We start from the raw sequence: 144179 nt of genomic DNA on the forward strand, positions 1-144179 counted from the left end.
TTTTAAAATGTGGAGTCCTGTTTCTCTACCCCTAGAGGTTTTCATACATTAGGTGTTTGGTGATCTTTAGGATTTTTGTGTTTTTTGTAGTGTGGTCTGTATTTGAAGCTAAGTAGTTTTATCAACTTGTTTCCTGTCTATAGAATTAGGAGGGTCTGGCAGTTTTCTTTAATTTTGTGTTCTTTTCTTTTTAATTTCAAGATGCAAGTGTTTGTATTGATGAAAAAGTTCTCAATAACTTTATATGTTTTCTGGGCATATTAGAGGGATCACTCCAGAAGGAAGAGGTTTGTCTACAAATTTTCCTTAGATAATCTCATTTCTCTTTGGGGGGGTTCTGTTAGATGGCTGAAACGATCTATGAATCACTCACTGAATTTCTTTGCAGAGTTGTTTGTATGACTGAATACTCTCAATTTGTAGTAATCTTTCTGAGGTATTAGGAGAAGTTTCATCAGACACACTCAGCTTTTTCTTTACGATATACTTTCTCAATAGTGAATCTCTTAACTGAGAACTTTAAATCATTGAGTTGTGGACCCTTTTTGTTTAACAACCATTTCCCTAATTTCTCTTGTTCTTTTCACATTTTACTATAAGCAGCAAGAAGCTGGGAGGCATCTTCAACACTTTGCTTGGAAATCTCCTCACCTACACACTCAATTGTATTATTTACAAGTTCTGCTTCCCACATAACTGGAGGGTGTGATTTTGCTAAGCTTCCTACCACTATATAACAAGCATCACCCTTCCTCAAGTTTCCAGTAACATGATCCTCTTTGTCTTCTGAATCCTTATCACTAACCACTTTGATGTCCACATTTCTACCAATAAGTTGTTTAAGATGATTTAGATATTTGCTAAGGTAATGTGTTTTCTCTGCCAAAATCTGTACCAGAAAAGCTGAACTGATAGGAGCTATATAGTGACAAATTTATAATAAGGAATTGATTTATTTGATTGTAGGAAATGGCAAACCAAGCCCATAATCATAAAGTGGACTACTAGGAAAGGCAAGCTGGAATCCTCAGCCATAGGCTAAAGCTTTTATTCATAGGTAGACATCTTCCCTTTCTGCTTTTCCCTCTCCAGTTACCCCTTCCCTCCTTGTAACACTCCTCCTCCCCCTTGTAACACTCAGCTCTGTTTTCTAGGCCTTTCATCTGACTGGAAGGCCTGACTGAATTAGGCCCACTCCAATTATCTAGGATGATCTCTCTTAGTCATAATCAATTGATTATGGGCTTTAATCACACATAAAAATGCCTTCATAGTAACACACATATTGATGTCTGCTTGCATAACTGTGAGCTGTAGCCTAGTCATGTTGACACATTAAAAAGACCATCACAGTGTCCTGTATCATATTTCTCCACTAACCAAAATTGTCTCCTCACATACAACCCATTTATTTTCATGGGAAATTCAGGCTTTACAGGGCTTTATTCTCAGAAATTTGTTAAGACTCAAGAAAGAAATATTTGTATATAATGGACTCATTAAACAAAATAGTTCTTCAGTTAGCAGTTACAGCTTTATAAGTTGAAAATGATTTCCTGACAAGGACTTAAGAAAGTGTCATGTACATTAAACATAGATTTCTTTTTGCTGAAAATGGCATTAGCGTTGTTTAAATAGTCTGTTGCCTTGCCAAAGACTAGCAACATTGGCCTTACCCTGGAGCTTTTTAGAAACGCAGACTCCAGTGCTCACTGAAGCTTTCCTAAATCAAAATTTGTGCCACAAAGCTTCCTAGGTGGATTCATTTGCATTTTGAACTTTGAGAAGCACTAGTCCTAACAGATATTTATTTATTTATTTCTCTCTCTTTCCTTCCTTTTTGGGGAGAGTGATATGGGGGAGTGAACTCAGGGGCGCTCAACCACTGAGCCACATCCCCAGCCCTATTTTGTATTTTATTTAGAGACAAGGTCTCACTGAGAGGAGGAAAGATTTTCTCCTTGAGCTGTGGGAAGGAGTGCAGACTTGCTGACATCATGATTTTGGACTTCTGGCCTCCCAGAATGTTGAGTGCTTAGTGCCTCACTTTTGCTGAGGCTGGCTTTGAACTCTCAATTCTCCTGTCTCAGCCTCCTGAGCTGCTGGGATTACAGGTGTGTGCCATGGCGCCTAGGCCTAACAGATATTTCTGCCAAATAAAGCCCTCCATTTTTCTTTCTCTGTCATATTCCACATGCTTTGAATATTCTTTCCTCTAAAAATCTGAAAACATCATTCCAGAGCCCAGGTGTTTTCAATACGGAAGGTGAAAGATACATAAGGTAAATAGATACTGATTATTTTATTGGCGTCTATGAAGGGAAGAATTAATGGTCAAAGAATATCTACATAAAATGTTTTCTAGGATGTTATGAAGACTAAATGAGAAAATAATAGGCAAACCATAGATTACTAGGTAACTATTATTTTTTAGGCACAGTTATTATTGCATTACTTACATGATAGTTCAGAGAGGTGATTATTGTGATTATTATTTTTTCCAAAAAAAAAAGAAGGAAATAACCAGTAAGGAACGTATTCAAGGGCTCACAGTAACTGTGCATAAAAACTCAGGCAATTAGACTCCAGAGCCCATGTGCTTGCCTATATTGCCTCCAGTGCAAATTGTTAAGATTTGTGTGGTGACTATACACATAATCAAGTGTTCTTATTTTATTTTGAAAATAATTCCAGAAAATTTTTAGGGCACCAATGCACTGTTTTAATTAAAACTACAGTCAGTTCAACAATACCTCTCTGAATTTCTATCGTAGTGGATATATATGCCTTCTGGGGCCTACATGCCCCTCAGGAATAGCACACTAATTTTATTTTGGGATACCACTCACCCTCATTTATTTGATTAGGGTGAAATGATATCTTTTCCGTCTCCTGTTTTCCAGGAGTACACAGGTGACTCACGCCTGTTCTATCATCATATTCCAACTCACTGACCATACGACTGGTTCACAGATGGGCCTGTGACCAAGTAAGTCCGTGAATTCGATTCAGCCTGGTAGTTAATAACATGCTGGTTGATTATTCCAAATCAAAAGAGTGAAAGAGTAAGAAGGGAAGTCATAGAGCAAAGAGGGGAACCTAGAGAGAGTAGAATCATTGAAAGCACTCTAAAGGGTTTCAGGAAGTGATGCATCAATATTATCAACTTGATAATTGGGCAATGTTTATGTTTTTGAAGTTAACAACCAAAATACTTGGATAAAATATTCACTTTAAGCAACTGTAAGTTCAGTCATGATTGATTGTCCCCAGCAGGATTTGTATCTGTGTAAATAGGCATTTCATTGATTTTTTTTCAAAAGAGCAGATAGGTGAGCTCATTAATTTCTTTTTTAAATCAAAGATTTCCTTTTAGGGATTTTTTCCTTTACTCAAGAAAATACTGAATGAGTCAGGGTGCTAATCTGTTTTGCTCTCATAATTCTATTTTCGTATTATAGAAATGTTTTTCACTGTGCTAATAATTGCCTAGTGGGTTGGTAGTGACTTATTTTTACTCATTTACAACTTTTTATCAGGCCTGAGATAAGCATCAAGCATTGTGCCAGAGGGAATGAGATTCAAAAGTGTCCCATCGCCTAGAATGTAAATGATCTCTAGAGCCCCTGACTCAGAATGTGAGGGACAGTGGGCACTTGGTATTGCATTACCTACAGAAATATTTGTATAGGATGTTAGGATCTTGAAATGAGATCATCCTGGGTTATCAGGATGGTCCCTAAATCCAAAGACAAGTGTGTCCCTACAACACATCATGTTTGGATGGAGGCAGAGAATTAAGTCACCTGAGACTGGAAGAGGGGAGGAGAGATTTTCTCCTTGAGCTGTGGGAAGGAGTGCAGACATCATGATTTTGCTGACATCATGATTTTGGATTCTGGCCTCCCAGAATGTTGAGAGATAAAATCTGTTGTTTTAAGCATTAAGTTTGTGGTAATTTATTGCAGCAGCCAAGGAAACTAATATGCTAGTTCATACAGATTACTTAATTAAGGATTCTTTTGATGTTGTTTTGCTTCATAATGATTTGGAGAAACCAATATCTATACCCCAATTCTTGCTTCCATACAATGGAGACTTTTGTCTGTGTTTTGATGTTTGGTGAAAAGCCAAAGGTTAGAATTTCTTGGTTATTTTTTTACCTACCATAGATGTCCAAGGAAGTACAACTGGTGCACAAATATGACATTTCTAAATAAAGTGGTTTCAATAGTGGTCTGGAGAGCCACACACTTTCTAAAAAAGTGGTACTGGTCCTGAAAGGATATTTCTACCGGGGCAAACTCCCATTTACAGAGTTCCACATGTGGGCAGTTTTCTAGACCAGGGAGCCAGGAGACCTTACTTCCAGCCCTACCATCTCTGTGGCACTTCATGCAACTCACTTTCTCTTATTGCCTGATGTGCCTTTCTGAGAGTGTTGGTTAAATTAATTTTTAGATGCCTTTAAACTAATCATTCACCCAAAGGAGAGTATGTCCACTCCCCTTTACTCTTTCTACTTCGCCCTGTTGGTTTTCCTCATATTACTCAGCACTACTGGGAATTTTATGAATACTTGCTTATCTGCCTTCCTACCTCTCACTCTCTTAGTTGAAAGAACACAATAAAAGTGCATTTAGCACACTGTCTTGCACATAACATACCCTCAATAGAAATGCAGTAAATAAGTAAACAAATAAATAAGTGAATATTTTGAGCAGAAACCAAGAAAAAGGTCTATTTTCTTTGGTGTTGGAATCAGACTGGACCAGAAAATATTTTCCCCCCACGTCAAATATTATTGAATTTCGGGATCGAAGAATAAGTGGGCATTAGTTCACCTCTCCTCTCAGATGCTTGAGTGCCCTCTTCCTCCTTCCTGACCAGGTGACCAAGATGTTGGCTGAAGCATCTTTGATGACAGGAGACTCACTCCCTCACAACTTCTGGTCTTTTCTATTTCACTTTCTTTCCCCACTCCTCCCAATTATTGAAAGCTTTATGGTTGGCATTTCCTACACCTGCTGCAGCAGAGGTCTTGGAAGCCTAGGGGTGGGGGAGAAAAGGGGAACCCCAGTGCCACGCTCAAGTCTGAGAGCCACTGATTCAAGGGGGGAGGCTGTGGCTGACTCCCGAGGAACTAGCGACGCCTTGATCCCGCTGCGTTGCCTCTGTTCTCCGCCTTCCTGCTGGCAGGGGGTCTTCCTTCCCGAGGTCAACTCCCTGCCGCCACCCTGGTCACCTGCGCGGCCGCCCGCCCTGCTCCGGGGGTCCGCTCCTCCCTCCCTGGAGCCACCACCCAGCTCCGCCCTCCCCGCTCCCCAGCCCAGCCCGCTCCTCCTCAGCCACTCCTCCCCACACGCCCTCCTCTCCGGAGAGTTTCCCCGCACCTTCCGCGAGGAGTTCGGACACGGCAGCCCAGCGGAGCTCACGGTCAGCAGAGCGCTAGCGACGCAGGTGCCCGAGCCCCGGAGCCGCCGCCATCTCTGCCTCGGTAGGCATTGGCTTTCTGGATCAAGGTAGGACCCAATTCCCTGCTTCCCTCTCCTCCACCCTTGCTGTCACCCTTCCTGCTACGGGAAGCTCTGGAGCGGCGCGTTGGGGCGCGTGTGACGGGCGCAGAGCCCTCGGGGGACTTGGGGACTGGGTGTTCGAGGCCAGCCTTTCAGGGTCTCCGAGGGGCAGCAAGCGGCGGGAGCGCGGGTGCATGGGACGCTGCGCGACTTGCTCCCAGGGGCGAGCAGGATGGGGCGCCCGCTGGTTGCTGCCGGTGGAGCCTGGGCGCGCACCTGCGGGGCAGCGGAGAGGACCTGCCATCGGGGGAACTTCTTTTCCAGGCCTCCTGTCTACTTTGGAAACGGAAGGGACTGCGACTTGAACCTGTAAGCCCTGGGTCCCCGAGGGAGGTTTTGTTGGTTTAAATGACAAAAGAAAAAAAAAAAAATGTGTTTGTTGGGACTTTGTAGATCTCGGCTTCAGTTTCCTACCCTCTCCACCTTCCCGGGAGCAAATTAAAAACAACCCCCACCCCCAGACAAAATCAACCAAATCAACCCAAACCCCAAGCCCCAGTCCAAACAAAGCACTAATTTAAAGGGATTTGTACTGAAAAGAGATCCACCTGAGGAATCATTTTGGAAACCCCGTTGCCGGGTAAGAAATTGGTTATTGCCGGTGCTATTTCTAGAAATTGTGTTTGCTAACAGAAGATGAGAGTGACTCTTGTAAACCTCAGGGAGTTCTTTAAACAGAAGGAGCTGCCTGGAGTGTCCACAATTATTTAAGTATATTGACAAATGCTCTTTCAGAGCTCTGGACTTGGAAGTCAGAAAATCTGAATTTTGGTATTATCTGTGATGCTGTGGTTAGCTTAACCTCTGTGGGCCTCAGTTTCCTCATCTTTCAAATGAGAGAGCTGGATTAGGATCATTTCTGAGGGCTTTTTAGTAATATCTAAGGTGTATCCCAGGTTTTAAAAAATGTGTAATTCTTTAAATCTCTTAATCTGTTACAAATATTGCTAGTTTCATGAAACGTGTGTGTGTGTGTGTGTGTGTGTGTATATAATCAAACACACACACACACATATAATGTGTGTGTGTATCTTGGCATTTGTTTTATATGCATTTATTATTTATATTTTCAGGATTTCCAGCCCAAAGTTGTAGAGAATACAAAACATTTGTAAATAACTCAGAAACATATAGCTTTTATATGAATATTTAGTACACCCCCGAAACTAACTTTAAGAATCAGGTTTACCTTTATGTCAATAGTTGCAACACTATTGAAAAAATATGTGGCTTTAGCATAGCACTTATTCTCTTCCAGTATTATACATTTGGAGGAAATAAAAATTGTTTTGGAGATAAACAAAAATTGTATCTTTGCTATCAATTACTGCTTTTGTAGAATGCTTGTTACTTTTTAGCATAAAGTTGTGTGCAGAATGTTAAAAAAATGGTTTCAGACCACTTCAGAGCCTCTTTGAAATTAAGCTCAATAGCAGAGATGCCAATTTTAGTAATATATTTAGTTGACTTGGAATGAATCCCAGAAAGTAGCAGAGGTTAACTAAACAGATAAACCAGAAATTAAGTATTGACACACACACACACACACACACACACACAAAATTTGTACTATAAAGTATCAGTGTCCCTTATGCTTCCTTTTTGATTTAAAAAAACTAAAAACAATCCCTGATGTTTAAGCAGACAGGGAATGATTAAATAGCTTTTGTTACTCCTTGTAACAAATATTTACCATGGTGTTTTCAGAATGATTTGAGATTTGGTCATGGCTAGTTAGGATAGGCTTAGAAATGTTTCTAGCTCTTTTTGTTGGCTTGGCCTAAAATAATAAAATCACCTTTAGCCACCCACATGTGCACGTGTGCAGTTTGGGAGAGTAGAATGGATTTGAAGTACTCATTTATAAACGTGTTTTAACTTATTTTTTATTGTCTTGCCTTTGGGATGGAAATATCAATCATTCAAGCATTTATCTTTCCTCATATTCTCTGGTCAAGTAGATGGGTATCTCCTGAAACAGATGCTCATAGAGTTAAGTAAATTGCTTGTTGATAGAACAGGGAGTAATAGTAGAACTCACATACCCTGGCTGCTAGTTGCTTAAAAAAACAACTGAATCAGTGGATGGATTTGATTGCTCATGGTCCACAGCCAACTCATTCATGGACTGGGAGTGTCTTTGTGGTTGGCATAGGCTGTAGTCCTCTTTTGCAGTGTTGACTTTACTCTTTCACAAATTTATCAAGGAAAAAAAGTGACCATCTTTTCACACTTAGATCACTATTGTAGGACCAAACTTTTTATGTTTGTGAAGTATCTTTAGAAAATCTTAGAATTAAGACCTAAATGTGTCGAGGAGGAAAAAAATGAATTCCCTTGGCTGATACTGTACTGCATTTTTTATTCTGGGAGCCAAACACATGTACTAAAAATATGTCCTGTGGAGTTAAAAATGAAGAAAAAGGCTTAGGATCTGTTCTAATTCTTAAGATTTTATGTGATTTACAAATTCCGATTTTAATTAAATTAGAAAGGCTCAAACGTTCACCTACTGGCCAGATTTAGTACATATAGCCTTTTGGATTTTCTATTCAAATTTCATCTGCTTATAATTTGGAATATTATTTCTCAAATACTTTTTATGATTCAATAAAAAAATATATCTTTTGTCTTTTCACACACATGATCTTAGTAATCTTAAAAAATTTAATACTTTGAACCATAACGTAAATAGCAAGTATATAAGACAGATTTATTAGTTGATATACAACATAATAGATGATTTTAACAGATAATTATAAGGCCTCACTACTTACTTGCCAATATCCAGAAACTTCTTGTTTGATCTCTCCTTATTGCAAGGAGAATCTGAAATTTTAGTCTGAAATTTTCTTAAAAGAAAATTAACATGACTATAGTAGCATTCTTCTGTAGATTATTTTGCTTAACATTTCGTTATTTCCAATTTTTTTTCTGTACTTTTTCTTAACCCCATTCTTATCCAACTTCAGTTTTCAATACTCTGCCAGAACTACTTCAAGGTCTGCTGCTGTTAAGGTCAACAGTGATACCACCTTTGTTCATCTTATTTTCCCTGTTTCTTGATTTCCAGGACACCATGCACTCTTTGATTTTCCTCCTTCCCTGGCTGCTTTTTTCTCTCTGCTTTGCTGGACTCTCCTCTCAGAGGTTTTTTTGTTTTGTTTTGTTTTGGTACCAGGGATTGAATTCAGGGGCACTGGAACACTGAACCACATCCCCAGTTCTATTTTGCATTTTATTTAGAGACAGGGTCTCACTGAGTTGCTTAGCACCTCACTGTTGCTGAGGCTGGCTTTGAACTTGAGATTCTCCTGCCGCTGGGGTTACAGGCATGCGCCATGCATCTGGCTCTCTCAGAGATTTTAACTTTGCAGCACCTTAAGGTATAGTGAATTTTTCTCTATACTCTTTGATGATTTATGCAATCTCTATATTTTATACTGAGAACTCAAAAAGCAATAGCTTAAGGCTTGATATTGCCCTCTGAACTTCAGACCTTATGATCCAGCTGCCTAACAACATTTTCATTTGGATGTCTAATAGACATTTTCAGTTTAAACAGGCTCCAAATGGAATCTTCATCTTGCCCGAACCTACATATTCTACAGTCTTTTCTATCTTCATCTTTGATCTCTCTCAGTCTCTCATATGTTATATATTACATGTTAGGAAATGTTTGCCTTGTCTTCAAAATAAATATAATCACCTTTTTCACCTCCATGGCTGCCACCCTGATATAAACTGCCCTCATCCTGAGTTACTGCAAGGACCTTCTAACCATTATCCCTGTTTTTATCTTTTGCTCTCCTCAGTCCGTTTTTAGAATGACAGTTAGAGTCAGATTTTGACACTTTTCTGCTCCAGTCTCTAATGGTTTTGTAGTTCATACAGAGTAAATTTCAGAGTCCTAAGGATAACCTTTCTGGTCTTTCTGCCCTTCCCTTTACCTAGCTAATCTCTTTTCCTACAGTTCTTCCTCTGATTTAGTTGAAGCCATACTGGGCTCCTTGCTATTCCTTGAATAAATTGGGAGCCATCTTTGGTTTCCTCTGTTGGGAATGCTCTTCTCCCAGAGATCTGCATGATTTATTCTGTCACAATCATTTCCTTTTTGTTCAAAGGTTTCCTTTTCAATTAGGCCACTCTGTCATATTTAAAATTGTTGATTGTCTTTTACCTTGTAATATATCTTTTTGTTTTTCCTTTGCTTTTCATCATAGCATTTCCCTGCCTTTTAAAATACTTTATTATTATTTTTTCCCTGTTTGGTTCATCCTGTTTTATCCCTAGTGTGTAAAATATGGCCTAGCATTTAAGAGGAAAGCCATATTTTTTTTCCTGTTGATTGAATACTGTTGCTTGTTCATTTTCATTGCTGGATTTATTTCATTGTAGGAATATGACACATTTTAAATCTTGATTCTGAGGATGGCTATTTAGGTTCTTTCCTTTTTCTTCCCTTGTTCTCTCCTTCCTTTTTGTTTTGTTACTGAATTAGTTCAGAGTACCACAGCCTGGGTAATTTTTAAGTAACAGAAGTTTATTTGGTTCATGATTCTGGAGGCTGAAAAGTCTAAGAGCAAGGAGCCGCATATGATAAGGGTCTTCTTGCTGTCTCAGCATCACAGAGGGGCAAGCAAGCACAAATGAGAGAGGGCAAGAGGGGGCTGAACTTAGAACAAACCCATTCCAGCAATAGTGTCAATTACTTCATTCATGAGGGCAGAGTCCTAATAACCTTATATCAACTCTTATTAGGCCCCCCTCCCTACACTGTTGTATTGAACACATGAACTTGGGGGAAGCTACGCAGACCATACCAGTTATTATAAATAAAGCTGCTGTGACCCATCCTTTACAACTATCCTAGTACATAGGTACAGGAGATTTTTTAAGAGTATACAAGTAGTAGGCAAATTACTGGGTTACAGGACTTGCAGATTTCCGCTTTATTAGATAATGCCACACTTCTTAAGTGTGGACTTACCAATTTATATTCCTACTCTTGTTGTTGTATATCTTTGACAAAACTTGGTATTGACTGAACATTTAAGTTTTGCTCATCTGATAGGTGTGTATTATATCCTTAATATTCATTTCTTTGATTAGTAGTGAGATTGAAGATACTGATATAACTTCTCTACCTTTCTTTTGTTAGTATGTGCTTGGTAAATCATCCTTTTGTTTTCAATTTCTTCATATTATTTTTGGATGTATCTCCATATGGTATATATCTTATTTCCATCCTTCTTCATTCAAACTGAATTTTTAGATGTGTTTCTTATAAACAACACATATTCCTTAAGATGTTTTACATTCAATGTCTTTTCACTGAAGAATTTAGTCAATTTCTATTCAACTTGATTACTGATGTATTTAGGTTTGTATTTACTCATCTGTAATTTTTATTTGTGCTGTATTTTGGTTTATTGTCCCCTTTTTTATTTTTATGTTTTAGGTTGATTCCTTTTTTTATTCTAAGTTTTCTATAACTACTTAAAAAATTTCTATAATTCAGTGATTATTGTAGAAGAATCATGAGTCCTTTAGTTATCAAATTTGAAAATGAATGAAGTTTGAACAGTAATGAATCGAGGAACATACAAGGGCATTAGCTTACATTAACCCCATTTAAACTCTCTTGACATATATTACCAATATTTTGAATTTCATTTATTCAACAAACATTTATTGAGCACTTAGTCTGGGTTAAGCATTATTTTAGATGTTGAATATAACAAATGACCATCCCTGTGCTTGTTAAACACAACAGGGGACAGATAGAAAATGAACAATTTAAATGAGCAAACTGTGCCATATATGGGAAGGTGATAAGTGCTACAGAAAAGAGAAAAAAAAAATAGAGAAGGTGAAAAGGATGAGGAACGCTGAGCAAGGGAAAGAGAGTGAGTGCCCAAGTGCAATGGAAGTGGCTGAGCACATCCCACCCTTGACTCAGTCAGTTCATCATGTAAGTGTTTTATATGTTATAATAGATGATAGCTAAAGGTTTAAGCCAAATAGAGATTCTCAGGAGTCTCCATAATGATATTACAATAGGATTTAAAAATGTGAAGTCATATTTAAGAATGGCTGTCACCAAATATCTGTTTTGTGAAGGTCTAGGACAACATAGTTTTTCTCAGAATTATATTTTCTCATTTTACTTTAGCAGCTGTTCCTGGATGTCTAAATGTATGAACATCGAGAGACTATCAATAGGAGATAATTGAACAATTAGATTTCTGTGGGTAACTACAGAATTTCTGAACCAAACCGGTCAATGTTTAGGAGAGGAAAGAAAATAAAGTTTACACAAAGACACACACAAACGTGCATACGTAGACAGAACCTACTGGCACACACATAAACACTCATTAATTGCAGTTGCTTGTATGTTAGCAAGATGCTATTGCTTAAAATCTGACATACTTAATATATTAGACCTATCCAGGAGATAGCTGGGTATTTCTCTGATGTCCTGGGTGTCTTACAATAATGTTGCTTATGGGGAAAAAGCTTTCTCATAGAACCAACAGAATGTAAAAATATGGTGTATAAAAAGCAGTCATCTGGTCATGTGGCTTTTGGGTCTTTTGACTCCATGATTTTAAACTTGCAGATCAGTTCTTGCACAGGAGGTCCTGCTGTTTTTTACCTCTATGCTGTGGCTGATCATTGTTCCTACTGACCACAGGTTCTTTGAGAGTTAGGTTACATTACTAACACTGTGCTTCATATTTGTCCCCATTCTTGCAGGGGCAGTTAAGTATGCACTCAATGGAGTCTTTTATGATTTCTCAAACTAGAAGTAATGCCACTGATCTATTCTTTCTAAAGTGTGTCATTCTTAAAAATCTAAGACACTGTGGAATTTTAAGATTTACCACTTTTTTTTAATCATTAAGAAAGATACCTATTTAAATATTTTGTAATACATTCCTGTCATTTAGAATTTTAGTTCTATACTTATTGAAATAATTCATTTAGAATTAGATAAAAATTTCTATTTAAATCATATTCTTATATAGAATGTATGAATCAAATACTGTTTTTTTAAATCATTATTTTTTATTTTTTACTTGTTGTTGGACCTTTATTTATTTACTTATTTGTATGTGGTGCTGAGAATCGAACTCAGTGCCTCATGCATGCTAGGCAAGCACACTACCACTGAGCCACAACCCCAGCCCTGAATCAAATACTTTAGGTAAGGATTTCTTATTCATATTCCTAGTCTGTTTTTTGTTTTGTTTTGAGTTGCTTTTGAATGTGGAGCTGTTGATATCAATATCTCTCCAAACATATCATACTGTGGGCTGTCCAGAATATTGATACAGCAATTAAAAAGAGAATGTTTCATTCATGTTTCCAAGAATGTTACAAGAATCAAGGTTAACTGGATTCTTCCTTCTTTTAAATGGATTCTTTAAGTCCTGTATTTGCTTAGAATAATGTCATATTTTATTTTGGGTTCATATTTATATCATGACTTTCTGAAAAGCTTTTCTCAATTAACTTTATTTTTTATTATTGGGAAAAAGTAAATGGACTGTCTTCATTTCATCTTTAATAATTTTCAGATTCTACTTATTCTCTTTATTGTTCAGAATCCATTGCAGTATTTTTTAAGTCCACTGACTCATTTTCTAAATTGGTTTAGTAGCTTGAATTTCAAATTATGACTTCCTTTTGCCCATTGCGTTATTCTGAGTTTTTTTTTTTTTTGCCTTATTTTCAAGATTTTCCAGTTTCATAATCACATTATGTATCAAGTTGTCTTCCATCTCCACATTCCTGGTTGTCATCCCTTCTCAGCCATCTGTGCTGTAGCTCCTATCCTGACTGCTCCCTCCCTGGTCTGCAGAGACATCTAACAGGCTTGTGGTCATGTTCTTGCATGTTTCCCTCTTCCTTTGGTTTACTCTTTACTTTGTGGAACACTTTGTAGTTATTTTTGAGAGAAAGGGTCATACTGTATCAATTTTCTAAGTCATTGCACTCCTGCAAAATCTATTTGTTTCCTTCTAGTAGTTCTTCACTAGATACAGAACTCTAAAATGAAAGCCATTTTCTATTAGGCAACTACTAGGTTGTCTTCTCTAACATTCAGTGTTTGAAGTGAAACACATTCCTGTTCTGTTTCTTATTTTTATTCCAGAGGGAAAATCTTTGCTCTTCTGAAGTTTCTTAAATATGTTGTTTAGAAATGGATCTTTTCCCATTTTTCTTTTCAGTTTGAACACTTGGGCTTTTTTTTTTTTTTTAAGTCTGCACTGGGGAATTTTCTTGTATTATTTCTTTGATAATTTCCTCTTATTTTCCTTTTCTGAAAATACTGTCAGTTTGATTTCAATCTCTTAACTTTATCCAAGGTAACATACCTATTTTCATTTTAAAGGAAAAAAATCTCCTTTCTATCTTCTTCATGCCTTGGGAATATTAATTATGCAAATTTGTTTTTAAGTCTTTCCAGTGGGAAAACTTTACACTATGCATCTGTGCATTAAATTTTCAGAAGTTCATTATTTCCCTTTAAACATTCTTTTTTTTTTTTCCTTTGCGATTCTCTGAATGCAAAATCTTCGGAAATGTCCCCAAGGATAACTCATTATACATTTGCTAAATTTATTTTTTTCTTTTTTGATTTGTTTCTGTGTCTCCAGGTGGTCTGTTTTCTTTTTTCTTTCTTTTAATAAAACTTTTGACATTATGCTAAAGGCTTTCTTTAACTCTTCATTCATGATTTCATTGAGCATAGCTATTAAGTGAAAACAGAAGAATGTTAATTCTCAGCATAGGGGTAGTGTCTATCGATTGATTGCTTCATTTTATGCATTTAGTTAAGGAGCTGACATTGATGATGAAGGTCTAGCACCCTAAATGTCAACATGTGTAAAGGCCTTGTCATATTTGTGCCAGCTTTATATATACACTCTTATTTATAGATTCCATATTCATGGACTTGCACTTGTGATTGCCTAAGGAATGTGTATTTCATTTACTTATATATATGAACAACTCAATCTGGGAGCTTTGGATGAATTTCAGAGGGTTTGTTGACCACCTAAAACATTTGGGTACATGTGCTTCCTCCTGGCAGTTTTTACACTGTTCCCACCAAATTCTCAATGAGGTTCTTATTCCAAAAATGCTTAAGCATTCAGAATCACTGTTCTGAAGCACTTCTTGGTATTAAACTACATTCTCAAAAACCTCTATATGAATGATATTAGGATGCCTCTTTTAAAGATGGCTTCCATTCAGTTTTGTCTTGGTGTGGTGCCACCAGTCTGTATAGGAGGATATTTTAAGAAAGATGTGTATTTTGCTATTCTTCTTTCTTTTATTCATTTGTCCAGCTACTTACTACATATATACCACCTGCTACATGAAGGTCAGGCTTATGTTTGTGAAAGATATAATGAGAAAATAAATCAGAAAAAAAATCCCCTGGTTTGTAGGGTTTTTATTCTAGTACGGAGACAGACAGTAAAACAAGAAAAAAAAATAAGATATTCAAGTTAGTGTTCAGTGATAAGGTGAAAATTTTAAGCAGAAGAGTGGATATGAGATTTTGGGGTAGGGAAACTGTGTGACTTTAGATGGGATGGCCAGGCAGGGCTCCTCTGAGAAGGGGCCTAAAGCAAAGGTTTGTGACATCAAGAGGCAATTGGGATCCAGGTCCTCAGAGTCTTGTGCAGGACTTAGACTTTTATTCTGAGTGAAAAGGGAGTATTCTAGTGTTTTGAGAAAGAGAGACATGACTATTGCTGTGTTGAGAACAGACTTAATTGGGAAGAAATGGCAGAATTGGAAATTTTGGAAATTTTGAAAATTCTTTATTGGAAATAAATATGTCATTACCTCTGCTATAACCATTTAACTTTGTATGATCACAGTAAAGATAAAGGTTTTAGAAAATAAGGGAAGTTTGAACACTGAACAGGGAGACTGTAAAGCTCCTCTTCTTGTAGTCTAAGGAAGAGATAATGGTGACTCTGAACAGGATATTGGTGGTTGCAGGGGAGATAAGTTATTGAAATTTGAAATTCCCATAAAATTCTGGTACTATACCCGGTATGTTATGCAGTTAATCAGGAAAATATCTTATTATTCTTAGTGTTAGGATCAATTTACTTTTTCCCCTAAGCTGTTAGTTTCATTTTACATACTAGGTGAATTTATTAGACTGTTACAAATTATAGTCACGCTTAGGAAGCACATTCAAATTGATAGTTGTTTGGCATATTTGATGCAGTTGACTTATTTTGATTACCCTATACTTGATTTTTTTCTCATAGTTTAAATTTTTTGTTATATTTTTCTGTATTGTTTGTTTTGTAAACCTCCTTGTATTCCTTTTGTTATAGTTTAGGGTACATATAAATATTTTTCTCTTTGAGTCTATATGAGATGCCACCTTTCACCATCTCTTCAAGGCTCTTTCTAGCCCTTTTACATTGTGATTGTTTCTCTTACATTAGAATGAAATCCAATGGAAAGAATTCAAACCATCAGAATAATTAGTGTTTTGCATGGAACTTTAAATAAAGGAATAGTTGTCTCATGTAAGGATGACAGCTGACCTATTTGGTCACTTAGCAGATCATTTCAGTTAAATGTGAGTCAAATCAATTTTTGGACTAAATTATTAGTCACTAGTTTAATCAAAGCAGCCCAGAGGTGTATTGTATCTATGACACATCCTGATTATTATCCTTGATCTTGAGCTTATTTTATGGGGATGTTTTATATAAGAAACAGATAACAAAAATTATATTAAGCATTATATTAAATATTAAAATCATATTAATGTTTGCATATATTAATATGATTAGATCATGTGGATACTAAGTACTTCACCCATTCCTAGAGATCCTAAAGAAATGTTGTGATGTCACAGAATCCCAATGAATATTGTCAAACCAAAATTCTAATGAAAAACTGATACTCTGAAAAACAAATAGACCAGAACACAAATTGTTTATATGCATCCATTTTCTTCCTAAGAGTTTGTAAGTTGTAAAATAAACAAACCCCCTTTTCTGTTTACTCATCATATGGGGTCATTCCTCAGGTGAGTTATAAGGCATGTTTCTTATTTAATAATTTCTAATATTCTTTGTAGTAAAGCTGTGATTTCTGTTTTAAAGTAAAAATTTCTCAGAATCATAGGCAGCTCTGAAAGAAATTGTAGAGGTCATCTAGCGGTCTTATTTGTAGATGAGGAACCAGAGGTCGATACAGTTGAAATCCCAAGTCCTGCAAGCTTAACAGTAGAAAAGTAGTAGAGGCCAGCATCCAAGACTCCTGATAAACACAATTCAGGGTTTTTTTTTTTTTTTTTTTGGTTGTTGTTGTTAATATCTCAGATGACATATGTGTGGTGGACTGAGTCCCAAATTTGAGATCATAAAAAAAGATTTAAACATCCAAGTCTTATAGGGTTTCATCATAAGTTCAAACTTAATGAATTAAAATTTTACTGCCATTCTAATTCATGATGTAGTAGTATAAATAATCTTATTGATGATGTATTTCAAATTGAGTAGAATTCATGGGAAAGCTTATGTATGAAGTCATTCCTAGCAATTGGATAAATTAAGTCATGAGGCCCTCCCTGAATTATTCTGGTAACTCTTTAGTGTGAATATTATCTGCAAATGAATAATAGGTCTTCAAAAACATTTTGGAAAATTTTTTTATTCTTTATTGGAAATAAATATGTCATAACCTGTGCTATAACCATTTGACTTTGTATGATCACCGTAAAGATAAAGGTTTTAGAAAATAAGGGAAGTTTGAACCCTGGACATAAAAAAAAACAAAAACGGTCAAGATGGTGATATTAATGGTGTTCGATTACCTGTCATATATTTAATTGATACTGAGATCATTTTTGTTTAGTTGAAAATTCACTTTTGTCCTGTGACACTTGTGCTGGTTTCCATGGCATAGAGGAACATTGACTGTTTCTGTCTTAAAATATAAGCTGCATAACTATGTAGGATAATATGTGCATAGCAATAAATCTATAACTTTCAATTCAGAGTGGAAGACTTCTCTGATAGTGATCCAGATTATTACAGAGGGTTAATTTTAAATACTTATTTATAATTCTTTTCCTTTTATATTTTCTACAGACACCTAGTATATGTGTTGTTTTTGTTTCAGATTTGCTGTTTTTCAGGTACATGTCTCTGAAGTAAGATGACTAGTCAAAAACTCTTTGTGATTTTATTACATTGGGGTAAGTTATTTGCTGTTTTAATGTATTTATATAAAGTGGAGATTGTGCTTTCTGAGATGTTATTTGTTTCATTGACTAACAGAATTTCCTTTTTCCAATCAGGAATTCTTATTTATGCTCATAATTAACTATAAACCAAAAACCCTTTTCAATCTCCTGAAAACAACTTGATACTTTACTTGTCCAGAATTCTAGCGCATGTGCGCGCGCGCACACACAAACACACACACACACACACACACACACCCCTACCTTATAGTGGCAAAACTAGAATTGGTCTTTATATTTTGATCTGCATGTTTCTTTTTCCACTTAACAAGTTTTCAATTTATCAGGACAATTTTTCTCATCGGGTTTTACCACTGTACTTATTAATTTAATGGTTACATGACAGTGCATTGCATGAATGTATCTTAAATTATTTATTTAAGCAATTCTGGATTGATAGACATTTTTCTTTAACAAATAATGCTGTATTGCAAATCTTTATACATACATCTTTGAATGTTTGGAAGAATATTTCTGTGACTTAATTCCTAGACAGAATCATCCATGTTGAACACTGTGTACGTTTTTAAATTTGATACTGTGAAATCTCCACATAGGTTCATATCTTTTGCTGTCCCAACATAAGGCTGCTATCCCATTGAATTTCTGCCACAGATGCACATTATGTATCATTTTCTACTTTTTGCCCTGACAGACAAGCAAAATATGTCATCTCATTTCAGTTTTATTTGCGTATTTGTGAGGTTGAGTTTATTGACCATTTGTATATCTGATGTGTTCCTCTAGTTCATGTCCTTTGACCATTTTGTTATTAGGTTGTATTGTTCCTAATTGAATTTAGAAATTTCTAAAATGTAGTAGACAGTTAGCTCTCTATTAGGACTCTCCAAGAGAAACAAAACCAGTGAATTGGATTTGTGTACATGCATACCCATGTGTGTGTGAATATTTATATAAAGACATTTAGTATAAAGAATTGGGTCATGTATTATAAGACCAAAATGTGCCAAGATCTATAGTTGCCAGGTTGGAGACCCAGGTAAGGCAAGGGTGTTATTCCAGTCCAAGTCCAAAGGCCCGAAAACCAGAAGAGCCAACAGTGTGAGTTCCAGTCCAAATGCCAGCAGACTTGAGACCCAGGAGGAGCCAACGTTTCAGTTCTGGTCCACAGGCAGGAAAAGATTGCGTCTCAGCTCAGAGCAGCCAGGCAGAAGGAGCTGTCTCTTAGTCAGCCTTTTTGTTTTATCCAGGACTTTGGATGAGGACCATCCACTCAGCCTGCCAATTTAAATGTTAATCTTACCCAGAAACATTCTCACAGACATACCCAGAATGATGTTTGATAAAATATCTGAGCATCCCTGGGCCTAGTCAAGCTAAAACACAACATGAACCATCATAAGCTTTAACAGTTTGTCATGTTTGCAAATATTTCCTTACTGCCCAATATTTGCTTTGTAATTATTTTCTTTTACAGTACAGAAAATTTATGATATGCTAACACATACTTTAAATAAGCTAAAGTGACACTTAACTTTTAATTTTACTTAGCAAATATAGCAATTTTAAATTATAAAATATACTAGATAATAGTCAAAAATTAAATTTTCTATGTCAAGGAATAGTTTAATTGGTAATAATAGTCACATGTTATGTGACTGTGACACAAAATTATGGGTTTGTTTTCAAACAGAAGGGTGATCATGTTGTAAATGCTATTCTGTATTATAACTGGAAAGTAATGACAAGTGTGAACGTAAAGGGTTACCAAGGAATGGTAACAAATACCACCAGAAGAATGCTTTAAGAAATTAAATGCTTTTCTTCCTATGCATTGCAGGATTGTCCTCCAGAGAAAGCTTCACATGATCTTTTATTGTCTTAGCTTTCAACCTTTTGTTTGAAATAAGTCACATGTTGCTGATAACTTTTAATTTTAGACAGGAAAACTAAGCTAATTTTTTTTCTCATTTAATTTTTTCTTTTTTCAAATTTATTTATATTTCTAAATTGGCATATGAAATTATATGCATTTATCATGTACAAGATGACTTTTGAAGTCTTTATGCTTTTTGCAGTGGTTTAATCTAGCTAATTATAGCAAAGCCATTACTTCACATATTTATTGTTTTTGTGGTAAGAACATTTAACATCTACTGTCCCAATATTTTTCAAGAAATATATTATCATTTTTTTCTTTTTTCTAAAATTTGTTATTTTTAGTTACACATGACAATAGAATGTATTTTGACTTATCATACATACATGGAATATAACTTCCCATTTTTGTGGTTGTACATCATATGGAGTTACATTGATCACATATTCATATATGAACATAGGAAAGTTATATCTGATTCAATCTACTGTCTTTTCCATTCCCACCCACCTTCCCCTCACTCCACTCTCTTCAATCTGATTACCAACCCCCACACACTCTGCTCCACTACCACCTATTGTGAATCAGCATCTACATATCAGAATATTTGGCCTTTGATTTTTTTTTGGATTGGCTTATTTCACTTAGCATGATAGTCTCCAGTTCCATCCATTTATCAGCAAATGCCATAATTTCATTCTTATTTATGGCAGCCTTTAAATTTTTATCCTTATTCTGTATGTTAGACATTTTCATAATAATATGCCTTGGTGAGAGGAAAGTGACCTGCTCCATTCCGCCATCTTGAAACCTCCCCCAATATATCATCATTAACTGTAGCCATTGTGCTACATGTTAGCTCTTTGAACTTACTCTTCCCAACTATAAATATGTATTATTCTTTGACATTTCATTTTGTCACTCCTGCCTCTTATAACTACCATTCTTCTCTCTACTTCTATGAGATCAGCTATTTTAAATTCCATATATAAGTGAGGTCATGTAGTTAGTATTTTTCTTTCTGTGCTTGGCTTATTTCACTTAACATAATGTCCTCTAGATTTATCTATGTTGTTGCAAATTTCAGTGGTTCCTTATTTTTTTATGTTCTGTTGCTCTGGGGTAGATGTGGTTTGAGTGTCCACCAGAGGTCTATTGTAATTGGATCCTTAGTTCCCAGGGAGGTGATATGAAGGAGTGCTGTAGAACCTTTAAGAGGAGGGCCTACTGAAAAGTTCTTACATCACTGAGGCATGTGAGACCTCAAGTTCTTTTGAAAAGGTTATTGTAAAAGAAGCAAGAGTGACCATGTCCAGCTTCCCCTTGCTTCTGATTGGAGATATAATCACTTGATTGCCCTCCCTATTGGACTTCTCCCATTTATGTCCATACCCTGAAGGCAGCCATTGCTAAGCCTACACTATGTCATTTGGATAGACAGCCTCCAAAATGAGCTAAATGAACTTGTTTGCTTATAAAGTTAGCCTGTGTCAGGTTAATATTTTTAGAATGTATATATACCATACTTTCTTTGTAATAAATATGGGAATACAGATATCTCTTTAATGCTTATTTCATTTCATTTTTTCCCATATTTTTAATTGGTGCATTATATTTGTACACATTTATGGGAATTGTTGTTATATATACTCATTTTATTTCTTTTAGATATATGCCCAGTACTGAACCAAATGGTAGTTCTATTTTTCATTTTTGTTTTTAAGGAATCTCTGTACTGTTTTCCATAATGGCCATACTAATTAACATTCCAACCACCACTGTACAAGGGTTCTCTTTTCTTCACAATTTTGCCAGCATTTGTTACCCTTTGTCTTTTGGATAATAATCATCCTTGCAGGAATAGGTGATGTCTCATCATGATTTTGATTTGCATTTCCTTGATTTGTGATATTGAGCATTTTTTTCATATACCTGTTGACCATTTGTACATCTTCTTTTGAAAAATGTTATTTATGTCATTTTCCCATCTTTAAATCAGGTTATTTGTGGAGCTTTTTTTCCTCAGAGGTTTTTGAGTTCTCTGTATATTTTGGATGTAAACCCCCTTATTTGATATATAGTATACAGATATTTCATCCCATTTTGCAGGTAGTATCATCACTTTGTTGATTGTTTCCTTTGCTGTACAGATGCTTCTTAGTTTGAAATAATCCTGGTTTTCTATTTTTGCTTTTGTTGTCTGTAATTTGGGGTTTTATCTAAAACATTGGTGTCTGTACAAATGTCTTGAAGTGTTGGCCCTAGTTTTTTTTTCCTAGTAGTTTCATATCTGATGTTTGGTCTTCGATCCATTTGGGGTTGATTTTTTTTGTTATGGTTAGAAACAGAGGTCCATTTTTCTATTATTTTTCCATAAGAATGTCTAGTTTTCCCAGCATCATTTATTGAAGAGACTGTCATTTCTCCAATGAATGTTTTTGACTTATAAATTCTCCCTTTGTTGAGGATCACTTGGCTGTAGAAATATGGACTTATTTTTGGGTTTTCTATTCTGTTCTGTTGGTCTGTGTATCTGTTTTTATTCTAGCACTATGATGTTTTTTTAAAAAATTTGTAGTTGTTGATGGACCTTTATTTTATTCATTTATTTATATGTGGTGCTGAGAATTGAATCCAATGCCTCACACATGTAAAGCAAGTGCTCTATCACTGATCCACAACCCCAGCCCCTGTTTTGGTTACTATAACTTGGTAGTATGTTTTGAGGTGAGGTATTGTGATACTTCCAATTTTGTTCCTTTTGATCTAGATTTCTTTGGCTATTTGGGGTTTTTTGGGGTTACATATGAATTGTATTTTCTATTTCTGTTAAGAAAGCCATTTGTATTTTGGTACGCATTGAATTGAATTTGTAGACTACTTTGGGTAGGATGGAAATTTTAACATCATTAATTCCTTTAATCCATGAACACGGGATATTTTTCCATTTATTTGTGTCTTCAATTTCTTTAATCAATATTTTATGGTTTTCAGTATAGGAATATTTCATATATTGTAGTTATTATAAATCAGATTGTTTTTTAAAGATTTCTTTTTCATATAGTTTGCTACTATTGTATAGAAATTCTACTGGGTTTTGCTTTTTTTTCTGCAACTTTAATGAATTTGTTTATTCTAACAGATTTTTTTTTTTTTTGCAGAGACTGTAAGATTTTCAATGTATAAGATCATTTGTTTGCAAAAGGGTCAATATAACTTCTTCATTTCAATTTAATTTCTTTCTCTTTACTAATTACTTTGGCTAGTACTTTCAATAACATATGTTGAAGAAAAGTGGCAGGATTGGTTATCCTTGTCTTATTCTAGATCTCAGAAGAAAAGATTTCAACTTTTCCTTATTTAGTATGATATTACCTGTGGGTTTATCGTATATGGACTTTATTTTGTTGAGGTAAATTTCTTCTATTTCTAATTTGTTGAGAGGTTTATCATGAAGGGATGTTGAATTTTGTCAAATGATTTCTCTGAATATCTTGAAACGATCATATTGTTTTTGTTCTCTGTTCTATTTATGTGGTATGTCATTTGCATGTGTTGAACCATCCTTGCATCCCTGGGTTGATTCCCACTTGATCATGGTGAATGATCTCTTTAATGTACTATTGAATTGAGTTTGCTGTTTTGTTGAGGATTTTTGCCACTATGTTAATCAGGGATTTGGCCTATATTTTTGTTTATTTTCCTTTTGTTGTGTACTTGACTGGTTTTGGAGTCAATTATGTAGAATGAGTTTGAAAGTGTTACATCATCTTCAACTTTTTGGAAGAGTTTGAGAATTGATTTTAGTTCTGCTTTAAATGGTTATTAGAATTCAACAGTGAAGTGATCAAGCCCTGAGATTTTCATTCATGAGAGAATTTTTATTACTGATTCAATCTTCTTTCTTGTTATTAGTATATTCAGATTTATTGTCTCTTTATAATTCAATCTTAGAAGGTTGTATGAATTCCAGAATTTATTAATTCCTTCTATGATACCCAATTTGTTTGAGTATGATGATTTACATTTCTTTCAATCTTTTGTATTTCTGTGATCAATTTTTTTGTTATTTATTTTATAACTTTTTTTGAAGTAGGCATTTATTACCAAAAACATGTATTAGAACTTCTTTTGCTATATTCAATAAGTTTTGATATGTTGTGTTTTCATTTTCATTTCTTTCTTTCAAGAATTTTTAAAATTCCCTTTTAAATTTCTTCATTGACCCATTGGTTGTTCATTGACCCATTAGTTTTTTTTTTTTTAGTTTTCGATGGACACAACATCTTTATTTTATTTTTATATGGTGCTGAGGATCGAACCCAGTGCCCTGCGCATGCCAGGCGAGTGCGCTACTGCTTGAGCCACATCCCCAGCCCCTGTCCTATTGGTTTTTAAATTTCCATGTATTTGTAAATTTTCTGAAGTTCCTCTTTTTATTTCATATGAGGGATTGAGCCCAGGGGCATGTAACCATTGAGCCATATCCTCAGCTCTTTTTTATTTTGAGTCAGGGTCTTGCTAAGTTGCTTAGGGCCTCCCTGAGTTGCTTTGAATTTAAGATCCTCCTGCTTCAGCCTCCCGAGCCATTGGGATTACAGGCGTGTGCCACTACATCTGAGGTTATTCTTGTTATTCATTTCTAGTTTTATACCACTGTGGCCAGAAGAGATAATCGATTTCAGTCTTCTTGAATTTGGGAAGACTTATTTTGTTGCTTAACATGTGATCTATCCTGGAGAATGCTGCCTGTGCAGTTGAGAAGACTGTACATTCTGCAACTGTGGATGGAATATTCTGTACATATATCTATAAGGTTCATTTGGTCTAAAGCGTAGTTTAAGTCCTTGATTTTCTGTCTGGATGATCTGTCCATTGCTAAAAATGGGGTGTTGAAGTTTCCTAATATTAGTGTATGGTAGTCTACCTCTCCTTTCAGACCTATTAATAATTGTTTGATATATTTTGTTTTTTACTTGCTCTTGAACTCCAGTAACTTGAAATTTTGTTCTTTTGATGCTGTCCCATAAATTCCACAAGCTTCCTTTATTCCTTTTCATTCCCTTTTCTTTTTTCTCCTCTAATTGTATATCTTCAAATAACCCCTAGTTCATAGATTGTTCTACTTTGTTAATTCTGTTATTGGTGCTCTCCATGCCCTTTTTTATTTTATCCATTCTGTTTTTCATTCCCAGTATTTCTGTTTGGCTTTTAAAATTATTATTATTTTAATGTCTCTGTTTTTCATATTCTGGTCCCTTATTTTCCTCATTTCTTTGAATCGTTTCTCTGTAGTTTTTGAAATTTGTTGAGTGTCTTTCAAAAAGTTATCTTGATTTTTTGTCAAGCAGTACGTGCATCTTCATCTACTTATGATGGATCACTGTTACTTTATTTTTTCTATTTGGTGCTAGCATGTTTCCCTGCTGATTTCTTTATCCTTGTGGTTATTTATGTATTGGTATTTGAAGTATATACTTATTCAACTCTTTTCAGATTGGATTTGTTCAGGAACATTGTTTAGCAGGAAACCTGTGCTGAAATTCTGGTCATCTGGTAGGTCATCTGGTATGGTCCCTAAGCCTATGATTGCTGCAGCTGTGGAAGCACTATAGGATGTCTTAAGCCCATGACTTGTGCAGCACACAGTGCCAATTGAGAATTTCTTGACTACCCAGGTTGGCACATCACTGCGATACACCCAAAGCCCTCTGGTTGCCATGGCTATCACAGTACTTTGTACACCTGAAGTCTTGTCCATTGAGGCTTCCTTGCTTCTGAGGTTTGTCTCAAACCTAAGTCTTCTGTAATATAGGTCAGCAAACTTCTGATTCAGAGATCAGATCGATCAACCTTCTGACTCCAAAATCAGAGATCATTGCAAGGGCTGTGGGGTCCAATCTTGCATTTGGGTGGGGCAGGTCAGGAGACTCACTTTTTAGGTACCAGTAGTGTTTAGGAGCCATGGGTGTCTGGGTATTTTCATGCATGGATAGTTGTTTTAATTGATGTTTCTTTAGGGGATGATCAGTGGAGAGTTCTCATCTGTCTTCTTGCTCCACCTTCTCCAATTACTGGTAACTTTTCAACAAATGGTATTTACTTGCTTCTCATCATATTCTGATTTTTAAAAATCTGAATAATCTAATTTTGTTTAGGTTGCAAAGTTTTGAAATTAAAGTCAGGCTATCTTTAACTGAACTTATTTTATCTGGCAAGTGTTACCTTTGTGTCAACTAGTTCTGAGCATAACTTTTGCTGCTCCAATGTAAAGGTGCTCTTGTAAGCTTCCTTACAAGTCCACCTTGTATATCCTGTTGTTTCTCATTGCAGCCATCTGTATCCTTCCAGAAAATACTCAGAATAGCTCCACTATTACAGATTTCCAAAAACCTATGTTACTGGGACTGTCAAAGAGAAATAATTATCATTTATATTCTTCATCTAATTGTATTATATATTTAAAAGAACTATTAATTATTCTTTATATTTTTTCTAATTTTTATTAGACTCATGTTTTATGCTGGCTTTTGAAAGATTTGTTTTAGCCTCACGAATCAGAAGATATCCTAGGTTATTATTACTGGACAGCATTTTGGAGAAAAATGCTGGATATCTTGCTTTTCAGGATTCATTCTGAGGGAAAGAAATATTTGCAAAGAAAGATTGTAAACAAAATAGTCTCATCTTTTAATTAAAGCAATTCAATTGCTGCTATGTTTATGAATTTAATTTGTTTGTTTATTTCAATATTTGAGTCTTTGAGATTAATTTCAGTTCAGTTCACTGAATTTTCCATGTGCAATTATAAAACAAAATGCTTTAATTAGTAGTATAACATATTCATGTTTTTAAAAATACATAACAAAGAAACCCCACAAAACAAATATTTTTTTAAAATAAAAATATTCTGATTTCATAGAGATCTTCTGTTTTTCAGAAACAGAAGGTTGTTAGAAAAGTTGAAGTTCAGAGAAATCCAGTTATACTGAACATTTTCTTTTGGTGATGTTAATGATACCTAATTGTCATCAGTGTGGGGATGGTAACATTACTCAAGTTAATCATTTTTGACTTGATTTTTGCATCAATACATATTTATATTATTTTATATTTAGAGAAAGGTTTAGAAATCAAACTTGTAAGTCAATACCTATATATTATATTTGAGTATTTTACACATTTTGCTTTTGTATTTAAAAAAATTTGTGAACTAAATTTAAAGATTTCTTTGGTCTTACATTTTTAATAGGTTTTATTTTTAAAGTCAGTTTTAGGCTCATAGCAAAATTGTGAGGAAGACAGAGAGATTTTCTGTCTACTTGCTGCCTCCACACATTTGTAACCATCCCCATTATCAACATCCCTCCCCTGAATGGTAACATTTGCTAACTGATAAACTTTGGTGCTTCATCACCACCCAAAGTCTGCAGTTTGCATTAGGGTTCATTCTTGTACGTTCCGTGACTTTTGCCAAGTCTAATGACATTTGCCCACTGTTACAGGGTCATGCAGAGTAGTTTGACCCCTGTTCGTCCTCTGTGTTATTTATTCATCCCTCTTTCTCCCAACTCCTGGAAACCACTGATCTTTTTAATATCTTCATAGTTCTGCCTTTTCCAGAATGGCACATAGTTAAGAATCAAACGACATGTCTCCTTTTTCAGATGAGCTTCTTTTTCTTAGTATTATGCATTTAATTTTCCTCCATGTCTTTTCATTGCTTGATAGCTCATTTCTTTTTAGAACTGATTAATATTTCTTTGTCTGAATGTACTGCAATTTATTTATCCATTCACCTACTGCAGAACACCTTTGTTGCTTCTATTTTCTTATATTTTTGCATTTACCATAATTCTTCAAATTCCACTGAAAGCCATACAAAATTCTCAGAATTTTTCATTCTGCATTAGTGTATATATATATGGCAACAAACTTATTGGAATATTTGGATAATTTGTAAAACAAATGAACAAAACCCTCCCCCAGAATTGTAGATTTAATAATTATTTTATTTTCAAACAATTACTTATTTAAAGATTAATTTTTGAATATTTCTTGGTACAAGGTTATATAAATGTTCTTAATCTTTATATTTAGAAAGTGATAATTAAATTAGCAGTTGAAATTTTCTGGAAGAAATCTGTTGCTGTGTATCACTTCTTGGAGAGTACTAATTAGGGCATGCATGTCTTATATGATATCTTATATCTGAGGATCCTGGTCATAGTTTGTCCAACTGTCCTCATGTCAGGGCAAACTGTTTTCAAAAGCGCTCAGTAAAAGCAGCGTTAATGTTTTGATTTTACTCTTCAATAAATGCTAAAAGAACGCTTTCATTTTTGTTTATATAATTTCACAACCATATATTTCTTATTCCTGCCAGATGTTAGAATGATTTTATTATAGAAAAGAAAAATAATAAATTGAGTGTTAATGTCCAAATTATTGGACATTATTGAATTATAAATATGTTAGATTAACAAGGAAAAATGATGTGTGAACTTTCAAAAAAGAGCTGACAGAGTGTGGGAGTTATTTGAATAAATAAGTGAACAATCTCGAGTTTAACACATTGTAATATGGAAGCTTAGAGCTGGTCATTAAATATGACTGAGCACTTTGAAAGTTGAATAATTATTACTGGGTGCTACATGGTTTCAGATACTTTCAGCTTATATTTTAGTCAGAATGATGACTTACATTCTGTGTATCTTGTTAATGTCCTACAGAATTTCTTTGTGTGATAACTGCATTTAACTCGGCATATCCAATTACTCCCTGGAGATTTAAATTGTCTTGTATGCCAGCAAATGCAACTGGTGATGACTTCCTTTTGCCTGCCGGAACCTCAAAGAATGCTTCACGTTTGGGTGGACATTATGAGGCAGTTGTTGAAGCTAAATTTAATTCAAGTGTTGCCTACATTTCTAACTTATCCCAAACAAAGTTCCACTGTTGTTTTTGGAGTGAACAAGAAAAGAACTGCTCTGTATCTGAGGACGGCACGGATGGGAGGACATTTGTTTCAGCAGTAAATTCCTTAGTTTTTCAACATCTAGGTAAGTATTTTAATTTTCCAGACATTAACTGTTAGGTTTTAACTGTATCAAACAGAGTATTTTAATTCTCTAAAACCTGTAGGAAATAGATGTCTTACGATATTGTTCTTAACATATAATATTGCTTTTGTTATTAATAAAATTAGGATTCACCATATGACCGAGCTAATATATATGCCCCAAATTATTTTATATCCCATGAAAATGCAATAAGTGAACTCTTTTTTACCTTTAAGAACATTCCTTGTAGTCTTCTAAATTTGCTTTTAAACAGAAAAATTATTGTATTTTTGTTAATTAGATAAGATATCAATTTATTAACGACAATGTTGAATGAGTTAAGTTTTAAATAGTTTAAAAATTCCAATGATTTGTTCAGGCAAGGCATCTTTCTAAAACCATATACATTTTAAATTAAGGGGTTTGTTGTTTTAAGTATAATGCATAATAAATATAGGTAGTCTAGTTAATAATTCTGCCTCTGAAAATATAAACAATAAAACTATTTACAGGTCTTCTGGAAAAACTAAATAGACTAGAGTTAATTGATTTAACCTTATGAAGAGACTTTATAAAAATATAAGTGTAAAGCATAACACTTCCTTGTGGGCCTCTCAGGATATTCCAATTGATATTCTTGCCATTTTGGTGCATGCATGGGCATGGATGTCTTTTATAAGGTCTTATACTTTGGAGGATCTTGGGTACATTTTGTCCAGCTGTTCTAAAGTCAGGGTAAACACCTTGCCAAAAAAAAAAAGTCTTCAGTAAAAAGCCATCTTTACATTTTGGTTTTATTCTTTGTTTTGGGGGGCTAACCTGTACATTGTGGGATGCTAAGCAATAGCTCTGGACTTTATCCATTAGATGCCAGTAGCATTCCCTCCCCAACTGGAATGAAAAAAAGTCTCTAGGAATTGCCAGATATGCCCTGAAATACAAAATTAACCCTTGTTCATCATCATTGATAGACATGATGATGTGGAGAAACACTCTGGTATATTGAAATCAGTTTAGGAATAATGATGGAACATAAATATGAAATAAAATCAGATTTAAAAAATAAAGTAATAGCAATAACTCACTGTGTCCCCAATTCCATTCATAGCTATTAACTTCATTTTAAGTGAGGTACTTTTTAAAATGTGTAAGGAAACTTAGCCAATTTAGTAATTATTAAATATGCCAAGAATTAAGTGAAGAAGTCAGGTCCCAGTGATGAGTCTTGAAATGATAAATTATTTATGATTATTATTTTAATTTTATATTACATATGAAGGCTGATAACTAGCTACTTTTAAGTGAGTTTAAATTTTTATAACTAAAATTGCTAAGTTAAGTAGTGATTCTTGAGGATTTCAGTTTATTCTTCTAAGTAGGCTGCTGCTTTCATAGGGGCAACAGTGTTTCAAGGTCCCTAGTAGCTAGAAATCCTGGTTTGGGAATATGTGTTAGTGTTGTCTTAAGTTAGTTATGATTTCCAACATTTGCTATTCCTGCCTTATAAATTATGCATAGTTTATCTTCATCACATCAGGTGTGTGTGTGTTTCAATGTGTAGTGGAAATGTACTTTTATTAGTTGTATTTGGGGCCTATGATATTGTAATAAACAAAAATTTAAGACATGGATCATAGCTCAGATATGAGTCACTGTGCCTTTATTTGCTAAAACAGCCATGTAAATATCCCTCTAGATTTGCTTATTCACTGATATCTGTTGTTCTTTTTTCTCCTGAAAAGTGAGAAAGAACTGAATTAAATGAATTTTGAGGTCTTTTGTCTGACTTAAGTGGTTTGTTATTAAAAACAAGTTTGAGAAGAAATCATTGAATTTAATTCTCTTACATAACAAAGAAGGAAACTGAGGGTCACAGGTACTACATCACTTGGGCAAGCCTACCAGTAGTTAGAGCTTAGTCTTTTTCTCTCAGAACAGGCAATGGAAGTTGCTTCAGAACATAAGTAAATTCAATTTAGCTCTTCTCTTTCACTGAGTTGTTCAGAATGTTTTTCAGACTTAATGCAGTTTATTTTTAATTCAGGTGCAAACTGGAACATACAGTGCTGGATGAAAGGGGACTTGAATCTATTCATCTGTTACATGGAGCCATTATTAAAGAATTCTTTCAAGAATTATGACCTTAAGGTCCATCTTTTTTATTTTCTGTAAGTAACAAATAATTAATTTGACCATTTCTGCAGAGTTTTTTTTTCCTGAAATGCAAGAGTTTCTGTCTACAAAAGTATATTATGAAACCTCTCCCATCCCTACATTTCCTTTAATAGCAAACCATTTATAGAGGGTTCTTTGCATATATGTTTCTTTTTATGTACAACACTCTTCTCCATTAGATTTCCTTTTTGCTCCTCCTGTTGATTAAGGTAGCAAGATATTGCAGATATGAATAGGCATATAGTCTGAAAGAAAAGTGAACTCAGTTCAGGGATCCTAGATATTTAAGTGGAAAAGGGAAAAACTTATTTTGTATTTCTTCCTCAGGTAAATTTTTTCTATATGTGATATTTTTGGTTAAAAATACAAATACTTGATATTTATTTGTGTTAGGCAGAGAACCAAAAAAGTGGTTTGAAATAGCCATATATTTATAATTCTATCAGGTAATATATTCAAGTTTTCTTATATGCTCCAATAATAATATGAACTCTTAATTTTAACTCTAATTTTTTTCTCATTCATTCTTTCATTTGGTACTTAAAGAGAAACTTGACTCCTTTAGTACTATAGTTACTGAGACATAACATGGGGTGATATGCTAAAACCTATCCATATGAAGACAAATGGAAACACAAAGTAGAGTTCTGGTTATCAGGTGCCTGGAGGAGGGGATGTAGGGAGTCATTGCTTGATGGATTCTGAGTTTTGGTTTGAGAAGATGAAAAAAGTCCTGGAGTCATATGGTGGTGAAAGTTGCAAGACAGCATGAACGTACTTGATGTTGCTGAATTTGACACTAAAAGTAGTTACAGTGGCAAATTTTGTGTTATATATATTTTACCACAATAAAATGTTTTTGAAAAGAAAATTAAAAATATAAAGATGAATAGTTATGACTCTGCCCTTGAGGTGGTTGTAGGCTAGTGCTTGGGACAGACATGTATAAAGTTTCAGTTTCAGTGGTTACTTAGACGTACTTGGTGGGTACATGCTGCTTTGGAAGCCCTTGACTCTTGAGAGGCATTTAGTCCAACTGGTAAGAAAAGAGAGGAGGGAGGGAAGGTTGCTTAAGGAAGGATATGGCTGAGTTGAATTTTTAACTGTAAATAAGAACTAACAGGAACATGTGTGGGTAGTGTAGCATTTTGCAGAAATCAGCATCATGTGAATACTTTATGAAAATTTAAGTTAGGTAGCTCTACCCCAGAACTGGTAAATCCACATTCTGGAGGGGGGCCTCACTAATCCTTATTTTACCAAGCTCTTTAGATGATTCTTTAGAACTCAACTTTGAGAGTCCCTGGTATAGAAGTTGATATGACATATTACTTGGTCATACCACTTAGTAATGTACACACATAGCACTTACTATGCTGAGCAGTAGTTCTACCTGTAGAAATTAACTCAATGGAAATATTTACATAAATGCTTAAAATTATTTGTTGAATGAATAAAAAACTTCTATTTTTCTTTCTAATTTACCCTACAGAAATGTTTTAATTAGCCAAAAATTATTAATAAAGTAATAATTTCAAGAGAAGTTGAATGACCAATGCTCAAATATAGCAGAAAGATATAATAAAGTCAGACTTATATCAATGGACTTGACAGTGTAGAAGTAATGGGTACTGTAATAGAGGTTTTGTTTTGTTGTGTTTAGGTACCAGGGATTGAACTCAGGGGCACTCAGTTACTGAGCCACATCCCCAGCCCTATTTTGTATTTTATTTAGAGACAGAGTCTCACTCACTGAGTTGCTTAGTGCCTTGCTTTTTGACTGAGGCTGGCTTTAAACTCACTATCCTCCTGCCTCAGCTTTCCAAGCTGCTGGGATTACAGGTATGCACCACTGTGCCCAGTTTGGTTTAGAGGTTTAATGATTGGGCTAGGAGAGCCTTAATCTAATCAATTCCTCAGGCTCTTGATGAGAGGGGCTTTGAGAGCTGGAACTTATATACTCAAGGAGGTGATGTGGGATGTCTGTGGAGGAGGTGTCTCTGAGGGGGCATACTATGGCATGTTCTGAGAATGTGGAAAAACACTGGTTACAGGGACCACTTGCTGCTGCCTAGGTGGGAAACCTTTGCTGGGCGATACTTTTCAATAATGGGAAGCAAAACAGGAAGGACCAGGTTCTTTGTTCCTCCACTAGCCTCTACTCTTCCACTAGCACCCCTATAGGTAGGTTTTTTTAAAAAAAAAATTAATAAAAACCTAGGTGGTAGAATATTGTGGTTTGCAGAGTTCTAGCCCCAGCCTGGCAAAACAAGGTGGCTTTGAAGCTGAGAGGCAGCACCCCATTGCCAGTACAGTCCACCCCTTTGGCTTCTTAGCCTGCACTCTCCAGTCTGTATATTTTTGAGTTTTTCTACAACTTTCCTATACTTCATGCTTTCACTTAGTAAGATGCATCTACACTTTAAACAAAAGGAGGTATTCTTATCCTCTCTCTCAAGTGAGATAATGGTGTGCCCCAGTCGTCATTGTATACATTTTCCTTTTCCTTCCTTCCTTCTTTTTTTTTTTTTTTTTTTGGGTGGTACTGGGAATTGAACCAGGGGTACTCTGCCCTTGAGCTATATCTCCTCCTGCCTCAGCCTCCCGAGTTATTAGAATTATAGGCACGCCATTTCTGGGCAATATTAATTGCTTCTCATACTCAGTCACAATCCTACCTGAATGAATATTCTAGAAGCTAAATTTTAAAGTTAACACTATCAAGAATTCTTATATAAAATTACAAGGAGGAGATTGAGAAAAAAATTAGTGAATATAATATATACACATGCATACCGAAGCATAGCTGCTACAGCAGAATACCACAGAATGTGTGATTAGTAAAGGAAACTTCTTTCTCTTAGTTGGGAAGGTGGGAAATCCAAAATCAAGGGGCTGCAAGTAGTAGAAGCAGATCACATAATGAGAGGGTAAGAGGCAAGAGAGTGTGCAGGCTCAATTCTATAACAAAGCCATTCCTGTGATAATGGCCTTAATTCATTCTTGACCTAATTACCTCTTAAAAGACCCAGGTCTCAATAGCATCACAGTGGCAATGAATTTCAATATGAGTTTTGGAGGGACTTTGAAATCAATAGCAATAGTTAAAGGATAGAAAAGCATGAGCTTGTTTCTAGCCTGTAGAAAATGACCCATGGGGAAAGAAAATTGAAAGATATGGTAGAAGGAGACCCACTGAAGACATTTATAGAGAGTGAATAATTGAAAGGCAACAACCAGAGAAAGACCACAAATGTGATTGGTCTTAAAATGAAGGAGGCTGTTTTGGTTAGCTGTCCATCTCTGTGAAAGAATACCTGAGATAATAAATTGGTAAGGAGGAAACATTTATTTTGGTTGACAGTTTCTGAATTTTACTTCCTGGTTGCTTGGCTTTGTTGCCTTTGGCCTGTGGTGAGGCAGAGCATCATGATGGGGGTTCATGGGGGAGCAAAGCTGTTCATCTCATGGCAGCTGGGAAAAGAAAGATGGAGAAGGAGGGAGGGGAAGGGGTCAGCATCTCAATATCCCCTTTGAAGCCATGCCCCCAGTGATCTAACTTCCTTCCATAAGGCCCCTTTTTCTAAAGGGGCCACCACCTCCCAACAGTGCCACAGGCTGGTAACCAAGCCTTAGACACATGGCCTTTGAGAAACATTTAAGATCTAAACTGTAACAGGTTCATTTCAGCTAGTTAAGTATTGAGAGAAGAAAGCAAGCACTGTGGTAGATGAAGACACATTTTAGATTTGGGGCAGAAATTTTCCTGCTTTATTGAGCAAATAAGTTTGAGTTCAGAGAAAAGCATTCCTTTGCAAAATGGTACATTCCTACAATGAGTCTAATGCTTTGGATGGTGACCAAATACTGGTGCCTAAGCTAGAGAATTTCAAATCTTACCAGCAGGCTTAGAGCAGTGTGCTCAGTTTTAAAGTTACATGAACATGTGTGAGGATTTATATATAAATATATATATTGCAGAGCATTAAAAGTCTGAGTAGTAACTTAGCTATACCTGATAATTTTAACTTTAATCAAGTCAACTAAACATTTGTTTATGTAAATGACAGAACCCAGAAAAATGAGAAAATTGTGATAACTTAATGAGTTTTTAAAACTCACTTATTTGACAAATCCAAGATTTTCTTTTTGCCTGTTTTTATTTGAGAATCAATTTTCTAAAATTATTATAATCATTTATATTTCTGGTAATTGGAGAAAGAGTTTCTCAATTGTTTTGTGCCAAATTATAGCTCTCTGTGATTTGGTTAGTATGTATGTCCATTGTGTCAATGATCACCTGCTACTTCTGCCTTGACTTCTGTTTCTATGTGCTTCTTTAGGCACTATAGCTCCAAATAATTTAAGTAAACCTCCTCAGATGAAAATGAAGAATTGGTCAATATAACAAATGAGATCTCTATAGAAGGGAAAATCCATCATGGTGGTTTCTACTGAAGTTTTTAATCTCTCCTTTTGTGGACATCAGGGAATTCATGAGAGAAATCTTTTTAAGGCTTCTATGCGTAAAAAAAATATATATTGTTTTAAGAAACTATAAACCTAATGTTTATAAGGGATTTTAAACCCCATATATTCGTGTGCTAAGGGAAAGCATTGTTTGAGCTCAGATATTAATGTTTGTCAGAGAATCTGGAGAGGCGCCCTAGAAATGGGATATTTTGAAAACTGCTTCAGACGTTTTATCTGAGACCTAGGAAGGAAATCGTCTTTTTCCTTCATAAGGTCTTTGCTGTGTCTACCAGACACTGAGCTGAGTGTGGGGAACACTGTTCAACACTATAGGATCCACCCTGGCTCTCATGGAGTTAATAGGGTTCTAAAAATAAGACATAAGAGCCAAGTTTAAAAATACTGTGATGTAATAATTTTAGGGACTTGTAGAAACATACCCAGGAACATCCAGCCCACTTCAGGGTGGGCAGAGGAGAATGAGCCAGAGAGAGGAGAGCATTCTCAAAGTCCCAGAGTCACATATGGTATGTTTGAGGACTGGAAATGTTGAATGTGCTTGGGCTGGTAATGAAGAGAGGTCAAGGCAAAGGAATACGTCAGGGCAGATCATGAGGATCCCTGTGGGTCATGTTCATGAGTTTGGACTTTTGTAATTACTAATATCTAGTTTGCTTTGTCTCATCACAGTTACTGTCAGCATTCTTAGTGATTTCAGCAGCCAGGTGGATGATCTCCCAGTTCCTTGAATGCTTTTGGTATTATATTTTTGCCTCACCTAGTTCACTCATTCTCTGGACTTTGTCATTACTGGTGATCTTGCTTTTTCTGTAATCTCAGTTTTGAGAGCCCCACTCTTAGACTGCTCTCCCCTAACCCCTCATGTTAGTCATTCCCTCTGTTACTTAACTCCAGGGATAATTCCCCATGGTTCTTGGCTTGACCCTCTGGGTACTTATTTCTGGCCTGAGCCACCCATTTGGAAGGTAGCACATATCTGTCCCTGACAGTTTTCTCAGCCTACCCGTTTTCAGTGCAATTTTAGGGGAACCCTGTGGCTTTTTTCCATTTTGTATAGTCTCTGTCTATAAGTCTTTATGTTAAGGGCATTTCTACTAATTTAATTCTCTCATAGAATCACATGGACCTCCTGTGAAATTTACTCCACTTGGTTTTGGGGATTATCCCCTGAAGATAAGCCCTTTTCTTTTTAATCTTTGCTCAGAAGCAATTTCTTACTGTTAGGCCACGTGCCATTGGGAAAGACTGTGCACTTAAAATTATCATGTCCTTTTGTTTAACAGCCTTTTCTTCAGTGCTTATATCTCCTCTTTCAGCAAGAAGAGACTCTGAAGTCTGCTTGCTTGGAAACTCCTGTAAAGCCCCATCAGGAGTTGTATTCTGTGCTTTCCACATAAACATGATGAAGGTGGTATCACTAAGTTCTGCCACTATTCAAGAAAGATCTCCTTTCTTCCAGTTTCTATAACATGTTTCTCATATCCTTTTTGCCCTCACTGGCAGTATCCTTAAAGTCTAGATCCATTTTTAAAAAAAATTTTGCCATTTCTTTTCTTCCACCATTTAATTAGTGCATTATAGTTGTACATAATGGTGGGACACATTGCTATATATTTGAATATGCACACAATATAACAATATAATTTGGCCAATATCATTCCCCAGAAGTTCCACTTGAAGTCTAGATTCCTACTAATAGCCTGTTCAAGGCACCTTACACTTTTCTTGCTATGTTTCCTCAAATCCTTCTTGTCTCTGTGTGTTGTCTGGTTCCAAAGCCACTCCTATATTTTAAGTATTTAGTATCCCATCCCCTTGTTCCAATATATGCACGAATTATCTGTTAGAACTGCCTTTTCCAGTTCTATGAAGAATGCCATTGGTATTTTGATGGGGATTGCATTGAATCTGTGTAACATGGTAGCATGTCCATTTTGATAGTATTAATTCTACCTGTTCATGAACATGGGAGGTATCTTTCTGGTTTTTTTTTTTTCAGTATTCTATAGTTTTCATTGAAGAGCTCCTTCACATCCTTTGTTACATTAATTCCCAAGTATTTTATTTTTTATTTTGTTTTCTTTTAAAAGTTGGAATCCTTCATGAATTTTGCATGTCATCCTTGTGCAGGGGCCATGCTAATCTTCTCTGTATCATTCCAATTTTAGTACATGTGCTACCAAAGTGAGCACTTATTTTTTTGTTTTGTTTTGTTTTTTTTGAGGTTATTGTGAATGGAATAGTTTTCCTAATTTCTTTTCAGCAGATTCATTATTGGAGTATAGGAAAGTGATTGATTTATAAATGTTGATCTTATATCCTGCTACTTTACCAAATTTGTTTGTCAGCTGTAGAAGTCTTCTGTTGGAATTTTTGGGTCCTCTAAATATAGAATCATGTCATCAGTAAACAGATAAATTGCCCTCTTCTTTCCCTTTTCATATCCCTTTAATTTTCTTTTCTTGTCTGACTGTTCTGGCTAGAGTTTCGAGGACTCTATTGAATAGAAGAGGTAAGAATGGGCATCCTTGTCTTGTTCTTGTTTTAAGAGGAAATGCTTTCCATTTTTCTCTCTTCAGTATAATATTGGCCTTATACACAATGGAGTATTACTCAGTAATAAATGAGAGTGAAATTATGGCATTTGCCGGTAAATGATGGAACTGGAGATGATCATGCTAAATGAATTTAGTCACCAGACTCATTAAGTCAAAGGTTGAATGTTTTCTCTGATATGTGGAGGCTAGTTCAAAATAATGGGGTAAGGGGAAGGGAAGGAAGGATGGGTTCCATCAAAATAGAAGAAAGGTCAGTAGACTAGATGAAGGGGATTGAGGGAAAAGGAAAAGGGATGGGATAAGGGAAGTACAGTGAAATGAGTCTGACCTAACTGTTCTCTGTACATATATGAATATACCACAGTGAATCACACCATCATGTGTATCCATAAGACACTAACTAAAAACAAATAGACAAAAACCTAAAATAAACAAACAAAACCTAAAAATAAATAGTATGGATTTTTATTTTATGGACGATAATCTTTTACTGTCATTATTTAGTTACTCAGATTGACTTGTATTTGGCCTGTGGGAGCCTATTTAAGCTGATTTTTGTGTTCTTTCATTTTGTGTCCCTTTATTTATTTATTTTTTTGAGAACTTTCTAATTTTCTATCATTATAGGACGTTCCAGGTTGATCTTATATTTTTCCTGATATAGCAGAAGAATCAGACATTTCTCCAGGGAACCTATAGTCTTATTGGAAAAGGTATCTTCAAACTAGTATCTGGAGGCTGGTGCTCATTGTTAGTGAGTTGACATTGTTTCTAGTCCTTTCATAAAGGACATAAAGCTACTCATATGTATGTGCGTGTACAATATACAACACAAGTTAGAACCACAGGGCCCATTTCTGTTTTTTCCCTCTCTCTCTATCTCTTAACTCCTTCTCTGGCAGTGAGAAACCTGGCTTCCCTTTTCCACACTACACAGTTGTGTATTACTTATTTGCTTAGCCCTAGAGTACACATAAGGTAGTTTCGGAATGTCTAACCCATACCACTGTGAAAAAAAAAAACATACCAAACAGAGTACGATATTGTTTACACTCATTTTATCTTTGCTAAGGCTAAAGGTTACACAATCAAAATATTTTGTTCCAAAGTTAATCAGGATGGGTCTTTCCCCTCCCTTCTGTGTGGTTATGTTATTAACTTGACAGATTGATGGGTTCATTTGTTTCTGTTTGCATTCCTCTTTTTTTTTTTTTTTTTTAATTCTCCTCGTCTCATCCTTGTTGATTTTCTATTTGCTCAGTTGTATCTTAGTTGGAGGAGTATCTTGTGTTTTACAAAATGCTTCATAAGCTTATGTCCTTGAAAAAGGACATATCTGGTCAGTTCTCACCTTTGCCCAATTCAGTAGGTCTGAGGTGGAGCTTGATTGTTTGCATTTATGAAAAACAAAATCCTTAGTCCCAAACTTACTGAATTCCTCAAGAAAGGTCTAGGAATTTAGTTTAACAAGAGCTTCGAGTGATTTTAATGATGAGATTAGATTGAGACATTAACCTGGTCTGTAAATTCCTTGGGATAAGCAAGGTAAACTGGGTAACATTTTGATAGATTTCCCAGCGTGAGATTGAAAATAAGTGACTTGATTAAATCATTTATGAAGCTAATACTAAGTATTCTAATCCCTCTTCACTGGTTTTTGTCTATTATGTTTTGCTATCAGTTTATATAACAATCAATAACTTGGGTGGCACACCTTTGCTGTTATTTCTGTCATAACCTAGTGTAGATAACTGTTTGAGGAAGTTTTAACATATTCAGAGAGAAATTTGGGGGAAAGAAAAAATTGGATCAAGGGTCAGAGGACAGAGGGTACTTTCTATAACTGTGTATGGCTACCTAAATTCTTATGTCTGTAACTTCTGAGTAGAAAAATTTCTCAAAAAAAAATTTGCAGAGAAGCCATTTTTTAAAATATTTATTTTTTAGGTATAGATGGACACAACACAATGCCTTTATTTTTATGTGGTGCTGAGGATTGAACCTGGGTCCCACCCGCGCTAGGCGAGCGCTCTACTGCGAGCCACAATCCCAGCCCCGAGAAGCCAAATTTAACATTCATTTGACAAATGTTTTTATACCATTTTCACTTTCAATTAAAGTTTATTCATATATGTCAAGGGGTGAAATAAACAGTGGCACTTACGTGTGTGTGTGTGTGTGTTGGCAAGGCATAAAAGACTTTGTTGCATACAAAAGTTTCAAAAATTCTTAAGATTTAGTTCTTTTAATTCAGGTATATCTCTCCTTATTTTATAAAATGGATGATTCTTTTATTCTTATATGTTTTTAAATCACCAAAAATTTTAGATTTTTGTTTAATATCCATGAAGACTTAAAAGTCATTTGGAAAGTAAATGTTCTTAATTCTTTTGTTGACTTGGGCATGTAACGAGGCTAGTTCCAGGTCTTCTTACACAGACTTGGAAGAACTCTCATGTATATGAGAAATATGTAGTGTTTTTCCTCACAGAACAAGTAATGTGAGCATATAATTATTGAAACATTAACATAATTCAGATTACAGTTATTTTTTAGCTGTAGAACTAATGTCTTATTGACCCTAAATAAAAATAGCAGTCAGTGAGATTTGTCTTGCAGTCATAAGGCATGTAATGAGTGTAACGAAATTACACCAAACGTGGAGGCCTAAGACTTTAGTTGAGTTCTAGTTCTGTGCTCTCTCTGGGCCTGTTTCCTAACCTATAAAGCAGACACAGTTACCTTACTGTAGGACCGATAAGGCTGGACACCCGAGGAATTTTCAGGAAGCAGGTTTATTGGCTGCAGCAGTTCAGAGGGGTTAGTACCTAAAAATCTCTGGACCCTGGGTCTAGAACTTCTTTCAGATTTATACTCAGTGGGGTAGTTACTTGACAGTGGGTAGCTACAGAAGTTACTCTTTGTTATATGTTTTAGGTCAGACAGAGGTTCCACAAGTTTTTACCAAGGAAAACAGTAACTTTTTTATAGCAAGCTCTCTTGAGAGTCTATCTTACCTTTTGTTTGCAAACCTGGCATTTACAAGAAAGAGGAAGCTTCAAACACATTGAACTCTCGCAGAAATCCTGTTGACCCTATAAAATCTTGCTGACAAGAAGCTTAATTATGATGGGTGGTCCCTGGAGAAGCTTAATTATGGTGGGTCTTTTGTGACCTACTTCAATCTGACAAGGTAGTTTGAAAACTTGGATTAAATAATGTTCCTAGAAGTGTCTCATGTCAATTGTAATAATGAAATTATACTGTATATTGAACAAATTTCTCTATTTTTGTGTCCTTTGTTCATCAAGAATTCCTCAGGAGGGAGTAAAAAATGTTTTGGGACTAAATCTGGGGTGAGCAAAAAATAAATTGTTTTTAATTGGGTACCAGGGATTGAACTAAGGGGCACTTGGCCACTGAGCCACATCCCCAATCCTATTTTGTGTTTTATCTAGAGACCCGGTCTCACTGAGTTTCTTAGTGCCTTGCTTTTGCTGAGGCTGCCTTTGAACTCACAGTCCTCCTGCCTCAGCTTCCCAAGCTGATGGATTACAGGAGTGAGCCACCTCAACTGGCTAAATTTTTTTCTTAAAGGAACAGATAGTAAGTATTTTTGACTTTGTATACCATAATGTCTGTTACAAGTATTTAACTCTGCCCTTGTATACACACAGCCATTGTTACTCTGTAAATGAATTAGCTTGATTATGTTTATGGATGCTGAAATTTGAGCTTCATGTCATTTCCACATATCACAACAGATCCTTTTTTTTTTCTTTTTTAACTTTTGAAAATGTAGGAAACCATTCTTAAGGCTGTACAAAAAAAAAAAAAAAAAAAAACAGGCAGAAGGATGGATTTGGCTTGTGGGGCTATAATTTGCTGACTCCTACCTTAGAACATATAGAAATTAGATTTAGATTAAATTCTTATGATTTCATAATGAAGTTTTCAGTTGCAGTGATTAGGGAAATTTCTGAAAGGAACTGCTGCTTTTTTAAAAAACAAATTATTAATTTCTGTAATGAATGTACGTATAGTATGGATACTACATACAGTCACTATTAAGGGTATATCCTGTCATGCATGATTTTTTGCATATATTATAATTGCTACCCTAGCTCAATGATAGATTGCTTGCTTAGCATGTGCGAGACACTGGGTTCAATCCTCAGCACCGCATATCAATCAATCAATCAATCAATCACTGCCAAAATGAGAAATAAATAAATAGAAAACACAATAGTGTTGGAGAAACTATAGAGTAATCTGATAGTCAGCTATTTTTTTTTAATAAAAATCCACTATATTTAGAAAAGGATGACATTGGGGAAACCATCTAAGTAAGATGATATGATTCTAACTTTTTGTCTTATAAAAGAAAAAATATGACTAGAATTTTCTAATCTTTAAAAATATTAGTGGAAAATATGTGTCTTATTTTGTGTTCAGTTCTGGTTTTGTCTTAAGATCTAGTAGTTCTCCAGTTAGAATGGCAGTCATCAAGAATACAAATACTAACTGCTGATGAGGATGTTGTACACTGATGCACTGTTGGTGGGACTGTAAATAAGTACAATCACTTTGGAATGCATTAGGGAGATTTCTGAAAAGACTAGGAATGGAACCACCATAAGGCCAAGCCATCCCACTCCTCTGTATATATCCAAAAGATCTAAAGTCAGTACATTGTAATGATAGAGTCATTTCAATGTTTATACAGCACAATTCACAATAGCCACGTTAAGGAATCAGCCTAGGTGTCCCTTGTTTTAGATGAACGGAAAAGGAAAATATCAGCCATAAAAAAAGAAACAGGTATGTCATTTGCTGGTAAATGGATGGAACTGGAGAATATCATCCTAAGTGAAATAAGCCAGATTCAGAAAGTCAAGGGTCAAATGTTTTCTCTCATATGTGGAAGCTAGAGAGAAATAGGGAATTTTTTAAAAAGGGGTTCTCATGAAAATAGAAGGGGATCAGTAGAGGGAGAGAAAGGGGATTGAGGGAGAAGGAGGAGTGAGGGGAAAGGGGAAGAACTGTGGAATGAAATTGACCAAACTGCTATGTGCATGTATGAATATATCATGATGAATTTCACAATTCCATATATATAATGTACCAGTCAAAAAAAATAAAAGAAGGAAGATCAATAGCATAAAGGAAGGGATCGGGGGAAGGAAAAGAGGAGGGAAGCAGGGGAATTGAAATGGAGCAAATTATGTTATATGTATTTTTGAATATGTCAGAGTGAACTTCACAATTATGTATAATTATATTGCATGAATAAATAAATATATAGGGGAGTTTTTTGTCAAAGAAGAACATACCTTGAAGACATGTTTCTGACTTAAAATACCACAATTTATTCAATTTGTTTATACCTTTTTGTTAAAACTTGTAATATTTGAAAAACATGTAGAAGACTTTTTTAAAAAATTGTATTAACTGGCTTTATTTAAAAGTGCAAATAAAATTGAAAGCACTAAGTCATGCTGATTCAAAACAATATTTCATGGGTGTGTAGCAATTAAAAAATTTTAAGGGTCTGGGGTTGTGGCTCAGTGGTAGAGCACTAGCCTAGCATGTGCAAGGCCTTGGGTTCGATCTTCGGCACCACATAAAAATAAATAAATAAAATAAAAGTATTGTGTCCAACTACAACTAAAAAATAAATATTTAAAAAAATTTATAAATACTTAAGTAGATATTTTCTGATTGTTACAACTACCTTGTAAAGCTAGATGGTGCATTTTTCTTTTTTATACTGATTAAGAAAACTGAGGTTCACAATATTAAGGTACTTGTCTGTGATCTTATGGTCAATAAGCAAACAGAAGTACTTGATTTTAGATTTCAGTGTTAATTTAGTGTGCTTTCTGATTTAGTCTATATCCTTTCTACTGTAACCAGTAGACTTCCTTGCACATCAAAGCTCTGTAAATATTGTTTCCTAATTGATTTTTAAGTAATAGATTATTAATAATTTTCATCTCAGAAAACTTGAAAATCTGTCATCATTGAAAACAGTACTAGTGGGATGTGTGTAAGGTTAGGGTTCATTTCTTCATGCTTTATTTACATCTGAATGCTCATCTCTGTTAAAACTATTTCTAAAGCAACTCTTTTCTAGCTGAATTTTTAATTTTTACGTTTATCATTAATAGTTCTTTCCTTCCAATGTTTCTGAAGGCAGTGATCATCCCTAAATATCAATACTCTCTCTCTATCTATGAGCTCTTTAAAAAGCAGAGTGGTTTGAATATAAGGCAGTAGCTATTTAAGGACAGAATGGGGTCACTCAGGTGAAATGGGGAATTTGAGGCACTGTTACTCCCATGAATACTCCCACTCCTAAATCATCTCATTTACACCAAGGCTTAAACTCCCTAAGGGACAAGTCATATTAAAACAAAATCTAATAAATGAGAAAGAATAACTTCTGTCTGTTGCATGCTGTTATTCATTATCCTCTCAATTAGGTAATCTTATTCAACTAATTACAGTTTTTTAAGGCTAACCTACTAATTTGAATATTTATAATGATAAAATATTGCTTACAAAGATTTTCCTGAATTTTCTTTCTTTCCATTTTTGTAAATGGCTTTACTAGTATATTATTGATATTTATAAATAATACATAAAGATTACATTTAATAAGTTTTGATAGATGAAATCACTCATAAAACCATCACTTTAATAAAGAAAATGAATATATTTCTTTTTGCCTCTTTGTAATCCCACCCTCTTACTCCTATCCTTCCCCTTTCAACTACCACCACCACTAGGGAATGGCTGTTGTGATATCTGTCACTGTTACATTATGTTTTTTAGAATTTTATATAAATGCAATTATGTACTTTTGCATGATGTGATTATTCTGAAATTCCTTAATGTATATATCAATATTTTATTGCTGAGTATCTTTCCATTTTATGGATTTACAGCACAAGTTCTTTTTTATCTCTTTCCTTTTTTACAGATATTTGAATTGTTTACTGTTTGGGGCTATTACAAATAAAGCTGCTATACATCTCTGAATTGATATGTACTTTCAGTTTTCTTGACAGGAATATTTGAGAGTGGAATGGTACATTCATGTGTCAGGTGTATGTTTAGCAATTTAAGAAATTGCCAAAGTGTTTTCAAAAGTTGGATCAATTTTACTTTCCCAACTGCAGCGCTGTAGAGTTCCAATTTCTCCATATCATTGGCAATACTTGGCATGGTTAATCTTTTTTACTTTTAGTCATTCTAATGTGTGGATAGTGATATCTCATTGTGAGTTTAGCTTATATTTCTTAAATGACTAACGACTTTGAGCATTTTTTCATGTACTTGTCATTCCTATAATTTCTATGGTAAAGTGACTAATTGAGATCTTTGCCTGTTTCTTAACTGGGTTGTTTGCTTTATTGTTGTTGAGTTTTGAATATTATTCATATCTTATGGATACAGACCTTTAATTAGATAAATGATTAGCAAATACATTTTCTTTATCTATGGCTTTTCTTAGTGCCATTCATAGTGCCTTTCAAAGAACAGGTTTGAATTTTGATACAGCCTCTTTATTAATTCAATCCTTTAGGATTATGTTTTTGGTATTATATATAAGAAATTTTTAACTAATTCAATGCCAAAATTTTTTTTTCGATATTTTTATCTAGAAGTTTCATAGCTTTAGATTTTTCATTTAGGTTCATGATTAATTTGAAATTAATTTTTGTATCTGATGTGAGGTATTGATCGAAGTTATTTCTCTTCCTCCTCCACCTTTTTTGAATATAGATATCCCTTTATCTTGGGACAATTTATTACAAAGATTATCCGCTCTCCATAGAGGTACTTTTTCTAACTTTGTAAAAAAATCTATTTTCCATATATATATTTGTCTGTTTCTGGATTCTATTCTGTTTCATTCATCTCTTTTCCATTTTTACACAAATACCCCATGGGCCTTATTATTATAGTTTTATGATATGTCTTAAATAAGGTGGTATTATTCCTCAAATATATTATTCCATTTCAAAGTTGTTTTGGCTATTCTAGATCCTTTGTATTTCCATATGCATTGCAAAATCATGTTGTCAATTTATATAAAAAGTCTGCTGGGATTTGGATTTGCATTGCATTGAATCTATAGATGAATTTCAGTAATGTTGACATTTTAGCATTATTAGGTCTTCAATCTGTGAGCACAGTATCTCTCATTTTAGTTGTAATAATTTCTATCGAAATATTTTGTAGCTTTCAGTGCATAGATCCTAAGCATCTTTTAGCAAATATATTCCCTAAGTATTTCTATTTTTGATGTATTGCAAATGGTATTTTAAAACAATTTCAATTCCATTAGTTTTCAAATATGAATTCAGTGGCATAAAATTGCTCAAAATATTCCTTTATTATTAATACCCATGGTCTATGTAGTGATGCTATCTCTCTCATTTTTCATAGTGCTAGTTTGTGTCTTCTAGTGTTTTTCCTCTTCAGTCTGGCTAAAGGTTTATCAGTTTTACTGATCTTCTTAATCAGCTTTTAGGTTTCTCAATCTTTGTTTATTTTTTGTTTGTTTGTTTTCTGTTTCATTATATTCTATCTCAAGATTAAGTAAGGTAGAAACTAAAGTAATCATTTCATTGAGACCTTCATTTTTTTAAATTTAAGCATTGAATCCACATTTTTGCATATCGTTTATAGGTGTATTGTAGTTATACATAATAGTTCCCATTTTTAGTGTTAAAAAATTCCCTGGAATTATTATTCTAAGCAACACGCCATAGTTTTTTTTAATATCTTGTGTGTTCCATTTTTAATTATTTAAATGAAAATTTCTTCTTTGATCTATGGGTTATTTTGTAGTTTGTTTTCAAATATTTAAGGCCTTTCCAAATATTTTTGTTATTGAATTCTGTTATTAATTCTATTTTAATGTGACTTTTGAATGTTTTAAAAATTTATTGGGACTTGTTTTATGTTCTAGAATGTGGTCTGCCTTGGTAAATATTAGGTATGCTCTTGAAAAGTATGTATACCTGTTCTTGAAATGTCTGCTGCGTCAAGTTGATTGATAGTGTTGCTCAAGTCTTTATCTTTAATGACTTCTGTCTACTTGAGAGAAGGGTTGACATTCTGTCAATAATTGTCTATTAGTCTTTTTTTCCCTGTGGTTCTACTATCCTTTTGCTTCATGTGTGTTAAAACTCTGTTATTAAAGTACATCAGTGTTTTGGATTGTTAGCTCCTTTTGGTAATTGACCCCTATGTCCTTATGAAATGACCTTCTTGACCATGCTGATATTCATTGCTTTAGCTGCTTTATCTTACCTTGATGAGGGCATTCCAACTTGCTTTTGACTAATCTTATAATAGTATAGCTTTTTCACCTGTTTCCTGTTGCTTATTTGTGTTTTGTAATTCAATTTGATTTCTTGTTGGCCTCACTCTTTCATCCAGTTTGATAATCATTACCTTTAAGTGGGATATTCATTTCTGAGTTCTATTCCATTTATATTTAGTGTGATTATGGAGATGTTAGACTTACGTCTTTTCATATATCATTTATTCTTTGTTCCTTTCCCCCTTTTTACTCCATCTTTTGGATTGATATTATTTTATGATTCTACTTTATCTCCTTTGTTTCTTCTTAGCTTTAGCTTCTTGATTTGTTATCTTAGGATTTATAATATATGTCTTAGCTTATTGTAGTCTAAGTGATATATTACTAGATATAGCATGCCACTTTATACATAGTATAAAAACATCACAATTTATACTTATATTTCTCCTCTTCCTCACTTGGTATTAATTTCATATACTTCACTTCTGCCTGTGTATAAACCCCACACTACATGGCTGCTATTTTTACTTTGAACATCTAATAAATAATTACTCTTTTAGTGAAATTTTATTTCTTCATGTGAAATCAGATTTCCATCTCTATCATTTTCTTTTTGCCAGAGGACTGACTTTAATACTTTTTCCCTCATGCATATCTGGTGATTATGGATTCTTTAAGCTTTGGGATATCTAAAGGAAGCCTTTCACTTAATATTTATTTTGAAAAATATTTTTGCTGGGTTTAGGATTTTAGGATTGCAGCTTTTCTTTCCTTTTGGTACTTCACTGTTGCTGCACTATCTTCTTATTTATGTTACTTCTGACAATCAGCTGTAATCCTTATCTTTGTTTTTCTGATATAATGTATTTTTTTAAAATTTAGAAACTCTGAACTTGGCGTCAGTAATAGCTTACCTCAATGGATTTGATGTCCTCCTTTTAAAAACTATCCAGTTCTTTCACATCCATGTTAATTTTTAGCCCTTATATTTTATTGTAGGCCTGAAGTGACAGAAGATTTGCCACTGGCCACCCAGAGAGGCAGTTTTCAGATTGTCCAGTGCAACTGCAGTGCTCAAGAATGTTGTGAATGTCATGTGCCTATACCAACAGCCAAACTCAACTACACTCTTCTTATGTATTTGAAAGTCGCATCTGGTGGAGTAACTTTTCAGTCACCCCTAATGTCAGTTCAGCCCATAAATGTTGGTAAGTCCTGCATTAAAATGATAACAAACCTCAACATCAATTATACAGTAAGGTTACAGATTGCTTAAAAGATTTTTCACTGGGGCTGGAGTTGTGGCTCAGAGGTAGAGTGCTTGCCTAGTGCCTGTGAGGTGCTGGGTTTAAGCCTCAGCACCACATAAAAATAAATAAATAAAATAAGGGTATTGTGTCCAACTACAACTAAAAAATAAAAATTTAAAAAAGATTTTTCACTGGCTTATATCTTTTTGACCAACACTGTAAGTTATGGTAAATGTAATAGTAGGATATATTATGATCATCTTCTAGACTGAGATAATAGTATTTTCATTTAAATTCTTTTAAAAAAGCACTTTGATTCCTTTAAATCCTAGATCTAATGGATATGTATTATTTGATTATCACTTTTTCATATCTCATATAACTAATTCTGAAAATTATTACAAGTATATTTCTGCCTGAGTTTACTTCTTCAATGAATATTTCTTAGAAATCATGTTTGTCATGGACTGTTCAAGGGGCTGGAGAAACAGTTGAGAACAAGAGAAAATTCCTGTCTCATAGAACAGGGGCACATGGTAATTCCTGTCTGATAGAACAGGTATCAAATGATAAAAAGGTGAACAAGTGAGCAATTTATCGCACAAATCTTATTATAAGAAAACCTCAAATAATAGATGGTGCCCTTTTTACTTAGTGCAAAGATCCCCAAACCTCTTTTGGTCAATTTAAATATACAATTACAAACATGAATAGTAGAAACAAATGGTAGCTAAAAGTATTTGTTAACTCAGTTTTGCATATACAAGTTAAGCTATCTTATATATTATATATATTTCAGCAGTGTTGCTAGTTTCTTTTTTTTAAAGAGAGAGAGAGAGAGAGAATTTTTTAATATTTATTTTTTAGTTTTCGGCAGACACAACATCTTTGTTTGTCTGTGGTGCTGAGGATCGAACCCGGGCCGCATGCATGCCAGGCTAGTGCGCTGCTACCGCTTGAGCCACATCCCCAGCCCGCTAGTTTCTATTTATATTTCCTGAAATAATTATATGCAACTGTACATCCATCTTTTCACCATTGATTTTTACATAACTGGTGTCAATTTTCTGATTATTTGTCACAATTTTACTTCTTTTTTAAGTCTCTTAAGATATACCACTTTTTGAGTCTGTGCATATTTTTTTTAACATTAGGATTTTCAAATAATTTGTTCTCTAAGGATATATTTGTGATCTTTCCAATATATTTATAGTGATATCCAAGCAATTCAATTGTGAAGTTACACCAGAGAAAAAAAATTTAAAAAAACATTGTTAATATTATCTTCTTTTATCTTTAAAACTAATTTCCACATGGTGATTTTTACAAATATTTAAGCTAGTATTGCTTTTAATTAATTTTAATTTTTAAAGTACTAAACTGCTACGATAAATTAACAAGAACTTGAAAACTTTCTTAATTTTGTCTTTATGTGGAGATAATTTAGGAAAAAAATCTTTTCTTATATTGGGCATATATAATAATATCTGAAAATTGTAAATACTTTGAAAGAAATAAAACAAGTGGTATAATGGAGTGTCGGGGGTAGATGCAATTATTTCTGCTATGGAGATCAAAGAAAACTTCCTTTAGAGCATAGTACTTAAACTGATGAAGAAAACACAACTGTATAAAAATTCAGGAAAGAAGGTACTCCAAGCAGGAATAACACATCTACAGAGTCCCTGAGATGGAATGAATTTGGCAATTTGAAGAACAAAAGAGAAGGTTTTTGTCTTAGAGTGAATGAGATTCAGAAATATTAGGTGGAGTTCAGAGTTGTCTCGGTTGAGAGCATATCAGAGGCCAGGGTTATAGAGTTTGGATTTTTTTCCAATCACAGGGGAAGCTTTTGAATTAGAGAACTGATATGATCAGATGTACGTTTGTGTGTTTGAAATTTACTCTACATTGTAGAGAATGAAACTGATAAGGAAGGAAATGAAGGATAGTTGGAAGAATGGAAGGAGGAGCCCAGAGAAGGCCAAATTGTTTAGGGTTGTAACAGTGGAGAAGTAAAGAACTGATGAGATATGGATTTATTTGGAAAATGCTGCTGACTGGACTCTCTAGTGGATTGAGTTACAGGGTGTGAAAGATAGAGTGGAATGAAGGATAAACCTTAGACTTGGACCTGAGCATCCAAGGAAAAGTATTACCAGATACCAAGGGGAAACTGAGGCTTAGATGTATGTGCAGAAATCCAGAGCTTTATTTGGGACACATTGTGCTTGAGATCCCTGTTAGAAACCCAAGAGATGTTGAGTAGGCCATTGGGTATGTGATTTTAAAGTTCTGGGGAGATACATACTTGGGAGTTGTTAGCTGTTAGGGTCTGTAAACAAGTCAGGATGGCGCCGGGCATTTTGCCCGAGGGAGTGGTTTGTGAAGTAACGCCAGCGAGCCATTAAGTGTGGAGATTCCTTATTGGTTGACTGCTGTATCTAGTTTATGTTAATTAAGATAAGCTGTGTGTGTGTATATATATATATATATATATATATATATATATATATATATATATATATATATATATACACCCCTCTGGTCCTACAATAAACGGCTCCCACTCCAGCTGTATCAATCTACACAAGTTCCTCGTCACCCCCTGGCTATTTTGCCCAGGCAGTCGGGCTGCGGCAGTTAGCATATAGGATTGTATGATATCACTCATTTAGAGTTCAGGAAGAGAAGGACTTAGGGGTGATCTGTAAGAATGAAGGAATAAAAGACTGTGTTGTCCTGTAAAAATGTATTTCAAGCAGAAGGGAGTAAGCAGCAGTGTGGAACATGGCTGAGAGGCAGAGGAAGGCAAATTGGTAATTTTCGTTGGATTTGGTAAAGAGCAGATTCAGTAAGTTGATGAGCAGGGTATGACTGGAGTAGGTATGTAGAGGATGGCATGCAAAATAGAGAGTGAGCCATGCCAATTCTGAGGAACGTTGTTCAGGAAGAAGCAGTTAGGTGTGAGTAAATCTGAAACTAGGCATATAGGGGATTCAGGGAAAATTTATTTTTGTACTTCTATTACTGATGCACATTAGTATATTGATAAGAAATATATAGTATTTATAATTTTATGATTTAACTTTGCTTTGTTTTAGGTCATGGAAACATATCCATAAACATGCTCACATACATTTTAATTCACAAATACCTTATAAAACTCTATTAAGCTTAGAAACTTCATCTCTATTTCTGGTGACAACCAGGGTGGATGGTAAATTTATTGTGTGGTAATATTCATACTGTGGGTTATTTTAACAGGTGTGTTTGTATTGTGATTTTGAATGAATAGATATGCCGAATTTTGTATAATTTATCCATTTTTCAAATAGCTTTCTGTAAAGCGCTTTTCCCCCTTGATATTCACTAAAACAAGCAAGGTGGGGATTGGGAAAAGACTTCAAATAAGTTTAAGAAATACTGAGTTAAATAAAGTTTAGCAGGCTTTTTATATAGGAAATCACATTTATCAAAATAATCTCATTTACCAATTTATAGTCTTTACCACTTAGGGGGAAGGAAATGAAGATATGTGGATTGCTATGATAAGGTACAAAGAATAAGCCCAATATCATAACTTTGTTTTGGTTTGTAATTAGCCCTGAGTGAAGTTACCTTTTAAGTAGTTAAAAGGCAGGATATGCTTAAAATTCATGTTGACTTCATTTTATTCAGATAGTGGTTATCATGAAAATTGCTTGACTTAAAGTATTCTCTTTTTTTTTTAAGTGAAGCCTGATCCACCATTAGATGTGCATATGGAAATCACAGATGATGGAGATTTAGAGGTTTCTTGGCACAGCCCAACATCGGTACCGTTTCCACTTCAATATCAAGTGAAATATTCAGAAAATTCTACGACAGTTACAAGGGAAGTAAGTATATTTCAGTAAATAATATGAAAACTTGAGTTGCTAAAGACTAAAGACTGCCCCAAATCCCATAAAAATTATCCTCTGCGTGTTAATATACGTGCTCCTTTTTAGAGCAAAATGAATTATTATTGAATGGATTATAATTTCGTTATAATTAATAAATACACATACACACATGCACGAGGCCACAGGAACTCCATTTGTAGAAACTTTAATTCATAATTATAACTGTTTTTCAACTACAGACTATTTTTTTACAACTCATCGTTTTAGTATTGCTTAATATATTCATTTACACATTAATATATTGATTTTACTGTGAAGTGTGTCAAAACCTTCTTTATTCATTAAATATTATTGCGTACCTATTTGGTGCTAGGAGCTGTTCTATGTGCATCGGGAAATGTTGAGATACTAGAACAGGATAAGAAGAATTTGGGGTACCAGTGGGAAACAAAGGTTGTAATAGTAAATGTAGGTTGTTGAGATCACTTTTGGTAAAGGTTTCATATTAATTTGATGCTCTGATGTTTTAAAATAATACTTAACAGGCTGATGAGATTGTCTCAACTACATCCTTTCTAATATATGGTGTGTTTCCTGGGTCCTTGTATGAGGTTCAGGTGAGGGGCAAGAGACTGGATGGCCCTGGAATCTGGGGTGACTGGAGTACCCCTCACATCTTTATCACACAAGGTAGGTTTTGTGATAGCTTCTGTTGAAACACAGTAAAATTCATCTATTGCTTACAAGACATTATGTTTTGTTTATCCCTGCTTTAAAGTAACTTCAATTTATAATATGACCCATTAAATAAAATCATCAATTTGACTGAAGAAGAAAACTACGTCTAAATTCCTGAAAATGTGGAATGTGAAAATATCTCTTATGCCACTTTAATTATGAGAATGAAATTCCAACCAGTTAATGTTTCAGTGGCATGATGATTTCTATGTTATGAGTAATTCCTATTAATTGCAAAATCTTGCAAATATAGGTGTGTTTGCCTATGGTACATTGTCAGCAGGTTATGTTTTATGACTCTAAAACAAAAGTGGGGGCACAATATTTTCTTTAAATTTAGAATAGGCTAATTTGTTAATTAAAATCGTGTCAGAGTTCCTGTGTTTATATGCTTCCATAGCAGCATCTTGTTGAATTGCTTTTTATTAGAAGTTAATATAAAATCCCAAATTAACAAATTCAGAACATCATTCCATTAGTAATTCTTTAATTTATGTTTGAAAACCAAGTATATATTTATTTGATATAAATTTGAAATATTAAAATTTTAATATTATATTCCACGTAACAGATGAATTCTTGTCACTCCAAATGCTTGATTTTACAGTTTTCAATATATATTTTTTTATTGTTTCAAGGATTTACTTATTTATTTATTTCATAGTGCTGGGGATTTAACCCTGAATCTTGTGCATGGTTGGCAAGTACTCTACCACAGTTACATTCCCAGTCCCTGAATTTATTTTTATCATGAGAAAAACTGCACTTTATTATAACTTCTTCATGAAGATGATGGATGTAGATACATAGGAGTTGTGGCATAGTCCTAGCCCTGTCACATGCTAAGTTGTGATTATAGGAAAAGACTTACTGGCCCTTTGGTTGTCTGATCTATTTGAAGGGATTTTTTTCCTTATTCTGATTTTTTCCTTATACTTATTCCTTATTCTTAATTATGAATATGGAATATGGAATTATAAATTTGGAAATAACAAGTACCATTTAAATATTAAGCAAATATTCAAGTCATTTAATGTGACGAGTTTATTTATTGATTACTTACTACTTAAAAAGCATTAATTAGTCAGAAAGCAAGTAGTATTGCTGGTTTACTGTAATTATGTAATTATATGATGGTATGTAAATCTTAAATATATAACCAGGTTCAGATTTCCCTGTTGAAAAATAACCACAGTTGACAGGTATGAGGTATGCTTCCTGTATTTCAGGCAAGTGTGCAGTTAATGAAAGATAGACTATTCCTAATCAAGGAATTCTTATGGTTTCATTCATATATATATATATATATATATATATATATGTATTTATTTATATACATACACACATATGTATATATGTAAAATCTTATGGATTCTTATATAAATACACATACACATATAACAAGTACTATTATTTCTGTTTTGTATATGAGATTGAGATTTGGAGAAGTAATTTGTAAAAAAAAAGTTTACACAGTTAGTGATAGGACTTGCTGTCTAAGTCCAATGTCCATTGCAAACATACTACAAGGCAGATTAGTGCACCATCTATAATTATAATTATGTAAGATTTCCAGTGACACCAAAAATTGGTACTCAAACCTATTAAGCAAAATTATGTAAAACATCATTTCCTTTGCAGTATGTGGGAAATGAAGTTTTAGAGTTGCATGGAGTTTTTTGTTTGTTTCTTTGCTGAATTGTCTTTGCAGCAGTGTCTACTTTCATAGCAATTAATGATAGTTGCGCTTTGTCCTCTGAATGGTATACAACACCACAACAGGTTTCTCCAAACTTGGGAACTTTCTGTTCTTTGTATAGAGAATTCTTCTTGCTTAAGTCAAAGTTCTTAATATTATTGGATTGTCTTTCATTGATAACAGCATTGATATTGACCTATGATATTGTCATAAATTTATGTACCGTGAACTAATATGAGCACCTCATTTCCAATTTGGATTTTATCATTTTTTTGAACAGAGATTGCCTGATATAGTCCTGTCATAACAAACAATATGAATTATTATTACCTTTAAAGTTCCTTTTATTCATTGATACAATTGTACCTACGAAGTGTACAGTTAATGAAGGATTGACTATTCCTAATCAAGGAATTCTTAGAAATTCTCTTGAAAGGAATTGGCAGGGTTTACTCTCTATAGCTGTTGGAAGGTTTTAGCTTTTAGAGGAAAACCCAGATCTTTTACCAGAACTGACCAAACCTTAGAATATTGCAATTAGGTTATGATATGAACCGAAAACAACTTTATTAAAAGCATTTTTGATGTTACCAAAGAAGAGAAGAAATAGACATTATGCAATTTTCACATTTCACTGTTGGCAGCTCTTATAATGGGATACAGACAATATTTTCCTCTTAAAGAAAAATAGATACATTTGCTCCAAGACTTAAAAACCTATTTTCTGAAACAAACACCTATTCAAATAACTGTGTCTGAAATTTTTTGATTCATGATTGATATTATTTTGAGTAATTCGTAATTTTAATATTTATCAGAATTCATCTTTTAATAAAAGTTCATTCATGTAGATCTTGCAAAGCTACTGCTGCAAGTGACTGTTACTAAAACATACTTTGCATTGAATAAGCCTCTGTGTTTAGAAGACATCGGAGACATTCCTGGCAGCTTGATTCACTTGAGAGCAGGAGTTCTTGAGACACTGAATAGCTGCCATGAACAGGCATTTAGAGTCTTCCAGCTCTTAGAATACTGGTTTTATTTTTGTCAGTGTATTCCTGGAATGTGTTGTGAATCCTTTTTACAAGATGTATGTCGCTTCCATGATGTTTTCTGTTTCATCTGAGCTCCTCTCTTTCTTTTCTTTCGTTACAGATGTCATATACTTTCCCCCTAAAATTCTGACAAGTGTTGGGTCTAACGTTTCTTTTCACTGCATTTATAAAAATGAAAACAAGATTGTTTCCTCAAAAAAGATTGTTTGGTGGATGAATTTGGCTGAGAAAATTCCTCAAAGTCAGTATCAGGTTGTGAGTGACCATGTTAGCAAAGTTACTTTTCCCAACTTGAAAGCAACCAAGCCTCGAGGGAAGTTTACCTACGATGCAGTGTACTGCTGCAATGAACATGAATGCCACCATCGTTATGCTGAATTATATGTGATTGGTAAGAATTCTGAGGTTTTGTTCATTTAGTTCCGCTAGACACATTTTTATTATGGACCCTGTATCAGTGGCCTATTAAAGATGTTAGGACAATTTTTTTTCATTAAAAGTTCTGGTGTTTTTGCTTTGTATTAATATTTCAATGTGTTTTAAATAGATGTCAATATCAATATATCATGTGAAACTGATGGGTACTTAACTAAAATGACTTGCAGATGGCCAGCCAATATAGTCCAGTCACTTGTGGGAAGTACTCTGCACTTGAGGTATCACAGGTATGTGTTATTTTTGCCGCTTTATTTTTCTGTGCATATGGTGAAATAAAAATAAAAATTTTCCATAGAAATACCACAGATAGAGGCTGGGATTGTGGCTCAGTGGTTGAACGCTTACCTAGTACATATGAGACATTGGGTTTTATCCTCAGCACCACATAAAAATAATAAATAAAACAAAGATATTGTGTCTGTCTATAATTAAAATTTAAACAATAATAGGAAATACCACTGATAATAGTACTCTTGTAGATTTTCTTCCTGAAAGCAGAAGGTAGAATATAATTAGTGGGGAAATTTTTGAGGGATTAAATAAGTTGATAATTCTTGAAAAACATTTATACCTGAGGTTTAAAAATTTGTAACTTTTTTTTACTTCAGATTTCTTATCTAACAACTGGTTTTCTTTCCATGTTTTTTTATTGGTGCATTATAGTTACTTACAACCAGTTTTCTAAAATCGCATTTTAAATCTTGAATGATATTCAGGAAAAAATAGTTTATATACAATTTAATTTGACCTAGAAAATTGACTAGAGTAGAAGAATGTGGAGGATTAAAAAAGTTTATCATTTGGCTGAAGATTAATATTTTAGAAAAAAGAGGCAGACACAAAATATTCTAATAGACAATATGAATGTTTTTTAGAACTGGATGATATTTTAGGAAATATGTTAATGAAGAGTAAAATGTTCTAATAAAGAGAAATGTGTGCCTGCTTTTTACCTTTCTTTGTTTTAAATACAATTTGAGAAATCAAATTGTGAAGGAACCATTATAGTCATTTCTGTAACCCCCTGCATCACTGGGCACAAAAATCAACCCAAAAATCTAATTAATTCTGAGTTATGGTTAGCATATAGTCATTGATAGTTGTAATGGGGACTGTGATGTCAGTTCCTTTATTTGCTCAAGACCATGCAGATGAAGAGGAATAAATGTGAGATTCTTGATTTGTACCCACATGAAGATCACACGATATGTTACCTTGGGATGCACATGGCTACTCATCTCAGAAGCTGTTTGCTGTTTCAAGCACAGTCACACAGTTTGACACCATAGAAGATATTCATTAAGAAATTTCTAGTCCCATCTTGCTGTAAAAATGAAGTTATTAGAGAATTTTAGTTGCTATGGGGGGAAAACACACTCCTCTTGAAAAATAAAAGAATGCATTTAAAAAAACCAATTTAAGACATATTCTTACAGTATTCCCCTTGTCTCTATAAAGCATTTTATCTAGAATGATATCACCTTTGATAAGAAGTTAGATACAGTGTCATTTAAAAAATACTTTATAGTATTTTAAAATATGTGTACTGTTCTTAAACACTGTGCTCCAATTTGGTCTTTATTTGTATTGGAGACTGAACATGTAGAACATGCTCATTTGTTTTTAGAATCTAAAATTTCTACTTGAAAAATGAATCCCCTCCTTCAAATATTGTGGTTTGAATTCTGTTCCTAGTTGCTCTGATTCTCTTCGTATGACGTGTCAAGAAAAAAAAAAAGTGACTATTTCTGCATTTCCCAAATTAGAAAAATAGCTGCCTTTATCCTACTTGGTTTTAGTTTTTTAAGTCAATATAATATTCATGATATGGCATTTTACTTTTATAATCTCTCTTTACATTCTTTTCATGGTGTTTTCACATTAAGAGAGGTGTTAATGGAAGACTGTAATATAAACCCCATACCCTATTGACCTCACTAACATTTATAGAATAACCATGGTACTAGCTGTACATTCTTGGGTGAGTTTCTGAACCTCCTCAAGCCTAAACTTCCTTTGCTTTTATAGATAGGATCTAAAGGGTTTCTATGAAAAATAATGCCATATTTCATTTACTTATAATTAAATGATATAATTTCTAGAAAACATTCAGTAAGTGATTACTGCTGTCAGAATGACAATGATGCTAAACATTTGACTTGACTTAAAGTGAATATTGCTATGCTTCTACAGTGTTCTTATGTTTTATCCACAGATGGTCCCTTCTCTCTCTTTTTTATTTTTCCCCTCTTATTATTACTTATACCTTCATTTTGGTAATCTTCAGGGAATAAAAAAATCATTACAAAAATGAGAAATGAGAGAATATAGATTAGATTTCTTCCTGAATTCCTCATTCCCACTTCGATGGAAAGAGTAACTGCTACTTTTGCATTTGAATACCATATTCAGAGCAAGTAGAGGACAGAAGAGCTGTTTGCAGAGGAAAGGAGAAATGTTTTATATATTTAGAAGTGGGATGTTGTTGGTTGAGACTCAAAATGTTTTTCACTTTGTTTTCTGAGAAAATGAATAATCTACTTGACTTTATGATTCATATGTGTATCAGGAATTGGTATTATTTTTATTATATTAATTTGAACTCAAATATCAGGTACTATCAATTCAGCTATATTGTGTACTATCAGCTACATTTTCCATTTGTTGTGGAATTGAATCCCCTATTTATTGTGTGAGGATTTTGCCTTTTCCCATCCAAAGAATGTTTCCATTACTACTTTTGATCTATACTTTTAAAATTATATCACTAATATATAATATTAGCTTAGCTTTCTAAGTATTTTAGATTTTAACTGGATTTTATTATTTGCATTTATTTCATAAATAATATTAATGGAGTATGGGGTTTATATTACAATTTATTTATTCATTGCATCCCCACTTAATACATAATGAAATATTTTATAGGAGTTATGCCTATAGAAAAACATAAGATTAAAATATAGCTGGGAATTCAAGAATGCCTTTCTAATACGAATATTTACTTGTAGATAGAACATTTATTTGTAGTCAGCAAAACTGTTTCTTAAACAAGTCAGAATTCTCAAATATTTTCCTATTGATTTTATCAGTGTTGTATACTAACTAATTGACTATTTTTGTATATTTTAAGGAGCAGCCTTTATTGTTCTGATATTCCATCTATTCATCCCATATCTGAACCCAAGGATTGCCATTTGCAGAGGGATGGTTTTTATGAATGCATTTTCCAGCCAATCTTTCTATTATCTGGCTACACAATGTGGATTAGGATCAATCACTCTTTAGGTTCACTGGACTCTACACCAACATGTGTCCTTCCTGACTCTGTAGGTATGTCAAACTGTGTTGTGTGTCTACACTTTATTTTCTTTTTGCAATACTGGGGATTGAATCTCAACCTGTGTCTCCATTTTTATTAGCAGATTTAGTTGCAGATGGATTCAGGATTAATGTATTTTTCTATTTTCTGATTATACTGGAATTTGGAAACAAACTGTTTACAATGGAATTGAGATGATCAACCTTAGAAAGTTATACATTTTAAATTTCATTTATAGCATTCAACAATTGAAATATTTCCAGCACACTATCTGATGAATTACATGGGCCACTGTGAATGAAATTTAGTAATATTTTTCTAAATAATGCACTGTTTTTTGTTTTTCTCCTAGTGTAGTTATGAAAACATCAATATTTTTAATCTGAAAGTTTAATTTGGATATTCTAGTGTCTTTGTAATCTGGATAGTCATAGTCCAAGATTTTAATTTGGAGTCTGTGTTGTAAAAGCATTTGGAATATTTACAGTGAAGTGCCTAAAACAGACCAGATGATGACGTTCATCATGATATTAAAATATTCTTTTCAAAAGGTGCTTTGACTTCAGAGGATTTAGACAATCCTTTGAAAATTGGAGCTATCCCTTCAAAACCATTGTGAAATCTTTAGGCAGTGACTATACAACAGAGTGAAAGAATATTTTTGAATTAGAACCTACATATTGTTAAATGTAAGATGAACTTGTTTTAATTACTAGATTTCTTTTTCAATGTTAAGTCATAATCAATTGATTCTCTCTCCCATTATATAATTCCCTTGTAAGTAAGTGTTTTAACTTCACGTGGCATTTTTCTGGTGCTAAATATCTTAGGACAGCAAGGAATCCTTCTTCCCCAACAGCACATACAGATAACACATCATCTCTTAATTTTCCACATAACACATAATCTCTTAAGGTAGACAGAATGTCTACATTTAATCTTCATCATGGCTTGAATTGCTTAGTGGTTTCTGTGGTTGTTGTTGGTAGTGGCTGGTAGTGGAACTGGCCTTGTGAAGTTGATCCCTGGAGTTATGACAGAGAGCTCTAGAAGCTCCCAGTTATGCTTGGGTTTCCAGGCTTTCAGTTTCAAATATGTCACATTTCCATATTGACTTTTATTGTTAGGAGGAGAGGCCCTCAAATTAAAATATTAAGAACTTAGGAAAATTTCTGTAGTTCACATATTTCATACATAAGCTGAAGCTTTGACTTTACCTCTGAGAATAGCAATATAAAAAGGTGATAAGAAAATAAGGTAACTTTTTTTCTTTGCATTTCTATGGTTTGTTTTTTACATTATGCCTTTAAATATGTCTTTCCTATATATTTAACTTTTAAAATGCTGTTTTGAAATATCAGGGCATATTAGTTCTGTTTTTCTGCTTATTAACCTGTTTTCCTCAGATTGTACAACACCAAGATTTTACTTTAAGAGACTACTGTTGATCTTGACCTTAATCTATAAGTAATAATAGACATCAAGAGAAGAGTTTGAAACTGATGCATGTAGAAATTGATGATGTTTTGATCTCCAGTTAAAGGTGCATGTAGAACAGAATTTACTATAGCTATTTATCATGTGTTCAGTATGGTAAATTTGCACGCAGAACCAATATCTAAATTTCTAATCAGGCATTATTATTACCATGTTGGAGTAACATGGATATTGTTCTTTTTTTTTTAAATCAGTCTGTTTGCAAAACAGAGATTATTCTTCTCTTATGTATCACATAAAGTTATAGGGGATCAGATAAGGCAATGAATGATTGTTTTTAAAAGATAGTGCTTTATAAATAAGGTATGAAAATATAAAATGTTTACATTTCTATTACATAATATTGTTTTTTAAATTTCAAGTGAAACCACTGCCTCCATCTAGTGTAAAAGCAGAAATTACTGTAAATATTGGCTTATTGAAAGTCTCTTGGGAAAAGCCAGTCTTTCCAGAGAATAATCTTCAGTTTCAGATTCGATATGGATTAAGTGGAAAAGAAGTACAATGGAAGGTACATTTTTCCTTAGCTTGCCTCACTATATGCAGTTTTATATAATGTTTAAGAATTTCATGACACAAGATTAATTTTATTGACATAAAAATATATCCTTCTGAATTCTTGTAGCTATTTTCACTAATTAGATTGATTAAAGTCTGACCCTTTTAGGGACGAGTTTGCTGTTCCATCATTTCCCAAAGTATGTCTCATAGAACATTGGTCTTGTGAAATGTCCCTTGAGAAAAGTGTCATGGCTAAACAAATTTAGGAAACCCTGCACCTCTCTATCTTCCTCATGAAGAGTTGCCATATTTTACACAGGAAAGGTCTGGAGACATAAAGATCCTACATTAAAAAACATTTGTGAATTTGTTTCATCTCAAGTCTCCCAAACTCATTTTTATAAGAAACTCTTTTTCTTCGAACATCTATTAATATTTTTTAGTACACCATTGTTCAATGGAATGCATTTTGAAAGAAGATGCTTTTATTAAACAATCATATTTGTATCCATAGTGACAAGCATGTATATGGTAGCTTTCCGTGACAGTTTCGTGATGGCAGCCTGCAGAAATCTAGCAATATGAGAAACCCCAGTGATGTCCATTAGCCACAAGGTTTACAATTAAATGAATGTAACATTTTATCTGCTTGTGGAGCGAGACTAAATGCAGAGATTCTCTACAGAAGTAATCACTAAATTAAAATTCTGAGAAGTCTTTGTGGATAGAGAATTAGAGGAAAAAGATTAGTAATAGGGTAAAAGAGTACTTGCAAAACGAGGTTGCAAGTGGACCAATCCAAAATCTTGTCCTAAAGAGATCTTTGACTTAAAGGCACTCAGTCCAATCTTTTGTGTGTGTGTGTGTGTGTGTGTGTGGGTGTGTTTATGTAAGGCAAGCACTTTACCAACTGCAGCCATACCACTCTGAACATGCCCAATCTTGCCTGATCTCAGAAGCTAAGCAAGATCAGTCAGGCCTGGTTAGTACTTGGATGGGAGACCACCTAGGAATACCCCGTGCTGTAGGCTTTTGTGCCCCTCTCCCACACACACTCAGTCCAATCTTAATGTGACTATTTCTGAAACCAGAAAAACAAAATCAGCTGTCTTTTAATTTTGAAATAGTGTTAAGGTTTCAAATAAAATGCACCCAAGACCTTTTAGATACATGTGCATCAGTAATGATTAACCTAATGCTTTGACTTAATTTACAGGTACATGAGGTATATGATGCAAAATCAAAATCTGCCAGTCTTCCAGTGCCAGATCTATGTGCAGTCTATGCTGTTCAGGTGCGCTGTAAGAGGTTAGATGGACTGGGATATTGGAGTAATTGGAGCAGTCCAGCCTACACAGTTGTCATGGATGTCAAAGGTCTGCAAGGATTATGTAAACATGTTTTGAAAATCCATAAGTGTGTGCTTCAAATATGACTGAAAATATTCCTTCCCAAAACATATGTGTAACTTGAGCTTCTTGTTGTTTTTGCAGTTCCTATCAAAGGACCTGAATTTTGGAGAATCATTAATGGAGATACTACTAAAAAAGAGAGAAATGTCACCTTACTTTGGAAGGTATTCCTGCTTTTTATGTCATTCTTAAACTTTATGTTTATACTCTTAAAAGATGTACTTATTGTTCATAATCCTATCAATATTAATCTCTCAAATGACCTGCAATCCCATATTTTCACTTCATTTTTTAATGTGAGTAGGATGTATAGTGGTAGAATGTAAAGAGATAGGATATATAGTAACTGGAGCATTGGCCTGGAGTTAGTAGACTCTCATTCTTTTCTCAGCTTATCATTTTATAATTATGCTATTACTATTATACTTTGACTTTTGGGGCTTCATTTTACTCATCTGTATAAATGTAAGAGTGGACCAATGATATTTAGTGTTCCTTTGAGTCCCCAAACTGCCTTATATTTAATCCTGAACAATGTAAATGTGGTCTTCCCCTCATAGCTCAAAAACATCTAAGACATATGAGACTGTTCTATCAATGTAATGACATATAAATAATGTTCCGTAAACAATGGATATTTGATAGAAATTCCAGAGTATTCTTTCTCCCAAATGAATTGATTTCTATCCCAAGTGAATAAATTATTTGATCAGTAGACACCAAATGTAAGACTGATTTGGGAATACAGTAGTATTTGTATCACCCTAAATGTGAGACTCAAGTTCAGTTCTCAGGTGTGAATCAACATGTTTGAAAGTGGTTTCCTGAAAAATTAGGGTGTATAAGAGTTTATGTACTTTTAGTTTGTAAATCCAGTAATACTATACAATTTTATTTGGCTAATAAGCAATGCAATTTCTGAATGTTTTCTATTTCAATATTTTAATGTAAAGTTTGCATTAATAACTGATAATTTTAAAAAACTTTAATTTATGTAAATTTAAATAGCCACAAATAGCTAGTGACCATCATGATACACACCTCAACTCTGTGTGTTCTTCAGTGTTGTTCTGAGGGAGGGAGATTGACCCTTACTAATCTACCATCTTTCAAGGAACTTGAATGCCTTTTGTTAACTGAATTATCTTTCATTAACTTTGTTTTGTATGATTTTATTTTGGTTTCCTAAACTGAGGTACTAAGTCAGTGATTATGGTTCCTGTGTTAGCCAGCTTTCCAACTGACATCTTACAGGGAGGAGGAAGGATTTATTTTGGCTCACAGTTTCTGAGGATTCAGTCCATGGTCAGTTGGCTCCATTGCTTTTGGCTTTGTGGCAGGGCAGAACATCATGGTGGAAGCACATGGCTGGGGAAACTGGCTGCCTTACTGTGGTGGGGAGGCAAGAGGGAAGGGTGATGTCCCAATAACCCCCCTTCAAGAACACACCCACAATGTCCTAACTTCCTTTTTCTAGGCCTCACCTTCTAAAGGTCCCACCACTTTCCAGTGGCACCACAAGCTAGTGACCAAGGCTTTAATCCATGGCCTTTGGGGGACATTCAAGATCCAAACCATAGATGTTCCCCAGGGCTGTGCTTCTCAAACCTCTGGGGTAAAATTTGCCCAAAGGTTTAGAATGAATAAGTCACAAGACCACAGGATAAGAACAGTACGATATATATTTATAGTTCCCCTCTGGCTTTAAGTTAAATAAAAACTTCATTTGGGGGCAGTTTTACATTTATAGAGAAACAACAAAGATAGCGCAGAAAATTCCCATCTATCTCATATCAAGTTTATTAATAACATTTTAGAATAACATTATACTTTTGTTATAATTAAACAACATATGTTATTATTTACTGAAGTTCTTTTATTCAGATTCAGATTTCCTTAGTTTTTACTGAAGGGTTTCTTTTTGGTCCATCACATTATAGCTTCAGTAGTCATGACACCCTATGCTCTTCCTAGATGTAAAAGTTTCTTAGACCTTTGTTTTTGATGAACTTGACATATTTGAGGATTACTGGTTGGATATTTTGTAGAATTTCTCTCAAATGGGTTTTGTCTGATGTTCCCTAATGTTTACTTTCTGGGAGAAAGACCACTGATTAAAGAGGCATTCCATCATATCATATTAAGGCTGCATATTACCAATGTGACTTAATAAAGTTGGTGCTAAAGCTGCTCACTTGACTGAGGTAGTTTATCAGTTTCCCGTTGTGAAATTACTCTTTTTTCCCCCTTTCCATTTTGTACTTTTTGGAATAAACTCATTATGTACTGTCCCTGCTTAAGGAGTGAGAGCTGTATGTTCCACCTTCTTGAGAGTGGAGGATCTACTTAAATTATTGAGATTTTGCATGGGAGATTCATATATTTTCCTACATTTATTTATTTATTCATTTGTTTTTATCACTATGAACAATGTATATTCACACTATACTTTAGGTCATGTTCTAATACAGGTTGAGTATTCCTTATGCTAAGTGCTTGGGACCAGATGTGTTTCAGATTTTGAAGGTTCTTTCTCTCTTTCTTTCTAGTGCATTATAATTATACATAATATTGGGGTCCATTTTGATAAAATTACACAAGCATGGAATATAATTTGCTCCAATTCAGTCCCCAGCACTTCCCTCCCCTCCTTCTACTCCTGTTCCCTTTCCTCTACTGGTCAGTCTTCTATTTATTTTTATATTTTATTTTTTTAAACTAATGGATTAAAGTTATCTCATAAGGGACGTATAACCAAATTACACAAAGAACTCTTAAAATTTAAACAATAGGAAAACAACCCAATTACATACATCTAACCAAAGTAAATATACTAATGGTAAATAAAAATATTAAAACCATTTAACATAATTTGTCATTAAGGACTTTCGAAGTGTAACAACAATGAGATACCATTCCACACCTATTAGAATGATTAAAGTAAAACAAAAACAACAACAACAAAAAAAACCCTGAAATACAAATTGATGACGAGGATGCAGGACAATAAGAATTTTTATTTATTGCTGGTAGGAATGCAAAATCATCCCTCCACTTGGGAAGGTTTGGCAGTTTCTTAAAGTGCTAAATGTAGCCTTACCATATGATGCAGCATTGCACTCCCAGTTATTACCCAGGTGATTTGAAAACTTATTTGTCCACATAAAAACTTGCACATGGATGTTCAAACCGCTTCATTCATAAATCACTCTAAACTGGAAGCAACCAAGATATCCTTCAAAAGTTAAACTGTTCTGTGTAATACTGAAATGGTAAGTATATAGCACTGTGCATTTGCCAAAACCCATGAGCTTTATAGCACAAGGAGTGATTTGAAACGCATGTAGATTTTTAAAAAAAATCCAAGGACGTTGGAACATCCCAGGATGGAATATAGACCATGACAAGGTGGTAGGAGAAAAGTCCTTAAGTAAGTGGAAAGGTGTGGAGTTTTACTACTAAAGCTGAAAGAAACCACAATAAACACTGAAATGTAGTTGATGTGTCTCTCATGAGAGTATAGACTAACAGTATTGAACCACCATACATATCCTAGAATGGAACAAGTAAGTAAATGAATGGCAAGTGGTGAGATACAGGTTTCTCACTGTTGGAAGGGGAGGTTACAGATAAGCAAGGGGAGGAGGCTAGAGTGATCCATGTGGTCATTAATTAAGGTTGGAGACATGATCATGGATTCGAGTTGAAATATAAACTCATATTTAGCTTAGTATAGGTAGACTTTTGAGGGAATATCAAAAGTCTAGAGATATGTGTATATGCAGGAGTTAATTCACACGTACATTTCCTTGATTTGTAAGCTAAGAGCTAAAAGTAATGACACTCAAGTATAAGAAGCATGCCCAGATTTATTTCTAATATCATTATCCAATGAAAGGAACAGCAGGGGCTGGGGTTGTAGCTCAGTGGTAGAATGCTTGCTTAGCATGTATGAGGCACTGGATTAGATCCTCAGCACCATATAAAAAATAAACAAATAAACAAATGGTCCATTTACAATCAGAAATGTTTAAAAAAAAAGGAAAAGAAAGAAAGGAACAGGGATCTTGAGAGAAATGGCTAATGTTAGGGCTGGGGCAGGAACTATATAAGATGAGCCTATAGCATCTTGTAGTAGATGTTTATTATTGATGATTACAAAAATAAGTATTTGTATATTAAAACTGACATGGATTATTCAAATAAAATTCAAAGTTTGCATGACTTTCGAGATATTTCTTTCTTGCTGTAGCTGCTAACATCTTACTCCCAATCTATGCACAGGATTCTAAGAAATACATGTGTTTGTTTTTCTCTGTCATTTCTGACTTAGAGGCATCTAAATGGGGGAAAAAAATAAAAGCAGATTTCTAGTATGTAGTCACCTTTCTATGGCTTTATAAGGGATTGGTAGCTTTTAATTTTACCTCTAACAGGTCAAGATGATTGGGAAAGTAGGGTATGTTTTTAAGCTCTGTAGAATAGAATAGAGTTGTACTCAGTATATATTTTACATAGTAATCTTTGACCTAGTGTGATTTGAGAAAAATAAAACTATAGGACAGAAATGCTGATAGCCTCTGTTGTTTGTTAACCTTTCCCCAATCTTCCAAGCATATCAGAGCAATGACTGACAGATCTTACTAGGATTAATGTAAATGATGATTAATATCTTCTTAGCTCTTTCTTGTTGCTTTACAGAATATGAGAGTTAGTTCTTATTTGCTTTTGAGATGAGGAAACCCTATGTCTTGTCATTCTTTCTTTCTCTAAAATTAGAGTGAAGTGTCTTATTAGAAAAGTGTCCTAATTATCTCATTACTTCATTATTTTTGAGGGATTTATTCTCCCAGTCTTAAGAAAAAACAAAAACTAAAACAAAGAAAAATGTGGGGGTAGTGGGGGGAGATTAAGTTTCCTATGCTCCATAATTACCCAGACATCTGTATGGTGGTTGTGGTTCCAGGCAGCCTCCATCTCTCCCCACCTTCCCAGTCCCTCCACATTATTAATAGGCAATGCCTGGTCTGATTCCTGCCTCCCAATGGCAAATGTATAAAAGCTGCATGAGCTCAGCTGATATAAAAAGCACTGTGTTCTTAAAACTAATCAATTTTTATGTTTACTACAGCCCCTGATGAAAAATGACTCATTGTGCAGTGTGAGGAGATATGTGGTAAAGCATCATACTTCCCACAATAGAACATGGTCAGAAGATGTGGGAAATCACACCAAATCCACTTTCTTGTGGACAGAGCAAGCACATACTGTTACAGTTCTGGCCATCAATTCAATTGGTGCTTCTTTTGAAAATTTTAATTTAACATTGTCATGGGCTATGAGCAAAGGTAAGAAGATATACAGAGTAGTAATCTGTTGTCCCTCTTAATATTTAACTTTTGCAAAGCATTCCCTTTTTAACTTATCTTCTGAGCAGCGTGGGGTTCTCTTTCATGCTTTATCTCTTCTTTGACTGAAAAATAACAAAATACAGTATACACAGGTTATGTTCATGTGATAGAACATTGTTGAAATGGTATTATAATAATTTAAAATATTCTACTAAATCTAATACTTAAACTTTTGGAGCAATGGAGGTTGTAGGTCATTGTCCCCTTTCTCTGTGCATGTGCAAAAATAAATTCATATAGTATTTTATGTATAAATATATATTATAGATAGTCTACTATATATATATGCACTTTATAATATGTGGTATATTTACATATAATACTTTATACACAAAACACTATACATTCATAGTAATATGACATGTTATATGGATACAGGTTAATTGCTGAGATTTGAAAATTACTGTAGACTTCATTTACTGTGAGTAGCAAACCCTTTTTCATTAATTTTGATATATGATTAATCAGAGAATCAAGGACCACTTTCAATAGGAGTTTCTATTCTGGATTATATATTCAAAGTATAAGTTTTTAATAAAAATGCAACATTGTTTAACTTATTGTGTAAACTTCTTGTAAGTTTGATAATGCCCAGTACAACATTTATACTTAAATTTTTTTCAGTAAATGTGTTCTAGAAGTATTTGTTGAATGCTTCAGTGTGCTAAGTGGGGAAGTTTCAACATGAGAAAAAACTATAATGAGGCATAGTCAGAGTCAATGGATGGGATAGTTATGAATCAAATAATCATACAAGTGATTGGCTACTTATAAGCTAAGTGTCCTTAAGAAAGGAATATAATTTTATGAAATTAAAAAATGAATAAATAAAAAGGAACATGACCTGGCATTGAGGATCAGAGAAGTCACCTTGAGGAAATGGTATTAAATTGAAATCTGAAGTGTGAATAGAAGTTAGATTTCCTCATTTGTGGGGTGGGGTGAAGGACATTGGTCCCAACAGAGGAGCAGCTGATCAAAAGTCTTTTTAGCACAGGATAAGAAAAGAAGGAAAACCAGGATGGCTTTATTGTAGAAATTTGCAAAAGTCAGAGAAGTAGGCTGAGACTTGGCCCTCAGAGCCTTTTAGGCATGATAGGAATTTTAGGCTCAGATGTGGAAATCGACTGGAGGCTTTTAAGTCAGAATCTGTTCTGAGGGTATTAAAATGAACAGATTTTTTGCTTTGAAAGCATCACTGTGTCAGTAGGAGAGAAGAGTTTGGAGGGAATCCTAGAGGATGGTTAATAGGCTTGTGCAGGATTCCAGCTGAGAACAATTTTGACTCTCGAGAAAATTCCTGTTTTTAGATCTTAGGTGGAATCATTTTTCTCCTCCATATCATGTATTCCTATCTCTCTCTGCTTATGTGACTCTCATGATGGAAAAATAATTGGTATGTATTACATTTACATAAATTGTCTGCTGCCTTTTCTCCCTTCATCCAATAGGTCATAAGTTCCTCTAGGGTATTAATAAATTTTCATTAATTTTAATTTAAAAATAAATGTTCTCTTTTCCTTTCAGTAAATCTCATGCAGTCGCTCAGTGTTTATCCTTTAAACAGCAGTTGTGTGATTCTTTCCTGGGTGCTATCACCCAGTGATTACCGTCTCATGTACTTTATCATTGAATGGAAAAATCTTCATGAAGATGATGAAATTAAATGGCTTAGAATCCCTTCAAATGTTAAGAAATATTATATCCATGGTAAGTTTGCTATACTTTCTTTTTCTTTTCTTTTTTTTTTTTTTTTTTGGTGGTAATGGGGATTGAACTAAGGCCTCATGTATGTGAGGCAAACACTCTACCACTGAGCTACATACCCAGTCCTAAATTTACTGTATTTTAAAAAGTTTGGCTCATGGATTAGTATGATACTGTATAAATTAATTCAAATAATTTAGCTAGTTAATGAAAACTTTAAAAACATAGATAGTACTACCAGCTTAATACTTCTATCACCTTATCAAAACATTTGATTCTATTTCCCTTGACCTTTTTTCATTTTAATAATTTACATCATTGTAATCATATATCTTATATATTTGACTCAATCCTTTCTATCATTATTTTTAATGCCCATATAACTTTTTATTTCCAAATCTGCTTAAACTACTTGAGATTATTTATGTTGCTTTCAGCTTTACCTTTTTAAAACTATTGCCAAATTGCTTTCCCAAAGTATGTACTCGCTTATAATGTCACTAGAAATGAGTGGGAGTGGTAGGCCACAAATCTAAGCATCTAAGTAACCACTTAGGCCAGTGTGATCTCTCAGCAGTATAACAGTTATCCCAAGGGACATGTAAAGCACAGATTGTAAGTGTTTAATACAGCCTCTCCAAGTCAGAGTAAGGATTAAGGGAAAGTAAGTAGGTAAACTAAGGATTACCATGATCTTATCACAGAAAATCATCCAAAGGACTTACACTTTCATTTCATTCCAGAAACTTATAATTTAGCATCAGGGTAAATTTGTTTATAAATTCTGGATAGAGAACTGAGTTCATGACCACTGTTGTCTAGGTGGTTACTCTCTCTGCCTTTCTTTAAATAATGGGGATATAGAATTTAAGCTTCAAAAAGATCTGCCTCTTCTAGAATAATATTCACATGTTATTAACAATCATGAAAATCCTTGTTAAGTCTTTGAGCTTTGCCACAAGCATGGCCATTCTCCTGGTATCTAGACCTCCATATAGTGCAAGAGGAGGCTTGGTCATCATATCCATCCTCTTTGCAAAGGATTTCACAAGACTTTAGTCTTTCAGTTACCTTGATTTGAGAAACTAAGTAAACTAAATTCCTATAGAAGGGAAATATTACCTACTTTGAGGATAAGGGAGAGAAGGGAGTACATATTATTCTGGAAAAGTGAAGGAAAGAAAGCTCTTATTCTGAATTGAACATAGTGGCTATAACTGAAACACACCTTTGAAAAATCACAATCTTCTGTGTCTGAGTAATATATTTGAAAAGTTGTTTGGAAAACTATTATCATTACTAGGGAGTGTGGAATGCTTAGGTTATTTTCAAAACTCCATCATGACTTCAGTCTATAAATAACTGCTGACTTCTGTTTGGAAAACAGCATATTTTTTTAAAATAGGGTCTCCTCAGTATTAGTTAAGCAGAAATGAATTTTTACTGTATTTTCCTCCTCAGATCATTTTATCCCTATTGAGAAGTATCAGTTCAGTCTTTACCCAGTATTTATGGAAGGAGTGGGAAAACCAAAGATAACTACTAGTTTCACCCAAGGTAAAAGTTTTTCTTTTAGATCATTTTACACTGATATGTGTTTCCAGATTTATTTGAAATTATGTTGCCATTGGATTATTCTTTTTCTGATGAGATCATGGAAGAGTCAAGTCTTATGTAAATGTAAAATAGGATGGTTCAAAAGCAAATATCTTTTCTCTAAAAATAAAAATAGATAGTTATACAGTTACATTCACTGTACCTTTTATATTTCTGATGTGATTTATTGTACTTGAATTACCAATGATTTGATCTTATTTTTCTTTAATTGTCTTCAAATTCAAACAACCCAATAATATACTTTTGGTTTTGGTATTAGGTATTGAACCCAGTGGCACTTAAGCCATATCCTCAGCCCTTTTATTTATTTATTTTGAGACAGGGTCTCACTAAGTTGCATAGGGCTTGCTAAACAACTGAAGCTAACTTTGAATTTGCCTCAGATTCCCAAACCACTGGGATTAGAGGTGTGCCCCACCATGCTTGGTTCCCAATAATGTAGTTTTTATAAAGAAACATTTTATCTGATTTTAGAATGAAGATAATTTTTAAAATTATTTCAGTATTTAACAAACATTTATTGATATAATCTAAAGGTAATCTGATAGAGTTGCGTGGCAAAGAAATAATATTGTTCTAAGAATGGAGGTTAAAGGGTGAACATAAGATTCTGTCATCATGGAGGCTAAACTCCAGTGAACTAATGGGAGTGATGGACAAAGAAAGTATGTAAAATATAATGTCAGATAGAAATAGGTACCTAAAGGAAAATAAAAGTAAGATGAAGGGATGGAGTTAAAAATGTGTTGCTTTAGTTAGTAAGGCCAGAAATGGTAATTTTGTGGTGCTGATATTTGCGTATAAAAGGGAGGAACACTCCAGGCAAAGGGGTAGCTTTATGTAAAGGCCCTGAAGAATGAGCATAGTAATTCTAGAAACAGCCAGGAGGTGCGTGTCTCTGGAGGGAACAAGATAAAGTTTGGCAAGTATTTTAGATTGGGTTTGTTGGGAGAAGATGCTATGACTCATCATGAAAACTTTTTTAAAAAAATCTGTTCTTTTTAGATATACATTACAGTAGAGTGTATTTTGATATATCATTCATACATGATGTATAACTTCCCATTTTTGTGGTTATGCATGATGTGGCATTTCACTGGTGGTATATTCACATATGAACATAGGAAAGTTATGTCCAATTCATTCCATTGTCTTTCCTATTTCAATCCCCCATCCCTTTCATTCCTTTCCCTTTGTCTAATCCACTGAACTTCTATTCTTCTTCCCTCCCCCTTCTTGTGTGTTAGCCTCCACATATCAGAGAGAACATTTGACCTTTGGTTTTTTGGGATTGGCTTATTTCACTTAGCATGATAGTCTCCAAATCCATCCATTTACCAGCAAAAGTCATAAAGTCACTCTTTTTATAGCTGAGTAACATTCCAAAGTGTGTGTGTGTGTGTGTGTGTGTGTGTATCACATTTTCTTTATCCACTCATCTGTTGAAGGTGTCCTTCAACACCTGGTTTGGCTCCATAGCTTAGTTACTGTGAATTGAGCCATTATAAACATTGATGTGGCTGTGTCATCATCACAAGTTTGATACTTTGACTCATATCTAAAGATAATCTGATGGAGTGGCATGGCAAATAAATAATTTTGAAAAAATTTTTGCTGGGTCTTAAGTATAATGCTAAACAAAACATTAATGTGGATATAATATACTTTTGTCTCCCTCTTATTTTTTAAGACAAAGATTTATTTTGAAATCTGAAAAAGTCTACTATAATTTTGATACAGAAAGAAATTAAGATTGCCTTAAGTATCTGAATTGTGTCAATTATATTTCTTTTTCAGATGATATTGAAAAACACAAGAATGATGCAGGTCTATATGTCATTGTGCCGATAATTATTTCCTCTTCTGTCTTACTGCTTGGAACATTGTTAATATCACACCAAAGGTATTGTACTTAATGTTAAGAATCTTTATGGCAAAAGCTCTAAGATTAAAACTCAAATCATGAATGTTGAAGTATTCTAAATGTTTTTGTATGTATTCATTATACAGTTAAGATGGTATAAAGTAAAAAGTTTTGCTTTCATGAAATGACTTTTCAATTTCATAGAACAACATATACCTTAAGGAAGAATTTAGTTGAGTCTTTTTTTTTTAACCCCTCTTATTATACACTTAGGAGTTAATAGACTAAAAATAGAAGTCTGGGCATGTTCTTGGATGTGATAAAAATGGCTCTTGGAGCCCTCAAATTTGGTTTGAAGATTTTAGTGGTGATCACAGGACTTTAAAAATGGACTTTATTTGTGACCTGGAGCAGTCGTTCATTTGCAATGAGCAGTCACTGTGCTCTTTAGAGAACAGCCCTGCCTGGCTCCAGTCTGTCTGGCTTGTCAACAAATGGCCTTGAGTTCCCTGGATGGTTCTATGGCTGCCATAGATGGTTCTATGGTCAGTTGAGTTGCTGGGGCTCTATCAGATGGGTTTGTTTCTGACACCCATGTGGTAGCCACTTTCAATATTTTATTTTTTGAGGAAAAGCTATGCAAAAAGATCTGTGTTTAGCCTGGTGCCTGGCCCAAGCTTTCAATAAAATGAGCTATTTTTATTATGATGCATCATTAACTTGGCTCTAGGTAGAAATTTGATGGCACTCTTCATGGGACAGAATGTAAAAATGAATTAGACCCTGCTGAAGCATAACTGCCCTGAAGGACCAATTTCTATTTTGTATATTCATTAACTTTTAGCATTTTCAATATGCATGTTTTTCTGTAATTCTTATGACTTACTTATTTATCCTTTGTAGAATGAAGAAGCTGTTATGGGAAGATGTTCCAAACCCCAAGAATTGTTCCTGGGCACAAGGACTCAATTTTCAGAAGGTCGCTTTTTCAATCTTTTTAACCCAAAATATGTAAGATTGCATTTTAGATGCCATATGATTTCTAAATCTTTAAACATGTTTTAAGATATAAGAGTTTTTGTTTTATTTAATTCATTTTAATTTGAGTCTGTTTAGACCTTTAAAATATCAGAATGCAGGTATTTGAAATTAGGAAGAAAAGAAATTCAGTACCAGCTTATATATGACTTGACAATATGCATATATTTCTTCTGGCCATAGTAGAAAATAAAATGAATAGTAGAATACTAAGGGTCAAATCTGATGAAGAATGGATATTTGGCCACTTTTTTGGTATAAATTCTCTTTAGGCAAAAGGCTTTGTGTCATTATATTTATATGATTTAATGTCCATAATTATTTAAGGAAACTTGAAAATTATATCAGTAATCTTGTCCTCAAACTCTACAAACTGAAAAATGCATTTATCATAAAAACCCATGTTTATGCAGATATTCCCCTTTAAGCTAAAATACTTTATGTAATAGTTACCTATATAAAAAAACTTGAACTTACTTCTATAATAGAATATTTTAGAAAATTCTAGAGTTTAATGAATGTTTTTATTAATCCTCATAATTTTCCTTGAACAAGGTTGACTTTCCACCTATAACATTGAAAAAAATCAAATTTGCTCTTCATGTCAAAATACAAAATTCTTAAAATAGTAATTATTTTGAGGTTATTATGTAGTATTAGCGATTACATGTTTATCATTACTCATTTTAGTCTTCAGTGGGTTTTTTTTTTTTGGCTACAGGATACAAATCCTTAATCTAGTATTCAACACTTCTCTCTACATTCTGTTGTCAATCTTCATGTACAGTTGTTTCTTCCCCTGGGCCTTGGTTGTACCTTTACTGTTTCATTCTAGCTATGCAGAGTCTTCCTCTTCGGTGAAGATCTTGCTCTACACCCTTCTTTCTCCAAGCTTTCCTTTCATGAATATAGTTCAGAAGAATTTCTTATTTAATTTCCTAGACTTTATTGTGGATAATTCTCTGAGTGCAAGGACTGCATTTTATCCATCACACATGTTTGTGAACTTTTCCTGCTCCATGCAAGATGCTAAAGTAGGATTCATTAAATAATTGCTGGTAGTTCCTAACAAGGTTGTGCACTTATTTATGTGCAGATCATTGAGATAAATACTCTTGGGTTCATATAGACTGTCCCTTCAGTTCTCAGTATCTTTGTTTCCTCTCCTGTAAAATGAGGTTAAGTTAGCTTTATTGGGTTGTTTTGGAGATTAAAGGAGATGGACCTTTCATGACATAGAAAGGTCTCAATAAATATTAGTCATTATTATTTATGATATTATTTTACATATTTTAGATTAATTATTAGCTCCATTTTGTAGAAGAGGTAGTGTTTTAAAGCCAGGATTAGTGTTCCAACTTGTCTGACTTTGGAGCCTATAGGGGGGTTCTATAAGCAGTGACTTTCTATATATATATTTATATACTTCTATATTTGATCATGATCCACAGTGAGAAATATATTTCACCTTTCAGCCAACTACGCACACAGATATAGAGATGTAAAAGGAAAACAAAAGATGCACAGGTGGAGCAAATTATATTCCATGCTTGTATAATCAAAATAAACCCCAATGTATAACTATGATGCACTAATAAAAACATTTTTAAAACATTGAATTTATGATTATATTTCTGTCAGGCAGGAATGTATAAAATTATCTCATTGCTCCTTATCATTATTGATTATAATTATTTAAAAATGTACTTTAAGTTTAACTTACATTATTTGAATTAAAAAGATTATTTAAAATATTTTATACGTCATTAAAAGTAGTGTTTCAGTGTTAAAAAGAAACAAAAAAAACCACTACTTGCTTGAAATAGAAGGAATATAATGTTATTAAAATTCTATTTCATTTGTTAAAAATGTTCTTTGTGACCCAGTAAGTTGATTTCAGAACATTCAATGGTCTATGATCTTGAAATTAGGAAAAGTAATTTACAGCTTATTAATGAATGAATACACAAGTAATATTGTAAGCATAATTAACAATACAGAAGAGTTATACTCTTTTATCAGAAGAAAGCAATGCCCTATTTTCAGAAGAGCCGGGAGTGTAGTTTCACATATAATCCTTCTCTTTATGGAAACTGCACCTTGCCTGACTTTAGCCACAGGCCTGCATTCTCCTTGGTTGTGCTGTTGCTCACTGTGAACCATGGAGTCTCCCTTTATTACAACAGAGTTGCTGATTTTTGTCAATTACAAAACGTTTATTTCTCTTCTTTTCTATTGTTATATTTCAGGTGTGTGTATATATATATATATATATAAAATTCATTCATTTGTTCAAGAAGCAAATTAGGTTTTTGCTCATCTGTAGAACAGATTTTCAAGCAATTCTCCTATCTAAGAAATAAGACAGTAAGGTTAAAGAAGAGTGACTAGATTGAAAGAATAGGAAGAACTTGTATTTTTTGCTTCTCTAAAATAGATTATTCATTTTCATTCATTCATGTATTTCATTCATTTAGGATATTATTGAATACCTTTCCTACGCTAGTCACTTTGCTATCTCATAGTGTTGTAATAATAAGAAAAGTATATTATTGAATACCTTTCCTACGCTAGTCACTTTGCTATCTCATAGTGTTGTAATAATAAGAAAAGTACTGCACATTCCTGGCCGGGAAAGTACTGGACATTCCTTGTCAGGGAAAGATGAGCACTAAACAGTTTATTATAGAAATAACATTACAGTCATAAACTACAGTGGTGCTAAGAACTTATGGTGTGGTCTGGTGTAGTGTGTGGGGTGGGGAGGAGTAGGTACAGTTAAGAAGGTGCAGTAAGAATCCTTCCAACACCTCCAGGTCCACACGTTCTGTCTGTATTGATAGCCTCCTCTTGAACTCTGCTCCAGTTACACAAGCCTCCTTGTTCTTCCAGAATGCATAAACACAATATTGACCTTTGACCCAAGATCTGGTAGGTAAATAGTTATTCACAGGCTCTGGTAAGACCACCTGCAAAGCCATGTGGTTGGACGGATCAGAGCATGTTTACAAATTGGAAATGGACTGGAGGTGAAAGAGTAAGCTGGAAACTTTTCTTTTTCTTAAATATAAAGGTTTTGTCATAATAATTACCTATTTAAATAAAAAATTAAAACTTCTCTATATAAGTCTATATTAATTCATGGATGACCATCTTATTATTTCTTAGAAAGAACTAAAATCCTCTCTCTTCAGCATGTTCATGCGACACCTTACCTGGGAACCACCATGGACATGCTTCTAAGTATTTACCTGGCAAGGGAAAGATCAGGCCCACCTCAGCAAGGTGCAGTGTGAACCCACACCAGATGACTTTCCCTGTGTCTAGAAAATGCTGGCACAAAGAACTGATGAGTGGGTACAGGGTGGTTGACTTTGTCATGGACTCCGTCCTACCCCACTGTCTGCTTTAACACACCCTGAAGATCAACATGGTGCCTAGCTGGTCATCTGCCAGATCTTACATACAAGAAAAATGAAATATCACCAAAAATTTCCAGATTCTGGTAAATTAAAGAATTTTTTGATACTTACGGAAGATGTGAAAATCTTTACTTATAAGTAAGACTGATTGTTTTTTTATCTTTGCAAATATTTGGTTTTTCTAATCTTAGAAGATATTTTCTAAACAGTCACAAAAGCTTAGTTTATTACTAGGACTTAACAGGTGAATTAGAAATAAATAAGTTTTTTTTTAATAAAGTAGGAATATTTAAAGAGTGAAAAATATAACTTCAAAGATTTTATTAATGATTAAAAATTCTCATAAAAAAGAGAAAAATATTATATCTAGTCTTCTGCTTTAATCTCCTAAATAACTAAAATTTACATATTAAAGAAAAAACAATACAGTAAAACTCACTTTATGTTACCAAAGAAAAAATGACAAGTTTACTCCCTGTCCTGTGCTTTCATATTTATGTTATTTTATTTAATTCTTTCATAGATTAAAGAGCCCAGTATTTTCTGATGACAAAACTGAATCTCAGAGTAGTTCAGTAGCATGTCTTGACCACCCAGCCAGTACATATAAAAACCTGCATTCCAACCCAGGTCCATCTGATGCAAACTGATACCCTGGTCATTAGTTCCATAATAATAATGTGTCTATTCCTTAATGTACTAAATACTACTGAATTACATACCTAAAAATAATGGAAATGGTAAATTTCATGTCTATATGTTTTAACATAGTAAATAAATGGGCAAGAAATCTGACTTGGTATATATCCAAAGAAGGTATGGAAATAACCATTTGTGCTTACAAAGTAAAATATACTTGACATCATTAGACATTCGGGAAATGCAAGCCAAAATCCAAAGGTCCCACTTCACATCTGGCAAGATGGCTATAAAAGAAAGATAAATATTGGTGAGAATGTGGAAAAATGGAGCCTTCATCTACTCTGATGGATTGTAAAATAGTACCACCCTTTTAGAATATAGTCTGACATATCTTCAAAAGATTAAATATGAGACTCAGCAATTCCACTCCAATGTATACACCAACATAAAATGAAGTAATTTATTCACATGGAAATTTGACATGAATTTTCATGTCAGGATTATTCATGATAATCGAAACATGAAGAAAAATGACCTTCAAATAATGAATGGGTAAATAAAATGAAGTTTATCCAATTCTAAAACAAAAGTAATAAAAAAGCAAATAAAAAGTACCATAAAACAAAGACCACAGTAGCCCATCATTTTTAAAAATAATTCAAATACAGTCATTTTTTTAAGGAAGTAATAATTTTTATGTAAAATATTTTCTTTAATTTGTTCTCCAAATTCAGATTTTTAGAAACATTTTTGTTTTACAAGACTGGGAATTGAACCCAGGGCTTTTTGCCATTGATCAACATCTCCACCTCTTTTTATTTTCAGACAATGTCTCTATAAGTTGACAGGGCTGTCCACCTGGTTATATATGTCCCTTCATTATCTAAAGTATATGTCTGGATATTTCTCATAATATAAAAAAAATTGAAAGAAATACATGTGCAGGTTTAATAATGAAATTGTCTAGAAAAATTTTTATTGAAAATACAATCTACTCCTCCACTCCGCCCTGCCATTAGTCTTGCTCTCTAAATGCCACTACTTTAATTATCTTGCTTTTAATTTTTTTAATTTTCTAATTTTACAGTCTTCTAATCTTCCTGTCCCAGCCTCACGAGTAGCTGGGATTACTGGCCTGTACCACTGCGCCCAGCCAGGAGCATTGATTTTTATGAAATGGCTCTGTACTTGTAAATCCTAGACATCCAGCCTGATCTCTAAAATGTTCTCTAATATTAGTCTGTTCCACTTTTTAAGCTATCATTCTCCTTCCTTTGATTTATGACTTATGCAAATCAAAGATGCAAAAAGTCTTTTAAAAGCCAGTATTTTGAGATCTCTCTAAAAGAAAAAGAAAACATTTATTTAAAGCACTGTATGCCAGACTTTACTAATAACAGTAGGGTAACAACCAAAGGTAATTAATATAATATTTTATATTAATCATATATAATTCCTTCTAATATAATTTCCTCAAAATCTTTCTTTTGCATGCTATACTTCCTTTTCCCCTTCAGTTTTTTTCCCCCAGAAAATGTAAATATATTAAAAGCAAAATAATGTAAGGTCTGGGGATAGCTAAGTGGTAGAACCCTTGCCTAGCATGTGTGAGGCCCTGGGTTTGATCCTTAGCACTGCAAAAACAAACAAACAATGGTGGGGGGGATTATATTAAAATGTCTTTTAGCCTATTATATACTTATAAAATTTTAGAAATTTTCCATATTTGCCTTATTTTAAATAAGAATCACAGATAAAGTTTGTTCCACTTGTTCCCTTCCTTTTTTAATCCCTCCTTCCCTTCCTCTGTAGAGCCCCCACTTCTGTTCATCAAGTTTGTACTTAAATATTTCCTACACCCACGCGTGTGCATGTGTGGCCAATGCACAGTGATCCCTTGGGGAATTGTTAATGTTAACATACCATCCACATGATTCATTCCAAACTACTTGTCTCTCAGCTTTGGTTTTGAGCTCTCTCCATGTAGAGTTAGCATAGTTTATCTACCTGGACTGCTCCACACTAGTCTATCACACGAACATGCCACACAGTTTCTTTGTCCAATCTGCTTCTAGTGGATATTTGTTTGAACTCTTTTTCTATTTATTACAAAAATGCTCAGGAAGCCTGGTTATATATGTCCCTTCATTATCTAAGGTATATGTCTGGATACTTCTCATAATTAAAAAAATTTTTTGAAAGAAATACATGTGCATGGTTTAATAATAAAATTGTCTAGAAAATTTTTTATTGAAAATACAATCTACTCCTCCACTCCGCCCTGCCATTAGTCTTGCTCTCTAAATGCCACTACTTTAACTGTCTTGCTTTTAATTTTTCTAACAGGTCATCTTCACATTTCTAGAAAGCATATGCTTCTGCCACAGTGGATTGTGCATGATCTGCTGGTTTCTGGCTGGAAGGAGGACTTTACTCACCATGTACTTTTCCTCCCCTTCTTTCCTCATGCTCCTACCACATATTTTTCTACTACTTTTTTTTCAATTCCTCTGCAACATCAGAAAAATCTACTTAAGCTTTCATTTTTTGTTCTATCAAATAAACTTCCTCGGAGCTCCTCACCTGTTTTTATTAAATGCATTACCCATTTCACATTTCCCTCCATTTCCCCCTCACTTCCTAATCTCTGGAAATTATAACTATACTTAGGTCAGGGTTGATAACGTGTTCTGTGTTATAATCTGTCCATGGGTTCATTTTTTAAAAAGAAAAAAAAACAATAAATTGAATTTATACTGTTATGATTATGTCAGTATTGTTCCTTGCAGAACCATAATGTGATTACATTTCTTGATGGTTTCAATGTCGTAGGAGTATTAGAAAATATATTAGAAACATTCCACTTGATTAAAATTATGCCAAATATTGTTGCTTTCATCTTTTTCATTTTTAGTTTTTCTTCTTTCCCCAGAGTTTCTAATTGTCACTCTGCCTGTCTGATTCTGTCATCTCAAGTTCTGTGTACGTCTGATGTATGAGATATTTCATGCAGTCCCTGTCTTCACTGGAGACCTGTCTGCAGCACACTCTGCCAAGGAGACCCTCCATCCTTCTACTTCAATCAGGATTAGGCCTTTTATAAAATTGCTACAAGTTATTATTCTGAACCTTCCCTTAACTGGTTTCTGCTCATTACTGTTTCCTAGACTTCTTTCCCTGGTTTCACTTGATTAACTACATCCTCGACAGATTGCCTCAAACATGGGTGAAATGTCTCGATCTCTGTGTGTTAGAGTTCCTTTTATTCCATCTTCCTCTACTTATAATTTGGTGGAGTGTCAGTTTCTAGGTTGAAAAGTTTCCAGTAGAACTTTGAAACCATACCTGTCTTTTATGGTCTGGTGTCCCTGGTTGCTTCTGAGAAGTCAGATGTGAAACTTTGCTTCTCATTGGTTACTTGCAGTTTTCTCTTTTTAAAAATATACTTTCTATTTTTGATGTTCTGAAATTTCAGCATTGAGCCTAAAGTGGTTATTTTTTCATGTTTTTGGTCACCATTTGAAGCAACTTTATCCCCGGTCAACTCTAAGAAATTCCATTATTTCTTTGATTATTTCCTCTCATTCGGTTCTTTCTAGTATCTGTATTTGTTGAAAGTTGGGCACTCTGAATGGATCTTTTATGTATTATTATTATTTTTTAATCTCTAATAGTTTCTGGTTTTCTTTCTTTCTTTTTCATTGTGATATCTTGCCACCCTCTATTATTCCATTGCTGCTGTTGGATTTTTATTTGCCATTATTATTTGCACATTTCCAAGTATGATTTTTCAGAATACTGTAGTCTAGTTTTATGCATACAATATTTTCTAAAATAGTACTAGAAATTCCAGTTAGAGGATTTTTTTTTAATTTATATAAAATTCTATTTCTTGATTCTTCCATTTCTGTTAGGTCATGTTTTTCACTTATTTATACTGACTTTTCTTGTCTCAGACTTCTCCCAAGTATCTGGTAATACTTGGCTTTCCTTTCATATTTGCATGAAGCAGCAGATAGGTGGAATGGTAGCCGTGCATATAGCAGGGATTGCCGTGCCAGCTGTGTAGTCAAAGCTCTGGTCAGAATGAGAAAAGATGTGCTCTGACATGGTGGTATCTCAAGCTCCTGTCTCCTCTCACAGTTCCTCAGCTGCTTTTAAGAACAAACCCTTAATCTGGGTATGGAAGGTTGTTCTTGCACAAAGGTGCTTCCAAGTTCAGCAGAGAGTAGAAGAACCCCATTCCACATGCAGAGCTCCCATCAGGCCTGTTTTTAGCCAGTGGTCTCCTTTCTTCTGTGTGTTTATTGGCCACTTCTTCAGTCATCTGCAATGTAATCAGCCAGGCTGGCTGACTTTCTCTCAGCTGCATTCTACCCTGGATATATCCTGGTCTTCCTTAATTTTTTGCTCATTTTCTGTGGTCCATGCTCTTCTAATTATTTTCCATTTTTAGAAATGAATAAAACTACTCATTCCCTGTTGCCCTCTTAAATCAGAATTTTTCTCTATGCCATTTTTATTTATACTTTAAAAATTAGTCATAAACAAAGATTGAATTCTTGGCATAGGAAAAGGCAGTAACTCAATAACCTTGCTTTTCTTATCATTCAGGCTTTATAGTATGTAAGACTATAACCTTTCTTGATTTGATTTGTATCCTTTTTTTTTTTTCTTTTGATCCAAATTAGCTGAACTTTCCTTGTTAAATATACCTTAAAACTCTTAATTTACCTTGAATTCATTTCATTCCTTTCCATTTTTAATTTATTTTACAGTATTTTTCTCATCTTCTATTTCATTATTTTTGTTTGGGGCTTGCTTTTTTCTTTCTTTTTATCAGACATGCTTCTTATCTACATTTATGTCAGTCTTTTCAAAAATTTTAAGTAAATTTTACAGCTTGCTTCAAAAAGCTGTAATTTTAACCAAATAATCTTTCAGGCCTCAACGCTTTATCTAAGCAAATGAAGAGAGTCTTGGACCAGATGATTTCTTAGATCTTTTTTCTGCCTTGAGAAAAATAAATTCATGATAATGGTTCTGTGGTTCTATTTTTCACCATTTTGGCCATCTTTCTCTTTGTTTCTTAAATTTTTTTCTTCTCACTGCCTTACTTTCTCTTTTTTGTTGCAGACTCTCCAATATAACTGTTGGTTTTATCCCAACAGTAATATTTTTCCAGTCTTTCTGTTATTTCCTTTTACTTATTCTTTTATTCCTGTGGCAATTAAAACTATCTTTAGATTGCAATATTAAAGTACCATTAAAAAATGAGAGAAGCCACCTTGGTTTAAAAAAAAACAAAAAAAGGTTCACTTTCCTAAAAAAAAGGATGTGTTGCTATAGCAGAAGAACTTATAGACCAAAACCACAGAAATGTTTTTAAATATTTTATCATTTGCTTTCTGAGTCATTTTTTTTATTTTGCTTTCTTATTTTGTTTTATTTTATCTAAACAGAGAACGGACATTCTTTGAAGTCTAATCATGATCACTACAGATGAACCCAATGTACCAACTTCCCAACAGTCCATAGAGTATTAGAAGATTTTTACATTTTGAAGAAGGAGAGCAAATCTTTTTTAAAAAAAATTATTAAACTATTGATAATATATGGTGGATTATGTTTCATTTAGAATTTAAAATAGATGTGTAAACTCTGGGTCTCATAGGTTTGAATTCAGTTCAGTTTGAATGTATGATTAATTTTCAGTTCATCTAATTTAAAAAAAAAATTCATGATTTCTGGCTTTTGATTTATCATTTTCCTGGTCATAAGATTCTAGATGACTGTTGCTGTCATAACATACCTACTAGATATTATGAAATACCTAATAGGTAATCCTGTAATGAGGTGAACTGCAACTTCTGGCACACATCTTTGCAAACACAATGACTCCATCTCACTCAGAATGTAGTGAAAGTATTTAGTTTATATTTTTATGTCGAAAATTTTTCTCAGATTTCTTACTAGACACTTGAGAAGACTATAAATTGACCCATTTGGGTTTCTTTTTGAATGCCTTGAAGCTTGGATGTGTCTAACTTTGGTCAATCTGGAAATTTCAGTTGTCAATAGTTTTGAAAATGACTTCAGTGCTAACTTTCATTTAAATTCAAAGAAAGCCAGAATTTGTAGTTCATGCTAGTCACAGAACGGTGGAAATTAACAGTTCACATCAGGATAACCCTACATGCTCAGGTCACATTCCCCAGATCAGAAAAGAACAACCTCCAGTCCAGCCGCCTTGTGCAATTCTTGCCTAAATTTAATTTATTTCCACTGAACCATCCAAGACTTCTGGCAGTCAGGGAAGTGTGCAGTGATGCAAGGAAGGGAGTCTCTTTGGAACTTTTACAGATAGTTCATGGTGAGGACATAATTTTTCTTCCTGAAAAAATAAGAGCACTTGCAACTTCTGTGAAATTAGCATGCTAAGTGTGCTTACAAACTAAACCAAAGTGTCTAGTGATGAATCCAAATAATATTCAAATTTAGGATATCTATGGGTAACTTAGATTTTATTCATAGTTTTATATGGATGTCTTTAAAAAACTATAAAAAACAGGAAGAATGTGTCTCTTTTCCTCCCTCCATTGACTATTAACAGATGTCATTGGAATGTGAAATTATGAAAGGATATCCTTTAATCCTTACCAGCTGAATACATATTTAACATATGCCTGGATTGTTCTAGAATCTCAAAAAAATTAGATATATATAGTGAAATAGTTTTCTATTTTTATTTTTATTTTTTGGTACCAGGAATTGAACCCAAGGGTGTTTTACACTGAACCATATCCCTAGGCCCATTTTTTATTTTTTGTTTTGAGACAGGATCTTGCTAAGTTGCTTAGGGCCTCGTTAAGTTGCTGAGTCTGACTTTGAAGTTGAGATCCTCCTGCTTCAGCCTCTCAAGCCACTGGGATTACAGGCATGTGCCACTGTGTCTGGTGCAAAATAGTTTTTTAAACAAACATACTTTTAATGAAGTTTTGATGACGTTTGTGGCCCATTGATAAAATAATATTTCAATAGTATATGAGTATGTAATTTCTTGGTATTAGTGTCTTCCACCTAAATTCATTTTAAGACACATGCAATTTTTGGTTTCAATAATTAGTTGCCCATTATGAAGTTTTAGGGAACATAAAATATGTCAGATAGGTCATTTGAAGAACACGTGTGAATTTTCATTGTATTTGTACATTTTTTTGTTTTTCTTATTCATTGCATCTAATTATTTGGTGATGTTAATTTCTAAATTTGTTTAAATTTTAAGACAATTCAATGCTTATGTATAGTAGAAGCCTTTAAAAAATGACCAAGCAAATATTGGAAGATAATCAGAAACCTATAGATTTATGTTAGAAGAAAAATAGGCATAGGAATAGTTTTCTCTTCCTATATTAAGCTGGTAGCATAATAGAGTTGTATTGACACAGTATTTGTCCTTATATAGTATTTTAATACATGTGTAAGTCTATTCCATTATTATTATATTTAGTGTTTGGTATATTTATTCCTTTATGGTTTTAATAAGATTTGGAAACTGTACTAAATAAATTTCATTTTTGTATGGAATATACTTGCCATTCAGAACAGATGAGGATACCATTGTCTCAGGCAACAAAACTGAATTCATTCTATTAGTTTAAAAATTGTAAAAAAAGTTAAATTACATGTATGATATATAAATTGAACACATGTTCTTGTAGCACTAAATTTAGTTGTGTTAGTTTTTTGATATGATGCATCCGCAGTATTTTTTATTTTGCATTTATTTTTCATTGTGTTTATATTGTATGAATTGAGCTTTGTGCATACAGATTCTTGATTTGTGGCTGCTTGGCAAGATTTTTGTTGTGATGTAACCATCATTCTTATAAAAAATATGATGTACATTTGTCTTGTGTATTTGTCTTCATTCCATATGTCTGTGTATATTTTATATGAAATTATGTATAAAGAATAGAAATTCACAAGTCTGTTACCATCTCTCACCATCATTGTTTTTAACAAATAGGCATTATTAGTTTTTATTTTTATATAACCTCAAGCAGCATCTCAATATAAGGCGGATATGTTCTTAAATAGTTGTTCATGATTATTTTACCTCTGTACCATATCTTATGTCATAAAATAGTTCTTTTAAGTATCTTTTTAAATTTTTTTTTAGTTGTAGATGGACAAATACCTTTATTTTGTTTATTTATTTTTATGTGGTACTGAGGATCAAACCCAGGTCACCGCACATGCTATGCAAGCGCTCCACCGCTGAGCCACAACCTCAGCCCCTCTTTTAAGTATCTTTAGACAAGTTGTTTTGTTCATTTTATTTTATTTCAATTCAACCTTTTTTTTTCCTTTGGGGGACTTAAATTTTCAGTTTGTTGAAATATAATTTACTGTAAAACATAAGGAATTCTTCAGCAGATAGTATTTTATAATTATAGTCATCTCTCTAAATTGAAAGCTAAGCACTTGCAGACACTATTTTATTTAATTCTAGCCATATCACAACAAAGCAAATGTTCAACTCATTTTACAGATGAAGATACTGAAAGGCAAAGAGGATAGTGTGGTTCACAGAATCAAAAGAACTGTAGCCTAAGTTTGTCCTGTCCTGCTTTTAAACACTTAAAGCTAACTCTCCTTTATGATTTTTGATGTATGTTTAGTCTCAAAGTAGTTCATTTGGGGGTTGACTTATGTCCATCATTATTAACCTTATACACTTGGATTTCTGCAAGCATGGCATAATGAAAAAATTTTAATATAATTGAGCATTAAAATGTGTCTTTTCTTTTAGCCTGAAACCTTTGAGCATCTTTTTACCAAGCATGCAGAATCAGTGACATTTGGTCCTCTTCTTTTGGAGCCTGAAACCATTTCAGAAGACATCAGTGTTGATACACCAGGGAAAAATAAAGATGAGATGGTGCCAGCAACTATGGTCTCACTGCTTTTGACAGCTGAAGATCTTGAGCAGGATTCTGCCTGTATTAGTGACCAGGGCAACAGCCCTCACATCTCTGAGGCTGGGAGCATCCCGGCTGTCTGTGAGGACGAAAGTCAGAGACAACCCTCAGTTAAATACGCCACACTGGTCAGTAATTCCAAGTCAAGCGAAACGGATGAAGAGCAGGGGCTCATACATAGTTCAGTCAGCAAGTGCTTCTCTAGCAAACATTCTCCATCGAAACATTCTTTCTCTAATAGCTCCTGGGAGATAGAGACCCAGGCATTTTTCATATTATCAGAGCAGCATCCCAATATGATTTCACCACACCTTTCGTTCTCAGAAGGACTGGATGAACTTTTGGAACTGGAGGGAAATTTCCCTGAAGAAAATAATAGTGAAAAGTCTGTCTATTATTTAGGGGTCACCTCAATCAAAAAAAGAGAAAGTGATGAGTCAGGAGTATTATGCCCATTTCCAGCACACTGTTTAGTCACCGACATCAGAATCCTCCAGGACACTTGTTCCCACTTTGTAGAGAACAACTTCAACTTAGGAACTTCTGGAAAGAAGACTTTTGTATCTTACATGCCCCAGTTTCAAACTTGTTCCACTCAGACACATAAGATTATGGAAAGCAAGATGTGTGACCTAACTGTGTGATGTCCATTCAAGAAATCTTCAGAATTGTATTATAGTGGATCACGTGGCCTGTAATATATTGCTTTACTGTTGTAAATGGGGGAACACCAGAGAAAATCATTAGAGTCAAATATGAAAATGATTCCAAAATTAATGATATCTGTTTGTCCTCTCTAATATAGACCCCAAAAAAGGTGAGAAAACCCTCATGAGCCTAGCCATGTAGATAGACACTACAAATAATTCTATTCACAGGCCACCGTGGGAAGGTCTTTTGTTGTTAGCTATGAACAAGCCCAGTACGTACCATCTTTTGTGAATATTAGACCTGTGTAGAAAGAAAAACAGTGTTCTGTATCACACCACCATCTGAAGGAAGGCTTTTCATCAATATTTGTGAGATACAGTTGTTGTTTCAAGGGTGTGTTTGCTTTACTTTCAGTTGCTTTTGTTTTGCACTAATTCACATACACACACACACACACATTTATACTTAATAGTTATGGATTTTGAAAGTATGTGATGTGTTTGTATTTTGTGCTACCAAAGTATGTGATTTAAAGTAGGCATATCATTAAATGTTGAACATAAGTAGAGACTTTAGCTCTGGTCTGAGGGGTTATACTTGTGAAGACTAACAAATTATCCAAATGTTATGCACTAAATTTAAGTTACACAGCTTAGAATGAAATCATCTGTTAGAATGGCAGGACCCACAGCCAGTGTTTTGATAATTGCACAAGTAGTTTTTAAAACAATGTCTGTTATAACTCCTCTCTTTGAAATATAACTAACTACATGGCCAGTGTCATTCTGCACCACTCTGGAGTCAATGTGTTTCCCCAGCCCCACTCACATGGACACCATTTTTTTCCCTCCCTCAGATTCTCTCTATACACTAGTCACAGTACAAATACTTTACATACTTCAACTCAATTACTGCAATAATTGTATGAGATGTGTTGCTATACTTCTTTTAAAGATTAAGAGATTAAATAATTTGCGCAAGGTCACAGAGTTAATGGGTGATGGAACCAGAATTCAGATTTAAATTATCGATAACTTATCAATGCTAGTAATTGTGTTTTTAAAGAACAACTGAATTGCAATAAAATAGAATCTATTAAGAAGAAATTTCTGGTTGAAAAATTATGTGAGGTTTGCACAGATCTCACCCTTGACTTTAAGATTAATGCAGAAGTTTATTATTTGAGCTTTTGATATGGCAAGAGAATTCAAAGCCCAGCATAGTGGACAACAATCTAGGTTAAGAAACTTGCACATTTCGTTGTTTCATGGCAAGAAATAAGAAGTTCAAGATTATCGATATCATCAAAATAAATATTGTTTAAAATATATCTGTGAGTTGCTAAACATCATCAGAGTTTTCTACTTAAACTTAGGATTCTGTTGATTTTACTGTTACCCTAAGTAAATCCTTACATTCCTTCTATATTTATGATACAAGCAATGTTTCATAAATAATAATAAACATCATAAACAATGACAAAGATCCCAGACTCCTTTTAAAAGATATTGTTTTCACACTTCATAGTAATTTGCCACTCAGAAATCAATAAGTTAGTTTCATGTTATAAATATTATTAAGATGTCTCAGGATCTCATACTCAACAGATGAGCCTCTTATAAAAAAATGATAGAGCACCCATACCAACTCACTTATTCGTGTGAGAAAACCTTAGTTCTATACAAAGACAAATGAAGAAGATAGTTTTTCCACTGATTTTTAAGACACTTTAGAGATTCAGAAATAAGTGATATGCATGGAAATTTTGGTAAAACTGACTTATTTTTAATACATGCTTACAAAATATAGACATTTAATTGAAGGTATGTTATAGAAGAGATGGGAAATTAAATTTTGCCTCACTCTGCATGTAACGGGAGATTAATCATTGAACATATCCGCTGAGACACAACATTCTTCTGTGATCTGTGACCCAAAACAACAGAAAAGAGAAACCAAGAGCTCTAGTCAATTCAAGAGTGCTCCGTGCTGTGTGTACACTGGAGTGAATCAGTCCTAGGATCATTGTAGTGCTGCAGACCCAAGTTAAGGGAATTCAGTGATGTCACATTAACCTGAGGTCATTGATATCATCTTGGTGCAGCTTTGGTCCCCCAAACAAGTAAACAAAAGGTACTTTCTTTCATAGGGCTGAGCTAACATAGTTTGGCTTATTAACTCATATTTATTGTCAGTGCACTTGAGTTCTAATTTTCACTTTTGAAAGTTTACTTCTCCATTGCTATGTTTTATTGGATTGTAAAAGGTTTCTACTATTAATTAGTGTTTTTTACACAACTTAGGGAAAATTCGGAGTGTTGTATATTTCAGAACATTCAGATACTCTCCTTACTGGAGCCTCTATAAAAAGTATTTAAGGGATCAAGGAGCTGAAATATGGGCTTTGGACCTTTTTCCTTCTCTCTCTCTCTCTCTTTCCTTCACTCTCCCTCCCTCCTCCCTGTCTTTATTCAGTGTTGGGAATTAAATCCAGGCCCTTGTACATGCTCAGCTTTCCCCTCAGCCTTGGATGTCCAAACTTGTGATAAATTTGGAATTTTGAATATTTCATTTAGTCACAACAACAAGCTACTAATCAGACCCTTTTCATCTGAAGTTCATGAAAAGAAACTCATAAATTAATCATTTGAGGTATGGTTTCCCGTACAAATAAATTGAAAAGATAAAACATCTATGTCAGGGTTAATGGGATGATACAATTCATAGCTTAAAACCCCTATGTAAAAAACTGAGTTACACCTTACTAAGAGTAGGAGCCTCCCTCTGGAGCCTTATATTCCATTTAGAGATGGGCTATGTGTTGTCAAGAGGAATAGGACAGATAATCTTTTATTTTTAAAATAAGTCTTCAAGTGATAGAAGGACTTGGATGAAGTTCCCAAACTAGTGGAAAATCCTGAACTCGGAATAAGGATTTATGACCCTCATCGTGACATTCCTCTACTTCCTTTCATTCTTTTCCAACAACCAACTCCCTCTTTCCAAATATCAAACATATGGTCGCATTCCTTCAGTAATATGAGCCCCTTGCCAGTTCAAGAAAGATGAACCCTAGCGGTTTGCACTGTTGGGAGGGGTGCCTACAGGGCTCCTGTGTAGAGTGGACTGTGCTGATGGATTTGGACAAGGGCAACTGCAAAGGTTCATGTCTCCTAGCATATGGATACAAACAAAAGGCATTTTTTTTTTCCTGAATTACTTCCTGTATTTCTAAAAAAAAAAAAAAGTTTCTTCTATTTTTTCTCTTCCAGGGATGATCTTGGTAGTTCTATTAACAAACTCTTCTGAAGTATTTGTTACTGAGAAATCTCGTGCTCAGATTATAAAGTACAAAATTGTCCCTGCTACTCTGATGAACCTAAGCTGCATTCGAGAAAACATGTAAATGTAGTTACAAGAATGTGAAGAGGTCTTCACAGAAGGAAGCGAGCCAAGTCAGTGATTGTACTCTATTGAAGACTAGCTTCAAACAGTAAATGCACATCTGCATCTGTTCCCAATGTTGGGAGCACGACTTAAAATAGGAAAGTGCATTCGAACTGAGATCCTGTTACATGTATCAGAGCATCAAGATGTGGTTTTCCTGAGGTTTTATATTGAATTAATTATTTTTATATAAAGTTTATATTTATTTTGGAAAGCTGCTGAAAATGTCTATTTTTCAAAATTAATTGCGCTTAAGATGTGTGGCATTAAATTTGATTTTGTGAGAATCTCTGATGGGTTATTTTAAATCACACGTTTATTCAAAAACCCTAAGAATAAATTTGAACTAAGAATAAATTTGAAAGTAAGAGACTTAGTTTTGTAGTAAAATACTTACAGATAATGTACTTTTGAAACCTATCATTGAGTGTCTGGCATGCAGTTAACTTTTGTCACAATTGCTATGGTAATAAATATTATAAGCAAGTGTCAAGATGTGTATTACTAATTGTTTTTATAAAAATTTAGTTCTCCTACTTCCCCAGTGTGTTTCCAAAGTCATAGATAATGCAGTGTAAATTATGACCAAATATTTTTATCTATCATTATGAATCCTAAGGAATGTTACAATTTTCAGACATGAATGTTCTCAATTATTATAAATTTATTTTAGGATTATATTATCCATGGTATGATAAATAACTCAGTATTATTTTAGAAAGCATTTAAAAATAAGAAGTAACCTTTATAGTTTATATAAGTAGGCATTGTAAAATTTTCATCTGTTGTTGGCCTTTGGTTGTGTCTTCCAAATTCCTACAAACATATACCTTGCTTTTGAAAAGGGTCTGAAAATGTTTTAGATACAATGCTGCCTTTTGGTTCTTATTTTCTTTGTTTTTATGAGTCACATTACAGCTTTATTTAATAATTTGTAAATAGCCTTCTTCTAGCAGAGTGACACATTCCTCATTACAGCAGAAAACAATAGTGTATGTGGGAAGTCCCTCCCCCAGGCTTAGAACTGTGTGGCTGGAGCTTACCTCCTGTGCAGAAGGTCAGGCTCCTGCTGTGTGGCAGAGATCTGCAAGCTTCTTTGGCTCTTCTCCTGGCCTTGTTCTCTGGCTGACTTTGAACCCTTCATTAACAGTAGACAAGAGAATGGGAATGATTTTCCCTGGACAGGATTGGCCCCTTCCCTCCTCCAAAAGGGAGGATTAAGAATATTTCTGACAAATAATTTTTATATCAATTTAACATAGCTCCCATTCATCTGCTGAAATCAAGGACATGCTTATCAAACACAATAGTGTGCCAATGACTGTTCCTCTCTTAACACCAATTTCCTCACCATTTCTGATTTTTAAGCCATACTTCTCTGTCTTTTGTGATGAACAGATAGAAAACCACTCTCCATCATAGACCTGGGAGGCAGGCACTTTCTGCAGATGTGAAGATGTCTAAAGTGGCATCAGACACTACAGATTCAGCAGTTTGTTCTTGCAGAGTGAAGGCCTAGCATTTCGTTTTCTACCTTCCTTTGCTAAGAGTCCAGTAATTAAATCATAGTCTTTCCTTGGAGAAAACTTAATATTATATTAGAACCTTATCATTCACGAACCACTAGCAGAACCTACCTCTCTGTTGTATTTATAAAATTGTGAAGATGAATTCATTTGGACAGAAGGAGATGGCTGGCCATCCCTCTGCCTTCTCTAGGTAACAGGTCACTTATTGTTCATAATCAATAGTGCAAACAATAACTATGTTTTTCTATACTGCTCAGAGCTTCTCTCTTCTGAACCGCTCTGCACATCTCATTGATCAATTTGGAACCAAAGGAGAATGCAGTGGCTTATCCAACCTAGAAACCTGTTATGCACATTTCCTTTAAAAACACCATTGGGAGCTGGGCGTGGTGATGCAGTCCTGTAATACCAGTAGGTCAGGAGGATCCTGAGTTCAAAGCCAGCCTCAGCAATGGCGAGGTACTAAGCAATTCAGGGAGACCCTGTCTCTAAATAAAATACAAAACAGGGCTAGGGATGTAGGATGTGGCTCAGTGGCTGAATACCCCTGGGTTCAATCTCCGGTTAAAAAAAAGAAAAAAAAAAAAGGGCTGGGGCTGGGGATATGGCTCAGTGGTAGAGTGGTCCTGAGTTCAATCCCCAGTACCAAAAAAAACAAAAACAAAAACCCACCATTGGGAATGAAAAAAAAAATTCCTTTTTTGTTTTTTGCAGAAGTTCTATAAGAAAGCAAGTCTGAAGTCAGAGAAATATGAACACAGAGACATAGATATGAATACTTATGTACGCACAAGAGTTGGGATCAAAGAATCTTAGTAGATACATAGTTTGGGACTCAGGAAAAAGTTAGAAAGAGAAGATATGGAGATGGATTTAGCTAAATATGTTGGTTCTTGGTACATACAAAAAAGGCGGGTAGGTGAGCAGAGAGAATGATAAATCCAGGCTGCTAGAAAGAGGTTCTATGTTCATGCATGAGTTAAAGATAACAGAGGCTGGTTTACAGGACAGTATGTTGTATTATGGGGTGGTCAATTAAAGAAGGATGGACTTGCATGGCCCAAGGGGAGAGTGTCTGTTATCAGGACACCTCTGGTATCCAGGACATCAGGAAACTCAAAGGATTCTTGAGTCCATCTGACAGATGCTGGTGACAGGCCAGTTGGATTTTCTCCAGAAGTGATATCAAGTTGAGTAGGTTAGTGATCAGGTGAGCTGGGCATGCTGGCAGGTGGTATGTAGCCCATTCCTTTCCCTAAAAACAGTACTTGAAAGCCTCAGTGAGATTATTTGGCAGAACTACTTGGAGCAGTCTTCCAGTCTGTCATCTTTTTTAGCAAAGTTATAATTTAGGATTCATGCAGGAATTCCATTCAACCACAGCCTTAACTGCAAGTGAATTATCCCCTCCCACCAGTAAAGTAGAACACTTTAGTGTTTTTAATCTGTTATCACTTTGGCCCAGTATGTTCTTTCAATCTCCAGGTCTCTGCATCCATTATAGGAGTCCAAGAAGAGCTGTAGGTTTTCTTGGTTGTCATCTTAGGCAATATGCAGCCTGTAGTTTGGAAGCAGATCTAGGTTGACCTTCAGCTATTTCTGAAACTCAAGGGCACTGAAATGTCTCTTGGGAAACATAATGGGGGATCAATCTTATTCTGTCCAAAGTGATAAGTCAAAATAATGTTCACAATATTGGTTATCAAGCCTGAGAGAAATCTTCCCAGTCAATCCGGCATCCAGTACAAGGAGCAACATTAATAATGAGCACGCAGCCTTTCCCTAGTTCTGGATAATTGAGTGCAAATCTGCTAATGATGTAACCTATAGCCCCAACTCCAGTCCCAGTGATGCTTTTCACACTTAAGTGGGTAAGAACAGGAAGCAGCATTTTAGCCATCTTATCAATCTTGGAGCACTTGTTCTCAGTTGGGAAATAGGGCACACCTTCCGGTAGGCCTAGGCATCCACATGACAGACAGTAAAGTCAAGTCATCTCTTACATATTCTCAGAGTTAAAGAATGAATTGAAACAGGAGTTATGACTGAGGTAAAGATCATGACTTTAGTGTAATTGTTGTTTCCATTTAGAAAGTTTCTTATAAGGATGTGAACCATATCATGAATTGCATCTCCATCATGTTAACAGTTGGAGTCCTTGAAGTTGGGAATGCCAGTACAGTGGCATTGGTAGTGGTGATCTATCTTTGAGGTTACCAATTATGTTATTCATTACCAGCTGTCTATAATTAAACCTATCTATTAGGTTTTTGTCCAATTTGATTCCACTTTACAGATTTTAATTGTTTCTCAAAATGCTCTACTTCATCCTTATTTTCCTTTCTTTTAACGTGCTAATTTTAATCATTTTAACATGCTGTTTCCTGAACCATAGAATGTGTATTATTTCTGCATCTGCCTCTATTAATTATTTTATATCTCAATTTCCTATTTGTTCAGATACTTAGTAATTTTTGTTTAATGTACTGGATATTACAAGTAATATGTTGTAGAGGCTCTGGATTGAGTTATGTCTCACAAAGAATGTTGAATTTTTTTCTTCTAGGCACTCAAATTGTTGGTGGGTCACTTGGATCACACTGGTGCTATATTTTAGGCTACCTAGGAAGGCCGTATTTTAGTTTTTAATATAGTGTTGTTTATTATTAACCCTAGTCATAGTATTTTCAGGGTTGCACTCCAATCTCCTGGATATTCACTAATGTCTATCTATTCTAGCTGGGATAAAAATATAAGTGTTTCTTTAACATTGTGCTCTTACCATTAATAAAATTTTAATTCACAAGCAGATTTTCTATTAAGAATCTTAGAGTTTTATCTCATGAATATGCAGCTTAGGATTTAGCCAAGGACCCAAGGGCAACCTCATGTATATTTGGGGGATTCCTCTCTACAGCTCACTCCTACAGAGTAACTTGCCCTCAAATCTCAATGGCCTTGCCATTCACAACTGTCATTCCCAGGGATACAAATGCTCTCTTCTTAGGCTCCAATTCTTTGTGTTAAAAAAATAATCCAAGGGACAAAGCCATTCTTTATCTCCCAGGGCTAATGCCAGAAAGCAGTTGTGCTATAAATTTTGTCAAGTTTTGTAGTTGTTTATGGGAAAGTAAACCTAATATAATTACTCTGTTATAGTCATCCTGGTAGTATACAAAAATTCTTTGTATATTAATGTCTTCCTTATCTCTCATACATATCAACATTTGTTATAACTTTTTATTTGTAGTTTGACTTGTAGTATTATGGCCATTCATCCATTCTGTACACTTTTTTTTTTTTTTAACCCAGGGGTACTCTGGCTATGAGCTATACCCTGATTCTGATTTTAAATTTTAGTTTGAGACACAGTCTTACTAATTTGACCAGGCTAGTCTGGAATTTGTGATCCTCCTGCCTCAGTTTCCAGAGGTGCTGGGATTACTGGCATGTACCATGGGTACACATGGCCATTTTGCATTCTTACATCATTACATTTTTCAACTTTTTCCTCTGTTCCTTCTGGATTTTTCACCATGTTTAGAAAAGCATTACAAATCCCAATACTTGGTTAATTTATGAATTTTTCTGGTATTTTTTGCTATTACTTTTGGATTTGCATTCTAATTCATTTAATTTGGTATAAGAAGTAGTGATACAGCTTTAATTTTTTTCCAAGTGGCTATTCAGTTGTCCCAACAGAGTTTGATTCTGGGAAAACAAAGTCTTTTATTCCACTCACATAAAATGTCACATTTTGCATTTACTAATTCTCGTGTATATTTGTGTTTATTTTGGGGCATTCTATTCTTTTTCTTTTTGGTACCAGGGAATGAACTCAGGGCACTTGGCCACTGAACCACATCCCCAGCCCTATTTTTGTGTTTTATTTAGAGACAGGGTCTCACTGCATTGCTTAGTGCCTCGCCATTGCTGAGGCTGGCTTTGAACTCATGATCCTCCTGTCTTAGCCTCCTGAGCTGCTGGGATTACAGGTGTGTACTACCACACCCGGCTCTGTTTTTTTTCATTAGTTGTTTAATCTATTTTTCTCCAGCACTAAATTTATCAATTATCACAGCTACTCAATAAAACTTAATATCTGGAGAGCTAGATTCCCCACTCCGTTCATTCTATCTAATTGGCATTTTTTTTCTATTGCAATTTTAGTCTGTTTTTGGGAAAAACAAAGTTATCTTGGTATTTCAAGTAGAGTGAAAACAAAAGTGTTGAAAAATGTTATCACTACAATATTCATTAGCCCCAGCCTATATGTTAATTATAAAATAAATTAAAGTGAGGTGAGTTGGTGTATGCCTGTAATCCCAGAGACTCAGGAACCTGAGGCAGGAGGACCACAAGTGCAAACCCAGCCTTGGTAACTTAGTAAGACTGTCTCAAAATAAAAAATAAAATGGCCTGGGCATGTAGCTCAGTGGTAGAGCACCCCTGGAGTCAATCCCCAGTGCGAAAAAATAAAAATAAACTTGAGAAAAATACTACTTATATTTTCTTAAATAATGATCCAGACAACTCATTCATACCATATTTATATTATTAAAATTCTCCAAAATTCATCTTTTATGTTAGAGAACAAAAATGTGGTAAGTTCCCATCTTAGTTCAGGATGCATTAACAAAGTACCATAGACATTTATTTCTCATAATTCCAGAGGCTGGAAATCTGACATCAGGGTACCAACATGACTGAGTCTGGTGACAATCTTCTTGTCAGTACAGACCCTGTCTCATTGTGTCTGCACGTAGCAGAAAGAAAAGCTAGAGAGTTCTCTGTAGTAACCTTGAAAAGGGCACTAAATCCATTCATGAAGGCTGCATCTTCATGACTTAATTTCCTCCCACAGGGCCTACCTGCTAATAGCATTAATGACTATTTTAGCATGTGAATTTGGAAGGGGCACAAACATTCAATCCATTGAAGTGCTTGAAACTTTATGTTTCAGTGCAGGCCCTATAAATAGGGTAGCTAACCATTCCACGGTATCTGACCAAGTCCCCTCCACATATAAATAGTGACTCCTTTCACTGGTGGTCCCAGTACGGGATGCAAAACTCCACCTCCATCCTCAGGATCCTGGATGGGACCAAGAATTAAACTGATACAAGATAGATAAACAAAAGGAAAGCATACAACTGTATTAAATATAACTTTTACATGGCATGGAAGCCTCCATAAGGAAATGAAGACTCAAAGCAATAAAGACAACCACTACAGAATTAGACAAAGAATGGTAAGTTGGAAAATGTGGTAAGGTGAAGGGGTTTTTGCTAGGGTAGGTAACTGTGTAGAGGAGTGACTAAGAAGATGAAGGTTGGTTTACCAAAGTGTGTTTGTACAGATTTCCCTCATCTTCAATTTCCTGTCCTACATGATAAAAATATAAAAATATTTTATAAAAATATAAAAATATTTTAAAAATATAAAAATGATAAAAATATTCTTTATATAAAAATATAAAGAAGACATATTTCACATGGGAATTTGAGTACCTGCTTTTAAGGAAATAGGATGAAGGGCAGAGTGATCTTCTTGTACCTGCTTTTTTTTTTTAAGTCCCTTTAATTCAAAATCATCAATATACAAGAACAGCTATCTTGCTGTGACATATTCTTGACTCTCAACTCTGGAAAGTGTTCTAGTTTAGACAACAAAATACATGGTCATCCTAAGTATAAAGGACTGGTCCTGGTGGCAATACTTATTACCGTTGCTTTTATCACTTTAAAATACCAGTGGTCCTTAGTGACAGAGCATCTGGAAATTATGGTTCCTTTTAAAGATCATCAAAAAATAAATTTACTTTTATCATGTCATTTGGAAGCAGCTGCCTTGTAGGAAATAGCTATTATTTGTATATATGTACCTACTTATCAAAAATAAGATGAAAGCTTTTTTTTTATCCAGCAATGTGGTGAACTAGAGACTTTGACTCCACTGTCCCTCTTCCTTATGACACCCAGTAGATCACCACATCTGGGAGAATGTGCAATGGTGGGTTACTGCATTGTTTTGCCATTTCTCTAATGAGAAATGAGATGGAACATCTCTTCATTTGTTTCAATCTTTCAGATATCCACTTTTAAAAAGTACCAGATTCCTTATTAAATCTTTTTAAAGAAAGAATTAGCTTGCACCTTTTTATTGCTGAGTAGTATTCCATGGTATAGATGGATCATTTTGTCTAAACATTCACTTATTGCAGGTCATTTTAGATGTTTACCATTTTTGGCTATTACAAATGAAACTTCATGAACAATTTTGTATCGGTTTTTGTTGAATGTTAATTTTAATTTCTCTTGATTGTAAGAAGTGGAATTTCTAGTTTGGAGAGTACATGTTTAGTTTTTTCAAAAAATAACTTTACTGAAACTTTAATTGACAAAAAATTACATGTATGTTTAAGTATACAACTTGTTGTTTTGATATATGTATACCTTGTGAAATGATCACAATGATCAGGATAATTAACAATTAGTCACTTCATGTAGTTACTATTTTCCTCTTAAGTGTTCTGAAAACACTTAAGATGCATCCTCTTAGCAAAGTTCACATGTATAAGAATATTGTTAACAATCATGCTGTATATTAGATCTCAAAATTGTGTGTAACTAAATTCTATACTTTCAACCCATATTATCTTATTGCCTCTCAACCCCAGCCCCTAGAAATTCCTGTTATAATCCTTTCTTATATAGTTTTATTATTTTAGATTCTACATGTAAATGAGTTCATGTCTTTGTGTCTGGCTTATTTCACCTAACATAATGTCCTCAGGCTTCATCCATTTGTTGCAATGGCAGAATTTCCTTGGTAAGGCTGAAATATATTCGTGTGTGTGTGTGTGTGTGTGTGCGCGCGCGTGTGTGCATTTTTCTTTAGCCATTCATCCATTAATGGACATTTAAGTTGTTTCCATGCTTTGGCTATTGTGAACAATGCTTCAGTGAACACGAGTGCAAATATCTCTTCAACATATAGATTTCCCTTCCCTTGGATATATATCCAGTAGTGAGATTGCTGTTTCTTATAGTAGTTTTATTTTTAACTTTTTGAGCAACCTCCATACTGTTTTCCACAATGGCTGTGCCAACTACATTCCCATCAACAGTGTACAAGGGTCTCATTTTCTCTACATCCTTGCCAACACTTATCATCTTTTGTCTGTTTTATAATATCTATCTTAAGAAGTGTGAGGGGATATCTCATTGTGGTTTTGATTTCCATTTCTCTGATGATTAGTGATACTGAGCACCTTTTCATATACCTCTCCACCATTTGTATGCTTTCTTTTGAGAAACATCTATTCAGGTACTTTATTCTTTTCAAAATTGAATTATTTTATTTTATTGGTATTGATTGTATGACTTGCCTATATGTTTTGGATATCAACCTCTTATTAGACACATCATTCAGCTTTTTATCACTATAAGGAGATACCTGACACAGGCTACTTATGAAGAAGAGGTTTATTTAGCTTACTAATTTGAATGTTCAAGGCATGGCACTGCTTTGTTTTAGCTCTTGACTATGTCACATAATGGCAGATTGCAATGGCAGGTACACAAGTAGAAGCAAGCAGATGGTGACATTTTGAACCAGGAGCAGAGAAAATAAAAAGAGGACTAGTGGGCAGGCCAAGGCTTATCCCTCCCATGAGAACTCAAGCACTACCAAGGGACAAGGGGTTGCATACAAACTACCTCATGCCCCCAACGATCTGAGGACTTTCCCCTAGGCCCTACCTTCCAAGGGTTCTACTTCCTCCCAACATTTCCACCCTGGGGACCAAGCCTTTAATCACAAAGGACATTTGGTGGATACAAATGATATCCAAACCATAGCATATGGTTTGTAAGTATTTTCTTCCAGTCTGTAGGTTAACCTTTCACTTTGCTGTTTATTTTTCTGTGCACAATCTTTTTGGTTTGATGTAACCCCACTTGTCTATATATATATATATATGCTTTTGTTGTCTGTGCATTTGGTGCCATATCAAAAAAAATTGCTCAGGAGAATGTCAAGAATTTTTCCCCTAAGTTTTTTTTCTAATATTTTTACAGTTTAGATCTTACATTTAAGTCTTTAAAACATTTTTTAGGTGGGTACCAGGGATTGAACTCTGGTACTTGGACCACTGAGCCACATCCCCAGCCCTATTTTATATTTTATTTAGAGACAGGGTCTCACTGAGTTTCTTAGTGCCCTGCTTTTGCTGAGGCTGGCTTGGAACTTGCCATCCTCCTACCTCAGCCTCCTGAGCAGCTGGGATTACAATACATTTTTAATTGATTTTTAAAATTGCCTGAGATTTTATTGTTTTGTGTGGACAACCAGTTCTCTGGCACTGCTTATTGATGAGATGGTCCTTTCCCTACGAGCACCATTGTCACAGCTCAGTTCACTATAAATGCATGGGTTTATTTCTGTGCTCTTCAGTCTTTCTTTGGTTTGTATGTCTGTTTGTACTCCAGTACCATAATGTTGTGACTACTGTATGTTTGTCAGCAAGTATGATGACTCTAGCTTTGTTCTTTTTTCTCAATATTACAGTACTATGCTGAGTACAAGTGGTCAAAGAAGGCATTTTTGCCTTGCACTGGATCTTAGAGAAAAAACTTTCATTTTTATCTCTGTTGATAATGGGGTTAGCAGTAAGCTTTTCATATATTGCTTTTATTATGTTGAGGTAAATACCTTCTATATTGCTTTTTGAGAGAATTTATCATGAGTGGATATTGAATTATCAAATGCTTTTTATGATCTATTGAGATCATTGTGTGATTTTTTTTATTTGCCCTCCATTAATGTGGTTGTAGCATTTATTGATTTTGATATGTTGAACCATCCTTGCATTCCACAGGGTAAAATTCCGTTCACCATGATGTGTGAAGTGTGCCGTTGAATTTGCTTTGCTGGTATTTTATTGATGAATTTTGCTTCTATGTTCAGCAGGGATATCATTCTTTAGTTTTCATTTCTTGTGGTGCTTTGGTCTGGCTTTGTATTAGACACATGTAGCCTCAGACAATGAGTTTGGAAGTGTACTCTTTTCTATTTAGGGGGAGAGTTTAGGAATGGTTTAAATTACTCTTTGAACATTCATTAGAATTCATCCCTAAAGCCTAGGCTTCATGGGACCCAGATATTCTTTATTGGGGTTCTTAAATTTTGATTCAGTATCCTTATTTGTCACTAATTTTTTTCAGGCTCTCTATTCTTGATTCAGTCTTGGTAGGCTGTAAGTTTCTAGGCATTAATCCTTAGATTATCCCATTGGTTGGTTCATAATTGTTTATAAGTTTCTTGGGATTCTTTTCATTTCTGAGACTTCTGTTGTAATGTCTCCTCTTTCATTCTGACTTTATTTAAATTTTATCTCTTTTTCTTAGTTGAGCTAAAGATTTGTCAATATTGTTTATCTTTTCTAAAAAACAACTTTTTGTTTTGTTCATTATTTCTAATGTTTTTCTATTCTCTAGCTCATTTGTTTCTGCTTTAATCTTTATTTTCCACCCTTCTTTCTACTAATTTGACTTAGTTTGTTTTTCTTTTTCTAGTTCCTTGAGATGTGAAGTCAGGTTGTTTATTTGAGATCACTCTTCTTTGTTAATGAAGGAGCTGATTGCTGTAAACTTCTTTTTGAGTGCTGTTTTGCTGCACACTGTGTTTTGGTATGTTATGGTTTTCTTTTCATTTGTCTTGTGATATTTTAAAATTTCTCTTTTGCTCTTCTATTTGACCCAATGGTTATTCAAGAATGTGCTTGTTTAGTTTTCATACAGTATGAACATCACCATTTTCTTACAGTTATTGATTTCTAGTTTCTATTTTGTTGTGATCACAAAAGATACATTGTATAATTTCTCTTCTTAAACATTTATTTTGTGACTTAATATGTTACTTATAGTGAAGAATGTTTTGTGTATTTTTAAGAAGGATATGTATTCTTCTGTGGTTGGGTGGAAATTTCTGTATATGTTGACAAGTCCATTTAGTATTAGTGTTGTTCTAGTCATCATGTGAAAAAATACAAAATCTGTGGTACAGACATACCATGGAATAAATGATTAATGTAGACACAAATATGAATTAGTTTAAACATAATTGTACTGACTGCAAGAAGGCAGATTAAGGAATAAAAGACTATATACCATGTAAGTCTGTTTATCTAAAATTCAAGAAAATTCAAAGTAATCTATGGTTACAGAAAGTAAGCCAATGCTTGCGTGAGGTGAGTGGGTTGGGTAGGGACTGCTGGGGGATGCACTTAGGTATAAGTTCTTGCCAAAGGAACACAAACAGAAAAGATGTATGTCACTATTACCAGATGGAAATGCAAAGCCTGACCAGCCTCCTTCATTCTGTGTTTTCCCTTATAATTAGCAGGAATCCATTACAACCCCAAAATGTTGAAAGAAAGGACCTAGAGAATGGCAGAGCTGCACACTGTACCCCTGAATGCCAAGTAGAAGGAGAGCTCAATGCTGATCTTGAATATTCTCTCAGTCTCTTATGTGAGAGGAAAAATGAACTTCAGTCTCCTCTAAACCAATGGATTATTGTTGTGTCTTATTGTTAGAGCAGCCTACCCTTACCTTATCATATATTTATAAAATGTTAAATTTCAATGATATTAACTTTTTAATTTTAGGAATTCCCTTTCAAATCTACCTGTTCAATTTTATGGCTTCTTGTTCATCTTTTTAAAATTCCAACATCTATTTTTTTAATGTAGTTTATCAGTAATCATTTATATTCTATAGCTGAAGAGGCCAGTATTTTAAATCTTAAATCATCTAAATCTATTACTATTTCTGCTAGCTCATAGTAGCTTATTTTCTTGTGTTTTCTTAAACTGTGGATTCATTTTTGATGTTTGACTGCTACTTTTTTTTTTTTTGGTACCAGGGATTGAACTCAGGGACCCTTAACCACTGAGCTTTGAGCTATATCTCCAACCCTTTTTATTTTGAGACAGGGTCCTACTAAGTTGCTCAGGGCCTCGGTAAGTTGGTGAGGCTGGCTTTAAACTTGAGAATATCTAGTCTACTGCTTAAAACGGACTCCCCACATTCTGCTTCATGCATATAGATACATTGAGTGGATACTGGGTTCAGTCTTGGATCCTAGCTGATCATCTTAAGTTATTGCATATCTTCTTGTGGGATAAGCTCTTTTGATTTAAAAAAATATTCATCACAATTTAAGGAAGAAGAGGTTTAATTTAAGGAATAACTTTAGCTAAATAGACCTTCTGTGGTATGTTTCCTAATGTTCTGAGAATATTGGAGATGCAAAAGGGTCACTTTATCAACCTTAATACTTTAGACCTCATAATAAATCTCTCAAACTCATGAAATTTTTACATGCTAGAATCTTTCTTACTTGCTACTTTAGTTGGTTCCAACTGAGTATAAATTGTTTAATCTTTGTGAAACTGATGCTATTTCATGAAATGAATGAATATTCTTTACATTTATTTTGAAAAAAAAAAATGCATTCCATGGTTACCTTAAGAGTGAAGGCCTGGGTTCTCCATCTGTTCCTCTTCATTTCTCAGTGGTGATCTATGAGCACCCACCCATGTGGCCAATAGCTTCCAGTCTAGATTGGAACTGGAACTGGAAATTCATCAGAGTCCGAACCTCCAAGAGAAGAAAATTTTATTATCTCTGTTTCAACTGCTACACTGGCTTATCTCTCATGGTGATTCTACTTATGGATATGTATAGATTCAAGTCCTTCTCTGTATTCCACAGGAGAGACAGAGAGGGGGTGGGGGGGGAGAGAGAGAGAGAAAGACATGCTGGTTGTTAAGTTCTACCACTCTTGTCCTGTCCTACCATCATCTTTCATGTTTGGTCATAGGTTGCTTTTGATCATGGACCCGCTATTGACGTGATCATTGACTATCTCGGTGGATCTCCCTGTGACCTCTTCCCTGAAGTGGGGGTGGGAGGGAAATGAAGGTAGAAAGGAACATTGAATGCTGTGCACTGAAGTTCTTATGGCCTTCACTAAGGTTCCTTAAACCATCTACATTCAGTGTTACCACATTTCTTGTGCTTTATAAGGTCCCTGTCAAACATCAGGGGAAGGGATGATTCATATTAGACCAATGAGGCCTTTGAGGAGAATGCTTGAAAGGAAATGAAATCTTGGTGAAGTGGGTGAGAGTCACTGGGGAGGTGGTTTTTCTCTCAGAGCTGGTACACGTTTGACCCACGGTAGAGGGCACTTGAAGTCAGAAACGCTAATTACATTCTCCAGGGCAACTGACTCATTAGAGTCCTTGTGACAAATTGCCCGCTTCAATTCCACAAATTTCCCTTTCAGCAACTTCAGCGATATGTGACCAGTATTGTCTATCTGCCATGCATACTCTGCTCACAAATTCTGGCAGAAAGAATACTCCCAGCTGAGATTGATGGCCGGACTCAACAGATCAGCCAGATGTACAGGCCAAGAGTGCCAGAGAGCAAGGAAATCAGTAGAGGTGTGATGGCTGTGGGAAGAATAGCACAATAGAAAACAGGAAAACTTCAGACAAGAAGTAATCAAGCCTGAAAGGAAGAGATTCATGGGCTGAATACCTGGAGACATAGGGGATGCAGGTCAGCAGGTCACCCAAAAATATACACACTGAAAGCCACAGAAAAGATAGTTACAAAACATTACAAAAGAGGAAATTAGTTTTATGAAATAAATCTTCTTCACTGACATATAACACTAATCCTACTTATGAAAACTAATACATTATGATGATTAGTTTTGAAATCTTATCCAGTTGGGAAGATGGGTTTTTTGTTTGTTTGTTTGTTGTTGATTGTTTGTTTTGTTTTGTTTTATACCTGGAATTGAACTCAGGGGATGCTTCAGACTCTGGGAAACAGATTTGGGATCCAGCAGGTAGAAGAATATGCAAGATGCAGTTTGGATAGTAGAAATGCTTTATTCAGACACTGCAATAGCCTTTAGCCAGCCCCCAGCCCTGGCATCAGCCCCAGCCAGTTCCATTTAGCCCCTTGAGCTATTTCCATAGGCCTTTTTTATATGCAGGCCAAACAAAGAAGGCACACTGCCAAAAGGTTATGTCAGTAGGTGCAGGCTCACAAGCAAATGTTTATGGCTTTGAATATATATGCTGAATCAGAGTGTTTATGACCTTGACTATACACTAAAACACAACCTACTGGAAGCTCTGGCAAGGGGAGCTCACTACAGCCATTTGGGCCTGTCGTACAGCTAGCTGCCTGTAAAGATAAAGAAGGAAGAGTGATTAAAAGATACCACACGGCTATCTTGAGCTCCATAGAAAGATAATAGAGAGGACAGGGGGAAAGTACTAGTCAAAGGGTTCTCTGACTGACAAGTGTTTCAAAATCGATGAAAGATACGAATCTGATGACCGAGAAATTACAAGCCCAGCTTGTGCATGAAACTAAATCTCTTAGTAAGTAAGTTTAGTGACTTTGTAGAAATAAAAATTTGGTATGTGGGCTACATGTTAGTAATATGTAGACGTTAAGATGGGCTGTAGTAGTATTTTCTTGTTTCTCCTAATTAGGAAAGAAAGTGGAAGAAACCCACAGAAGAGGAAGGCTCACCAAAATCCTTGTCAAGAGGTAGAGGGAGTTCACCTGGGTAAGAACATGTTAGACTCAGGCTGATCAGAACATGGTGATTTGGTTCTTGTCTTGTTTGTCTGCATGAAATGCATTTTTTGAAATTTCAAGAAATTTCTCATGCATTGCTCCCTCAATTCAGGCAAATGTTTGCCCAAGTTGATTTCTTCAGAACCCCTCCAAGACCTAACTATCTAAAGCTGTGCTCTTCCATTTTGCTCTTTTTAGAAAAACAAAACCATCCTCCAACTTAAGTAATATTAATATTGACTTTGCTTACTTTTAAAATATCTGTATCTTTCACTGTAATATAAACTTCAAGAGGGCATGAAAATTGTTTATTCAATTCTACATAATTTCTAGAACAATGCCTGAAAGAACAAACTAGTCATTTTTTCTCTAAATAAATGTGTACTGAATTGCCATAATTTTATCATCACTGGGTTCCTAACCACATCTCAAGCCAGGTGCTTTTTAGAGTCAATCTTTGAAGGCATTAAATCTTGCTGACTGTTGAATAGCTTAGAATGGCACAACCCAATCAAAATTTAGAAGGTACAACATCAAATAAAGTTGTCCCATCTCTTGAAATATATGAACTACTAAAGCTTGGTCAAGAAGAAATAGATAACACAAATAGTTCTGTACCTATTCAAGAAATTGAACTTGTTATTCTAAACCTTCCCATGAAGAAAACTCTAGGCCAAGATGATTTCATTGGTGAATTCAGGCAAACTTTAAATTCTGTACAATGTCTTCCATAATAAAATGAGAAGAGTACAATTCTCAATCAATTTTATTGTTACTGGATGCCCCAGTACCAAAACCAGACAAATACATTACATGAAAAAAATAAATAAAAAGCTACAGACATAAACCCAGACATAAAAATCTTCAAGAAAGCATTAACAAATCTAGTAAAATGTAGAAAGGATAATATTGCACAAACAAGTGAGGTTTATTGCAGAAACATAAAGCTGGTTCATTAGCAGCAATTTATCAATGTAATTCCTTATATTAATAGATTAAAAGGAAAATCCATATAATTTTCTCAGTAGATGCAGAAAGAGAATTTGACAAAATTCAACACCCACTTGTGATAAAAATTCTTGGCAGACTATAAATGGAAGGAAACTTGCCTGATGAAGAGATCTAAAAATATTCCTACAGTTAACACCACAGGTAATGGGGGAAGACTTAATTCTTTTCCCCTAAGATTGAGAATAAGCCAATCTTATTTAGCTGTCTCACCATATCTATTTATCATCATACAAGAAATCCTAAATAGTGATTTTTTTTAAAAGGAACAAAAAGGAGAAAAAGAAGAAGGTATAGATATCAGGCTAGAAAAAAAAATATTTCCTTCTGTTTGATGATATGACATAATATATGCAGAATATCCCAAAGACTCTACAAAAAGCCTCCTAGAACTACTAAATAAATTTAGCAAGCATGCAGGATACAAATTCAACATACAAAAATAAATTGTATTGGGGGCTTGGGTTGTAACTCAGTGGTGGAATACTTGCCTTGCCTGTATGAGCCACAGAGATCAATCCTCAGCACCACATAAGAAAGAAATAAAGAGAAAGAGAGAGGGAGGGAGGGAGGGATAGATGGGTGGGTGGATGGATGGATGGATGAAAGAATGAATTTCTTTCATCTACAACTAAAATATGTTTTTAAATATTTGCAATGAACCATGAAATTAAAAATTAAAATGCTATTTAGAATAACACCAAAAAATATACTTAGGTATAAATCTAACAATATCCATGTAGGATGTGTATGCTTGAAAACTACAAATCCTGAAGAATAAAATCAAAGACTCAAACAAATTAAAAAAAACAACAACTATTAATAGATCAGAAAACTCAAATTTATTAAGATGTCAATTCTTTCCAAGTTGATTTATAAACAGTATCTCAGTAAAAGTCCCAGTAGGCCTGCTCATAGATTTTGACAAGCTGATTCTAAAATATATGTGGAATGCCACAGGAACAAAAATAGCCAGCACAAAAGAAAGAAGACACATACTACTGACTTCTGCCTACTACAAAGGCACGGTAATCAAGACAACATAGTAATGGTGAAAGGACAGACCCATTTATCAGCAGAATAAATCAGAAAGCCAAGAAAAAAAGTTCAACCAAACATAACCAATAAATGTTTGACAAAGATGGTGAAGAATCACAACAGAGAAAATATCTTTTTTTTCAACAAATAGTCCTAGAACAATTGGACATACAGATACAGAAAAACAAAACAAAGAAAAACCCAAGTCTACTAAGGTAAGAACCTAGGTACTTAACCAAGGAAAATGAAAACTATGATCACAAACACTGTATTAAAAAATTAACCAAAAATGGATCATAGACCAATACCTACAACCGCACAACTTCTAGAAGGTGCCCTGAGAGAAAGGTTGCATGATGCTGGGTTAAGGAAGAAAATTTCTAGATTTGACACCAAAATCATAATTTGTAAAAGAAAAATTGGACTTTATATTAAAATTAAATTATTTTTTCTCAGAAAGACACTGTCAAAGATAAGCCACACACTGAGAGAAAACATTTGCAATTCACATTTCCAGACTAAGAGCTTTATCCAGTAGAGAGAATTTTGAGAAAATGCTCAAAACTCAACAATTAGAAAATAAATTCCTTTTTAAAAAATGTGCAAAAAAGCTGAACAGGCATCCCACCAAAGATGGAAAATAAGCATATGAAAAGGGGTTCCAAATCACTAAAAGTGAGGGAGGAAAATGATATGAATACTACTAAACATCTATAAGAATGAAGTTAAAAAGTATGTTATTTAAATGCGTTGGAGAGGATGTGGGGCTACTGGAACTCTGATATTGCTGGTTACAATGGAAAGGGATTTGACTACTTTAGAAAACAGTTTGACAGTTTCTAATATATATGTATATATACATATTTTATATATATATATATATATATATATATATATATATTCAAATATATATCTATATACCATCAAATGATATATCTGTACACCATCCAATGATTTGATAATTTCACTTAAGAATTTACCCCAGGAAGATGAATATCTATGGTCACAGTAATGAAAATCATGCACACACATAAAAATAATTACACAGATCATTACAGATGCTTTATAATTGGAAATTATAATTGTCTAAACTTGGGAACAAGCCCACGTCTTTTAGCTGGTGAATGAATAAACAGTGTGAGGCATAGGGATCAACATAACTCAGCGATATAAGGGAACACACCATTGATTGACCACCCCGTGCCTCAGTCTACAGTTTGCTAAGGGAAAGATGTGACACCAAATGATGACATATTGTTTGTTTCACAAGCAAATGTACAGGGATGAAAACTCATCAGTGGGTGCCAGGGCTTGAGGTAATGAGAGGGATTTTGAATAAAAGGGATGCATGTGCACTTGATGGTGGAGCATGCAGTGGAAGTGGTCCGTATAGAACTGTGGTACTGGACATCTGGTTCCACGCATCTGTCAAAACCTGTGAAGCTACATCACAGAAAGTGAATTTTACTGTGATGAGATTTTTAATAGGATATTTGGGGGTAAAATGGAAAGCTGACTGTGACAAATGTATTCAAAGTATTATAAACAAATCATATAATCAACACTGGGGGAGGTGGGGAATTAAGAAACTGGTCAGTGCAAACTGACAGAGTACATTTTCTACAGTGTCGGTTCAGGCTCCTCTTAGAGAGCCACCATGTGTGTGGATGGTGAGAGTCGGGCTCTCCCAGCAGGTAATATTTGTTTCATTAATTCTGTTGCTTTCCTATTATACTATCCATTTCCAGACAGTTGCACAAAGCAATGTCTTATTTCTGTTTGTACCCCCAGTGTCTATGATAGTGTCTGGTATATAGAAGGTAATTGAACAAAATCAATTTGAAATGTTTAGAACAATAAGATGTTGACATTGCTTACATTCTGCAAGATAGTTAAAAATGAGCTGACAAGCTGGGGTTGGGGCTCAGCGATAGAGGGCTTTCCCGGCATGTGTAAGGCACTGGGTTCATTTCTCAACACCACATCTAAATAAATAAAGTTTTATCAACAACTAAAAAAAATTTTTTTTAAATGAGCCAATAAGGAAAATTCTGATTTCAAATTCATCTTTTTGCCTCTTTTAAATTATTTAAACTATTTAAAATGACACTCCTCTTCTCCATAACAGATTATCTCTTGATTCACCTCACTTGTTTAGGAAGGGGCAATATAGCGGACAGTCATTGAGGACGTCCCATGTGACAAATGTCATGCTGGTCATTCAACTCTGTGTTCTCAGTTAAATCCTTGTAATGCTTAAAATTCCTAGTGAGAAAATGGGGGACTTAATAATTATTCATTACCCCAGAACCAGTAAGGAGAAGAATGAGAAAGGGAAGTTAAAAGACTTGTGTCAAAACCAGTTTGTCAAATAGGTGATTCTCATAGAAAAATCTCAACTTAAACAGAGGGTTTTCCATGATGTAAAAACTAGAATGGTCAGTGGGTGAGGACAATGGAATGCTAGGCTCCATGTCTCCAAGGAGTGATGGGGCTGTCAATTGGAGTAGGAGTAAGTTACTTAAGAAGTGAAAATGTATCATCAATCATCATAATGAAAAAGTGCACACACTTCTTGACTTACAGTGAGGTTACATCCTGATAGCCCATCACAAGTTGAAAGCATAACAAGCTGCATTTAACCCAGCTAATCTTCTGGACTTCATAGCTGAGCAACGGGACACTACTGTAGTGGCCTTTTCCCTTCTATATGTCATGTACTGACTGCCAGGGAGCTACAGCTAGCTGCTACTGTCTGGCATTGTGAGAATATCATCTTGCATATCAATTATTTGAGAAAACTTAAAAATTCAAAATGTAAAGTGTTTCCTAATGAGAAATATTGCCTTTGCACAATCATAAAGTAAAACATGGTGAATTGAACCATGGTAAATTGGGGACAGTTGGCAAACCTCTTTCCCAGAGCACCTGTCAAGGTCCTTCTGCTTTGCATTATGCTGTGCTGCCATCTTCTGGCCATCCAAGAAAATGCAGAAGGAAGCTTGACCACAGATGGTCAGAACTCAATTAAGCACAAATAAGCCACTGCTCCTAGTTTCTGAAACTTCTAGGCTTCACCTGTTCTTAGATATTTGCTTCTCTAGACTTAACATGCTTCACCAGTTGTTATTTCTTAAACTCCCCATATTTAAACCACTTCACCTCCTCTTATTTAACTTCCAATCATCTTTCCCCCATAAATATTTCTGAGCCCTACTCTTGGAGGGGCAATATGAGTCTTGGGGCTCCCATGTTCTCGCTCTTGATTGCCTGGTGAATAAACTCTCACTTGCAAAATTGGTTTCAGTAACTGACAAACTGTGCAGTGGGCAAAATGAGCCTCATTTAGTAACAATTTGGCAAATCAGCCAGGAGCCAATCCAGAGGGAACTTTTTCCACAGTTTCTCAGCTCCTTGCCAGTAGAGAGAACTACAGATGAATTGCAGCAGCTGCTGGGGCTGTGTGTCCCGGAGATTATCTCCAGCAGGGTGCTCTCACAAACATAATTTCATTTTTGCAATATAGAAACAGTTTGTGGGTTTGGAAGACATCTTATTTGGTGAGTACAAGTAACTGGAGTCCTAATTCTTCTTTGCTCTGGTTTGGCCTTCATTGTGAAGGTTTTGGTTGAAAATGCCTTATATTTGACTCATGAAAGAGTCAAATATAAGGCATTATATTTTGGTTTATCCTTCATTGAGAGGGTCTGGAGTTAGGGAACACATGATAATAGGGGAAAATTAGGGAATCTCTGCTCAAAGAAATTCTCTTGGTTTTGTTTGATTTCTGAGACTTGGTTTGGGCTGCAGCATAAATTATGTAAGTATACACTTCTGACCAGCCATGTCTGAATTCTAAAGAAATAGGTCATGTTAATTCAATTCTCATATGCAACCTGTTGGGATATATTTTCCAAACTGGGTGATTTTCAGCTACAGCCTTGTCCCAGTACCTTGAAATCAGGAAAGAAATGGCCTGAAAATGGGTCATGGAGACAGAATTTGATTCAAGCTCATCCAGCTGAACTGCCCCCAGAATTGCTGGGTAAAGCTTTGTGGTGAGGGTTCCCGGAGCCACACCACTCCTGTTTTATAGGGACCTCTCCTGCATTCTTTAGCATATTGTGACATTTTCTGGTGACTTCTACAGGCTGAATTTAATATTTTGTTTGATCAAGATGGCTAATTGAAAAATTTCTTGTGGACATCTTTAAGATAATTTTTAAACTGCAGTTATAAGGTTAACATGTAAAGGGATTTTAGCTTTGCCTATTTTGAATTGGCTGACTCTGTTTGATAGCTTGCTATTTCATGCAGTTCTAGCAAAAATGTAAATAACTAAGAGTTACCTCAATTTATTTGAAATGGAGGAAAGTAAGGTGACAAAAGGGAAAAGAGCCTTTAAATAAAAAAGAAAAGAAAAAACAAGTTATTATGGGATATGCTTCATCTGAAAGTTTTGGTCCACAGCCTACATAGGACCTACAATGAAAAATCTTAAAAAAAGTTTACCCATATGAGTAGGTGACCTTAATTCTTATAAATTTGTTTGTAAAATAAAAATTCTTTCAAAATTCTAACATTTTTCTCCTGCCACTGGAGACAGTGGTCTGGTGGGCAGGCTTCTGGGCTGTCACTGCCAGGGCCTGGGTTGGATTTTTAATCTTGGAACTATAACCATTTTTGGTAAGCCAGGTGGAAAGCTGTGGCTTCCCCCCTGATACTTCCCTTTTAAAAATCTCATTAAGACAATCCCTGTAACCTCAACACCTGATATTCTATGTGGTCCTTTTCCATCCTCCCAGTTCTTTCTGCTTGTCTCATTTATCTGGGTGCATCTTCCAGGTAGGGAAAAGGGGAAATGCTCTGAAACCTAGGTCTAGCAAAGCAATGAGGAGTTTAGCCACAGATTCTGGAATTCTTTCCCTGTAAGATTCTCTTTCTAAAATGACTGAAACCTGTGATAAACTAAAAAAAAAAACCCAAGGAAGCTTTCCCAGGCACTCTCTCGGGCTGCACATGCATAGAAAATGCTCTTTGCTTTATTCATTGAAGGGTTTTGCACCAAAGTCAGGGATCTGATTTGGAAACAAGCTAGGATAGAAGGACTTAAGGAGATTTGCTTAGGGCAGTGGAGGAGGTTATCAGAAGATTGAGAGTCTAAAGATCTACAAAACCTTTTTGGACATTAGCAAATGAAGAATCTAGATGAAAACTGTAAGAATTTCTTCTGTCTACATTTGATGTATACTTGTGTATGCATGTGTGTATCTTTTATGTCTACATGGTACCAAATTGATTTAGAAATAAATGAGCACTCATAAATTAAATCCTAAATGCTTTTAAACAACATAAAATCAAATGCTTTAAATAAGACTTGTTTATTATTGCAGCTGTGTCTTCAGATCAATAAAATACTCAGGTACTTACTTAACTTCTCAGAGATCTTCCTCAGGCTGCAGAACAGCCACATGCTGTGATGAGGGAATAACTTGAGGTGATGGCTGGTTACATTTTGCTTTAAGATCAAAAATTCCAGGAGCAAATCAGACCATTGTTGCAGGGAAAATGAGATATGTTTTCTTGAATGACGTTATAGAATATCAAGATGTGTTTGGGGAAAAAGGTAGACAAAACTAAGGGTTTGGGCAAGTGAAAGTTTAAAAGTTATAAAAGGATTTTGGAAAGAATGAATCTCGAGGGAGATTTCATGTATGATCAAATTGGCAAATGCTGTTGATAGTTTTTTTCTGGAGTCTGAACACAGATATTGAAGGTACATTGGTGTAAAGCTAGTGTTTGATCCCTTGTGTTTAGGTGGCAGTTTTTTCAGAGCAGTCATCTGTTCTTGACAGGAAATTGTGAGGTTTTTCTTCACTTTTTAAGCAGCTGGCCTAGAAAACAAAGATTCTATCATTTCTTATACTTTGTGCCTTAAAATTATTTTTCAGCTTGGTTTTATTTAACCAAGTGTTTTAAACCTTTGATATACTGAAAAAAAATTCTAGAATTAAATCTTTTTGGTGTGGAGGGTTGCTGGAAGTCCAAAAGACACATATTAGACTTTTACTGTATGAATTCCAAAGTTGTATGAGATTCCTAGAAATTTGATATGGCTTGCTCTGTACTGTCAGTACTAAACTGCTTTTTGTCAGTTGTGAACAGTCGTCAGATCTCTAACTTTGGCTATTGACACCCATAGTTTTGATTCTCCTCTAGAGCATTTACAGTGAGGTTCATAAAGGGAACTGCAGTTAAGTTCTCTTGAATATAGCTCTCTGATCTTTGGCAAAAATTGGTCTAATAAAAAAGAAAAAACTATGTTTCTTGGTTATACAGGTTGGATTTGTTTCACTCTTGTCAGTTTTGTTTTGATTAGTAATCTTTGTGCTTGCTTCCTATAAAATTCTGCAGAAGTACAACTCCTAACAAAATAATGCTGGTCCAGTGCTTTGAGGCACAACAGATAGAATCAAACTTAGAAATGAACTCTAGGTAATCTTATTCTGGGAAATTCCATGTCTAAACCTCCTTGCTTCTCAAATATGGCTAAAAGGGTTTTGACATCAACTCCCAAACATTAATCACTCCCCCTCCAACTTGGAACTTGATGAGACCAACAACTGGGTTAGGTGTGTTTCAGTGACAAGAGACAGTCAAAGCCTAGCTACAGTATGGTTGGTTAGCAATGTTCAAAAGGGGGAATGTAAAAGAAATGAATCAAAATGGAATCAATTAGGTTAACCCTATCAAAAAGTAAATAATGCTGGGAAGTTGTGGAGAAAGGGTTCTTATACATGACTGCCTGATATTAACAGTCACAAAAGACTGCCAGAACCACAAGCATGCAGGGAGACCACCAGTGCCACAGTCCGGCTGGGCAAAGTAACCGGGAAGTGACAAGCAACTTGAAGGTTGAAACGGGAACTGCTTTATTACAGAACAACAGCGGTATATATACCTAACTAATCACACACAGCTTGACTCAATTAGCATCATTCAGATACAGCAATCAGCCAATAAGGAATCTCCACCATCTTAATGGCTCTGTGGCATTGCCTCACAAACCACTCCTCCTGGCAAACTGCCAGGTGCCATCTTGACTTGATTCGTGGCCCTCAACATCTCCTCCCTTTTATTTTATTAAACAACAAGTATGTGGTTTAGGGACTGTGCCTGTTTTTTTTTTTTTTTAAACAATTCATAAGTTAACATACTTGATACTAAAATCCAATATGTGTCTTTTTTTATTGTTGGTTGTTCAAAACATTACATAGTTCTTGATATATCATATTTCACACTTTGATTCAAGTGGGTTATGAACTCCCATTTTTACCCCGTATACAGATTGCAGAATCACATCAGTTACACATCCACTGTTTTACATATTGTCATACTAGTGTCTGTTGTATTCTGCTGCCTTTCCTATCCTCTACTATCCCCCCTCCCCTCCCCTCCCCTCCCCTCTTCTCTCTCTACCCCCTCTACTGTCATTCATTTCTCCCCCTTGTATTATTTTTCCCTTTCCCCTCACTTCCTCTTGTATGTAATTTTGTATAACCCTGAGGGTCTCCTTCCATTTCCATGCAATTTCCCTTCACTCTCCCTTTCCCTCCCACCTCTCATCCCTGTTTAATGTTAATCTTCTTCTCATGCTCTTCATCCCTATTCTGTTCTTAGTTACTCTCCTTATATCAAAGAAGACATTTGGCATTTGTTTTTTAGGGATTGGCTAGCTTCACTTAGCAAAATCTGCTCTAATGCCATCCATTTCCCTGCAAATTCTATGATTTTGTCATTTTTTAATGCAGAGTAGTACTCCATTGTGTATAAATGCCACATTTTTTTATCCATTCGTCTATTGAAGGGCATCTAGGTTGGTTCTACAGTCTTGCTATTGTGAATTGTGCTGCTATGAACATCGATGTAGCAGTGTCCCTGTAGCATGCTCTTTTTAGGTCTTTGGGGAATAGCCCGAGAAGGGGAATAGCTGGGTCAAATGGTGGCTCCATTCCCAGCTTTCCAAGAAATCTCCATACTGCTTTCCAAATTGGCTGCACCAATTTGCAGTCCCACCAGCAATGTACAAGTGTACCCTTTTCCCCACATCCTCGCCAGCACTTGTTGTTGTTTGACTTCATAATGGCTGCCAATCTTACTGGAGTGAGATGGTATCTTAGGGTGGTTTTGATTTGCATTTCTCTGACAGCTAGAGATGGTGAACATTTTTTCATGTACTTGTTGATTGATTGTATGTCCTCCTCTGAGAAGTGTCTGTTCAGGTCCTTGGCCCATTTGTTGTTTGGGTTATTTGTTATCTTATTGTCTAATTTTTGGAGTTCTTTGTATACTCTGGATATTAGGGCTCTATCTGAAGTGTGAGGAGTAAAGATTTGTTCCCAGGATGTAGGCTCCCTATTTACCTCTCTTATTGTTTCTTTTGCTGAGAAAAAACTTTTTAGTTTGAGTAAGTCCCATTTGTTGATTCTAGTTATTAACTCTTGTGCTATGGGTGTCCTATTGAGGAATTTGGAGCCCGACCCCACCATATGTAGATCGTAGCCAACTTTTTCTTCTATCAGACGGCGTGTCTCTGATTTGATATCAAGCTCCTTGATCCATTTTGAATTCACTTTTGTGCATGGCGAGAGAAAGGGATTCAGTTTCATTTTGTTGCATGTGGATTTCCAGTTTTCCCAGCACCATTTGTTGAAGATGCTATCCTTCCTCCATTGCATGCTTTTAGCCCCTTTATCAAATATAAGATAGTTGTAGTTTTGTGGATTGGTTTCTGTGTCCTCTATTCTGTACCATTGGTCCACCCGCCTGTTTTGGTACCAGTACCATGCTGTTTTTGTTACTATTGCTCTGTAGTATAGTTTGAAGTCTGGTATCGCTATACCGCCTGATTCACACTTCCTGCTTAGCATTGTTTTTGCTATTCTGGGTCTTTTATTTTTCCATATGAATTTCATGATTGCTTTCTCTTTTTCTACAAGAAATGCCGTTGGGATTTTGATTGGCATTGAATTAAACCTATAGAGAACTTTGGGTAATATTGCTATTTTGATGATGTTAGTTCTGCCTATCCATGAACAGGGTATATTTTTCCATCTTCTAAGATCTTCTTCTATTTCTCTCTTTAGGGTTCTGTAGTTTTCATTGTATAAGTCTTTCACCTCTTTTGTTAGGTTGATTCCCAAGTATTTTATTTTTTTGAGGATATTGTGAATGGAGTGTTTGTCCTCATTTCCATTTCAGAGGATTTGTCGCTGATATACAGGAATGCCTTTGATTTATGCGTGTTGATTTTATAGCCTGCCACTTTGCTGAATTCATTTATTAGCTCTAATAGTTTATTTGTAGACCCTTTTGGGTTTGCTAGGTATAGAATCATGTCACCTGCAAATAGTGATAATTTAAGTTCTTCTTTTCCTATTTTTATGCCTTTAATTTCTTTCGCCTGTCTAATTGCTCTGGCCAGTGTTTCGAGAACTATGTTGAACAGAAGTGGTGAGAGAGGGCATCCCTGTCTTGTTCCAGATTTTAGAGGGAATGCCTTCAATTTTTCTCCATTCAGAATGATGCTAGCCTGAGGCTTAGCATAGATTGCTTTTACAATATTGAGGTATGTTCCTGTTATCCCTAGTTTTTCTAGAGTTTTGAACATAAAGAGATGCTGTACTTTGTCGAATGCTTTTTCTGCATCTATCGAGATGATCATTTGGTTCTTATTTTTAAGTCTATTGATGTGGTGAATAACATTTATTGATTTCCGTATATTGAACCAGCCTTGCATCCCAGGGATGAATCCTACTTGGTCAGGGTGCACAATTTTTTTGATATGTTTTTGTATCCGATTCGCCAGAATTTTATTGAGGATTTTTGCATCTAGGTTCATTAGAGATATTGGTCTGTAGTTTTCTTTCTTTGAAGTGTCTTTGTCTGGTTTAGGAATCAGGGTGATGTTGGCCTCGTAGAATGAATTTGGAAGTTCTCCCTCTTTTTCTATTTCCTGAAGTAGCTTGAAAAGTATTGGTATTAGTTCTTCTTTAAAGGTTTTGTAAAATTCTGCTGTATACCCATCCGGTCCTGGGCTTTTCTTAGAAGAAACCATCAAAAGACTACCAACTATTTCCTCAATTGATATTGGTCTGTTTAGGTTGTCTATATCCTCCTGACTCAATCTGGGCAGATCATATGACTTAAGAAATTTATCGATGCCTTCACTATCTTCTATTTTATTGGAGTATAATGATTCAAAATAATTTCTGATTATCTTCTGTATTTCTGAAGTGTCTGTTGTGATATTGCCTTTTTCATCCCGTATGCTAGTAATTTGAGTTCTCTCTCTTCTTCTCTTCGCTAGCATGGCTAAGGGTCTGTCGATTTTATTTATTTTTTCAAAGAACCAACTTTTAGTTTTATCAATTTTTTCAATTGTTTCTTTTGTTTCGATTTCATTAATTTCAGCTCTGATTTTAATTATTTCTTGCCTTCTACTTCTTTTGCTGTTGTTTTGCTCTTCTTTTTCTAGGATTTTGAGATGAAGTATGAGATCATTTATTTGTTGGTTTTTTCTTTTCTTAAGGAATGAACTCCAAGCAATGAATTTTCCTCTTAGAACTGCTTTCAATGTGTCCCATAGATTCTGATATGTTGTGTCTATGTTTTCATTTATCTCTAAGAATTTTTTAATTTCCTCCTTGATGTCTTCTATAACCCATTGATCATTCAGTAACCTATTGTTCATTTTCCAAGTGATGCATAATTTTTCCTTCCTTCTTTTATCATTGATTTTCAGTTTCATTCCATTATGATCAGATAAGATGCATGGTATTATCTCTACTCCTTTATATTGTCTAAGAGTTGCCATGTGACATAATATATGATCTATTTTTGAGAAGGATCCATGTGCTGCTGAGAAAAAAGTGTAACTGCTTGATGTTGGGTGGTATATTCTATATATGTCGATTAAGTCTAGGTTATTAATTGTGTTATTGAGTTCTATAGTTTAGTTTAGTTCAGTGAGTTATAGTTTAGTTTTATTTTATTAAACAACAAGTATGTGGTTTAGGAACTGTGCCTGTTTTAGGTTGTCCAATACTACATATGGTCCTTACCCATCATTGGATGGTCTGACCTCAAATCGTCAGCCTCCTGGCTTAGGTTGGTACCATTGTAATTGGATCTTACCCGTCTTTGACTACCGGCCCAACACACTTAGCCATACTTGTGGATAATGACCATAGTGGTTTTTACACAAACACCATAAACAACCTGCCATAAGGAGAAAGGAGGAGGATACAAAATGACACGATACCAAGCCATTGACTGCTCCAAGTGAGAAATCCCTGGAAGGACTGTACCACAGATGACACTGTCAGCAAAGATACCCTCGTACTATTACAATTTGTTGTATCAGTTCGTAATGCATATAAGTGATACACAGTCCAGGTAAGTTCTGCAAGCAGCTTAAAGCAGAGGAACCCATTAATATGTCTATTTCTTCTTGAAGTAAATATTGATGCAACAGTTTGTACAGTTTGTGTGAGAGCTATCACAGAAGCTGCAGTAGCAGCAGCAGAAATAGCAACAGCTGTGATGATGGTAGCTGTAATTCCTTCTTCATGTAACTTGCATGTGGGTTTGAAGGTATTCCCACAAGTAAGCCTCAAGGTTTTTTACATTTGAAATAGGCCTTAATGGTGCTCATTGTTCATTAGCCTCCAGGTGTGGGAGAACCATTGTCGCAGATGTAAGGATAGCTAAACTGGAGTTCTGGATCTTTTTGGTCTGTAGAAACGCTTTAGTTAGTCTCTCTGGAATCCAAATTGGCTGCTGTTCTCCCTGTGGAAACACACAAACAGACCCCCGACTCCAGACAATCACTGGGTCAGGACCTTTAATGATAATAACTGTAAGCTGATGCAGCTGTGGTAAAAGCTGTAAAATACCAAAGTATCTGAAGGTAAATGCTATCACCATAATTGAAAACTGGAGTTCTGGGTGCCCGTGGCGGCACCTGCAGCAAATAGGGAAAAACTGATGACTCATTAGTTATTGGCATTGGAAATGGCCAAACTTCAGGGGCGCCAGGCACGTCCTCCACCATCATCCCCAGTGTCCTGTTCCCAGGGCAGCCCCATGGCGCGGGGCGGGGAAGGGCTGGTGGCCGCTGCTGCTGCCGCTGCCAGCTGGAAAGTCCCTGCTGCGATGCAACCGGCTCGCGCACCCTCTGGTGACGAAAAGTGGTTAGTAGCAGCCTTTTGTTGTAACTCCTTCCCCGATAGTCCTTCCTCCTCTGAACTTTCCTCCTCTTTCTGACAAGAGTTCCTGGGCTTTTATCAACGTATGCCCTAACTGTTCTTGGTTTTACTGGGGTGCCTCCTTCCTTTAGCAATTTACTTAACACCCTTTCGGTTTGATTTTTACTAATTTCTGATCCCATATTTCCGTAAACAAAGACAATACAATACACCAAGACAAAACGAAACAAAAACACACTGTGTCAATCTTCTCCATTTTCTTGAAATGGCCATTCATCCTCTCACCCTATCTGCTTCCTCAGGGGCGAGAAGGTTTCCTCCTGTCCTATCTGTTTCTAGGGACGGGCAGCTTACCTTGTCACTTAGCCCCGAGCGTCCCAGAGTTCCCTGTACGGGCCACCATTTACCGCAGTCCGCTGGGCAAAGTAACTGGGAGGTGACAAGCAACTTGCAGGTTGAAATGGGAACTGCTTTATTATGGAACAACAGCGGTATATATACCTAACTGATTACACACAGCTTGACTCAATTAGCATCATCCAGATACAGCAATCAGCCAATAAGGAATCTCCACCATCTTAATGGCTCTGTGGCATTGCCTCACAAACCACACTCCTCCTGGCAAACTGCCAGGCACCATCTTGACTTGATTTGCAGCCCTCAACACACCAGCACCTCAGAAGAAAAGCACTTGTAGACAAGGCTATCTGAGTGTTCAACCTCAGACTGCTGCCTGTCTTGCTTTGCAGGCTGCTTCTTTTAGCTTTAAAAACTTTCCTTTCCCCATGTAGTTCCTGGTAACAGGGCTGCTCCTGATTACCTGCTCCCAAAGCAAGGGTATATGCCATCACTCACATGGCTTGCTACACTTGTATTAACACTTCAGAAAAAGAAACCTGGCTGAACAGTGTCACCAAAAAGGCTAGATAGCTGCAGGAGGTAACCAAGGACTTGCCTATCTGATTTACTTAGATGCTTTCTGGCTTTGACTCCCTCTTGCTCACTGTCTTAAACATCTGGCTCCTTTGAAGGTAATACTTAGATGTTACTCTCTGATTCTTGCTTTATTTGTTGAACTATTTGCCTATCTTAATCTTCTATTTGTTTATGAGTGATTGTGTGAGATGCAATCAACAAGTTCTATGACCAGGAAACTTCACTGTTAATAAAATCAACCATGGAAGCGACCATGCAGATAGCAAGAATAAGTGGTAGATGCTACTTCATAGTTTCGGATGGCTGGAGCACAGGTTACAAGGGAGGATGCAGCTGAAGATGATGCTGGGGCACAAATGGCACTAGCAGTATCTTCCTGGGGGCTTCATATTCAGCTCAACACTTTTCATTGTTTATCTAATGTTTTGGTTTGGGGTGCCCCACAAGTTCAATGCAAGAAGGTTCAGAAAAGAAAAAAAAATGATTGGGTTATGAGAGCCTTAACCCAATCAGTGACTCAATCACCTGATGGGATTAATTGAGTGGTAGCTAAAGGCAGGTGGGGTGTGGCTGGATGAAGTGGGGCATTGGGGGCGTGGCTTTGGAGTATATATTTTGTATCTGATGTGTGGAGTTGCTTTTATTCTGCTCTCTGATCATCATGTGAGCTGCTTCCCTCTGCCACACTCTTCTGCCAGGATGTTCAGCCTCACCTTGAGCCCCAAGGAATGGAATCTGCTGTCTATGGATTGAGACCTCTGAAGCCGTGAGCCCACAAATAAACTTTTCCTCCTCTACAACTGCGCTGGTCAGGCTAAAAGTAGTCACAATGGTGAAAAAATTGGCTAAAACATCCTATTTACTGTCACAAAACACTGTGATATTGGCATCATTTGTTCAGATAAAGTATGTGTTCCCATAACACTAATAACTCACACATAATTGGAATGATTTCAGTATAATGAAACAGGGTTGGTCCAAACAATTTTTTTTCTAGGCAAGGGGAATTGGAAGAACAAGAATAAGATTAGAACTTTCAGCAGGAAATGAGAAAGCCCTCAGCTCAACTGTGGCTTAGACGAGGGCCCTTACTGCTCTATTTTAAGAAAATTAAAAATGAGAGTTCGCCCTGGGGCTCCCTCTCTGGAGAGTCCAGCATTACAGCAGCCTCTGGCTCATGGCAGATCCACGTGCCTGTCTGTCTGAACTCACTGCAGTTTCTTTGCTAGCTGCATTTTCTTAGTCCTTCCATGATATCATCTCCACCCTATAGAGTTGAGCTTACTATTGTTTTTATTAGTGTTCTGCTTGCAAAGCTCCACAGCTTTTGAGAAATCTGCCCAATTTTACTTTCCCCCTGAGTCCTTTATTTTTAGTGTGATTTTTGTAGCACGTGAGTTGGTTTTTCAGGACATATATATTGTGCAATGGGGAATATGTACTATTTTATTTCTCATTATACAGCTGAGGAAACAGAAGCTTAGAAGCAGGTAACTTGCTCCTGTTTGTACAGCTGGTAAGTGGTAAAGCTGGATTTCACAGCTCAGGCTACATTATTTTGTGGGGGCAGATTATGCAGGGTCTTATGTGCCATGTGTTCTGGCATTTAAAAAGTCTGTTATCTCTCAGCAACCAACCCACATTTTTATATATGATCTGTGAGGCTGGGCCTGGGACTTTGCAAATTGCATTTCCCAGACTCTTTCACCAGCTGCTTTACCGGTAGATTTTGCCAATGGAAGGTAGTAGAAGGAGGCTGGAAAGTGAGAGAAGGGGAAGTGGACTTCCTATTCCTGTGTATGTTTCTCATGGATAAGTGCCTCTGTGCCCCTGAGCTGCCAGTCCAGTGTGCCCCTGGGCATTCCCTTGGCAGTCAGTGAGTGGGCCGTGACACAGTCCTTCTCTGGAGGGGGCTTCACATCCCTTAACAATCTGGGCCTTGCCTGGATTCTGTCCTTCTGCAGCAGTCTGAGCACCAGCTTTCTGGAACTTCTTCCAAGAAGTCTGAATTCTGGGCCCTCTGAAGCTGCCCCCCCTCTTCAGTTCTGGAAGCACCGTCTGTTCCCTTTAATGTCCGTCCTGGGAGGTATAGGTGTTTTCTGTTGTGCTTATTCCCTGGGGTTGTTGCAGTGGTCTTTTGCTCTTTCACTCTTCTAAGACTGACTTCCTTGCAACAAATCCTCTCTTTAATATGCTGTTTCCCTGAGCAGACCCCAATGGTTACATGCTCATGAACATGACTCTATAAGGAAATGTGAGTCTTTGGAGGCGTGTTAGCAGAAAAGTGACTCTTGCTGCGGATCTTATTTCTTCCATTGGCAGCATGTGACTGTGTTGAGAACTTTTTCTTCCATTAAACACAATATTGTCTTGGCTTCTATGATTTCCTATTCTCATGTTTCTCCTACCTCTCTTATTACTCTTTCTCAACATTCCACGGGACTCTTCTTCCCTTCCCTTGATGTTTCTTAGGGCCTGTTAGACCCTTTTATTTCTTCAGTATTCATATTTTCCCTGGAATAGCTTATTCATTTTCATAGCTTTAGTTTCTATTCATTTTCTTTATTTTTTTTGGCGCTGGGATTGAACTCAGGGGTGCTAAACCATTGAGTCATATCCCCAACTTTTTTTATTTTTTATATTGAGACAGTATTTCACTAAGTTGCTTAGGGCCTTGCACTTGTGGTCCTCCTCCTGGGTTTCTTGGACTACCAGCAAGTGCCATCAAGCTTGGTCTGTTACCATTTTCTGATGATGCATGGATTCATGTCTTTCATCAGCTATTTCTCCCTAGTTCCAGGCCCATTTATCTAATTCCCTCCTGGACATCTTCATTTGAACGGCCCTCTGTGTTGTATTAGAGGGCTCAAACTGTGATACAAGAGACTTTGCTTTAGTCCGGACAGTGGCTGGAGAGCCCCTGGTCTGTATCCAAGCCAGAGAATCCCAAACTGAGTAGCATATCATCATCCCTTTCTCCCTCCAGCCCTTCTTTTCCTCTGTGTACCTAGAGTAAGTGGCCAATCCTAGTATTCATCCAGTTGTCCAAGTCTAAAACAGGGGTGCTTATTTTGATTCCTTCTTCTCCCTCATGTCCCGTATACAAATAAGTCCCACATATTAAGTGTCTTCACTCAATTTATTTATTTCTGTCATCACAGTCACAACTTCAGTCTAGCCAACCATAACCTCCAATTACCTCCTTATGAGAATCTCAGCTTCCAATCATGCTGTTCTAAAACTCAGCTTCCACACAGGAGTTAGAATATTTTTCCCCAAATAAAAATCTAATCAGTCTCTTCTCTATTCAAAATTCCTCAATTCTAATTCTACGCTTAGAATAAAGCACAAAATCCCCAGCATGGCTTATTATTCTCTTTATGATCTTGTAGTGGGTTCTACTCAGTGAGGGCTCTTTATTTTATGCAAAATAGGTTGCCACTTAAAGGGCTTTCAGTTCTAATTTATCTAGAGAGAAGGAGTCTTAGGAGCAAATATTGCTCTGGAAAGGGTCACTTGGGTCATCTCTTTCCATCTCTTAAGTGTCAGGTGGGCCTGTACCCATTGCCTTGTGTGAAAGCACCGTAGGATGTTTCAAATTCAGCAATGACTGCCCCTTAGAAAGCACATGAATGGTCTCCAGGGGGTCCTTGAGTTTACTTGGAACCAAGGGAACACATTTGACTTCTTCCCTTTAGAGTTTTAAGATATTAGAAATTATTTGATAAGTTAGTAGTCTGGGTTGATATAACCTTAGGCAGCAGAAATCACCATGGGAGGGAGGTGAGTTTGGTGCTAAAAGGTTTACGCTGACAAGAGGCATGAGTGGCTCCCATCAGAAGAGGCTCTTAAGTAGCAGGTGGATGGAATGACTTGTCCTGTGAATGTCCATCTGGCTTCTATCTTCACATCAGGGCTTATGTACATGGGCCATTTGGGGTACGGGTAGATGCTATTTTTTAGGGTCAGTTACTTGGTTTCTTTTCTTCAAGGCTGATTTATTTCTACTTCTGAGGGAGATCAGGCACAGGACTGGCTACATAGCTTAAGAGGCCCTTTGTTCAAAAATTATTAAGAGTTTTAAGATAAGACAGATGTGGTGGTGCACACCTGTAATCCCATTGGCTTGGGAGGCTGAGGCAGGAGGATCATGAATTCAAAGCCAGCCTCAGCAAAAGCCAGTGACACTCAGTGAGACCCTCTAAATAAAACAATTCAGTGAGACCCTCTAAATAAAAATACAAAATAGGGCTGGGGATGTGGCTCAGTGGTCAAGCGCCCCTGAGTTCAATCCCCAGTACCACCCTCCACTTAAAAAATTTTTTTTTCAATATAACAGCAAACGTAAGCCTAATGTTGACTCTTCTGAGGGTGGGGCCCTGTTGACTTCACAAATCCTGCACTCATGAAAATAGCCCTAACCACCTAATTTTACCAGGTGGAGTGTTCACATTGCACACCTTCTAACATGGTGTGGTGAGCCATTTGTCCTTAACAGGAATTTATACCTATTGGAACTCATTGTGTGTAGTATCTCTATCAGCACCAAATTCTGAGGGCTTATCGAAACTGTGACAATTGAAGCAGTATCTGAAATAATGATTCTTTAGACTAAGGGACCCAATTCTTGGAAAGGAAGTGAGACAATGGGTGTCTGATTGCTCTGTTCATTGATCATACTATTACTCTAGTTCTCGGAAGTTGGTGCCCTAAAAGCACTGGTATAGGCTTCCAAGTCTTACCTAGAACACCAGCTCTGGGTCAGCACCATTCAAGGGAAACCAATATGTGCTAAAGAAACCAATGGCAAATATATAGTACTGTTGTTCCTCCAAACTAGAATAGATGGATCCAGAAAGCAAGAGATGGAAGTAAGTTTGACTTTATCATTTCCAGTGACTCCACAGGGGAATTTGTGCTTTGTGTTCTCACAGCCTCAAGTTCTGTGGGTAGAGGTCCTTGTTCTTATAGGAGTTGGAATGCTCTTCCAGGGCAGGCCCTTTTCACAATTTTCTGAATTGGAAGTTGCTGCTGCCTGCTGGATGCTTTGGTCTACTCATGCATGTGAACAATCAAACAAAGGAGTTCCAATGGAATGTTTGGAACACACAGAATTTATTGAATTCTCTGGATGTGGAGTTGGCAAGCATTTTTTTCTTTTTATTTTAAAGGATCAGATAGTAAATATTTTCAGTTTTAGAGGCAATATGGTCTCTGTCACAACTGTCAACTCTGATGTTGTAGCAGCCATGTGAAAGCAGACATACACAATACATAAATAAGTGAGCAGGGCTCAAAACATCTTATGCACAAAAACAGGTTCTCAGGCTACAATTTGATGACCACTGCTCTAGATTTAACCTCAAGTAACCAAAAATTACAGTGCCTAGAAGAAGATGTGAAATACCACCATAAAAATGCAATCAGTCAACTCCAGAATGTAGGGCATCCTACAAAACAAATGACCTGTTTTCTTCAAAAGATAAATGATATGAAAACAAAGAAGAACTACTATACATTAAAAAGGGATCTAAGAAGAATATCGATAAAATTCAATATGTAGACCTTCAATTATTGAAAGATTATATTATCAAAGAAAATTAAGCATTGTTAGATTACATGATGTTCAGGAATTTAACATTTTTGTTGGATGATTTGGTTATGTTAAAATCAAAGTTTTCATCTGTCAGCCTTTTACCTCATAAAATACTTTATATAGTATTGTTCTGGTTTGGATGTGAGGTATACCCCCAAAAGTTCATGTGCAAAACAATGCAAGAAGATTTAGAGGAGAAGTGATTGGGGTATGAGAACCTAACCCAATCAGTGAATTAATCCCCTGATGGTATTAACTGAGTGGGAACTGAAGGTGGGTAGGGTGCGGCTGGAGGAGGTAGGTCCCTGGGATCTTACCTTTGAGGTATATATTTTGTATCTGAAGAGTGGAGTCTCTCTCTCTCTCTGCTTCATGATCATCATGTGAGCTGCTTTCCTTTGCCACACCCTTCTGCCATGATGTTCTGCCTTACCTTGAGCCCCAAGGAATGGACCCAGCTATTTATGGACTAAGACCTCTGAAACCATGAGCCCCGAAATAAACTTTTCTTCCTACAAAATTGTTCTTTGCAGCAATGAAAAATCTGATTAGAACAGGTATTTATTGTGAAATACATTTATATCTGGAATTTGCCTTAACATAGTTCAACAAAAGTAAAAGAAGTATGTGTGTATGGTGGTGGGTTGAGGGGAGATAGGTATGATGAAATAAAAATAATGGCAAAAATTGACATTGGTCGAAAGTGGTTTTTAGGTACTTGACCTTTCATTATATTATTTTCTCTGCTTTATTGTTTAAAAAAATACACAATGAAAAATTTAAAATGTAGCAAAACCAATTTAAATTGATTAAAAACTTTGTAGATGTTGTCAGGCCAAATTTTCTGCCAATTTGCTCCTTTCTCCTCCAAGTATTCACCAAATGGAAAATATGTTGCATGCTCAATTCTAAAATTACACAATTCTTGCAATCACCCTAATGAAGTTCACTTTCTCATCTAAACCTTTGGGTGAACAATTCATTCTACTAAGCTGCATTTTCCACCAGGAATTCTTTAATCCTTTTATTGAGCTAAAATATGTTTGCTGAATATTTATAAGAATACCTGAGACTCCCCCATCACTTCTCATTGAAAAATTTAGGGATAGAAAAATCCATTTCCTTTTTTTCATTTGAATATCAGGCCCATACACTCGATGCACCACACACACTACATATAAAATTGTCTTACAGATGGCCACTTCCAACATTAACTTTGAGGACTAGTGCCCAAAAGGCACATGAGCTTACAACCCTCTGAAGTGACACTACCTTCAACATATACAGCTGTCACCACCCATGCTGCACATATTCCAAAGTTCTGTCTCCTGTTGTCTTATGTTATTTTAGATTAGGGAGAGTCTACATCTGTATTATCTCTCCCTTCTCCTTTCAGTGAATTTTATTCACTCCTAAGTTTTCAACATTCATGATGGTGAAGGAGTTCCTTTGATCCCAGGCCATGGTTTTTTCATGTTCAAAATATGTCCAAAAAAATTAGACTTAAAGGATTTAACCCTAAGTGTTCTGAGAATCTGGAAAAGATAGTGGGAAATAGGAATTGGGCTGAATTGAACATCCCTCAATGTCCCCTTGAGGGATTGCCTGCTGCAGGGAGGGGTGACTCCTGCTGAGGAAAACCTCAGCTTTCCCCCACCTTGAGCCTTCAACCTAACCCCACTCAGAGGCTCAGTCTCACCAAGAGCCTCCTTTTCCCTTAGGAAGGCAGCTTCTTAGCTTTTCAGTCCCTCTTTCTGCCACCTGCTTAATCAGAGCTGGAAATATGAAGGCCCTGAATTTCAGCCATAAAGTGCACATTATTGTAATGCATCTGCCTAGAAGCATTTTTTTCCTCCCCAAATGGCACAGACACCAAATGTTCTATGACAGTCCTAAAGCTGAAGCTTCACCAGCCCGAAGCTTATGAAAATGCCCAAGGCCTAAAGTATTGGCTTTACATGGATCTGCAAAATTGAAATGAATAAATGTTTAATTGTCTACCAAAGAAAATACTTTGTCACTCAACTGAAGCATATTATACATTCATTAAATGTAATATGGCATATGAGTGCATTTTAATGTGCTTGATTTTATAGAGGGGGCTTTCAAAAGTAAGAGATACCAGGCCCCTTTAAGGCTAAAAAATGCTTCCAAAGAACAGAGCAGCACTGGGAGCTGCACTCCCTTAGGGTCAGCATGGATTTCATTAATAATCCACAGGAATCAGAGTCCTAACTGCCCTTACACCGGGCTCAAAATGAATATTTAACTTGGTGCGAGGATTTTGTCCTCTGTCTACTCTCAGTGTGACTCTGCCTACTTGTATTAACCTTTCAGAGCTCCTATTTCCTTCTCAAGGAAGTAGGCTAGGTTGAGAGGGAAGTCAAGGTCTTGAGAACCAGAGGAAGGGTAGTTTCAAGGTCAATGCTCAATGCAGCCCTCCAGCCCATGAAGGCAATCCAGATGAAAAGTTTGGAGCCAAGAAGCAAATCTGACAGTTAATAGAGCTCTGGGTTTCAAGTGCAAACTATATGTCTTGGCGAAGATTGATAAAAAGTTCCTCCTACGCAGGGTTCTAGCCAGAGCCTTGATCTGAACAGTTTCAAAATATTATTCTTGTCATTTCAATGAGTGGCCAGCAGGTGGTATGATAGAGGAAGAAGAGTAAAGCAGCAATCTGAAAATATCTTTTTTTTTTTTTTTTTTTTTTTTAATACCAGCAGGGAGTGAATCTAGGGGCACTTAAACACTGTGCCATATCCCCCCCCCCCCTTTTTTTATTTTGTATTTTGAGACAGGGTCTTGCTAAGTTGCTTAACACCTTGCTAAGTTGCTGAGGTCAGCCTTGAACTTACAACCCTCCTGGCTCAGTCTCCTGAGCCCCTGAGACTACAGGCATATGCTACTATGCCTGGTTTGTAGAGTCTTCTTTAACAAAGAAACAGTAATGGAGCAACTTCTTGGTGCTGGTTCCTTATTGCTTGTTGCCTGGCCTTTCCCAGAGCACCACACTTCTTCACCCTGGTCTTTTTTGTTTCTAAACTAAGATTTTTTTTTTTAATATGGCAGTTCAGATTGCCTAGTTATCCCAGTTAACAGAAAAAAAAAAGGAGACTACTGAAATAGCTCATAGATAAGCTTGTGTGGAATTCACATTTGGGGTATTTCCACTTCTTGGAAATGGTGGAAGAAGCAAGATTGGAATCTCAGCTCTGTCAGTTACTTAAGGAGACATTTAAGTTACAATCTTTGAGTTAAAATTGTTTCTTTTGTCAAATGGTGATAGTTATAATATTGACTACCTTGGCAGTTATTAGAGATTAAATGAGATATGTTTGTAAATTGCTGGCTTATAGTAGATGCCTAAAAAAATATTAGGTTCTCATCCCTCCATCTTTCAACATTGTCTTCATTAAATATTCAACTTGTTCTGCAAAATGTTCTTTATTTAAAAATCCAAAATGACTTTGTTCCAAGACCTAGCCAACAGCAACTGTGGAAACTCACTTTCATACATATGCAGTCTCAATGGGAGTTAAGAAGTGGTCAGGAATAAGGCAGACAGTGCTGTAGTTGCTAATGGGAGTGGACCAGGGGAGTGATGTAAATTCCTTTATCAAATAGGACACCTGCTTGTGAAAGAAAGACATTACCAGGAGTGCACAAAACCAAGAATGTGGAGACAGAGCCATTTTCTTCTCTTTGTCAACTGGCAGAATACAGAACAAAAGCCCATGGTAATCTTAATCTTTCCAAACTCACATTCTGTTTACCTTTTCCTCTGTACATAAGAATAATTATTGTGCCTTCACAGTTAATTAATTGCTGTATTATGTGCACACTTAGTCCTTACCCACAAAATTTCTTTACTCTTGTGCAGATGTATATCCTCAAGCAAGTGCCTGCATTATTTTGGCCAAAAAGGATAATCAGAAAATTCCGTATTCATAACTTAATCTTTCTGAAGGCTATTTCAACAATAAATATATGTCAAAAGCCTTAAAATGGGCATGCCTGTTAACTGAGCAGTTCCAATTCTAGGAAATTAGTCAAAGGAAATGATTACAACTTCCTAAAAAATATGAACTGGTGTGCTTTTTGTAAGTTGAAATGCATTTAAGTTCTACAGAGAACGTCATATCTATTTCAATTGTGTTGTAGAACAATAATGGCATATATAATCATTCATGATTAATTGGTATTCAGAAAATCAAGTGGACTATGAGGCATTTTTAAAAATGAACCCATTGATCTAAACTCTAGGCTTTACAAATAGGCTAGAAGGAAATAGGCACAGTATTTAGTGATTATGTCTGGATGCAATTAAAGGAAAATCTTAGTTTTACTTCCTTGTACTTTTGTGTCTTACACAGTTCTGATGATCTGTTACTGTCATTAAGAACACCGAGAGCCTGATGCTTTCTTTCCCGTTAAGGTGTTTAGAATGCTTCCTGGTATATTGCTTTCCTCTTTTAGTCTGTTGAAGATAACTGTGCTCTCGTTCTTCATAGCTCAGCTTAGATATGATGGATTCCCAGAGTTCTTTACCATGCCAGGCCCTTCTGCATTTGAAACTTCTTACATTTAAAAAAAATTGTTTTTTACTTGTTGATGGACCTTTATTTTATGTATTTATTTATATGTGGTGCTGAGAATCGAACCCAGTGCCTCACATGTGCTTGGCAAGTGATCTACCACTGAGCTACAAACCCAGCCCTGAAACTTCTTACATTTAAAGCACACAAATAACAATCATTGAACCAGTACCACATGCTAAGGACTGATTTGAGTTTCCTGCACCTGTCTTTTCACAGCAGCCAAAGGAAGCAGAGAATGATACATCTCCATTCTGTAGAAAATGTATAGGTATATGCAACCGAAGCTCAGAGATTGAGAAGTTTGCCAAAGATCACACAGCTAGTAAATAGCTGGGTGAGCATATTGTGAACGCAGGCAGCCTGACCCTAGAACACACCTGTAACCTCTGACAATCTGCTCTCTGCTAACATCCATCATTCAGCACATCCTGTTCTAATTCCTGGTTTGCTTCTGTGAATATTACCCCCTTCTGCACCTGGTTCTTCTTGAACATGACAATAACAAACATCTTCAGAGGTAAGTATTTGTTAAATATGTAATCATTGGTAAATCTTAAGGTGCTATTAAAAATGGAACAAGTGCTTTAATATGATACAGAAATGGAAGGGAGGAGAGAAGAGAGAGGGGGTGAAAGAGAAAGAGGAACCGCAATAGGAAGAACAGAAGATAGAGAGAAAAAAAGAATTTGAGGCTTGGGGTCATATAGCTGATAGCCCACTCCTATTTTGTAAAAATCCTGATTCTGTGATTTTCAAAATTAAAGGGAGCAAATTTTTTTTCATCAAGAGAAATATTCTACTAAAGACTATATAAAACTGATGAAGCTGAGAGTGGGAACAGTGTCTGATGTACTCCTCTGGGAAATTCTCTGCTTCCCTAGCCCAGCTGCAGCCCCGAGACACTTCTAAAGAATTGTTAGAATTCTCAGAACAGTTTGAAAACTACTGACCTAATTTGCTTGTGGATAATGGTCATAGATGTGTCTTTGTGACTAGAGCTCTCCTATAGGATGTGTTGAAATCTGTGATCTGTGTCTGAAATCTGATTTTAAACCACACTAATTCCAAAATTAATCACTAAAATAAGGTTAAATAAAATGAATAAAATAAAATGAATCCGTTAATGATGGAATTTAAGAAATGAATGTTTCTTTTTGAAGATTTTTTTTTTCTACGTGGAATTTATTGGCTGAAAAGTTTATTTAACTTGGACTTCAGATGATGCCTTCTCTTGATAGACATTCCTATAGCAACTACAGGCAGCCCCATTACTACAAAATTTTCAAACCACTTTAAAAATTAGCATTATTTATTCTGACATTTTCAATGGTCATATTGACATACATGAATGCCTCTGAAGGCCTTTGAATGGAACAAGAATTGGTGGAGGGAGATTTTCCCAGATAACCTAATTTTCTTGACGATTCCTTGTTCAAAACACTCAGAACACTGATTCTGACTTCATCCAGCTCAATGCTAACCTAGTCATTGCTGTAACAGGAACCATGAAAGAATACTCCAAATTATTAGCAGTCATACATAAAGTTTTGCTCCTTGCTATAGTATTTTATTTAAAAGAAAAATTATAATAGCAAATTTTGCAGGCCAAACTAGTGTACTGGCTTTAGTTTATATAGTAGTTTATAGCTACTTTTGAATGATCAAATGATTTCAACCATAACAGACCTGGGTGGGTTTTGAGAACAACATTTAGAGAGAATGTGGAAGTTGCAGATATTTCTTAGCTTACATATTTGTGCCAGAGGATGTGTAAACAGCACATCTTCTAGGATGGGTGATTAGCTTACAGGGATTTCATATCACCCAATTAAATAAACCATTACATTTGCAGATATGCCAACATTGATGTAACTATGATACTTTAATTGAAGAACCAGGAAAATAGCTATGATTTATTAAAAATTTTCTAAATGCAATCTTCCTGTCATTAATTTGACATGCATCTTTTTATTTCCTTCTTATGAAAAACTTACAAGGTAGGTATCATTTATATCCATTTATAAAAGTGGCCCAGAGTCTTTGACTTGCCCAAGTTGACAAAGCTGGTAAGAGTCATGATCAGAATTTAAATCAATATATCTGACTCCAAAGCCTGTGCTCTTGACTGCTCTGCTAAATGGGCCTTTGCAATATTTTCCAATTAGAACTGCGTCTTTATTCATTAGTAATTATTCTTCTATAGTCTAGCACCTCCAAGCATTATAAAAATGTTTGTTTAATGATCTAATAAATGAATGAGCAAAAAAATGATGATATAAATTGAGTTGTGAATACCCAAATAGCATACCAACTACTTCTTTAAAAACATTTGGGCTCTATTTACTTTTTTCCCTCTCTACTGTCCTCATTAGACCAGATCATCATCCATTTTGCCAGGACTTCTTCAAAAACCACCTAATTATTCTCTGCAGTTTTGTTCAACGCCAATCTATTCTCATTACAGCAACTAGAGCTCTCTCAATGCAAAAAAAAATCTTTCTTCCTTCCCTTTTATAAATCAATCGTTAATAGTTTCCCATTGCTTCTAGGATTGAGTCCTAATTCTTAACATGGGATAGAAAACCCATCAGTCGTATCCCATATTACATTCTCCGTGGCCTGCAGTGGGCCAGCAACTCTGGCTGGCCTTCAGCGCTCAGCATGTTGCTCTCTACCCCAGGACTTTTTTTCCATTGTATTTCCTCTGCTCTCAATGTACTTTCCTCTTCTCTCCACTTCCATCCCCAGTAGTTTCTCTTCATCCTGTAGCTCTGAGGTCATTTGTCCTTGCTCAGAAAAGACCTCTGGGACCCCTCAGTCTAGATCCGATTCTGCTTACATTCCCCATGATGGCACCTTGAATTTCTTGTTAGCATTGATGATCATTGTGGTATTCTTCTCATTTGTTGTCTGTCTCCCTTCTTCAAATGTGAACTCCATAAGGCAAGGTCTGTGACCATTTAAATATTTGTTTGTATGAATAGGTTCGGGATAATGTGAGCCTGGACTTTTTTGTGTTCTCATTCTTTGACTTCATGATCATCAAACATTTCTGGGGAAAATATTTGGCTCAGGACACTGCTTTTTTAGAATAGATTTTTTAAAAAATTTCAGCATATCTGTTGTCAGGGCCTGATTTTAGGAAAGTTCACAGGGTATGGTTGGAAAAAGCAAAGCACTGTGGGTGAGGTGGCACACACCTGTAATCCTAGCGGCTCAGGAGGCTGAGACAAGAGGATCGCAAGTTCAAAGCTACCCTCAGCAACTTAATGAGAACCTGTCTCTAAATAAAATATAAAAAGTGCTGAGGATGTGGCTCAGTGATTAAATGTCCCTAGGTTTAATCCCTGGTACAAAACAAAAAACAAACAACAACAATTAAAAAAAAACAACCCACACATGTATTGGGCAGATAATAAAGGGAGGTAATAGTCCTAGAATGGCTGGGTCACTGACTGACTGCCTGAGAGCTTCCATCTTTCTCTTCTCATTACCAACTTCCATTTTCCTTCAAGGGGGAGAAAAGGCAAGTTCAGACTGCAGACAGCCTGCCAAACTGCATGCTGCAGAGAGCCACTGATTAAAGGTGGAGGCAAAACTCCTGTTCTTAGTTTCATCTTTCTGAGCCTAATACGGGCTGCGCTACAAGCTGAGCTACCAAGCACCTGCTGAGGAGCCATTTAACACCCAATGCTACAAAAATGATGGAATTTGCTCCTTCAAGTGTGAGAGAGTATCAGCTCATTAGAAGCCCAAGGGATGGAATTTTTTTTTGTTCAACTAGGTTTACATCTTCCACCCTCTGCCAAGTTGAAGGGTTAAGAACAAAGGTACAAAGGAGTGTGTGTGTGTGTGTGTGTGTTATGTTGAGCAGTGCTGATCTGGGTTCCTCAGTTTCCAAAGCCTCTGTCACTGTGAGCAGTTGCAGTTGCAGGAAATTGGAAATGGTGGGCATTGTGCTGGCTGTTACAGGTGCCTCTGGCCTGGAGCTCTGAAGGCCTCTATTTTCGTTGTCTGATCACTGACTCCATTTGTGAAACTAGAGCATAGAGAGCCAGAGTGTTTGTTCCCTATTAAAAAGCATGATTTCTCACCAAAAAAAAGGAGAGAGAATTTTTCTTTACCAGAGCACAGCATTTTTATTTTTCCAAGACTTTTTTAGTTATAGAAAAGAAAAATTCAATATGTAGTTATCTAAGGGGAAAATGTGCAAGGGGTGGATATTTCTATTCAAAGGTTGCTTACTGCATCCGCCCTACATTGCTGGTACTCTCAAGGGGAAATAATATTTTTAAAAGAACTTCTTTTATGAATGAATTTAGAAGTATTTGAATGTTAGGTGCTACCTAAGGTTGAGAGATTTGTGGATAGATTGAAAAATTTGTTATCTAAATATTTCTTACCTTTATATCCAGGATACCAGCTAAACAAATTTGAAAATCTAGGTGGACAGTAAGTTTTAAAGGATGATAATTTTGCACTATAGAATAAATTTGATATGTACCTGGTAGACCATTATATGTCTCTTTCTTTTTTTTATTAGAGCATTATAGTTATATAATAGTTGAGTTCATTTTGACAAAAATCATACATGTATGGAATTTTATTTGACCCATTTCAGTCCCTTGCTTCCCACTATCCCCTCACTTCCTCCTTCTACTCTACTGATCTTCCTTTCACTTATTTACTTATTTATTTTTGATTGGTGCTTGATACATATACATACAGGTGGAATTCACTGTTGCACATTTATATATGTACCTAGCATGATTTTGTTAGATTCATTCTGCATTTCCTCCCCTTTCCCATATCTCCTTCCTCCCTCTCCATCTCCTCTTACTCCACTGATCTTTCATATATCTTTATGATATCCAACTCCCTTTCCTCCCTTTCTCCTTATTTTGCTCTAGTTTTCACATACGAGAGAAAACATTTGATCCTTGACTTTCTGAGTCTGGCTTATTTCACTTAGCATGATATTCTCCAGTTCCATCCATTTCTTGGCAAATGCCATAATATCATTCCTCTTAATGACCCAGCAAAACTTCATTGTGTATATGCACCACATTTTCTTAATTTGTTCATCTTTCAAAGGCACCTGGGCTGATTCCATAACTTGGCTATTGTGAACTTCCCTGCTATAAACATTAGATGTGACTGTGTCATTATAGTATACTAATTTTAGTTCTTTTGGATAAATAACCAGGAGTGGGATAGCTGGGTCATTCCTAGTGTTTTGAGGAATCTCTATACTGCTTTCCAGAGTAGTTGTACTGATTTACAGTCCCCCCAACAATGTAGGAGTGTTCTTTTTCCCCACATCCTCACCAACATTTATTATTATTTGCATTCTTGATAATTGCCATTCTAACTGAAGTAAGGTGAAATTTGATTGACATTTCCCTGATTGCTAGAGATGCTCAACATTTTTCATATAGTTTGGCCATTTGTATTTCTTCTTTATAGAAATGTCTGTTTGCTTTTGACCATTTACTTGTTTGGTTATTATTATTTGTTTAGCGCTGTTTCTTGAGATCTTCATATATTCTGGATATTAATACCCCATCAGAGGAATGGATAAAAAAGCTCTTCTCCCATTCTGTAGGCTCCTTCCTCATTCTCTTAATCATTTTCTTTGCTTGCAGAAACTTTCACATTTAATGCTATCTACCTATATATATATATATAGTTATACATGGACACAATATTTTTTATTTTGTTTATTTATTTTTATGTGGTGCTGAGGATGGAACCCAGTGCCTCACATGTGCAAGGCAAGCACTCTGCCACTGAGCCACAACCCCAGCCCCCAAGGCAATCCACTTTTGAGTCTTGGTTTTATTTCTCAAACTTTAGGGGTCTTGTTAAGGAAATCAGTGTCTGCACCAATACTCTGTTTTCTTCTAGCAGTTGCAAAGTTTCTGGCCTAATTCCTAAACTTTTGATCCTATTGGATTTGACTTTTGTGCAGTTTTGCTCTTCTGCATATGGTTATCCAATTTTCCTACCACCATTTGTTAAAAAAGGTCATCTTTTTTTTTTTTAGTATGTATTTTTTGGCACCTTTGTCAAGTATCAGATGACTGTAAGTATGTGGGTTTGTTTCTGTGTCTTCTGTTCCATTGGTCTTCATGTCTGTTTTGATGTCAATACCACAATGTTTTTGTTACTATAGCTCTGGAATATAATTTGAGATTAGGTATTATGATGCCCCTGGCGTTTTCTTTCTGGGTCTCTTAATATTCTAAATAAATTTTAGGACTGTTTTTTTATAGTTATACAAAGAATGTCATTGGTATTTTGATAGGGACTGAAACTGTATATTGGTTTTGGTAGTATATGTCTTATTCTTTACTGAATAGCAAACAGCACAGTGCCAAGGCTATACTATGCCTTCAAAAAACCATTTTAGTAGAGTGAGTAACTGAATGATTCTTTCAACATTATTATTAACAATCAGCTAGAATACCCAAATTTTGTAAGGAAGTTAGAAAAGCCCTTGTTATTTTTGGCTCTGCTTAGATATGGACACCAATGACTACCAGCCTGCAAAGCAGCACCTACCTGATCCCTGAGCATATGTTAGAAGACTTTGTTAACGTCTTTCACCCTCACCAGTTGGTGGACTTTGGAGTAAATTTTTTACTGTAAGCCCAGCATCTGCTGTGTCTGGATGAAACTACTAATAAGATGTCTCTGGGCCTAGACCTTGCTATCCTTACTCCTGTGCCTAGGAATATGTCCTTCTTCTACTGGCCTTCAGGGGCTTTACTTCAACAGTGGTCAACCAGTGGAGAGGCATGGACAATATAACAAGTTTTACCTCTGCCTGGTGCCTTGACCTGGCTACAAACATAGAGTAGACCCCGAACTTCAGAGAAATTAACAAAATAACTAGTATCATGTACTGGAGCATTTATCTTCTTGGCATAATTCCAAATACTTTGCATACTGTATCTTATTTAATCTTTCTAAAAACCATACAAAGAAAGTACTATTATTATCTTTTTTTTTTTTTTTTTTAGAGGAGATTGAGTTTAGAGAAACAAATATAATTGCCCTAAGGTTAAACAGCACCAGGATTCAATCCAAGTCATCAAATTTTAGAGTTCATATTCCTTAGTAATATGCCATAATCAGTATCACTTTAGGCAGGGAGAATATTTAGCCACACTGATAAGTTTTTTTAATCTAATAAAAAGCTATATTTATTATCTCATCACTTCTGTACTTGCCAAAGATTTAGTATATTTCCTTAGCAACAATTTAGTTGTTGGATGATTGCTTTATACAAACGGTGATCCTACTATTTCTATTGTTGAAACACCATTTTTCATCTTTTTTCCACTTTTTATTTTCTTATACAACTTTTATTTTGGAACTTTAGTTTTAATTAAAAAATTTATCTTCTTTTGTTTCCTAATCAAATATCTATACATATTAACAAGAGGCTTTATTTGCAGCCAGTTTGGGATAAGCATAGAGCAGGTTGGGGTATCACTATATCCTTTACATCATATATCAAAAATTCATGGGCTGGGGATGTGGCTCAAGCGGTAACGCACTCGCCTGGCATGCGTGGGGCACTGGGTTGAATCCTCAGCACCACATAAAATAAAATAAAGATGTTGTGTCTACCGAAAACTGAAAAATATTAAAAAAATTATCTCTCTCTTCTCTCTCTCTCTGTCTCTCTTTCAAAAAAATTCATGTGACACAAATATTTTGTAGATAATATATTAACATGGTTTAAAATCAAAGGGTACAAAAGACACAAGGTGAAAGTCCTCCCTCCTGTTCTTGTCAGTGAGGCATCCAGACTCTATCTTGATGATACATATTATTATCAGTTTCTTGGTCATTCTTCCAGGCAGAGTTTATGCATTAAGAGATAATTTACATATGCTTTCTTTTTCTTACACAACAGTATGCTGCATGGTAGCATGATGCACACACCTTCTTCTTTTTTTTTTTACTTTTAATTTTATTTTGGATGTCATTCTATATTAGTACATAAAGAACTTTCTCTGTCAGGCTAAGGTGGTGCCCACCTGTAATCCCAGCTACTCCAGAAGCTAAAGCAAGAGGATCACAGTTTTGAAGCCAGCCTCAGCAACTTCATGAGACTCTGTCTCAAAAAACATTTTTTTTTAAAAAAATAAAATAAAATAAAAATAAAAAATAAAAAAATGGGCTGGGGCTGTAGTTCAGTGGTAGAGCTACCCTGGATTCAATCCTCAGTACCAGAAAAAAAAAAAAAAAGAAAAAGGAATTTTCTCCTTTGTTTTATAGCTGTCCCGTATTCTATGGTGTATTAATTTATGCAGCCAGTCCCCAAGGATGCAAGGTTTGTTATATCAACTCTTGTTATCACCAGTTACATTGATTAACTGAGAATTTAAGCCATTTGGCATATGTGTGAATTTATCTGAAGGCTAATAAATTCCTAGAAGTGGAAATGTCTGAGCAAAGAACATGTAAATTAGGAACTTCAATATTGATTGCCCACTTGTTCTCCATTCTGCTGTGCAGATCACATTCCCAACAGCCAAGTAGTAGTAACCAATGTGTTCCCTACCTTCCTAATTTTAATCTTTCCCAGTCCAACAAACTCAGAATGATTGAAATTTCAATGAAGTAATTGAGCATCTTTTCATACATTAAATAGACATTCATGTTTTCTTTTCTTGGACTGTTGTTTCTGTCCTTTGTCCATTTTTTAGTATTTTCTTTTTTTTAAAGATATTTTAATTTATGTACTTGGTCTACATGTCTATTTTGGTGCCAATACCATGCCGTTTTTGTTACTATAGCATTGTAGTATAGTTTAAGGTTTGGATTGTGATGCCTCCTGCTTCATTCTTGTTGCTAAGGATTGCTTTGGCTATTCTGCATCTCTTATTTTTCCAAATGAATTTCATGATTGCCTTTTAATATCTATAAGGAATGATGTTGAGATTTTAATTGGAATTGCATTGAATCTGTATAGCACTTTGGGTAGTATGGCCATTTTGACAATATTAATTCTGCCTATCCAAGAGCTTGGGAGATCTTTCCATCTTCTAAGGTCTTCTTCAATTTCTTTCTTTAGTATTTTATAGTTTTCACTGTAGAGGTCTTTCACCTCTTTTGTTAAGTTGGATTTCCAAGTATTTTATTTTTTTGAGGTTATTGTGAAAGAGGTAGTTTTCCTATTTACTCTTTCAGATATTCATCATTGATGTATAGAAATGCATTTGAATATGGGTATTGATTTTATATCCTGGTACTTTGCTGAATTCATTTATTAATTATAATAGTTTTCTGGTTGAATTTTTTGGATCCTCCAAGTATAGAATTATGTCATTGGCAAATAATGATAGTTTGAGTACTTCTTTTCCTATTTGCATCCTTTTAATTTCTTTCATCTGTCTAATTGCTCTGGCTAGAGTTTCAAGAACTATGTTGAATAGAAGTGGTGAATGAGGGCATCCCTTACTTGTTCCAGTTTTTAGTGGGAATGCTTTCAATTTTTCTCCATTTAGAATGATGTTGGCTTTGGATTTAGCACAGATAGCTTTTACAATGTTAAGATATGTTCCTAGTATCCCTAGTTTTTCTAGCATTTTGAACATGAAAGGGTGCTGTATTTTGTCAAATGCTTTCTCTGCATCAATTGATACTATCATATTATTCTTATCTTTAAGTCTATTGATGTGATGAGTTTTTACATTTATTGATATCCATATGTTGAACCAACCTTTCATCCCTGGAATGAACCCCACCTGATCATGGTGCACTATTTTTAAAATATGTTTTGTCATGCAATTTTCCAGAATTTTATTGACAATTTTTGCTTCTGCGTTCAGTAGGGATATTGCTCTGAAATTTTCTTTCCTTGATGTGTCTCTGTCTGGTTTTGGTATCAGGATGACATTAGCCTCATAGGATGAGTTTGGAAGGATTCTCTCCTTTTCTATTTCATGGAATAATTTGAGAGTATTGGTATTAATTCTTTGTAGGTCTTGTAGAACTCAGCTGTGAATCTGTCTGGTCCTGGGCTTTCTTGGTTGGTAGGCTTTTGATGGTGTCTTCTATTTCATTGCTTGAAATTGACCTGTTTAGATTGTGGATGTCCTCTTGATTCAGTTTGAGTTGATCATATGCCTATAGAAATTTGTTGGTGTCTTTGAGGTTTTATATTTTACTGGAGTATGAATTTTCAAAATAGTTTCTAATTGTCTTATGTATTTCAATAGTGTCTATTGTGATATTTCCTTTTTCATCATGAATTTTACTAATTCCAGTTTTCTCTATCCTTCTTTTCATTAGGGTGGCTAAGGGTTTGTCAATTTTATTTATTTTTTTCAAAGAACCACCTTTTGTTTTGTCAATTTTTGAATTGTTTCTTTTGTTTCAATTTAATTGATTTCAGCTCTGATTTTAATTATTTCCTGTCTTCTTCTACTTTATATATTGGTTTGTTCTTATTTTCCTAGGACGTTGAGATATAATTTCCGGTCATTTATTTGTTGACTTTTTCTTCTTTTAATGAATGAGCTTAATGCAACGAACTTTCCTTGTAGCACTGCCTTCATAGTATCCCAGAGATTTTGATATGTTGTATTGGAGTTCTCATTTACCTCCAAGAATTTTTTTAATCTTCTCCCTGATGTCTTCTGTTATCCATGTGACATTCAGTAGCATATTATTTAGTCTCCAGGTTTTGAAGTAGCTTCTATTTTTTTATTTTATCATTGTTATCTAAATTAATTCTGTTATGGTCAGATAGAATACAGGGTATTATTTCTATTTTTTTTTTGTATTTGCTAAGAGTTGCTTTGTGGCATAACATATGGTTTATTTTGGAGAAGGATCCATGCGTTTCTGAGAAGAAAGTATATTTGATGGATGGAATATTCTATATATGTCTGTTAAGTCTAAATTATTGTTTTATTGAGTGCTGTAGTTTCTTTGTTTAGTTTTTGTTTACAGATCTGTTCAGTGGTGAGAGAAGTATGTTAAAGTTACCCAGTATTATTATTTGATTCTTGAGAAGTTTGATGGTGTCTTCTATTTCTTTGCTTGAAATTGATTTGTTTAGATTGTGTATGTCCTTTTGACTCAGTTTGGGTTGATTATATGCCTCTAGAAATTTGTCTTTGAGGTTTTCTACTTTACTGGAGTATAAATTTTCAAAATAGTTGAGAAGGTTTTGTTTGATACACATAGATGCCCCATTGTTTGGGGCATAGATAGTTATGATTGTCATGTCTTGTTGATGTATGATTCCCTTGAGTAGTATGAAATGTCCTTCCTTAACACTTTTCACTAACTTTAGTTTGAACTTTATCTGATATGAGGATGGAAACCCCTTCTTGTTTATGTGATTCATGTGAGTGATACATTTTTTCCTATCCTTTCACCTTCAGTCTGTGGATGTTTCTTCCTGTGAGATAACTCTCTTGAAGGCAGCATATTTTGGGGTCTTATTTTTAAATCCAAGCCAGTCTATGTCTTGTAATTGATAAGTTTAGACTATTCATATTCAGAATTATTATTGAAATATGGTTTGTATTCCCAGTCATTTTTGATTTTTTTTTAACTTGACTTGGTTTC

The 144179-nt window shown here is 35.2% G+C and overlaps 1 protein-coding gene, 1 non-coding gene and 1 pseudogene across 2 annotated transcripts; 1 reads left to right on the plus strand and 2 right to left on the minus strand.

Annotated features, from left to right (window-relative positions):
• Positions 1-17787: 17787 nt before the first annotated feature.
• On the plus strand, positions 17788-88477 carry Lepr (leptin receptor). The gene is made up of 18 exons (XM_027949514.2): positions 17788-17832; positions 28453-28782; positions 30827-30950; positions 48349-48557; positions 52335-52480; positions 53032-53176; positions 56079-56369; positions 56526-56643; positions 59550-59749; positions 61598-61746; positions 62953-63112; positions 63230-63312; positions 68280-68496; positions 70087-70269; positions 71728-71823; positions 73681-73786; positions 74651-74726; positions 87665-88477. Exons 1-18 carry the CDS (start codon positions 17793-17795, stop codon positions 88475-88477), a joined length of 3486 nt encoding a protein of 1161 aa, XP_027805315.2. The 5' UTR covers positions 17788-17792.
• On the minus strand, positions 37536-37643 carry LOC114103773 (U6 spliceosomal RNA). Its single transcript, XR_003584729.2, has one exon. It is a non-coding gene; the product is annotated as a U6 spliceosomal RNA (small nuclear RNA).
• Positions 88478-94659: 6182 nt separating the features above from the next.
• On the minus strand, positions 94660-96998 carry LOC114103726 (protein NDRG3-like; annotated as a pseudogene).
• Positions 96999-144179: the final 47181 nt, after the last annotated feature.

The sequence above is a fragment of the Marmota flaviventris genome, chromosome 10, assembly GCF_047511675.1.
Source record: "Marmota flaviventris isolate mMarFla1 chromosome 10, mMarFla1.hap1, whole genome shotgun sequence".
Taxonomy (NCBI): Eukaryota; Metazoa; Chordata; class Mammalia; order Rodentia; family Sciuridae; genus Marmota; species Marmota flaviventris.

Bases quoted from the DNA above. Each gene is read 5' to 3' on its own strand.
- Lepr (XM_027949514.2), top strand. From the start codon at position 17,793: ATGACTAGTCAAAAACTCTTTGTGATTTTATTACATTGGG. The intron at 70,270-71,727 runs GTAAGTTTGCTA...TTTCCTCCTCAG, and splicing joins TAAGAAATATTATATCCATG to ATCATTTTATCCCTATTGAG. The intron at 74,727-87,664 runs GTCGCTTTTTCA...CTTTTCTTTTAG, and splicing joins AAGGACTCAATTTTCAGAAG to CCTGAAACCTTTGAGCATCT.